The sequence below is a fragment of the Coenobita brevimanus genome, chromosome 29 (assembly GCF_032717465.1).
Source record: "Coenobita brevimanus isolate Jiangsu-jjx chromosome 29, ASM3271746v2, whole genome shotgun sequence".
Taxonomy (NCBI): domain Eukaryota; kingdom Metazoa; phylum Arthropoda; class Malacostraca; order Decapoda; family Coenobitidae; genus Coenobita; species Coenobita brevimanus.
Window position 1 is genome coordinate 482,003 of NC_136982.1, and position 144,179 is coordinate 626,181.

The 144,179-nt window shown below is 41.1% G+C and overlaps 2 protein-coding genes across 2 annotated transcripts in view; both read left to right on the forward strand.

The window, feature by feature from the left end:
* LOC145395044 (uncharacterized) overlaps nt 1–1,809 on the forward strand; it is a 59,101-nt gene extending 57,292 nt beyond the window's left edge. Inside the window, exon 3 of the mRNA XM_080268787.1 lies at nt 1,491–1,809. Coding sequence (XP_080124913.1) covers nt 1,491–1,809 — 319 coding nt within the window. The remainder of the gene's footprint in view (nt 1–1,490) is intronic.
* Nucleotides 1,810–19,658: 17,849 nt separating this feature from the next.
* Nucleotides 19,659–90,912, forward strand: LOC145394899 (transmembrane channel-like protein 7). The gene is made up of 22 exons (XM_080268651.1): nt 19,659–19,671; nt 20,563–20,739; nt 28,424–28,619; nt 31,971–32,121; nt 33,358–33,509; nt 38,470–38,573; nt 41,400–41,507; nt 44,557–44,694; nt 44,990–45,024; nt 49,423–49,571; nt 54,268–54,418; nt 56,144–56,305; nt 58,317–58,456; nt 64,340–64,493; nt 68,574–68,710; nt 69,513–69,669; nt 73,527–73,657; nt 75,783–75,938; nt 76,264–76,394; nt 83,335–83,457; nt 84,541–84,591; nt 90,864–90,912. Exons 1-22 carry the CDS (start codon nt 19,659–19,661, stop codon nt 90,866–90,868), a joined length of 2,721 nt encoding a protein of 906 aa, XP_080124777.1. The 3' UTR covers nt 90,869–90,912.
* Nucleotides 90,913–144,179: the final 53,267 nt, after the last annotated feature.

Sequence of the window (144,179 nt, forward strand, 5' to 3'; positions counted from 1 at the left end):
AATCAACGAGGTATGTCTGGGAATAAAGCATAAGTTGTTGTGCAGGAATGACAAAGAAGAAAAGATTGCAGCACTTTTTCCTTATGCTACAACAAATAGGAGTTACGACTGGAAAACGATCATAAGTTTGTGAATGAGCATCGTTCAGGTGTATTGTTGTTTAAGAAGCTTTGGAACATTTATCCCCTCTCCCCACCTGGCCATGATTGTTGCGTATGGCACACTGATATTCTCTTGCACGTTGTTTATATCTTTTTAATACAATATCGACATTGGTGCCGCCAGTTACATTACGAGAGAGAGAGTGAGTGAGAGAGAGAGAGAGAGAGAGAGAGAGAGAGAGAGAGAGAGAGAATATACCGTAGTAACCCCAGGCTCATCTGAACGTGAACCCAGTGGACTGCTGGCCAAAGTTTCCCTTATTCTGCAGTCACCTATCGGGGGGAAAGGGAAGGGACTGAGGGACGTGTGTATAACCAAGCAGCTCCAACGCCTGGTTATATCAATGCCATCATTTAAAGGCGTCCTCGTCTCACCGCACGAAGGTGTAGTAAGCAGTATACATCGGTGAGGAAGAAGTGCTATGAAATCTGCCGTGTCAATGAGAATATGGGCCCGTAGTGTGTGTGTGTGTGTGTGTGTGTGTGAGAGAGAGAGAGAGAGAGAGAGAGAGAGAGAGAACCAAGAGTGGAGGTGCCACCATGGCTGCCGAGAGTGAGGCAGACACCCTCCTTCACCATTACTAGGGAGGATGACACACCCCGCCTGCCTCACCCCACCCACAGGCCACCATATCCACCCACATCACCACCCTTAGCACCTTCATATAGCGCTATTTATGCTGTCAAGAATATCCATCACTTCAGTCCCAGGAAGATCATGTATCCTTCTGTTGGTTCTGTGTGGAAGAAATTAGTTTTGTACTTGATGACCTTTCTTGAAAATCTAGTAAAATTGTTTTATATCCTTAATTAGACTAAGGTCGGAATCGGACAGAGGATAGTGCCATTATTTCCTGAGTTATTTATTTGTGATTTATTCAGCATATGACACCTTAATATTCTCATGTATGTTATTTATATACTTTCATCATCGACACAGCTTGCATCAGTAGCAGAAAAGACGATGCTGACACATAATATGCAGAATAAATCGTTTAGGAAGAGGCGTTGCGAAATCTCTTAAGCTATGGAGAATATGACACTCTATTCGATTCCGACTTTTGTGTGAGGAGACCCTTAAGCATTACTGTGCTCCGAAGTGGAAGATTGTTCTCCCACTTTGCGGTAGAGTATGTGTTATAAGAGGTTAATAATGTATATAACGTGATGTATTAAATGGCGATCTGTATGTTGTCTCTTCTGTGCAGTTAGCTACTGTGTTATGTGTATTGCTGTGTTATGACATGTTGAGCGTCTGTAAATATATACTTGTAGAATTATGCGATGTGTGTAATGTGATGAGTGACGTGCCTTGTGTTTATGTTTCAGGGAGCTTCTCTTGGGTCCGCACGGCGAGGCCAGCATGTCTCACCCCTTCGACCACGCCACACACGACATGCGCGCCATGTACGTGGCAAAGATGGCTTACGACCCCGCAAAGATGGGCTACGACCCCACCAAAATGGGCTACGACATGGCGCCGAGGCCGAACGTGATGAAGCCGGACATGTTAGCTCAGCACCTCAAGCCCGACGCAGCCTCTCTCCTGCACCACTTCCCCAATATGGCCGCTGCCGCCGCCGCCTCGTACCCCTACCACGGCTACGACACCACCACGCTGCAGGCGGTGGCGCACCAGGATATGTGAGTGCACCGAAGCGACAACCCCGACCCCAGCCACAACCCACACTACAACCACCCTCACGCTCACCCTCACCCCTCCTCACCCTCTTTCACCCTCACAGTCACCCTTACCCAGGGACGGATTATCATGGGGGAACAATTGTCACTCTGCCCAGGAACTACGACGGTTGTAAGGGAAGATGAAATGTTGGAATACTGGTGCTGGTTGTATTGTGACTGTGGTTTGTGCTGTGACATCTTTAGGCCTGGTTAGTAGCCTTGAGGCCTGTGTTAACCAACACTTTGGTTGATGAATCATCCACAGGTGGCAGGAAGCATAAAGTTTAGCCCCGTATAAATTAAGGGACCTATACGATAGAATAGTGCCCAGGTCTCATGTGGCCCTTAATATGACCTGCCCTCACCCATCACCCTCACTCTCACCCTCACTCCCAGGGGCTGCCCTAACCAACCTGACCTGTTGGTTAGGACTCAGGGTGGTGCGGCACAGGTCTCTGGTGGGGGTTCTTTTGCCAGTGGCCCCTCTCCCTCCCCGTCGTGTGTGTGTCGACCACCAAGGTGACCCTGGGAGGCCAGGGGTGGTGGCCTCTGCGGTGCGGTCAAACAAGAGAGGGGCACTAAGGGTCAAGTGGAACTGTCCCAGAAACATGACTTAACGCCTCCTACAGTGGAAACAGCGCTACTCCCTCCCAAAACCTGACGACGCCTTCTACGGTGAAAACAAAGATGTTCTGACAGAAAACATGAAAACGCCCTGTACAGTGAAAACAGGGCTGCTCAGTCCCAGAACATGACTCCTTCACTCCAGTTATGTATTTTTGTACTAATTTTACCTCCTCTAAGGAAGTTATGTTTTCACGCCTGTCCGATTGTTTGTTTGTTGGTTGGTTGGTTTGTGAACAAGATTACACAAAAACTACTGTACGGATTTCCACGAAACTTGGTAGAAGAATGGGCCTTGGCCCAGAATACACTCCATTAAATTTTGGTGCGGATCTGGATAAAGGTGCGGATCCAGGATTTTTTTTTTTCCCACACTTCCTTTAACATTGCGAGATAGGGCGTTGAAGAAGGTATGCGCTCTGCTGAGTGCCATTCTAGTTATTGGTTTACTCCTGCTTTCTCCAGACATTTTTCAAGTTAGGAAAGATATCGTACTAAAGAGATAAATGATGCCTGCAGATAACCTTTGCGATACCAACAAATTTTTCAAAGTTTAAATATTGTTGTTCAAATCTAGCAGGAACAGAATATGAAATACGTAGTGGGAGTGAAGGGGTTAACGCCTTGAACAGTGACAACAGTGCTACTCTCCAGGGTGCGTTGTTGGTGTACAGTGTATATTGGAAACTTTATTTAACATCAGGTGTACATTTCACAGATATTAAGGCAGTGCAACTCCTGTGTACATTTAAGCCTCAGTGGTTGGTGGCGTGTATTAGGTGATCTGGTGTATGTGTGGATATTTTTACCATTTCTCATTGAACAGCAGAGTACAAGTAAACAGATCTTGAGACATCCAGGTCCCTAATGTCGGTTAAGGAAGCTCCCTAAATCCTTTTCCTGAACGATTTGTTTTGCATATTACATCTTATTATCCTTTGTTTGCTGTTTATATATTTACTTATCGACAGACTGACTAACCTACAAGAAATTATCGAACTAAACAAAATAAACCGGTAAGGAAGAGGTGTTAGGAGCCGTCTTAATCTACGAGGGTATGGCCAAGTGTGCTGGTGTGGGATTCTCGAAGATGTTTATGATGGATTCCCTGTCGTAACCATGATTTGTTCTGCAGGAAAGACAAGGAAGGGAAAATGCCGGGTCTTTTTCATATTTCCAGATTCTCTTATAAAAAAAAAAAGTGAGTAACGAAAAGAAATGATCTTCGGTTATAACTGTTTTTTGTAGGAATATCAAGGAGAGAGAGAGAGAGAGCAGAATCTTCCCTAAGTGCCGTATGCTTAATGTTTCAATTACAAAGTGAAATGCAAACTCCTATATCTTTATTTTTTTGACACCTGTGGTTATTTTCTATGGTTAGCCTGCATCCCACGTCACAGAACGCAGTCAGCAGCCATACAGGAAGGCCATTTACGCCCCATCATCCTCACGTACTTCAAAAATCATCAAAAATTTATGTCTATATCCCACTTTGCCAATTTTGGTCCCTCCCATTTTGCGATTTTTGGTCTGTATCCCACTTTGCCAATTTTGGTCTCTCTCATTGTGCGATTTTTGGTCTATCCCAATTTGCGATTTTTGGTCTAACCCGTTGTGCGATTTTTTGGTATATCTCATTTTGCGATTTTTGGTCTGCCCCACATTGCGATTTTTGGTCTCTCCCATTTTGCGATTTTTGGTCTATCCCACTTTGCAAATTTTGGTCTTTATCCCAGTTTGCGATTTTTTGGTCTGTATCCCTTTTTGTGATTTTTGGTCTGCCCCAATTTGCAATTTTCGGTCTATCCCAATTTGCGATTTTAGGCTGAAGCTTACGACCAAAAGTTACGACACACAGGTAATCGTAAGTATGCGTGAGAATACCACAAGACCAGTGAAGACAGAAGTATGACAAAGACCAGTGATTTAATATTACAGTGTGACAGACTGGACGTATGAACCACTGTGATCATGGGTAGTATTTCGCGGATATGTCGTAAAACTTCTGTCTTGGCGATTTATTCAGCACGTGACACTCCAGTATCCTCTTGTATGTTATTGATGCAAGGTATGTTGATATTAAAACTATATAAAAAGAATACTTGGGAATGTATAGGAGTAATGCGCAAAATAATTCACAAAGAGAGAGATGTTGCAAAGCCTCCTGTGCTATCTAGTATACGGCCATATATTCCAGAGCCTTTCCCAGTTTCGTGGTGGGAAACTGTGGCAAAGGCTTCAGTGACTGCTGGAAACCTCACCACAGAAAGCTTAGGTCGGGGAAGGAAATGAAAACAAAGGAAAAAACAAAGGAAGCAAGTAAGAGAAGGCAGGTGGTGGTCACAGAACTCTCCCTCATCAAATTTTCAGTCCATGATGGATTATTTTCCTTACTGACTCTTGTCCTGTTGTTAGGCATAATTCTGTCCTACGTAACTGGGAAGAGAAGTGGAGGCAGATTAAGGAAAATGAAAATGGAAGGACAGGGAAAACAGAACGAGCGGTGAAAATCGATGAAGAAATGAGTACTGAGTGAAATGAGCGTTCAGGAAAGGTGATGCTGGATGGCCAGAAGTGTTTGGAATACACTTTTGGTAAAGCCTGAAATTAGGGACGTGACCTTTTTTTTTTTTTTTTTTTTTAGTATTGAATTTTTATTCGGAAAATAATTATTCACAAAAATACGTAAACTAACCCAATCAAATTAAAAACAAATTAATGTAATCTAAGCTAAGAAGAAATATACGATGGACCTAATAACCTCTCAGGCACTGAGAAGTACAGCGAAGGGATTTGAAGTTAAAAGAAAAAAAAAAAGAAAAAAAAAACTTCCATCTAGACATATTTTATGGGTGACTGGCTTGTGCGTCTAGATGGGAGATATTTACACTTTTGTCAAGATCAGTTGTCTTGCCTCTGGGCCCGTTCACATCGTAAAACCTCTTCCTCATCTATTTATCGTGCATATTACACGGCGCTCTCTTCTCTGTTATAGATGCAAACTATGTCGATATTTTAAAAAGTTATAGATATTTTTCAGCAGATTATCAAGGTTTATGCAAAATATATCACTTGGAGATGAAGTGACGCTAGGAAGTTTACCAAGCCAACGAGAATGCAATTCTTCCGACACAGACTGCTTGACTGTAGGTTGGGATTGGAAATGGAAGCAGAATATCTCGTTCCACTGGACCTCGTTCAGGGGAAATTGTTGCTCACTGCCAGGTACAATGTGAGAGACAACCGCAGTGTCCCATAACATAATGATCCAGGGCAACGGGGTGTTCTTTTTCAAATTTTCATTCACACCAACATGATTCGACGCGCTACGCCAGAACGGGGAGGGTATTTTAAGTGGCAGTGGGAGATTCCTAACACATGTTCCTTAGCGATTTATTCTGCATATAACACTCCAGTATCCTTTTATATGTTGCTGAAGCCAATTGTATTTAAAGTCTGGGGCAGTCTATATACTCCGAGATTCTTCAGAGAGTTTATAGAGGAAGTGAGTATAATGTAGAGGTGAATATTGTGTTAGGGAGTGTGGTTGTGGTGGAAATAGCGGTTAGTGTGGGGATGGTTGGATGCGGAGTTGGTGGTAGTTGTGGTTAATGTGGAGGTGGGTGGATGCGGTAGTGGTGGTAGTTGTGGTAGATATTGTCTATTGTAGTGAAGATAGTGGATAGTGTGGAAATAGTTGGATGCGATGATGGTAGTAGTTGTGGAGGTGATTATGGTAGGTTGTTGTTGAGGTGGTAGTTGTGATAGGTTGTTGTGGAGATGGTAGTTGTGGTAGGTTGTCGTGGAGGTGGTAGTTGTGGTGGGTTGTTGTTGAAGTGGTAGTTGTGGTAGATTGTTGTGGAGGTGGTAGTTGTGGAGGTGGTAGTTGTGGTAGGTTGCTGTGAAGGTGGTAATTGTGGTAGGGGCTGGGGTTACTGTGGTGGATTCAGTGGTTCATGTGATGATGGTGGTAGCTGTGGTGGAGGTAGTTGTAGTGGTGGTGGTGGTGGTGGTGGTGTTGATAGTGATGGAGATAAGGTGATAATTCGTCCATATTATCTTGGAGAGTTTCGTCCTTTTGCAGCTTACTTCAGGCAGAAAATACCACGTCTCTACCTTCTTTTTATTTTTGTAGCACTTCTTCGTGACTAGCATTATGTTCTAGTATAATTCATTCTGTTCTTGCTGCTGCCGGACGATTAAATTCACCACACGCAATGACGGAAAGTTCAAAAAGTTCAAAAATACGTGACAAAATAAGCGGAATCGTTTACATAACTCAGAGACAAACATGGTGTCGCCTTTTTTTTTTTCCCCACCCTGTACTGTACTTGGGCTCCTATGACTCACTCGGCTAGAGAGAGAGAGAGAGAGAGAGAGGAAAGGGACGTGACCATGATAACGTTCAAGAGACTAAGGGTTGATATCAATTTCACTTTGCCGTTAGAAGTTGTTCTAAAAATTACACTTTAATAGGATGGGGTTTAGCATATTTTTATCTGTACATAGATGATTCTACGCAGACTCGAACTTGACTAGATTAGGCGTAGATGAAGCTTAGGAAGGTTAGATTAGGTTAGGATAGATTGTGGTGGGTTAGCGCTTCTCCACACTTAAAATCGGACATAAAGACATTAGAACTAGGTAAATTAGGAAGAAAAACTTTATTTCACTGGGCATGTAGTCTCTGCTAGACGTAATGCAAGTGACAGGGAGAAACGGAATGCGCTGAATTTGGTACAGCGAAGAGGAGTGTTCCGTTTTTCTTAGCACCTCTTCCTCAGCGACTTATTTTGCATTTTACGTCATAACATTCCCTTTTATGTTATTTATATCACCATAATATCGACACTCTTTGCATCAGTGACATGCACGAGGATACTGAGGCATGATGTGCAGAATAAGCCGCTAAGGAAGAGGTGCTCCGACAGCTCCAGGTAATTAAGGACTGTTGCTCATATTTTAAGTGGCTCTGGTTAATTTCAACGAGGTTTTTAACGGTAACAAGCGCTCTATTATTCAGGTGCAATAGACAGAATAAATCGGTTAGGAAGAGGTGTTACGAAAGCTACGGAGGCAAATATTAACACGGATTTCCGGATTTGGCCTAAATATGAAGAGAGACTTGCTTTACAGAGATTTAGATGGATTAGAAGAGGATTTTTAGTGTTATACCTAAAATAAATCGCTTAGGGTGGGGTACGAACATCCCAAAACCACATAGAATATAAGCAATAGTCGTAAGTGATTTGAAGATGTCGTAGTACCTCTTCCTTAGCGACTTGTTCTGCACATGGGTGAGTGGGGGTAGGCTAGGGTTCGGGTGATGCAACTTAGGCTATGTCCGAGGAAACGTACTGTCCAATAGATTTTTTTTTTTTTTTTTTTTTTTTTTTTTTTAAGCGGTAATGCGTAGAAGGGTTTTAATCAGATATTACTGGCCATATACTGGTTGGCATAGATTCCGTAGTGCCTCTTTCATAGTGATTTATTTTCCGTCTTACACCTTACTTTCTCTTACATGTATTGTAATCGATACCTTTTGCACCAGTAACAGAGGAAGATTATTAAGGTGCAATATGCACAGTAAATCGCCGAGGATAAGGTGTTCTGAAATCTCCGAGGCCAGCCCAAACTATGGCCCTGTGTCCAACAGCCGCCATTCAGATAGGGGACAGTGACTAGCCCACTGGACTAGTCACTCCCGTCACCTCAACTTGGATCTCATTAATGTTAGACTTATTGCGCTCTGCCGCCTCGACAAATTGTCCCTCCATTGTGTAAATAAAGATCAGTACTCCAGTGTCTGGGTTGTTTCATTCACCTGAGTGTTGCGAAGTGGAGTCAGTGTTCCTAACAGGCAGTATATCTGGCGAGGTCATCACCCTTGCCGGGGACAGCTCTACTACGGGGAGGGGGAAGGGGGGCGAGCAGAGCAAGCCGTTTACAGATGGGTGCTGTAAGTAGCCCGCGAGGAAGATGTTTGAAAAAATCTAACCAATTTTAGGACATACATGGATACTAAAAGATTCAAAAGTTCAGGATGTGGTATTCTCAGTATCGTTTATTTATAACACCACGGCAGTGGTGAGGTATACATTGTTCTTGTCAATATTATATAATAATAATAATAATAATAATAACATAGATCTTTTCATGAAGGAGGTCTTTGTATGAGACGGTGGGTGTCCTGAATAGTGTGTTTGCATGGGTCACTTATTCGGGGGGTCAGACCTTCCTAAACCCCGCATCATGAACACTGGTGGCAGTAAGAATAGGGGGAAAAAAATCATAGTAAAGAGGTTAACGTGTATGTATCCTTAGCTGTTTTGCTGATAAACACTTAACTGGAACTGTGGGCAGACAAGGGAGGCATAAAGGTTGGGAGGTGCAGGGCTGTATCGACGTAAGCAAAGCCATGAGCAGTGCTAGTTTATATTCTTTGTTCTTTTTTGAGTGTCCGACTCTGGGCAAAGACTAGATGGCCCGTTCACTAAGACCAAGCAGTCCTCCCAGGTGCCTCTCTCTTCCACATGTCACCATATTTCCTCTGCAGAATCACCACACACAGAGGACAGTGAGTCACCGTGTGGTATAGTGTAGAGGAAACAGTGTATGGGTTTGCATCAACGCTGTCGTGGCAGGCCTCCATACAGATAAACGTAAAGAGACACTATACATTTAATTTGCATGCGGTCGATGGCGTCAATGAGTTTAATGGTGGGTGAGTGGAGAGCTTTCAATAATTAATTAATGCTAATCTGATGAGGGTTGTTGATAGAGGGGAGAGGGGAGGGGAGGAGAGGCACGGAGGATAATGGACAGGGGTAGAGGGCGCAAGAGGGTAGAGGAGGGGGGATGACGGGAGGGAGTATAGCAGGGGTGAAGGGGTTACAGGAAGGGGACTGGGGGGGGGGGCAGATGGTAAGTGGAGGGGAAAGGGTAGCAATAGAGGGGAAGTAGGGGTAACAGGGGGACGGGGGAAGGGGACAGGAGGACTGGGGAAGGGGACAGAGGGGACGGGGGAAGGGGAGAGAGGGGACAGGGGGACAGGGGGCCAGTGAGGGAAGAGGGATCGATGCTGCTTGTTAGGGTAGGTAGTGGTGCTGGTAGAGGAGGGGAAGAGTGAAGAGTGGCGAGGAGATATGGGGAGGGGTTGAGTTGCATGGGGAGGGGAGTGGATGTAAGGGGAGAGGAGGGAATGTGTGGGGAGGGGAGAGGATTTGAGAGGAGTGGAAGGGCTATGTGTGGAGGAGAGTGGAGGAGTGGATTTGTGGGGAGAGGAGAGAAGATGTGAAGGGAGGGTGGATGTGAGGGGAGGGGAGTGGACAGGTAAGAAGAGGAGAGGAGTGGAAGGAATATGTGGGGAGAGGAGTGGACTTGTGGGGAGGGGAGAAGATGTGAGGGAAGAGGAAGGAATGTGTCAGGAGGTGAGAAGAGTGGAAGGGATTTGTGGGAGGGGAGGGGATTTGAGGGGAGAGGAGTGGATGTGATGGGAGGGGAGGGAATATGTGAGGAGGGGAGGGGATGTGAGCGGAGTGAGGGGGATGTGTGGGGAGGGGAGGGGATTTCTGGGGAGGGGTGTGGATGTGAGTGGTGGGGAGTAAATGCCTAGGGAGGGGATGAATGTGTGTGGAGGAGAGTGGATGTGTGTGGAGGGAAGCGAGTATCTAGGGAGGGGTGTGATTATGTCTGGAGGGAAGTGAATGTCTTGGTAAGCGGGTGGATGTGCGAGGAGTGGAGGGGATGTGTGAGGAGTGGAGGGGATGTGTGGGAAGGAGAGTGGATATGTGGGGAAGACAAGTGATGTATGTGGAAGGGAGGGGATGTTCTGGGAGGGAAGAAGATGTATGGGAATTCGTGGGGAGGGGTAGGAATATGTTGGAACAGCCCTTAAGGACGTCCATCACTCTCTGTCCATTCCAGTGGAGTATTTACATACTATAAAAATTTATATATATATATGTATGTATGTCAATAAGAAAAACACTAATTGAACAATGGAAATCGATTTGCAAAAGAAAATAAGCAAATAGTGGACATGCAAATATTTTATACTAGTTTACCCTACGTGCCAAAGAGAACGGGTCAAAACATTGATAATAAACAAAACGTAATTTACAATATTCTTACTAAACAGTATGTAAGAAAAGAAATGTATATTTTTCATATAATTTTGCAGCATAATATAAACAGCAAAAAGCTCAGTTGAGATGAGAAAGGTGCTGTTTTGACAGTCGACACGTACACAAGAAGAAGGTGCTCTACTTGTTGCGGTAAGTTCTCGCACAACGCCCATGGCATTTATTACTGAAAAGTGTGTAGTTATAGGCTGGCAGTTTTAATCAGTTAAACGCTGGCAGTGATAGGTATTTAATAATAATACTTTTCAGAATATGTATACCATATATATAGGTATTATATGTGGTGAAAATGTAGACCTCTTTCTAAACAATAGCTTGCTTCATTATACGTTTGTACCGTAAAACGTACCCAGATTATAAAGTTACGGTATTAATTGTATAAAGATTAATTAATAAGTAATTTTAACGTTAATAAAAAGAACCCACAAGTTTATTTCAAAGCAAGTCCAATGTGAAAGCAACTTTCTTTTGTATTTTGGTAACCTTGGTATCATTCAGTCAACCTGAGTAATATCTGCTGTGTTAAGCTGTCACATGAGTTACACATCATGAAACTTAGCTATTCTTTATCATAAACTTCAGCATCTCTGAGAGGGAGCAATCCTAATGTTGGTTTTGCACAGCTTTGTTAGGGTGCTACGCTTTTTATATTCCGTTATTGTGTATGGTTGTTTCCAGTGTTTTGATACTGGCATTATTAGTATGACAGGTGCTGTTGATTTTCATTCATAGTATAAGTTGGTTAGGTTTGATTTGGGTCTAAAGGATGCCATATTGCCATGGTTAGGTTCAAAATCAGCAGTGTTAGGTTTGAAGGATGCAATGGTATTATGGTTGGTTGAGTTTAAACAGATGTAAACTGATGCCATTGCTACATTGATATTACCCCACCGTAGAACAAGGCCAATAGTAAGTCTATATATTACCAGATATCAGCTAACTGGTTATTGGCAGACGTTACCTTATACGATCGGTAGTATGCAGGAGGTAGCTATATCAGTTTGATCCAAGTGGGCTGTCCGGGTGCCACACATACAGTCTTTATTTCCCAATACAATTTTCAGTCCACAACATAATTAACTCAAAATTGGTTTCAAACTAAGCCTTTCATCGTAGGGAACACTGTCATTAATAGAAAATATAATTTGGAAAGTATCCCTTTGTTTTTGCTAAATTAAAATGAAAAAAATCAAGTTGCCAGTATTACCCCACTGAAACGTTAATACCCCATCATACAGTATGAGATGCAGACAAGGTTGTGTTTCCCAACACAGTTGTTACAGTACTGATAATCTTCCACAAAACATTGTACAATAATTTATATGCACAAAGCATATAAATTATTGTATATAAATTTGCTGTTTAATATATATATGGATGGGGTTGTAAAGGAGGTGCAAGGTAGGGGAGTGGATGTGGGGGTGGCCCTAATGAATGAGGGTGAGATTTGGAAGCTTCCGGTGTTGCTGTTTGCTGATGATACAGTATTGTTGAGTGAAGATGAATGGGAGTTGCAAGGTTTGGTGAATGAATTTGGGACAGTGTGTAGGAGGAGGAAGCTGAAAGTTAATGTAAACAAAAGTAAAGTTATGGTGTTTGAGAGGAATGAAGTCACAGAGTGTGCAGTGAGGTTGGATGGTGAGGATATGGAGAATGTGAGTGCATTCAAGTGCTTGGGTAGTGTGATGAGTAAGGATGGAACTTTGGGGGATGAAGTACGTGAAAGGGTACAGCAGGGAAGAAAGGTTGTTGGTACACTGAAAGCAGTGATGAGAAATAGGGAGGTGAGTATGGAAGTTAAGAAGTCACTGCATGATGGTATTGTGATCCCTACCCTGACGTATGGAAGCGAGGCGTGGACCTTGCAAGAGGGGAACAAGTCAAGAGTGAGAGCAGTGGAAATGAGTTACTTGAGAGGAGCATGTGGAATGACGTGGAGGGACAGGTTGACGAATGAAGAAGTGAAGGAACGTTGTGGGGTAGATGTGGATGTAGTTGAAAAGATTAGGAGAAATACACTGAGGTGGTTTGGACATGTGGAGAGAATGGAGAATGAAAGACTGACTAAGAGGGTGTATGTAGGTGAGGTGGAGGGAGGGAGAGGGAGGGGTAGACCGAGGATGAGGTGGAGGGATGGAGTTGAGAGGTATATGAGGGAGGGGGGGGTGAGTTGGGAGGAGGGGAGTCAAATGGTGGGTGACAGAGTGACTTGGAGGCGTTTTGTCTGCGGCCACCCTTTGCGGGATTAGGGCGTCGGGCTATAGATAGATAGATAGATAGACAAAGCAAAGATACAAGTGGCGAGAACAAGAACAGTGTCTGTTGGGCTTTGTTGAAAAATACATACCATAAGTACAGAGTAGATGGATGTTGAGGGTGTAGAGTGTTCCTTGAATGAATTACAAGAAAGTTTATTTATGGTACATGAGATGCATTTTGGTATGAATGAAAAGCTAACTGAATGTAAATATGAGAAATTTCATTCTAAATACTGTAACATATTTGTTAAACATCATCAAATACGTTTGGAACTAGACAGCACTCAAAGAGCTCATGCCTGTGTCAGTGCCTATAACAGACAACTCAGATCACCATCAAAATTTAATCAACTCTTCCTTGGCCCATCCTCCTGTATTCACAAAATTTCACTGACATCCATCAATAACTTACTGAGATGTCTTGTGGACAAACAAACAAAACATTCTCTTCAACCAGGACTCTAGCTCTGTTCATCACCAAAATTGAATCAGCTCTTCATTGTCCCATACCCAACATATCCTTAGAGTTTCACTGGAATCCATCAATAACTTTTTGATATTATGTGGACAGACAGACAAAAGCAGGAGTGAATACATTACCGGTACCTCCTCCAACTTTTGTTGGTAGAGTTAACGAATCTAAGGTCATTAGGTATGAGAGTATTGTAAATAGGCATACAAGTATGTATTTAAAAGCTACATTGACTGTGGCAAGTAACATCAGTAACATCTGACTTTGGATTTTTTTTTTTAATTAGTTAAACCTTTGGAACATCTGCTAACTTGCAGAAAATATGATTCTCCTTTGTGGTGTATAATGATAGTTTTCCAAACCTTATCAATACCAGTACAGTAGGCTGGACCATTATTGTATTCCATTGATTTCTGGCTACAGTATGAAGTTTCATTTTTTTTTTTCTATTTTTACTCATTATTGTTATTATCATCATCATCATCGTCATCATCATCATCATTACTATTCTTCATTGCAACTCTGATTAGAACTAAAATGTCACTGATAACAGGTGATAAAGAGTGTAAGTGTAGGTGAAGGTGTGAGTTAATATACAGTCTGATAAGGGTACAGTACCTGATAGGACCAGTCTTATCATGAGTGTGAAATTGAGCTGGTGATAGGCAGTGTTAGCAAGCAGTGCAAAATAAGCTAGCAGTACCGTAGAACTGTGTTGTACAGTATTTCATTTCTTTTTCAGGAATCCTGCACCGATCCATTTCTGAAGAAGAAGAACCATATTATATAAATGGTACCTTTTCATGGCAGTATTCCTGTTTTATAACACAGTAACTTGTATGGTGCTCAGAATCCAGGTGGTCAGAGAAAGATTGGTACATTGCTGACAGTACCATACCTAAAATGACTGCCCAGACATACACCGTGGAAGTTGAAAATATTCCTCTTGATAATCGTAAGTAAAAATAATTGATATAATTCAACTGGCAGTGCTATGCTACGCTATTTTGTGGCTTGGCTAAGTATTGTATATCATTGAATTGCAGTCATTTTTTACTAATACTGAAGGCTGAATTTACCACTTTGAGAGTATCATGACACTGTACTGTGTACTCATACTGTGTCCTATATCAACCATAACCCTTTTCACTCCAGCCAGACATAAATATGCAGCATACCATCAGGTTACCCTAATTTTTATCCAGCTGCTCCCAGTGGAAAGATATCTCAAAATTGTTGGACATAGCATTACTTTGACACACACATGACTATTTTTAAGTTTACATACAGCATCAGTATAAAGGCATCTTGTAAACTTGATGTAAGCTTGATGCTCTGAAAACACATACAACACTATCTTCAGGCAGCAGAAGGAATCCCTGAAAAAAACTACAAATATTTCATTAGAACAGCAATGATTTACACAAGTCCAAGCTGGGTCCCCACCTAAATTACCTCAAGCATGGAAAAGCTTCCCACTAAGCAAAGCCATAATAACAATGGCAGGGACACTTGCATGTGGTGGTACGCTGATACACGTGGATGGCTTCACTACTAATATGTACAAACACCTGTCAGCTCTATCCCGGTCCCTCAGAAGGAGGGTGTGGACGGCAGGAAAGGGCCACTTCGGCCTGCATTCCACCATGTTCACATTCAGAGGATGAACCTGGGACCACAGCAGCAATTACCAAGTTGAAAATGCAGATCACGTGCATCAGGAAGCAACAAATTTTCCTGACAAGAATTGTCTGAATATGAAAGGCAAGGGATTCATCACTTGAGCCAAGACCCGTACCCCCCATGTAACTTTATGTTGCAAAACATCCCCACTACAAAGAAACAAAAAATAAGTACAGTAACTGCCCAATATTATACAGAGTGTCACAGTAACATCCCTCCTCCACCCAGCACTGCAGTTCACAAATACAACATAACCACATAACTACCACAGCCATCCCAAAACTCCAGCCAAAGCACACACTTCATAAAGCATCAACAGACACCACCCATCAGAAACTAACCAACGCAGAGAAACAGGAGTGCATCTAGCCTGACTGTGATGTGGCAGTCACCTTGTCCTTTGCTGTCACACTGCCAACTTGCAGATATTCCACCATGCCCATCCTACAGTACAGCTCCTCACACCACAATACACTTCTATCTATCTATCTATTGCCAGACGCCTCAATCCTGTTTGGGGTGGCCACAAACAAATCGCCTCCAAGTCACCCTGTCCCCCGCCATTTCACTGCCCTGCTCCCAACTCACACCCCCCTCTCTCATATACCTCTCCACCCCATCCCTCCATCTCATCCTTGGCCTCCCCCTCCCTCTTCCCCCCTCCACCTCACTCACATACACTCTCTTCGTTAGTCTTTCACCCTCCATCCTCTCCACATGGCCAAACCACCTCAGTGTGTTCCTCATAATGCTTCCTATCACATCCACATCCACACCACAACGCTCCTTTACATCGTCATTCGTCAGCCTGTCTCTCCATGTGATTCCACAGGCTCCTCTTAAATAACTCATTTCCACTGCTCTCACTCTTGACTTGTGTCCTTCCAACAATGTCCAAGCTTCACTTCCGTATGTTAGAGTTGGTATCACAATACTGTCATGTAGTAACTTTTTCACTTCCATGCTCACTTCCCTGTTTCTTATCACTGCTTTCAAAGAACCAGCAACCTTTCTTCCCTGCTGTACCCTTTCAAGCACTTCATCCTCCAAACCTCCATCCTTACTCATCACACTACCCAAATACTTAAATGTACTGTACTCACATTTTCCAATTCCTCACCATCCAACCTCGCTGTACATTCACTAACTTCACCTCTCTCAAAGACCATCACTTTACTCTTCCCTACATTCACCTTTAGGTTCCGTTTCTTACACACTCTCTCAGACTCATCCACCAAGCCTTGCAGCTCCCCTTCGTCTTCACTCAACAACACAGTATCATCTGCAAACAACAGTACAGGGAGTTTCCAAACACTATCCTCTCTCACCAGGGCCACTCCAACATCCACTACCCTACCTTGTACCTCTTTTATTACCCCATCCATGTACAGATTGAACAACCATGGAGACATGACACATCCCTGTTTCACACCAACTTTCAAAGAGAAAAATTCACTTAGTTCACCATCCACACGCACTGCAGCCTTCGCACCATTGTACATACTCTTCACAGCATTCAACAACTTCCCATCTATTCCATATATTCTTAACACTTTCCACAATCCTTGTCTATCCACCCTGTCATATGCTTTCTCCAAATCCATGAAAGCCGCATACAACTTCTTTCCCTTCTCTAGAAACTTTTCCACTAAAGATCTAAGAATGAATATCTGATCTACACAACCTCTTCCCTTCCTAAAGCCTCCCTGTTCTTCTCCAACTAATTTCTCTGTTCTTTCTCTAACTCTGTCTATAAGTATCCTACCATACACTTTTCCTATTATACTAAGAAGACAAATGCCCCTATGATTACCACACACTTCTTTTTCCCCTTTTCCTTTGTACAAGGGAATAATTATACCTGACTTCCAATCCTCCGGGACTCTACCTTCCTCCCAGGCCAATCTGCACATCTTCCACATCCATTCTACTACTATCTCTCCCCCATGCTTCAGCATTTCACCACACACTCCATCAATTCCTGGGGCTTCCCCGATTTAACTTTCTTCATTGCTTCCACAACTTCTGTCCTACTGATTTCTTCCTGTCTTCTCACCTCCCTCCTTCTCCCAGCCATTCCCCTGCCACTTATACTCGCATTACTTCCATCCTCTACGTTCAACAATTCCTTAAAGTGTTCTCTCCATCCCCTCCCCGGAAAACAACTAACTAAAAAAAAAACAATACACTTAATCACCACATATGTCACATTATCACAGCATAGACAGTCCTTCAACATCTGTCTCTCTATCTATCTTTTGCCAGATGCCTTAATCCCATAAGGGGTGGCCACAAACAAATTGCTGCCATATCACGCGGTCTCCTGCCATTTCACTGCCCTGCACCCAGCTCACACACCCCTCTCTCATATACCTCTCCACTCCATCTCTCCATCTCATCCTTGGCCTCCCCCTCCCTCTCTCCCCTTCTACCTCACTCACATACACTCTCCTCATTAGTCTCTCGCTCTCCATTCTCTCCACATGGTCAAACCACCTCATTGTATTTCTCCTAATGCTTCCTATCACATCCGCATCCACACCACAATGCTCCTTTTCTTCCTCATTTGTCAGTCTGTCTCTCCATGTAACTCCATATGCTCCTCTCAAGTAACCCATTTCCACTGCTGTCACTCTTGACTTGTGTCTTTCCAACAAGGTCCAAGCCTCACTGCCATACATTAGAGTTGGTATCACAATACTGTCATGTAGCAGCTTTTTTTTTACTTCCATGCTTACTTCCCTGTTTCAGATCACTTCATCCAAAGAACCAGCAACCTTTCTTCCTTGTTGTACCCTTTCAAGCATTTCACCCTCCAAACTTCCATCCTTACTCATCACACTACCTGACATGACCTCAGTAAAAGATCTCTGGGAGAACTTCATTTGAAGTGGTTAGTTGCTTGCAGTCCACAGGGCTGCAGCAAAAGCAGCAGTGTATGCTACAGTGACCCCTCCAGTTAGGCAGGTTCCATTTGCAATTTACACCTTTTTTGCAGAGAGATAAAACCTACTCTGATTCCTGTTACGCAGGAGAGAATCTGGAAAGAATCTGGATCGCACAGGAAAATCCCAGAAACTGGCCCCACCAAAACATGGTCTGTCGGGTGCCGACAGTTGAAAGTCCCATGCAGTAATGTGTCAGCATGGCCGCCAAGCATGGCTGCTACTCAGGAACACTCTGTGTCCTCATCCCTCTCCCTCTTTTTCCCTCTGTAGAGGGGAAGAGAGGCTCATCAGCCTTGGATTCACCCCTCCTCAACATCCAGTCATTACTCCGTCCCATCATGGTAACTGATCACCATTTATTCACCACTTTGTACACTTGAATATTGATGTTCCTGAAGATTGTATTTTTACTACAATAAATATTGGGTGTGATCTGGGGGAGGGGGGTGTCAAAAATTTTCGAGGGACTTTGGGAAAATTCTGGATTTCACCATACCAGTTAGTTTTATAACATGGGTTTCTGTGGTACCTTTTGTACGATTCAATTTCCACAGAATAATTCAGTGATCCATTAGCTGTGTATCTGGAGAGGTCATTGTACTGGCCCACCAAGAAGACTAGCCCTTCTTGCAGCTCTCCTGCCACTGTTCATGGGTTGGGTCACATTGCCTTCCTGCATATATTTCAAGAAAGAAGTCACCCATCTGGTCCCCACAAAGCCCTACACTATTCTTCCATTCTGTCCCCTGGGACAAGAGGAACTCAGAGAGGCTCATCTTCACCTTCTTGACCTCAGCCTGTCCTCAGAATGGCTAGAGTTTATTGTGACAACTTATCAGAGCATTACACTCCAGCTGTAGCTATACCACTTTGTTTGCCACAGTCAGTATCTAAAATGCCTTTAGGCATATCCCTGTACACCCTGGATATTTGGTGGCATTGATATAACCAAGTTATTCTGCTGTCATTTGGGATGAACCTTTATATCTTTATCCAGGGTAGATGAAGTGGTTCAGGAAAAAAAAAAAACACCTTGAAGTCAAATTATTGAGGCCGTGGCAGTTGGCTAATTATCAGCTATGGTGGCAAGGACTCTACAGCTGATTAAAACCAAAGACTGCTTGTTAGTTTGCCAAATTGCAGCTCCAACTGGTACAAACAAATGAATGTCTGAGCTGAGCCAAGGTTTTGAAGGTTTGAATGACATGAATGCTATGTGACCAGTATTATTGAATGCTGCATGTAGCTCTTACTTTTGTGCTCTTTCTTTCTTGATTCCAGATTTTCCGAGACTGTGATGATGATCATTATATTCATTTACACTGAATATTAACATAATTTATAGTACAATAGCCAAGCATCAGTTCCCTCTGCCTAAAAGGAAGGCAGTATAGACTTGGACATTACTGATTAAAAAAAAAAAATTATTGAGTTGCCTTGTGTGACCCTTTTCTTATCAGTCTGCTTATTAATTACCATATGGTACTGATATTCTTGTACAAACAACTTGAAATATATTTTATAAATAAAGGTGGGTGTTAGCACCAAAGTGGTGATATGTAGAGGTGTATGATATGCAGGAGGACTACTGGGCCTTGGGAGCAGGCTGTGAAGCCTATGCCCAGAGTCGAGCACATTAAAAAAAAAAAAAAAAAAATCCTTTCTGTACAGGAATTCCTCAGATCATGAACTTCTTAGGTACAGTATCTTAAATGTTTGTAAATCCTTTTTATGTTCATAAATCCACCTTTTTTTCATATAGATATTAATAATGTATGACTCACTGGGATGGCAACCTTCCTCTCTCCCACCTGTCAGTTTCATTACTATCTAAGCACAGTGAATGTATGGCAGTGTGGCAGTGATTATTTGGTGTTCCATATTTTCATCAACACTGTGCTGCATGGAATTTTTTTTTTCTTTAGTCTTTCAATTTTAACATTTCTCCATTTCTTTCTTCACTGAAGCTTGTTTCTTGTATATAATTGTCAGCTGCATTGGCACAAAACAGGTCACTTGTTCAAGGTTGCACACTGTCTTTCAAAACTACAGTATATCCCCAGAGTCAAGTCACTGAAGCCCAACACATGCTATGTCACTCATTTACTCTCCTTTCTCTGACATATTTTATCATATTTTAACTTCCTTTGAAATATAGCTCAATTACTGGTACGCTATAATTATTCTCATTGGTATTGTGCATCTAAGACATAATGGGGAATCATAATGCCTTTAGAGCAAGATAAAGTCCAGGTGTTATTCTGCGGAACAGTAATAACAGAGTGAATAGTATGAGGTAATGGGAAGCAAGTTACTGGCTATTGGGACAGTAATGCTATTTGTAGGACAACTGGGTTAGTACTTGTTACCCGGTTCCAGACTGTTGATGTACATTTCATACTTCTGAGAAGATTTCTTCATAACTATGATTCATTCATAATGTTACCCATTATAAAAAGGACTGCTTGTATAATGAAGTTCAGTGTTTATATACTCAGCTTATGATTACATAACAGAATACTGTAGCAACCTCATAAAATTAGAGGGTTTAATATGCTTATAAAATTTTTTATACTCTGCACTTTACAGTAAGCAGTGATGGAGCAGATGGGAGTGAGGATAGTGGCAGCAGCCCTACTGTGCCCCTTCATCGTGCCCGCACTGATGTCCGGCTGCGGGACCGGGAAAGTTGGGACTCCTCAAGATACCACACCTTCAATGGCTATGACATCTGGACTCACTGCTCCCTACCCTCACGACACAGAAGTCAGTTACAACCTACAGTTTTACTGTACCAGCTGTTGTATTGTCTGAATAGTAGTACAGTACAGTAAATCCTCACTTAACAGTATACTGTAGATGTATTCCTGATAACTAACTTGCAAACTCAGAATTGCTGTAATTGAGAGTTATGTTCCAAGAATATTTAAAGAATTATATTCATGGCTGAACTAATTAAAATGTATCTGTTGCTGTAGTCAGGAGTATCTTTGTACTGTATTTTCGCTGTTAAAGCCATAAGCTATCTGTCTATCTTTGTGTAGCCAGATACCTTAATCCTGTAAGGGGTAGTTATGAATAATTCTCTTCTAAGTTACCCAGTCCTCTACTATAAGGCTGCCCTCCCTCCAACTCTCCCCTCTCCCCTCGTACTGTATATCTCTCCACCCCATCCCTCCGCCTTGTCCTTGGTCTCCCTCTCCATCTCACTCACATGCACTCTTTTAGTCATTTCTGTCATTCTCCATGGCCAAATCATCTCAGTCATAGGCAGTTTAAAGGAATGAGTGATATTCAGTAGTGAGGTAAATGCTAGTATGAGTTTGTTCAAACTTTACGCTTCATTTTACATTTAACTGCTTAATGATGAAAATTGGAGTGTTAGCTATAACCAGGTGGCAGAGATTCTTGGTTGTATATATGACCCTTAACTCCCTCCCTGTCCATTGACATGGGGATGGTGGACCTTCATCTCCCTCCCTGTTCATTGAAAGGAGGATGTTGGACCTCTCACCTCCCTCCCTATCCTTTGAAAGGAGGATGCTGTACTGCAGAAAAGTGATGACTTAAGCCCGCTGTCCATCAGATGCACGTCCTATATTTGTCTAGGATGGCAACAACATGGTGAAAAATGTGTTTGCTAAGTGAAAGAGTGTTAAATGATGACTTACCTGTATCTCAGGTAACAATACCTGTCATAGTACACTGGATGTTTACTTTTCTGGTCATTAGTCAAGCTGCATTCGTGCTGGTACCTGATTATTGTTATATTTTTTCACCGCATGAACAAGTAGACTGCCCTGTCCCCCATTTTTATGTAAGTAAATTTCACATCCTATTGTTTTCGTTTTCAGTTTAGAAGGCTCCAACATGCTTGCATGTGTGGGCCTTGGTCACCTAATGGCGGTTTTCTATGCTGCTCGATCTCTGGCAGCTTTCCTATTTAGTCCATTAACCCCGAGGTCACACTTAGTGACCTCGTCCTAGGTCTTTTTCGGTCTGCCTCTTGCAACCCAACCCCCAACATTAACATTTCTCACTTTCTGCACCCAGCTGTCATCCCCTATCCTCACCACATGCCCAAACCATGTCAATCTACCACTTCTCATCATAACACCAATACACTCCAGTCTCATCCTACCTCTCAGCTCTTCTATTGTAAACCTAGCCCCCCCAGGCCTTGCACTCAAGGATGCACTGCACATCCACCTAATCATTGCCATTTCTGTACGTTTGAGCCTGCGAATATCCTCTTCCTTTACTGCCCAGGACTCACTACCTTACAGCATTACGCTCGTAACACATGCTGCATACAATGATCCCTTAGCATGGAGGGAGAACCCTCACAATGTCAGGAGAGGAAACAGCTCCCTGAACTTCTTCCAATCACTCCTCACTCTGGCCATAGAGCTACCTCCTGCCTCACCTCCAGCACATAACTCTTCCACACACACAAGAGACTCACCAGCAAGTTCAATCCTTTCACTCCTGGCAATATCCACATGCTCTCCCGGACACACCGCACACGTGAAATCAGCATTATCTCACAGTCTACCTCCAATACCAGTACATCTCTTATGCACCCACTTATCACAAACACTGCACAAGGTAGAATTGCTTCCCATACCCTTGTGACAAATCACACATGGCCACTCTCCCTCTTGATAGCACCGCCACCAGCCCTAGATAACATCACGTTTGTTTTATATGATTCTCTTTTTTTTTCCCCCTAATCCTGAAACCTCTAAGCTCCAGCATTCTTCCAACATGCCACAGACTTTCGTGTCTCCACTTAGACACTAATACTCACTTTTCATATTGAATACATGCTAGGACTGTTTTATTCAGAACTGGTGTGATGGTATAAGTGGGAGTGTTTCTGTGATATGTTAGTGGATTTTGCTGACAATCAGTAAACTCTATTTTAATGAATTTCAAATACAATAATCAAACTGTTCCATGCTTCAATTAGAGTCAGACTCATGTTCTTATGAATATGTTGACAAGTTTTCAAACTCTTTACATTCTTTTGATATTTGAGAGGTGGCAGTGGGGCTTCCTTATGTTTATATCTCTGTCATATGACACAGAAAACAGGGATAGGGTAATGATGTTGACTTATTGCCTCTTGGCTGTGATTAGTTTTTGACTGGACATTGGACAGACTTTAAATTAGTTTTGAGTAGTGTTACACAGTTTCTGTTTGTAATTGTGTGTGTAGTTTTCAGACATTATTGTGTCTTCGTTTGAATTGTTTCAAAATAAAAAGAGACTGAGTAGAGATACAGAATTATCTGGGTCATACCGACACAGGAAATGAGATTATTAGTTTGTTTATGTGTGCTACCTTTGTACTCACTGTGTATACGTTTAGTATTTTGAGCAGTTCAGAGATATAAAAGCCCATTTTAACCTCATGTATGGAGTATAAAGATTGCTTGAAAAAGATCTTACCATACATTTTGGTATATGCTTATTACATGTATGTTTTTTAGAAAAGATTTATTGTGAAAAATGGTGTTGATCTTGCTCAGATGAACAAGACATCCACAGTTATCCTTATGTTTTACACTGCTGACGTGGGAAAAAAAGCATATTTTTCAAGAACTGTTATTCTACTGCATACAGTACTGTACATAGTGCAATTCGTGACTGAAATATGGCTGTTGCTTCGTCAGAGAGTTTTGAAATGCTCTATTATGAGCCTGAAAAACCGAAAAAAGTCAGCTTTGCGTTGGGGGAGAAAATTGGATTAGGTATGTTTTTGGTTGAGAATGAGAAATTTTGGATATGATGATAATGAGAATCTGTGTTACTTCTATTCTATCTATCTATAGCCCGACGCCCTAATCCCGCAAAGGGTGGCCGCAGACAAAACGCCTCCAAGTCACTCTGTCACCCACCATTTGACTCCCCTCCTCCCAACTCACCCCCCCCTCCCTCATATACCTCTCAACTCCATCCCTCCACCTCATCCTCGGTCTACCCCTCCCTCTCCCTCCCTCCACCTCACCTACATACACCCTCTTAGTCAGTCTTTCATTCTCCATTCTCTCCACATGTCCAAACCACCTCAGTGTATTTCTCCTAATCTTTTCAACCACATCCACATCTACCCCACAACGTTCCTTCACTTCTTCATTCGTCAACCTGTCCCTCCACGTCACTCCACATGCTCCTCTCAAGTAACTATTTCCACTGCTCTCACTCTTGACTTGTTCCCCTCTTGCAAGGTCCACGCCTCGCTTCCATACGTCAGGGTAGGGATCACAATACCATCATGCAGTGACTTCTTAACTTCCATACTCACCTCCCTATTTCTCATCACTGCTTTCAGTGTACCAACAACCTTTCTTCCCTGCTGTACCCTTTCACGTACTTCATCCCCCAAATTTCCATCCTTACTCATCACACTACCCAAGTACTTGAATGCACTCACATTCTCCATATCCTCACCATCCAACCTCACTGCACACTCTGTGACTTCATTCCTCTCAAACACCATAACTTTACTTTTGTTTACATTAACTTTCAGCTTCCTTCTCCTACACACTGTCCCAAATTCATTCACCAAACCTTGCAACTCCCATTCATCTTCACTCAACAATACTGTATCATCAGCAAACAGCAACACCGGAAGCTTCCAAATCTCACCCTCATTCATTAGGGCCACCCCCACATCCACTGCCCTACCTTGCACCTCCTTTACAACCCCATCCATATATATATTAAACAGCCATGGGGACATCACACACCCCTGTTTCAGTCCCACATTGAGATCAAAGAACTCACTCAGCTCACCATCCACTCTCACCGTAGCCTTAGCTCCCTCGTACATACTCTTCACAGCACTCAACAATTTCCCCTCCACTCCATATATTCTTAATACCTTCCACATACCTTGCCTATCTATTCTGTCATAAGCTTTCTCCAAGTCCATGAAGGCAGCATACACTTTCCTTCCCTTCTCTAGATACTTCTCCACTAAACATCTTAGAACAAATATCTGATCTACACACCCTTTTCCCTTCCTAAATCCCCCTTGTTCTTCTCCAACTAGCTCCTCTGTCATATGCCTAACCCTATCAATGAGTATTCTACCATATATTTTACCAGTCACACTAAGAAGGCTAATACCCCTATGGTTACCACATACTTCTCTCTCCCCTTTTCCTTTGTACAGAGGAACAATTATACCTGATTTCCAGTCCTCTGGAACCCTTCCCTCTTCCCAAGCCAATCTACACAACTTCCATATTCACTCCACAACAATCTCACCCCCATACCTAAGCATTTCACCACACACTCCATCAATTCCTGGGGCCTTTCCCATCTTAATCTTCTTCATCGCTTCCACTACTTCCGACCTACTGATCTCTTCCTCCCTCCTCTCATCTCTTCTTCTCCCAGCCGTTCCCCAACCACTTATACTCACACTGCTCTCACTCTCTACATTCAACAAATCCTCAAAGTGCTCCTTCCATCTCCTCAATTTCTGTCTCTTCTCCACCAACAATCTATTATTCCTATCTTTCACTCCCCTACTATTTCCCCTTTCACACTGCCTTACTTTCTTTACCTCCTTCCAAAACAATTTCTTACTCTCCCTCCATTTCACACTCAGATTCCTCCCAAACTCTTCATCCACTTTCTTCTTACTCTCCATCACCAGTCTCTTAACCTCCCTTCTCCTGCTCACATATACCCCTCTCTCTTCTCTCTCTCATCTTCTCCCCTACCTCTACTCGCCAACCATTCACCATATGCCTTCTTCTTTTGTTCCACAGCTCGTTTCACCTCATCATTCCACCATGCTGTCCCTTGCACACCCTTGCATCTCCTCCTCACTCCACAAACCGCCTCACACGCTGCGCTTATCTCTTCCGTGAATATCTTACATACGTCTTCCACCCCTTCCATCTGCTCTAGCTCATACCTTCCCAGTCTTTCTTCCACTATGCTCTTATACTCTGTCATTTTCTCACTATCTTGCAATTTCTCCACTCTTCTCACAGGAGCTGCTTCCTCCTGTCTTCCCCTTCGTCTCCTCAACCACTTTCTTTGCAGCTCTACCTTGGCCATCACTAAGTGATGGTCCGAGACTCCATTCCCCCACCCTCTCCACACCCTTGCATCCAACACTTGTCTTCTCATTCGCTCATCCACACACACGTAGTCTATCATTGCCTTTCGTTCAACAAGTTCACCATCCATCCTCCTCATTACTCTCCATGTATACCGGTGGATCATCTTATGACGAAAGTAGGTGTTGGCTATTGCCAACCCCTTACCAGCACAGATGTCCACCAAAGCACTTACAGTGACATAAAATTTGAGATGAGGTAAGGCAAATTATAAGGGTGTTTTGTCTTAATTTTCTCATTGGGACATGACACGGCAAGCTTATTAAAAAGATGTTGGCCTCATCTTACAGTGATTATTCTCACTTTGCCACAGTAGCTGAAAGCTAAAGGATATTGTTGTTAACTGCATCTTAAAATTATCAGAGAATTTTGGCTTATGTGGTGGCATGAATTCCTTTCATAATCAACATCATTGCATCTAAATGATCAGAGAAATTTGGATAATCTCTTTGCATGAATTTCCATCCATCCATCATCCAGTCCTATGTTGCCCCATGAGGAGCGTAGGAGTCCGAGGCTAGGCAAGTTGGTCCTGACATATAAGATGAGAGTGACCAGCCTTACTCATTCCTGAGCGGCATTACGTGAGTAATGTACCCCAACCACCCTTTGGATACAAACCTACACAGGCGCAATCCGATTGGAATGCCTTAATTATCCACTAAACCACCAGGCTCCATAATCTGGGTATATGATTACCACCCAGCATAGTAAATGGCTTCCTGATGTACAGGAAACCATTTGGCATGTTACTCTTTGTAGGGTCACCCATAGGCAGAATGAAGGAAAGAAAGACGAAGAGAAAGGAAGGAAGAGAGGAAAGGGCAGACACCCAAAGCAGCACTACATCGAGTGAGTGGATGGTGAGCGTCCCCACCTCGCAATATGAACTTCCACTTTTACATTTAATAACGCTTTTCATGCTGTTTGTCAACCATGTTGCAAAATATTGTGGCACATTTTGGTAAGGACTGCTTTTTGGTAAGGACTGTCATAGTAGCATAGATATGTCCCTAGAATATGGCAAAGAAAAGAAAATAATGCAGTGCCGCAGTGCTAAAAAACCCATATCTCTCTTATTTATGTAAAGACATCCGTTAAGAAGAGTGGTGACAGGCCACTTGTGACTACGACAAGGCATTTAATGAGGATTAGGGGAACTGTGCCAGATCTGTAGGCTGGAGACTGAGTGACCACGATTCCATTAAATGCAGCAAAAGGCAGTAAAATCTTCTGAGTTTCAGATTCATTGTAGCTTGTTTTTCATCCTCCACATGGATGGAAGAGTTGAGAGGTAGGATGGGACTGGAGTGTATTGGTGTTGTGATGAGGAGAGATGAGGAGAGGTAGATTGAGATGGTTTGGACATGTGGAGAGGACAGGGGATGATAATTGGGTGAGGAAGGTGAGAAGTGTTAATATTGGGGGTGGGGTTATGAGGGGTAGACCGAGAAAGACATGGGACAAGGTCATTAAGTGTGACCTCAGGGTTAAGGGACTGAACCGGGAGGCTGCAATGGATCGTGCAGCATGGAGAGCCGCCATTAGGTGACCAAGGCCGATGCATGCAAGCATGTTGGAGCCTTTAAAAACGAAACGAAACGAAACGAACAGTCATCACACATCCTATAACTTCTCCCTCACTCCTTTGCTGTTTGCAGCTGCAAACATAGGACAGTATAGGTACTCAGTACTGAGAACATAGAGGATGGCTGTCTGAAATCCATGGGTGTCTCCATTACATCAGTATAAGGGGAAAATATATTTTACAGGGAAGGTATGCATACACCTTTTATTTAACTGGGCACTCCTATGTACATTTCTCTTTTTTTTGTATCTTCTGGATATTCTAGACTTAAATGGAAATGGAGGTGATGATGATGATGATGATAAAGTGCTTTACAGTCCTACTCTAAAGAGGCTAACGTTAACTTTTCACCGGTACAGGCCAGAATGAAAATTCATAAGGTACATTACCTCAGCTACTGAGAGTTACAGTAATGTGAGTTAGATTTTAAGTCTTTCATTGGTAGGAGTTTCCCTTATCCTCTTGAATCCAGGTGATTTCCTGTTTAGTTATTGTTGCTTCTACAAAACATTTACTGTATATTCAGTTGTGAAGAAAGGCCTTCTTACTGAAGAGATTTATAAAGGCTCTGTCAGACCCCTCTGGTTGAAAAAGTCTAGCCATAATCACAAGATAACAAAAATTTATTTTAAAACATGTTGTCAGCATTATTGGGCTAAAATCAGTTTACTGTAGACATTAAGAATGAATAATATTTCTTTAATTATGTGTGTTGCAGGTGAACTTGGGGGTGGGCGTACACTGCATCGTGTGTGTGACAGGCGCCCCTCAGCTTGGTTTAACACAGTGATAGCACATCGAAGGCAGGGGGTTACACCTGCAAATGAAGAGGAGGCAGTTCGAGAGATTGCTGAGGCCATGGAGGGTGATGAAAAATTAATGTCGGATGATGTTGATGGAGAAATGATGAGGAGGTCAGCTTGCACTAGTCATACCTCATGCTTTTGATTTCTTTTTGTACTATAGAAGTAAATTAAGCTTACAGATTTCAGTAGAGTAAATGCCTGGTCAGTGCATGTCGGCATTTTGCTCATGTTTACATGAGATAGGTAAGCTTCAAATATTGCTTTTGGATCTCTCTAGTTTTTTTTTTTTCTTTCTTTCTTTTCCTTAATGCAAGGGGGAAGGAACCAATAGCCAGGATCCCATAAGATTGTTCCCTTCAAGAACAAAACAAAAACAAGATAACAGGGAGCCAGATTCAAGATCTTTTCAATTTGAGGTGCCTGACACACTGCGTTTGAAAGACTGAAGATCATAGGCAGTTGGAAATACAGAGATAGGGAGACAGTTCCAGAGTTGATGTGTTACATACATGAAGGACTGGAAGTAATGGTTAATTTTTGCATTGGAGAGCTGGACAGAAAAGGGATGAGAGTTTGTTGCTAGACGGGTGCTACATTGCTGCCATAGTGGTGGAGGGATGCAGACAGACAGTTCGGAGGAGCAGTGACCATTGAATCAGCGATGCTTCACTCCCGCCATGGTGGTGGAGGGATGCAGGCAGACAGTTCAGAGTAGCAGTGACCATTGAATTAACAATAGAAATGAGATAAAGATGCAGCAGTCTGGTGAAGAAACAGAGGTTGAAGGAATAAAACCCTTGTATAAAGTCAACAACTATGAAAGGGTAAAGAAGGCATGGAGTCGACTTAGGACACCTACTCTCTTGGAGGCAGATTTTACAAGAGAGGAAATATGAACTTTCTAAGATAAATCCCGAGAGAATGAAACCTCAGGTATGTTTAAAGATGATGCAGGATTGGGTTGGATATTGGAGGAGAGGGAAGGGCAGACACCTGAGAGCAGCACTACATCGAGTGAGTGGATGGTGAGCGTCCCCACCTACCATTAGATTAATACAAAGAAAATTAAACGCCAAGTATGTTCAAAGATAGGATTGAGTTGATATTATTAAAAGTTAGAGGATACTCCTGTGGAAGATTTTGTCGGGTTGAAAGACCTAAGAAAAGAGTTTTTGAAGCATTAAAAACAACAGGATTACATTTATCCTAATCAGAGGTAGGAGCCAGGTCAGACATTAGGTGTTCCATATCCTCATCCCTTGTTTGTTGAAGTAACTACTGAGATGGATGCTACGGGAAGCGAATGGAAAGGTGAAGGGTGGAGTCATCAGCGTATGAGTGGATAGGGTTAGATGTACAGCTGAGAAGGTAATTGATGAATAGAAGGAAGAGAGTTGGTGATTGGACAGAGTCCTGAGGAACACCACCAGTGATAGCTGTAGGAGTAGAACAGTGGCTGTCTACAACAGCAGCAATAGAAGGACCATAAAGGAAGCTAAAGATGAATGCACAGGTAGAAGGATAGATACCATAAGAGGGTAGTTTGGAATCAATTATTTATGCCAGATTCGATTGAATGCCTTTGAGATGTTAAGTGGCAAAGCTTTTGCCAAAGACCCAAAAGAAGGATGACTAGGAGTCTGAAAGTAGTGTCCCTGCCGAAACCCATACTGATGATCGGATAGAAGGTTGTGATAGGAAAGGTGCTTTAAATTTTTTTTGTTGAGTAGATTCAAAAACTTTGAAATATAGGATGTTACAGCAATTGGGTGATAGCTAGAAGGCTGGAAATAGTCACCTTTCTTTGCGACAGGCTGAATAAGAGCAAACTTCCAGCAAGAAGGAAAGATACAAGTTGACAGTCAAAGGCGAACGAGTTTACCTGCAGGGTGTCAGCACAGAAACACAGTTCTTGAGGACAACAGTGGGGACCCCATCACGGTCGTATGCCTTGTTAATATTGAGGCCAGTTATGGCAGAAAATACATCAGTTGAAGAAACTTCAGTGTCAGCTGCGGGGAAGTGAGAGGAGTTGAAGTGATAGAGGAACAGCAGCAGACTCATCTAAGGTGGAATTGGAGAAGATAGCCTTATCAAAGAGTTCTGCTTTATCAGTAGAAAAAACAGCTACATAGCCATTAGAGTGGATAAGAGGGGGTAAGGATGATGAGGTAATTTTGTTAGAAAGGTTTTAGGCAAGGTGGCAGAAGGAGCGGGAGGAAAATGAGTTGGAGAGTTCCGAGCATTTAGTACGAATGAAGTTATTGTTATCAGAGTGAAGAACTGACTCGGCCTCTTTCTGGGCAGGAACATAAAAGAGATGAGATTTAGGAGTGGGTTGGGTCTGGTACCTTTTGTAGGCCATCTCTTTGTTCCGGACAGTATTAGAATAAACCTGATTAAACCAGTTTTTTTTAGTTTTTGCGTTAGTCACAGGATAAGAGACAGGAATGTGTGCTTCCATGCCTGAGAGAATAACCTATGTAATGCGCAAGGTGCACTCAGATGGCTCTTGACCATGTAAGCAGTAATCATTCCAGGGGAAAATCAAAGAAGTACTGCCTGAAAGCATGTGAAGGGGATGGAGGATGACAGTTCGGTGCAGAAAGTGAAAAGTATGAACATCAGGGGTAGGGTTGCAACAGGAAGACCGAAAAAGACCTGGACCGAGGTCATCAATTGTAGCCTCAGGGATAAAGAACTGAATAGGGAGGCCGCCAGAGATTGAGCAGCATGGAGAGCCACTTTTAGGTGACCAAAGCCGATGCATGCAAACATGTTGCAGCCTTTATGAACAGGATGAGTTACTTGCACTATCCTCACAAAGTATAATTGTTTTATTGCATTGTTGTTGAAAAATACAGTTATATTTTGAAAAGTTGGGTGCTTAGTATGGAGGTTAAGAGAGCACTGCATGAAAATATTATATTGTTAACACTTGTTGTATAGGAGTGAAACCTGGGCTGGGAATGACAGGGAGCTTTCTAGGTTGCAAGATGTGGAAGTGACCAGTCTTAAAACAACTGCAGGCATAAGGAAGATGAGTAGTGTAAATAACAGAGAAATTATGAGTATTATGGATTGGAAGAAAGAGGAATACTGCGATGTGGAATTATTTCGTGGATAAAGAAGAATACTTGAAATAGTATGGAGATATACAAGGAATGCACATTGATAGAATGCCTAAGAAAGTTTGTGGAAGTGAGTTCTAGGGTAAATGTTTGTGGAGGCAGACCATAAGTGGTATGGAAGAAGAGAGAATAGCAGCATATTAGTGGTAGAGAAGGAAGAGGAGCAGGTGTGTGAGAGAGTAAAAGAGGTGTGAGAGGACAAAGAAGTGAAGAGGCGGTTCTGTCTTGGCCACAGCCTGTCCAGAGGTTCTTAGGAGGGAGCAGGGCATTCAAGGTAATAATGATGATATTGCTTATTACATAACTGATACTAATGTTTTTGAATCAGGGAAACATTGCGTGAATTGACAAAGCCCTTGAGAGTCAAGAAAGAGTTGAGACGACGATTAACTAGCCATCGCTCCACCCACCCACGCCAAACACGAAACATTTCGCCCCTGAAACACCTCAAGTATACCCTCAGTATGTACCGATACAAGGTATGTTCTCTTGCTTTTCTGGGTTTGTTTCTTTTTGTTATTTAAAGTTATAGATAATTTGAAGCACATCACTGTATGTTGTAGGGTGGAACATATTATGTATGATTACAGTAAGTGTTAATCCATTGAGATTCCAATAACACATTTTGATGTCACTTCAAATCCAACCTCAGAGATTTCGATGACGAATTTATTCGTCATTTTATGATACTTTTGTAAAATATTCACCATAAATCACGTTTACGCGTCATAAAGAGACTCAGGCATGATATCACGGAATGATTGCCCTGTGTTTGGCAGGTACTACGCAGCTGGTATGACTCATGGCTTTGTTACTTTATTATTCTTTGTGAATATTTTTCTACAGCACGGTATAAAAGTTTCTGTTTTCGTCTAACTTCAACTCGTCATTTTTTTAATTTTCTTTGTTTTCTTTTTTTTAATATGCTCTGATAAAGTACAACTATTCAGCTTCAGAATAACACCACAACCAGCATTCTATCATTAAAAGTGTGTTTAAACCGACCGATCAAAGAAATGATCTTGAAGTGAATATGCAGCCGAAACTCAAAAAACATTGTGCATCTTTTTCCTTTTGCTTTACCGTGCAATAAAATGCAGAAATACCCATAATCTATATCCATCCATCCATCCATCCATCATCTAATCCTGCGTTGCCCCATGAGGAGTGTAGGAGCCCGGGGTAGGAAAGTTGATCCTGACATTTAAGATGAGAGTGACCAGCCTCACTCATCCCCGAGTGGCATTACGTGAGCAATAAACCCCAACCACCCCGTGGATATAAACCTTCACCGGCTCAATCCGATTGGAGCACCTTTATTACCCACTAAATCACCAGGAGCCAAAATTTGGTTATATGGTTACCACCTAGCATAGTACGTAAATGGTTTCCTGGTGTACAGAAAACCATTTGGCTGATCACTCAAAGCTTATTATATGTATATACATTATAGGTATAGATGTCACTGCAACTGAATATATTGGAACTTATTACCTTCATAGGCTACTCACTCATTTTTGCTCATATTGGCTTACAAGAGATGAGTCACATGCAGTGGCAGTGAATTATAAAAATAGCACTGCTGTTTCCATATTATTATGTAAAACTTATAGGTCTGTTGATTGTACATTATTTGATTATTCATATGTACAGAAATGTCCATAATACAAAGACTGGATATTAATTCTGTATAATCCTATATCCTTCCTTCTCAGCTGATGCAGTCAGTACGTGATACATTCCATGACTACAGCCTTTGGCATAAATCCCTTAAAGAAATTGAGGGCAGATTTGGGTCAGGTGTTGGATCCTACTTCAGATTTCTCCGCTACCTTCTCATCCTCAACTTTTTCATTGCCATCCTTGTGTAAGTTTTTCCCCAGTATAGTTAATTTTCATTTCCATTTGTTTCACTTATAAGTTGTTTCATTACTAACATGTTGAGGGACATCTGACATAAGAAACCACCAGCCTTCATAATTGTTTGGTGGTCACTACTTTGAGCAGGGTTGGGAAGCTCAGATGCACACTAAGAATTTCAAGCAGATTAATCCACCGGTGATACAGCTTTGGCAGGGATGCACATAGGCATTGTGTTCATCATTGTAAAGGCATTTCCTGACCTTTTAAAATGCACATGTGAGTATGCATCCCTCAAGGTGTTAAGTAGCTGATGGATTAACACTGATTTTTTGCATATACAGTAGTCACTTGTAATTCATTGTACTTTTTTTTTTTTTTTTTTTTTTTTTTTTTTTTTTTTTTTGGCGTATATAGTAGTCACTTGTAATTCACTATACAATTGTTTTGTCTTTTTTTTTTTCTGAAATAACCTCTCAGTCATGAATCAGACGTATGACTCAGTTTACGTTGGTTCATGTAAACCCGTAGTTTCATAAAGGTTTCAGTATTGCTGTTTTGAAATTTGAAATAGACTAGAAATCCCATTATTCACCTACATAGACTATAACTTGTTAAAGTTGTCAGTTGGCAGCATGTCTGATGCATAAAAGTTGTCAGTTGGCAGCATGTTTGATGCATAAAAGTTGTCAGTTGGCAGCATGTTTGAGCATAAGGTAGACTATGTACCGTATTCTGATTTTTTTTTTCCTATTTATACTGTATTTTTTCTGTTTATACAGTATTTGTTCAGACGAACTGAGTCTGGAAGGTATGTAAGAAAGGAATTGAGATACTCATGAACAGATTTTTGTAATGGTGAATATGTTTCAATGATAATTTTCTTTACCACATGTAGCCGGTATTTGATGATTTTCTCTACAACATATGTAATTCTTTGACTTCTGAATTTTGCAGATTGCAGATATTCTGTTCTTATGAGGTCAGACTTATTCCTTTAAGTGCCTGATGTACAGTATTGATATTCTGTTGAAGGAAAGTTGAAATGTGTCTTGAAAGAGATGTATAGGTGTATTCAAAGGGATGTACAGTATATATACAGTATTAGAGCATAGTAAATAAAATTGTTATAACATTGCCACTGGTAATGGTGTACTGAAGTGGTAGATTTCAGGATGCATACTAGGGGACCTGTGTGAGATGCCAGGTAGGATAAAGTTCCCAGTGATTTGTCATGCGATTTTTGGTGGCCCCAGTTCAGTTGATGCCAACAGCAAGTTTCAGCTCAGTGCATTTGTTGGCATTGGTAAACACTAATGGCAGTGAAGGGTTATGTGAGGATTGATGCGACACCATATGTTTATTGTGGGATGGTGGATGATAAAGCAGTCACAGATTTCAGTTTGAGGGAGATTATGGAACTTAGTCTCACTCACAGGTATTTAAACACCTTTTGCATTTAGATGATGGTTCATTGCTTATACTGAATGTGGAAAAAGAATATAAAAGCCACGGTCAGAAAATAAGGGAGACTGTGGCTTTTATTTTCACAATAGCCAAAACAGAATCAAACCGTTCTGTTTTACAGAAAATAATGCTCTTAGGAAGATTGTCATACATCCTCATTATTGTACTGTAGTAGTATCACAGTTACCAGAATTTCGTGAATAATATTGAACTATGTGGCATGTTTGATATTTCAGCGTAGTGTTTTTTCGCATTAGAATCCTTCTGTTTTTTTCACCTCTATAATAATGCTGTACCTGAGACTATTACAGTATCCATTCCAGAACATGAATACAGCAGTCCTGCACCTTTCATACAGGTGATAGGGAGAGAATTGAGGGGCATATGCATAATGGGTCAGCTTTCCTTCCAAATATATCTCCCCCCCCCCCCCATCTACATTCCATCATTTAGATGCACCCTTTTGGCATTTTAAGCAGTGTTGGGAGGAATTTTCCCAGACTCAGAGAACTGAGAGGGTATACCAATTTGTTTCTCAAGTTGTAATATGAGACATGACCATTCTCCGCCATACAGTAGTTAATGTCTCATTTGTTCACTTAAGTGAGTGCTCACATACAGTTATGCAAACATAAGTCTCATTCTTGTTACCCTTCTGTTAGCCCAAGGTTTTGTGTGAGGCCATGCACACAAGTCATGATAGCAAACCTTGCATTCACGGGCGAGCCTAGCACCTGCATGGTTACGTGCATGGAAATGCATAGTTGATTGCTCACTCAAGGAAGTAGATGTTATGACATTGGAGGAAAGTCATCATGTTCTGTTAGCCATTACAACTGTAGACAAGAAGCAGTGCACTCTCACCTCATCTTCCTGAACTGAGGTGATTCCCCTATCACTTTTAAATACCTGTGTGATGTTGAAAGCATGAAGCCTCTCCTTAAAGGGTGCCTCGAAAATTCTCTCACCATGGATGAAATTTTTTTTTTTAGCATTGCATTTTTTACTGAAGTAATTTCATCATAGTTATTGGATGTGGAACCTCTGACATTGGTGCATCTACACCAAGGCTCACCCATGTCTAAAGTTCTGCATTCAGCAGATGGTTGTAATGTTCATGCCATGCCATGCCTCTCCTGACATTGAGAGGGCTTCCCCCTCTGTGCTAAAGAATCTTTGTGTGCAGCATGTGTTAGGATTGTGATGCTGTATGGTAATGAGACCTGGGCAGAATAGGAAGAGGATATCCACAGGCTCAGACATACAGAAATGACAGTGATTAGGTGGATGTGCAATGCATCCTTAAGTGTGAGGCCTGGGGAGGCTAGGTTTATGAGGGAAGAATTGAGAGGTGGAATGGGATTGGAGTGTATTGGTGTTGTGATGAGGTTTGGTCATGTGGAGAGGATTGGAGATGATAATTAGGTGCAGAAAGTGAGAAGTGTTAACATTAGGGTTAGGGTTGCAAGAAGAAGATCGAAAAGACCTGGGACAAGGTCATAGAGTGTGACCTTGGGGATAAGGGACTGAAGCTGCAAGAGATCAAGCAGCATGCAAGCATGCTGGAGCCTTTAGAAATTAAATGAAACAAAACTGACAGTATATTCATCAATCTATCTATCTATCTAGCTGTCTGTCTATAGCTAGATGATCCCACAAGGGGTGGCCATTTTTCTTTGAGTTAGAGATTTTACTGGGAGGGACACTAAACCTCCACCAACCCTCTCTTTGACACGTAGGGAACATGTGTGGGTTGGCTGTATGATTACCACCCAGTGTTGTAAATGGTTTTTTGGCTTACAGGAATCTGTTAGGCATGGCACTTAATGTTAGGCCACCTGAGAAGAAAAGAAGAGTTGTTATTTCATCTTTACTGACAGTAGATTTATCATTATTCTTAATGCACTATTCAGCAACTGCTGGTATATCCCTACCCACTGGGAAGGGGAGGGAGGAGAATATTTCCCCAGTATCCCTGGTTATCACATGACTAAAATGGGTGTTATTGTCACCAGTCTGTCCCTATTCACTATCCTCTTCTGCTTTTCTCTTCCACTATCCTCATGCTATTTCCATGTTTCTTCCAACCTGTCTTTTGTCTCAACTACTTTCAAGATAAATTGATTATTAAAAAAAACTTTGAAACAGACATGGACTATGCTTCTGGATGTAAACAGTTAACCAGCTTGTTGGAGATATCTGGACAGATGAACAGTGTTGTTGCTGACCTCCCATTGACATCATTTTCACTTACGAGCCCAAAATGTTACTTGTATTATGTCAGATCTCCCAAATCAACCAGTAGTTTACTATTCCTTCAGTGATGCAAGATGCATGAGAATGGATAATATACCCCCAACAGCCTCAGCTCTCCTTGTGTCCAGTGTGGCTGATACAGGTAAGACTTAAGAATCTTCATGTGTTAAGAACGCTGCTGTACCAAATACAGCAGTGCCATCTCCTACCGCAGTGTCATCGTCATCTTAAGGATTATCTCATTTTGAATGTTGTTTGAATTGATGCATCTGGCCATGTTCAGTTTATTTTTAGGTTGTATTTCCTCACAAATAATTTCATTTTGATTCTTATCTTGAACTATTCTTTTGGGCCACCCTTATGAGAGCTCTGTAATTGGGAGCTCAGTTATCGGGGTGAACGGCTTTAAAAAAAAAAGTTTCAGACCATTTTTTGGCCGACTGAAATATATTGTTTCTACCTCGCAGAGTATTTAATGTGTCTGTCATTTCTTGCTGAGCATTTACCTCAGTCTTACTTCTTTCCTCACCGTGTGCTTGGCAGCTACATATTTTTCCTTTTGCCTCACTCATGTCTTCACTTATTGCCTCATTCTTCTATGCATCTACATATTTTACCAAAGAAAGCAGTACATGAGAGAGATGCCTTCACACAGTAGCACTGATATAACCTGTAGGTGGAGCTGCCTGGTCGTACAAATGCCCCTCAACTCCTACCCTTCTCCCCCCCCCTCCTAAAAAGTAAAATGAGGATAGTGGATTGCGGAAGGGTAACTTCAGCCTACAGTCCACCAGGTTCATATCCAGATAAACCTGGGGCCACATCAACAACAGCAATACAGTGCTTGAGGTCCTTAATAACCCATTTTATGATAGGATATTCTGTATTCCTTAGAGATTGAATTGTTTGAATGAATTTTCTATGGAGGATTATATGACAATTGTTCGCACCTCATTATAAAATTGGTAGTCATCGGATTTACTAACTGATAGGTTTTATAAATCTTGTAAGTGTGGATAGTTAGATCTATGAGATGGAGTCAGGATTCCAAGGGCTAAAACGGTGAGTGAATCAGTTTATGGCCCATTTTATTGGAAATACTTTTGATTAGATCTCCCTTGCCCAGTGCTTTCTGGAGACTACCTCAGCCCCATCCTATATGTGAAGAATAAAATTAGCGCTGCATATTTTCATGTAATGGGCAGTGTATTACCTAACATTTATATTTCTTGTGGTTGATCTAGATGTGGGTTCCTGTTAACGCCACAACTTTTAGCCCCATCAGAGGAGGTGTCACCAACCAACAGCTCCACTGTGCTGCCCAACACCTTGGCTGATGAGAATCTGGGTGGGTTTTGCAGGATATAATTTTATTTGCTCGTATTGTAGTGTATTCAGTTCATAACTTCAGTTTGGATGTCATTATGATTTTTTTTATCCTACCATCCATCTATCCATCCATCATCCAGCCCAGTAATGTACCATTAGGAGCATATGGGCCCAGGACTTGGCTACCAAGTCCAGACATTTAGGGCATGGTATGAAAAACCAACCCTTGATATCCTTGCATGCAGTTGAGAACTGTCTCATAAAGGGGAAGGTATTCAGGAGTGACAAGGGAAATTGTTGATCTTCTTACCGCACTGTATTTGTCAGTTGTGGCGCCTGTTGGTGTAGTGAGTAATTAAGGTGCTGCAATAGATATACCTGTATATATATATATATATATATATATATATATATATATATATATATATATATTTATATATATATATGTATATATATATATATATATATATATATATATATATATATATATATATATATCCATATATATATATATATATATATATATATATATATATATATATATATATATATATATATATATATATATATATATATATATATATATATATATATATATATATATATATATATATATATATATATATATATATATATATATATATATATATATATCCATCCATCCATCTGTCATCCAATCCTACATTGCCCCATGTATTTATATATATATGTTGGTAGGTGGGGGCGCCCATCATTGGCCTACTTAGTGTAGCGTTACTCTGTGTTTAGGGTAGCTCCACATTGAGTGGCAAGCCAAATGATTTCCTGTAAACCAGGAAATAATTTACAACACTGGGTGGTAACCTTATAACCAACCAACATGTGATCTCCCCGTAACAACAAGTGTTAGTGGAGGGTTAGTGCCCCTTCACGGAAAACAACTAACTAAAAATATGAACAAGAAGCCTCGGACCAGGACTGACCAAGAGGTGGAGATTAAGGACCGAACAAAGGACATGGTACGGATTGCAACATGGAATGTAAGGGGTGCAAATGATGAGGTGAAAGAGAGAAAGATTGTCCAGGTGCTTGAGGGTACAAAAGTGGATGGATGTGGATTAACTGAAACTAAGTGGAGAGGTGAGAGTGTGAGAGAATGGGAGTATTGATGGGGTATATGCCTGGGAGTGGGTGAGAATGAGAGGACAAAAGAAGGCGTATGTGTTGTTGTGTGCAAGATATGGAAGGAAAATATAAGAGAGTTTGGATCAGAAAAAAAGGGGAAAAAGAAATTTGTGGTAATCATAGGGACATTTGTCTTCTTAGTGTAATAGGAAAAGTATATGGTAGGATACTTATTGATGGAGTTAGGGAAATAACAGAGGAATTTGTTGGAGAAGAATAGAGAGGTTTTAGGAAGGGAAGAAGTTGTGTAGATTAGATATTCATTCTTAGGTCCTTAGTGGAAAAGTTTCTAGAGAAGGGAAAGAAGTTGTATGTGGCCTTCATGGATTTGGAGAAAGCATATGACAGGGTGGATAGACAAGGATTGTGGAAAGTATTGAGAATATATGGAGTAAATGGGAAGTTGTTGAATGCCTTGAAGAGTATGTCTGGGGGTGCCAAAGCTGCAGTGCCTGTGGATAGTGAACTGAGTGAATTTTTCTATTTGAAGGTTGGATTGAAACAGGGATGTGTCATGTCTCCATGGTTCATCAGTCTGTATATGGATGGGGTTAAAAAAGAGATACAAGGTAGGACAGTGGATGTTGGAGCGGCCTGAATGAGAGAGGGCAGTGTTTGGAAACTCCCTGTGTTGTTGTTTGCAGATGATACTGAAGACGAAGGGGAGCTACAAGGCTCGGTGGATGAATGATAGAAACAGAATCTAAAAGTGAATGTAGAGAAGAATAAAGTTATGGTCTTTGAGAGAAATGAAGTCAGTGAATGTACAGTGAGGTTGGATGAGGAGGAAATGGAAAATATGAGTGCTTTTAAGTACTTGGGTAGTGTGATGAGTAAGAATCGAAGTTTAGAAGGTGAAGTGCTTGAAAGGGTACAACAAGGAAGAAAAGTTGCTGGTTCCTTGAAAGCAGTGATAAGAAACAGGGAAGTGAGCATGAAAGTGAAAAAGTTACTGCATGACAGTATTGTGATACCAACTCTGAAGTATGGAAGTGAAGCATGGACCTTGTTGGAGGGACACAAGTCAAGAGTGAGAGGAGTGGAAATGAATTACTTGAGAGGAGCATGTGGAATCACATGGAGAGGCAGACTGACAAATGAGGAAGTGAAGGAATATTGTGGTGTGGATGTGGATGTGATAGGAAGGGTTAGGAGAAAGACATTGGGGTTGTTTGGTCATGTGGAGAGGATGAAGAGCGAGAGACTGATGAGGAGAGTTTATGTGAGTGAGTTGGTGGGGGGGAGAGGGAGGGGGAGGCCAAGGATGAGATGGAGGTATGGATTGGAGAGGGTTCGGTACTTACAAGAAGGTATTGAGGGGTAATGAGCTGAATAAATGCTAAAGAAGAGATGTAGTGAAATCTCCAAAGCCACTTAGAATAGCAACAGTTACAACCATAGACTGTCTCAAGTAATCTTTAGGCTGATATACAGCATATGTACACTTAACCCTTGCTGAGCTGCAGACCTCATGTGAGGCACAATGAAGGTCTGCACGAGCCAAGGTGCAAGCCTCGTATTAGGTACAGTATACTTTGGTTATAAAACAGTGACTCATATAGATACACTTCCATACAAAGAATCAGCCTAGCAGGGGTTAAGTACTTTATCCATGCTTATAGCAAATTATTTACTGAGCTACACAGTCAAAGAGTTAAAAAGTAACATTGGTTTATTTCAGATCCAGACACCCAAGAGGCCTCCGCCAACTCATTTGGGGCCTTGGATTGGCTGACAGGGGCAGTAAGTCATGAAATATTTTTAATAAGGATTGCTCAGTTCCTCAAGAGTTTGTAACCACACTTTAAGGCAGTATCAGTAAAACTTAAATCACCAAGGGGAAGGCAGTTCACCTTTAATTGATGATAATTTTTGCAGCACATGACAAGGATGGAACATGTTTGGTGTTTGGCCTCCATAGTCAGTCCTGACCACACCTCTGCAATGTAGGATGCTAATCAACAAGCATTCCATAATAGTTCATCAGAATTCAGGAGCTTGCCCAACCCTTCACGATTTGAATTTTAGATATATGGTACTGTGTAATTTGTAATTAAATAATTCAAAAGAAGAGCAGTATTTAACAGCAGTCATATACAGATTGGAATATTTTATCGTGCAATAAGCAGCTATTGAATAGGCGGTGGCTCGATTGGTAGAGAGGTGGCCTGCAGTCCTACCAGACCAAGATTCAAATCCCTGCTGAAACAGGGAACAGTTTAAGGGTTTGAATTTCATAAAATCAGACTACCTGATCTACTACAAGACTCGCCGACGTGTCATAAAAATACTTTCGCTAATACCAAGACACCAGTCTTGTATGAGACAGCCCTAGCATGTATTCAACATGGACAGTGGATGTTAGCGCCAAAGTGGTGACATGTGAAGTTGTATGGTATGTAGGAGAACTACTGGGCTTTTTGAACAGGCTGTGAATTCTGTGCACAGGGGTGGACTGATGAAAAAAAAGTTTGATGGTTTAAGTCTTTAAGGAATATTGTTGTTGATCAGACCAGTTTAGGTATTTATTTTTAGAGGTACAACTGACATCATTAACACTTTCTCGATCACTGGATACCACCACATTGGTACTGCAATACATTTTTTTTTTTTTTTAATGCGAGGAAGAAGGAACCAAAGGCCATGAGCCCGCAGTAACAGTTCCCTCCAAGAGAAAAACAAAATACAATAGAGAGCCAAATTCAAGATCCGATCATTTTGAGATGCCTGGACACATGCGTTTGAAAGACTGGAGATCGTAGGCAGCAGGAAATACAGACAGAGGGAGACAGTTCCAGAGCTGACCTGTTGCATAAATGAAAGACTGGGAGTAACGGTTAACTCTTGCATTAGAGAGTTGGACAGAAAAGGGATGAGAGTTTGCTGCCAGACGGGTGCTATGCGCCCGTCGTAGAGGTGGAGGAATGCAAGCAGACAGTTCAGAGGAGCAGTGACCATTAAAGTAGCGATAGAAAAGAGATAATGATGCAACAGTGAGGTGAAGAGACGGAGGTTGAAGGGAGTCAGTAAGAGGAGGAGAGTTAATGAGACGAAAAGCCCCTGACTCCACCCTATCAAGAAGAGCTGCATGTGGGGAGCCTTCCCACACATGAGAGTTGTACTCCACACAGGGGCGGACAAAACCCCTGTACAGAGTCAACAACTGTGCAGGGGCAAAGAAAGAGCGGAGTCGGCTTAGCACACCCAATCTCTTGGAAGCAGATTCCACAAGAGATGCAACATGATCCCTCCAAGACAAGTCCCGAGTAAATGAAACTCCAAGCATGTTCAAGGATGATGCAGGATTAAGCTGAATATTACCAAACATTAGCGGGCACACCTGTGGAAGACCTTGTCGGGTTGACAGGTGCAAGAACCGAGTCCCAGATGCACCAAAAACAACCAGATTACCTTCACCCCAGTCAGAGATACGAGCCAAGTCAGACATTAGGTGTGCCATAGCCTCATCCCTTGTTTGTTGAAGTAACTGTTGAGATGGGCGTTGCGGGAACCAAATGGAAAGGTGAAGGGTGGAGTCATCAGCGTATGAGTGGATAGGGTTAGATGTACAGCTTAGAAGATCATTGATGAATAAAAGGAAGAGAGTTGGTGATAGGACAGAGCCCTGAGGAACACCACTGTTGATAGATCTAGGAGAAGAACGATGGCCGTCTACAACAGCGGCTATAGAACGACCAGAAAGGAAGCTAGCGATGAAGGCACAGACAGAAGGATAGAAGCCGTAGGAGGGCAGTTTGGAAATTAAAGATTTATGCCAGACTCGATCAAAAGCCTTTGAGATGTCAAGTGCAATGGCAAAGCTTTAGCCAAAGTCCCGAAAGGAGGATGACCAGGAGTCTGAAAGGTAGGTGAGAAGATCGCCAGTGGAGCGTCCCTGACGGAACCCGTACTGACGATCAGAAAGAAGGTTGTGATAGGAAAGATGCCTTAAAATTTTTCTATTGAGAATTGACTCGAAAACTTTTGAAATACAGGACGTTAAAGCAATTGGACGATAGTTGGAGGGTTGGGAGTGGTCACCCTTCTTTGGGACTGGCTGAATGAGAGCAAACTTCCAGCAAGAAGGAAAGGTACAAGTTGACAGACAAAGGCGAAAGAGTTTGCCTAGGCAGGGTGTAAGCACAGAAGCACAGTTCTTGAGAACAACAGGAGGGACCCCATCAGGCCCATAAGCCTTGTTAGTACTGAGGCCAGTGATGGCAGAAAATACATCAACTGAAGAAATTTTTATGTCAGTCATGAGGAAGTCAGAGGGAGGAAGTGATGGAGGAACAGCACCGGAATCGTCTAAGGTGGAATTGGAGGAGAAAGTCTGTGCGAAGAGATCTGCTTTATCAGTAGAAGAAATAACTACAGAACCATCAGAGTAGAAAAGAGGAGGGAAGGATGATGAGGTAAAGTTGTTAGAAAGATTTTTGGCAAGGTGCCAGAAGGAGTGGGAAGAATTCGAGTTGGAGTACTATATTACATGCTGACCACTTGTCACAAAATTGAATCCATTAATTAAAACTTTTTTTTAGAAGGACAGATATGCTCCAGTCAACATGAAGTTTTGTCTGTAGATGAGCATAACAACCCAGGTACTAATGTATCAGCAGATTTTGATTACAAGTTGGAGTTCTATATTTCATCACACTTCTGTGTCCTACCTGCCATGGTTGAGGGAAGTCTTGTGCCCTGGGTGTTAAAATCTACTTTCCATGCTTATAACATCCTTGTTAACTCTCTCCAGCTCATGTCTGCAGATATCGATGTTAAGATTTTCCTTTAAAATGTACTCACATGGACATTGTAATATGATTAGTGACCACTTGTAGCAGATGGGGCACCCACCATCCACTCACTTGATGTAATGCTGCCTTCGGGTGACTGTATGCTGGGAGACAAGCCAATTGATTTCATGGTCCAACAGATCCAGACAGTAATGTGTTATGACGTGAAGTGTGAACTTGATGGTAACCCAAGACTCTCCTTATTGGATAGGAGTAGAGTGTACTGTAATTCCACCAATACTCAATTGAGATGTGTTAATGATCACCTTTCATATCGACACCTACTGCCTTCCCTTGATATTGCAGTATGTATATCTTCATATATATATATATATATATATGTACAGTATATATATATATATATATATATATATATATATATGTATGTATGTATTTATGTATGTATAATACAGTAAAAGTCCTCTAATCCGACCACCAGTAATCCAATTATCCCAGTACTCCAAATTTTTCGAGGCAGCACCAAAACCCCTTAGCGGCGGGGAGCGGAAGAAGGTGGGGAGGACGGCTCTCACCCGCCATTTTCAGTTTATACCTGTGCCCAGTCTGACCCTCTCCCGATAATTCTTCTCAATTTGCTGACCAATAAGTGACAACAAAGTAGCAATGGCTCCCACACTTTCTACTAGTCGTGGTGAAAAGAAAACTGGTAAATGAATGCATGTGACACTAACATTAAGTGATAAACTCAAGTTGATTAAATGAACGCATGTTACACTAAGTGATAAACCCAAGGTCATTAAATGAATGCATGCGACACTAACATTAAATGATAACTCAAGGTGATTAATTTAACACTTTCCCGGTCCAACTCTCCTGCAGCCAGGAGAATCCTCCTGCTCCCCCCCTCCCCGCTCTCCCTCACTCCTTCCCTGTCGCACACTCGAGTTTTTTCTCCAAAAATTTTTTTCACCCTGAAATATTTGGATAAGTGGATTTGTCTTTATACCATTAGAAAGCTGAGACTTTGTGGAATAAGACTAATGAAAAAAGAAAATGATATTCCATAAAGTAAAACAGTTATGACGAGTATAAGTTGAAAGAGCACATAAACATGTTTAAACCACTTTTTTTTTCTAAGTGTTGTTTGGTCACATTTTTAAATTTTCGTATGAATGAAAATAGTATTTCCGAACTAGAAATTCAGTCAGGCTAATATTAAACCGAATTTCAGGATGCTAGACGGAATTTCTGTTTTATGGTGAATATTTCTTTGGACACAGATATGCCTCCTCAGATTGCAAAAGTGTTAAGGATCATGTATATATGTGTAATGTTTTCAGAGGTCCCTTACAATAGTCGGAAAAAACATTAGTTTGAAAGACCCTCTGTCTCCTGCCATTTGAATTGCAGGACATTTACTGTATATATATATATATATATATATATACATACGCTATATATATATACAGTATATTATATAAGGAATTTGTTTGTATATACGTAGTGTACAACAGACCCTGTGTATGCATGGAAAGCGTGTTAACTTAGGGTGCCATACAAGGGGAGCGTACACACACGGAGATCTATTTTAAAATTCTCCTGTTAGCCAGCCCTCCAACCTTACCCCATCTTGCCAACTAAAGACCTGCTGTCATCTCATCCAGAGTATACGGTAGATATGCTTCCTAAGGGCATAACCTACTGTGTAAAGGAGAAGTAAGATGGTGACAATGAGGAGGGTTAAAGGAATGAGAAAGTGGATAAATCTCACAGCGGTAGACCCTGCTTTGGTGGTGATAACCCTCTTTAGCCCCAACTAGATTACAGATATGCTTCCTAAGGACAAAGCGTACAGTATGGTGGTAACGTAGACATGAAGACAGTGAAATTTAAAGGGAAAAAAAGTGGTACTGCATATGGAGCTTCAGTCTTCAAGGATAGTGTGTGAATAGCTTGCTGCCTAATCAGCTTGCTTTTTCCATTCTTATAACATCCTTGTTACTGTATCACTTTTCCAGCTGCACTTGAGAATTGATATATGGGGAATCCACATATCCAGAGGAAGTATTGTATATGTTCATACATACATATGGTACAGAAGTACAAGAACATACACATATGAGGTGGGCTGAAAAAGTTCTGACAGTGGTACAGTACCAATATTTAACAAGTGGCCAGTTCTTTGTGCCATTGTTTGTCATACATGAACCATTCTTTTTGTTGCCATTGATCACCAGGTAGCACAATAAAAAGTGCCAGTGCACAGTAGCATTAGAAGGAGTAAGGATGACCTACAGACCATCAGTTTTGAGTCCCAGTAGAGGACACCAATGTCACATAGACCTGAATTATTTCATCAGTCAAGACAGTAAGAAAAGGTTGTGCAGTTCACATTATATGGCATGTTAGGAACTGTGCACACAGAATTTATCCCCACTGTTAATATTGCTTTCTACCTGGAAGGTTTGAAACATTCGTGCTGTAACCAGCAGTGAGATACAAAGAATGCAAGTAGTAGAATGGTAGGTGGCTGTTTCAGCATGTTAGCGTGCCCAGTCACGCAGTGCTCATTACCCAGGAGTTACCCAGGAGTTTTTGGCGGAGGCAAGAATTCAGTTAGTCCCATATTGACCTAGTGCCAGTGATCTAATGAAGTGGTGGGTAGACCATAAACTTGTGGGGCCCATTCACAGATAGATTAAAATGGTTTTGTGGAGACATTTACATGTGACAGCTGAGAGACTAAATGTGAGTGAATGAGATTGCTTTCTCCTGTTTTTTGGCACAATCTCACTGGTGTGTGTAGCAGCAAGCATATATTTAAAAAAAAGAAAAAAAAGAAAAAAAGGCTGACATGCATCTTATTCACCTAACTTAACACTTCTTCCCCAAACTGAAGCTCATGATGGGAAGACTTTTATTTGACAAGCATAAACATCTACTGAGAAAAGACAGTATCTGAAGAGCAACAATAAAGCATTGCTTCAGTAATGCGTACATCAGTGGCAGGATCATCGAATAATTATGTGGATGCAGAATGGGGGTACTTTGAAGGGATTAACTGATTTTTCTGTCTAATGTTCAATAAAACTGAATTTGCCAGCCATTAACAGAGCTGTTCAAGCATATCATATGTTTAGTATATACAGGGTGCCCTGGGAGGAAAGGGCATTATGTTGGGAAATGATAGATGAGGGAATGCTATGTAAAAAAATACAGTATTATATCATAATTGGTTCAGATCTCAACATATACAGAGGTCCATATGGGTGAAAACAGTCTCCTTCATAATTCACCCATCAGATCATCAGTATCTGTGGCTCTGTAATGATTGAGATTTGGGCCTATGTAGATTTGATATAATTTTCTATGAATTTTCCTATCTGCCATTTCCCAAAAGTTTGCCTTTTCCTCCCGAGACATCTTGTATATACAATACAACGTTAGGATTTATGTATACCATTACTTTTCTGTTGTGTACTGTACTGAGTATCAACCCATGTTGCTCTTACTCTAAGTAATTTAAAAGTCTTGTAATAATCTAAAAGTCTTACAAGATGTTTCAACCTCTTGCATCATACCAAGGGAGCTGGACAAGAATGGTAAGGAGTGTCTGCATTTTGCACTACACATAGTACAGTATTGAGCTGCTTCACATCTCCTATGAGAATTCAGGCTGCACATTACCGGTGCACAGATGTACAATGTGCTGTATTTGTTCACTGCTGCTTTTCTTAGCATAACAGGTCTTGGACCTTATTTAACCCTAGTAATATGACAGTCAGTAATAGTTTTGCACTTCTTACTAGTGTGGTAATGAAAGTCATTATGTGTGTTTGCCGACATGGTTTGTGAGCTAGTTGTGGGCTGCTGGCTGAGTCCCAGGTCAGACCACAGCTTTGTTTTCTGTGCTGGCCATGCATAACAGTGATGCAGATTTTTTCCATTTTCCTCTGGCAGGATTTTGTATCATGTACAGTACTTTGAAAAATATTTAACTGTCATAGGTTTTCCCTTTTTTTCTGTGTGTGTGTGTTTTCATGCTCATTCCCAGACTGTACTCTCTGGCTCCTTTTATGAAGTTATTTTGCAAGTTTCCCTTGTTTACAGTAGCAGTTGTGTGTAAAAGTTTGTGATACTTTGACATTTACTCCTTGTTTAATGGTATAATGAGGACTGCCTCTGTGCCTGAAGTGCTTTCATAACCTGCAGGAAGGTTGTGAGCTATGCAGTGTTCCTTAATTAACCTCTACTTTGTCTCCTGGGCTTGTGGTAGGAGATCTTAAAATGTTTGCGGTCATTATCATCGTCATCAACTGTCTTCATCATCATCATCAGTCATCACCATCATTATCATCATCATCATCAGCCATCATCATCATCATCATCATCAATCATCATCATCATAATCATCATCATCACCACCTTTTTTGTGCACATAAGGATGGGGTGAGGTATGATCTACAATAAAAATGAAATGTGAAGGTAGGAGAACTGTCAGCAGCATGCATTGTAAAATGAGTGCACCGTCATTCACTATCATTCAAATCCTGACTCAGCCTAAGTTTTAACCATCTTCACTTTTTTCTTTTTTTTTTTAACACCTACCAGCTAAGAGTCAGTCTGTTTAACCATTGCAATATATATATATATATATATATATATATATATATATATTTGTTACATCCACCAGTTAGAGTCAGTCTGTAATTGGTACATATGAAAATGCAAAAACTAGCAGGCTGTGCTCAGTAGGATGTGGAATTGTCCTATTTTTTAGCATTGTTCATGCATTCCTTTTCATCTTGTATCATTTAATGACTCTCCCAGTTTGGTCAAGTGAAAAAAAAAAAAAAAAAAAGTATTATTGTACAAGATGAATTGAGTTCAAATCTTTGTCATTTCTTTATAGCTCAGAATGTTTAAACAAATCCATAACTGTTGTTTCAGGGCTGGTTTGACTCCACTGCACTCTACTATGGTACCTACTTGGCCGGTAGTTTCTCATTGCTTGAAGGCCAATACTACAACATACCTGAGGCATACTTCCTTGTTATCATCATATCCTATTTGATATACATAATAGTCATCCTCCGCAGGTAACTAAACTAATCTTAATGAGTGAAATGAAGATTATAACTGTGTTTGCACACTTGCATGTATGTGTGCCCACATGTATACGTGTGTATGGATGCATATGTGTGTATGTGTGTTTTAGTCTGATGAGGCTGGTATTGTCACATCTCATATTTTACAAAAATGTCTTTAGAATTATAACTGTTTGAGGCATACACAGCTTCATCTAGTTGCTGGTTGCAAGAGCCAGTTGTTTTTAAAAGACAACTATGTTTCTTTGCCTCATTGTTTCTTCTTTCTTTATGCAGTTCCCAGCTGTTTGCAGGTACTGTGTAATCTCCTGTCAAATTCTTCTCTTTCTTTTGCACTTGCACAGTGCTTATATATCTTTTTATATCACTCCCATACACTTTAACAGTGTTCTTTATTATGGCCCTCTTACTTTGGAGTCTACCTAGTACTTTTATTCGAGTTGTAGCAGCCGTGGCTCAGTGGGTTAGAGCGCTCCGCTCTGACCGTAGGGTCGGAGGATCGAATCCACCCAAGGGTCACTGGTAGACATCAGGAAGGGCATCCGGTCATAAAATGCTACACGCTCCAAACCAAAGTCCTCTACCCAGGGGCAACGCCTTAGCCCTTATCCAAAAAGGGGTACCTGGCGTAAAACTCACTTTTTTTATGTATTCTCATCAAAATGACTGTATTTTAAATTTTTGTCCAGTGTCATGTTTCAGGTATTTTTGTGAAAATTGAGCACTTTTATGTCTGTTTGGCATGTTTACATTAATATGAGTAAATTTGCAGGCCAAAAATCTGTCTATCTATCTATTGCCAGTTGCATCAGTCCCATAAGGGGTGGCCACAACAAATTGCCTCCATGTCACCCTGTCTCCTGCCATTTCACTGCCCTCCCCCCAGCTCAAACCCCCCTCTCTCATATACCTCTCCACTCCATCTCTCCATCTCATCCTTGGCCTCCCGCTCTGTGTCCCTCTCTCCACCTCACTGACATACACTGTCCTCATTAGTCTGTCACTCTCCATCCTCTCTACATGGTCAAACCACTGCAGTGTATTTCTCCCAATGCTTTCTATCACACCCACATCCACACCACAACATTCCTTCACTTCCTCGTTTGCCTAGTCTGTCTCTCCGTGTAACTCCACATTCTCCTCTCATATAACTCATTTCCACTGCTCTCCCCCACAATCTGTGTCCCTCCAACAAGGTCCAAACTCCACATCTGTATATTAGAGTTGGTATCATAATACTCTGATGCAGTGACTTTTTTACTTCCATGCTCACTTCCCTATTTCTTATCACTGCTTTCAAAGAACCAGCAACCTTTCTTCCCTGTTGTACCCTTTCAAGCACTTCATCCTCCAAACTTCCATCCTTACTCATCACACTACCCAAGTACTTAAAATGCACTCACATTTTCCATTTTTCATCCTCATTCCACACTGTACATTCAGTGACTTCATTTCTTTCTAAGACCATAACTTTATTCTTCCCTACATTCACCTTTAAATTCTGTTCCTTAACCACTCTCCCAAACTCATTCACCAAGCATTGTAGTTCCCCTTCATCTTCATATACCAGTATCATCAGCAAACAACAGTACAGGAAGTTTCCAACTAAACCACTGCCCTCTCTCATTAGAACTGCTCCAACATCTACTGCCCTGCCTTGTATCTCTTCTATAACCCCATCCAAATACAGATTGAACAGCCATGGGGACATGACATGTCCCTGTTTTAGCCCTGTGTTTAGGTAGAAAAATTCACTCATTTCACTATCCACATGCACTGCAGCTTTTGCACTCTCATACATACACCTAACGGCATTCAACAACTCCCCATTTACTTCATGTATTAATATTTTCCACATTCCTTGTCTATCCACTCTCATATGCTTTCTCCAAATCCTTGAAGGTTGCATAAAACTTCTTTCCTTTCTCTAGAAACTTTTCTGCTAAAGACCTAAGGATGAATATCTGATTTACACAACCTTTTCCCTTCCTAAACCCTCCCAGTTCTTGACCAACTAATTCCATTATTATTTCCCTGTCTCTGTCAGTAAGTTTCCTACCATATACATTCCCTAGTACACTAAGAAGACAAATTCCCCTATTATTACCACACACTTCATTTACGCCTTTTCCTTCGTACAGGGAAATACAGGTCTCCCCTCCGTATTTGTGGGGGTTAGGGGACACAGACCTCCGCGAATGGAGGGGGATCCATGAATTGTGGATGCTTCCCCCAGAATATGCCCATAGAGTATCCCTGTAAACCTCTAAAAACCATTTTAGGGACCTGAAACCAGCATAAAACATCACAAACAAATACTGTACTACTGTATACAATACATTAATAATAAAGAAGTTGTTAATGGGTATGGTTATAAGAATTTAGGGTAATTTTGTTGCTGATGACTGCCACAGATTGCCGCAGCATTGTGCACAAACACCTTAAAAAACATTTCTGGGACCTGAAGACAGAATAAACTGTCGCAACTATATACTGAACTACTGTTAAAAAAACTGTAATAACGAGTAAGTTTTTTGTGGCTATGGTTATAAGAAGTTGGGGTACAATTATGTAGCTGGTGACTTCCACGGACTCTTGCAGCAGTGGGCACCACGTTCACACAGCAGCGTGACCCTGGGGTAGTGATCAGGTAAATACTTTACCCCAGCTTATATCCATACCCATTAAAGACAGAGCTAACTCACCACTTCCTCTGAAGTTATGGTGGATGAACCCTGATGACTTGTGTAATGTTGATGATGATGACAACGATGACATAGAAGATGATTAGCCATGCAGTTACCGATGACAGATGACTTGGTGAGAGATGATGCGAAATGTAACTGCATGGCATGACGAGTACATGTGCATAGACATCCCATCATCTCCACTGCTGTCATTGTTGCTGAGGGGTGGAAGATCATCAAAATCCAACTCAGAGGCAGGTGGAAAAATATGTGATGTCAGGCTTAGGCTCAGGTTCAGGCTGAGGCTGAGGCTTAGACTCAGGTGAGGTGGAAGGAGAAGTCTCAGGAATTACAGCAGGTTACGGTCTCCTTATAATGAACATGATGATGGGTAACTACGATCATTGCCTCTTCATCGCCTCCAAAAGTGTATTGTATAGAGTTACCGGAGCACCTAACATGTTATTAACTTTGAATGCCCTCACCATTGATGGGGTCATAATGTATAATAATTGTTTAAGCTGCACGGTCATCCTCATCCCTGTGCCAGCTTCTCCAGAGAGAGGGCTTGCAGTTGTGGTGCTTCCTCAGGATTGTCCTCATCTTCCTCCTCCTCATTCGCAGACTTCCTTCTCAGACAGCTCCACCTCATGGCCTTCCACCAGGTCCATCACCTCACCCTTCCGCATGTCTACGAAGCTTTCACCTCCTACCTGCCTTGCCAGCTCCACAATCCTACCGACGACCTGCTCCATCGGGTCACGTGAAGCATATCTGTCAATATCTCGGACGCATTCCGGCCATAGAGACCTCCAGCAACCATTCACTGTCTCCGGCAGCAAATCTTTTATACAGTACTCTCCTGCACCACTGAGAGACAGTCTGCTATGGTGAATCCCTTCCAATAATCCATAACACGTAGGTCAGGATTGTCCTCCAAGGCAGTGTCTAGCCTAGCATGGACTGCTTGGTATAATAAGCCTTAATGACACTTATTACACTCTAGTTTAGTAGTTGTATGATCGAGGTTGTGTTGGGGGACAGACAGACAACCTCCACATATTCATAGAGTCCCTGTAGCAACTGTGGGTGGCCAGGAGCATTGTCCAAGATTAGGAGGACCTTGAAGGGGATGTCCAGCTTCTGCAGATACGTCCATACTTCCGTCAGTAGGCAGTGGTGTAACCATTTCCTGAATATCTTGCTGGTGGTCCATGCCTTTTTGTTGCTAATCCACTAGACACGGAGGAGGTTTTTGTTACACTGCTTCAGTGCTCAGGGGTTGGAAGACTTATAAATAAACCCAGGCTTAACCCTATCAGGTTTCTGGGCTAGGCAGATTGTGTCTGTGCTAGAGTCAGGTGCTGTTGTGCTGACCCACATGTTCGCGCCGCGATATTTTTCATTGATTGCTCTGTGTAAATACATTTACATCATAGAATGTTGGTTTTGGTGTCATTTTAAAGCTGAATAGTTGATCTTTATTGTAGTATGTTCAAGAAAGGAAAACAAAGAAAATGAAAGTTAAAATTATTTTTATTATTTTTTGCACTTGTAATAGATTTCCACCATCACATTTAAAATTTCTTACGATGACTATTACAGTCCTCGGCACCCCCAAATGTCTCAATCAGGATTATTAGGATTTGTATGAATATGACATAGTACAATAATGTTTTCCTGTTTTTCAGTTAAATTTGATTTTTGTTCAGTTTTTTGCACTTTAATATATTTGCATTGTCACATTTTATAGTCTCTGAGTAATGATGTACAAAATATTTTTTGTGCTGTGTGTTCAAATGAAGTACAGTACATCTTGATGCCAGCTTATTTCCACAAACACACCCAGTAATACCATAATACCTCTATGTACTAGGTGTGAACATTTGGTTGGAAAGGCTGGTCTTAGGAGTGGTCATTTAATTTAGGTATCCATTTGGTCAAAAAAATTTTAACAGTTTTTTAATGCCTTTATTGTAAAACTTGTTTTTGTGTTTCAGAGTAACGATTCTGTACAAAAATAACTACATAGACACAAAACATGACATGTCAGCCACCTTTGTCAAAAAAGTTTTCTCATCGTGGGACTTTAGCATCACTGAAAAGAAAGCAGCAGCTCTCAAACACCGTAGTATATATAGTGAACTCAAGGTAAGTCTTACCTGGAGTCATGGTTATTTGTTAAACTCACTGGTTTGTTGATTTGATTCTTCATCCAGCTTCCAGTAACACAGTGATTGCTGAGTGAACTTTTCAATCCATCACCTTGTATATAGTATGAATTGCTGTTGTGTGTGACAGTCAAAGACATTGAAGGACTTATTCTTAAGAATATTATCCTTGCATCTCCACATTTTCCTGTCCAGTTCTCAGTGTTGGTTTTTACTTTACCTGTACCGTACTAGTGATGTAGATCTGCTTCCCCTTCAAAAATGCCAGTGTTGTAGATCTACATCCTGCAGCAATGAGAAGTCATTGCAAGCAGCCAAAGTAAAACGGAAGGTAATATTGTATCTTGCAAACTTCAGTCATTTCTCTGCTGCCGTTACAACACTGATTTAGGGTCACGGGAGGTGAGTGAGTCTTTGCAGGCTCATAGCTGCTGTGCTCTGTCTGTAACCTTGAAGATTTCAGAGGTTGTGTAGCACCAACCCAACTCGATTCTACCTACTTTCTGGCTTTGGTGGTTACTTGTATTAGTGCCAGGGATCTTACATTGATGTATTAAACCCATTTACCCACAACAAGAAAACCCAAAATCGGTTCACAAGCTCACAGATGCTCTGCTTTCTCCGTAACCACGAATATTTCAGAGGTTGATTGGCACCAACCTGACTCAATTCAGCCAACTTTCTGGCTTTAGTGATTACTTTTATTAGTGCCAGGGATCTTATATTGGTGTATTAAGCCTATTTAACCACAAAAAAGAAAATCCAAAATCATCCGGCATAGAGGGGCATTAGTCTTTTTATTTTATTATTTTTTTTTTCAGCATGGTACGGGTTAAGCATTCAGCCTCTGATTGCCTGTAAAATTTTACTCAGTTTGGATGGATTCGGCAGGAGCCATCCCTAATAAGAATTATAGTAAGAACAATAGACGTTAGCAATGTTTTTAACAGCTTTGTTACAGTTTTGTTACCTTTTCCAGTACTTTTGTGTTTTAGCCATGTTTTACCTTATGTCAGCTCACCAAGTTGCATTATCTTTTGCTGTCTGCTGTCATCAAACCTTTATCTAATATTGTCTCAGTAAATTATCTTGTGTTGTTTTAGGATGACTTATCATTAATATTTCTTCCATATCCAGTTCCTGCACCCCCATTCCACATCTGATATCCTTCAGTTGGTGGGTTTGCACAACTTTATTATTTTTTATTTTTATTTTTTTCTCTGGATTTGGAGTAGAAAGTCCGTAAAAGACACTAAGATCACGGTAGGAAAGACAGTGACACACAGCACAAACATTTCAGTGACTTGATACTGAGAGAGCATAAAGCCAGGAAAAGTGTGTTTGTATAAAGAAGGGGTGCATGAAAGCTGAAGGACTAAGAGACTTAGCAACTTTAATGTTATGAAATAAGTAGATTTTTGTAATATCAAGGCAATGAGTGTGGCAGTGTCAAGTAGCAGTAGGGCTCATTGGACCCCCCTCCGCCCATTAAAAATCTCCCATATAGATTACAGGGAACCTAATTAAACAGACTTATGCACCCAGAAGTTTCAGTGTAACTTGTGAAGATTAACTGCCAGTTTCCTCTAATTTACAGCAGCAGTTGTTTGTAAAAATTTATGATATTATTGAACACATCCATTACTTATAATAAGGAATGCATATGGTAATATTTCTTCTAGCTCTCTGATCATGCGTATTGCAGGAACTTTTGGAGGAGTACCTTCGTGATGATGAAGAAGAGAGTCTGTGGGAGTTGGTGCGTAGCTGGTGTGTGAAACTGTTTTTCTGGCTTCTGGTTCTGACTCTCGAGGCTCTGTTCGGATGGGCAACTGTTCTCATGTTGGAAAATGGTATCAGCCAAAATGTTGTTGAAAATACTGTAAGTACCACCAGAGTGTACATCAATGTGTTTCTCAGTGTTAATATGATGTAAATACAGTACAGTAATCCCACCAAGACCCAGGCACCCAAATCCCGGACATTTTGGGCTTGGGTCCATTAGTCCAAGTCTCGGAATATTCCCTAACATATCTGGACATCTGGGACATCAAAAAAAAAAAAAAAAAAAAAGGCCAACATGTGTTCATCCCTACTCTAAATTTGCCGTGCGGTGACAAACAGCTGTGTTTTGGCGCATTGATCTGGCGACATCCACTAGAGCGCCCCTGCATCCTTCCCAGTTCCCGCGTACCTACCATCGTGACTTCACGCTCTTCTCCATGGCTACCCATGTGCTCGCTTTTGTGGTGGACAGTGAATAAACTGCAATACCTCGCCACTAGACCACGTGGGAGTTTACAGTGTTGTGCAGTGTTATGAAATTAGAATTCAGAGTGCAAAGGATTAAGTGCAGAGTGCAACACTGGTGTGTTGCAACTGGCGTGGCACAAGTAAGAACACAGTGTGCAGTGTTAAACAGTTATAATTCACAGTGCAAAGGATTAAGTGCAGCGCAACACTGGATGACTGTATGTGCTTCAAGTGCACCTTCACCACTGTCAGAGCCATAAAGGAGGCGGTTTAATCTTCGTAACGGCCACTGACATGTCATAAGTACCCTGTACTCTGCTAAATATTTTCCATACTCACTTCTAATTTCTCATTCTCTGGTTCCTTTTCATTTATTTCATGGTTTCTGTCCCTTATTTGTGTGTATAGGGTCTTAAATAGGTGTTGTGCATGTTCGGTAGGGAGTTATTTAGGTGGCTTTCAAAGTTAGGTTGGATTGGGATCTTAAAGTACCTGTCCTAGGACATTTTTCCCAAGTCCCGGACAAAACCAAGTCCCGGACATGCCTTTGGGTTTATTATGTCGGATCTTGGAGGGATTACTGTACAGGTATATATCCATACCTCATGAGTCATTTTCCTAGAGGAATAAGAATGTTTTCAGTGAGATTTCAGTATAGCCATTGCTTATCAGTCTTTGTTTATTACCAGAGGCATAGCTGAAATTTTTAAACTGAGGGATGTCAAAGTTTAGTTGCAGGGTGATGTAAGGAGAACTGTTTAGAGGTGTCTGAGTGTATTGCTTAAAAATTTGCATCGGCAAGCATATTTTTAAGAGAGGACAGTCTCACCGATGCTATGTCTCAGACTACATATATATATATATATATATATATATATATATATATATATATATATATATATATATACAGTATATATATATATACAGTATATATATATATATATATATATATATATATATATATATATATATAAAATCATTGTCTTCTTGACCTCCTTTCCCACTCTAGGGCAGGGTGAGGAATAGCAATGTCCAGGCACCCCAAATTTGCCCAGTCCAATGGACCACGCTTCCATTCATTCATCATTCAAGCCCCTGGAATCCTGGCTTTATCTGATATGCTAAAAACATTCACCATGTACTGTAGCTTCACATAAACGTATCCAATAGAGTCAGTCCGGATGCTGTCACGTTAAAAGGGGGTGCCAGATCCCTGATCATGCACTTCTCACAATATTCATCCAGCCAGCTCGATCTCTTGTCAGTCCCCTGGACGCAGCGACTTCCAAACCTCTCTTCCTCACACACACATCCACCATATCCCTCTACCTTCTGCATGGCCTACCTCGCCTCCTCCCTCCTTCAAATTCGCTCAGATATACCTTTTTCACCACTCTTTTGTTATCCATTCTCTCCACATGACCATACCATCTCAGTACACTCTCTTCGATTCTGGTGTCCACAGACTTCCTCACTCCTTATCTTTCATGAATCACTTTATTTTGTATCCTGTCCACTGTCTGTACTCCACATACATTTCTCAGCAAATAACATTATCAGAATAAATATTCATCTATTTGTCAAATTTAACTCAGTGTCATAAGTTAAATATTTTATGTTTGCAGAAAGGCAGTGGTTTGGGCCTACTGATTTATCCACTGATTGTGACTTGCATCATCACTTTTGTCCCACCCATCCTTGCCCTTCTTGTCAAGCTGGAGCCTTACAAGTCGCCTCGCCATCGCCTCGTTGTCACTCTTGTCAGGTAACCTTTTTTCATCTAATCCAGTGTTGCCCCACGAGGAGTATAGGAGCCCAGGGCATGGGAAGTTGGTCCTGACATTTAAGGTGGGAGTGACCAACCTCACTCATCCCTGAGTGGTATTATGCGAGCAGTAAACCCCAACCACTTTTTGGATATAAACCTGCCCAGGCTGAATCTGATTGGAGCTCCTTAATTGCCCACTAAACCTCCAGGTGCCATAATTTGGTTGTATGGTTACCACTCAGTGTAGTAAATGGTTTCGTGGTGTACAGGAAACCATTTGACTTGACACTCAATGAAGAGTCACCCATAGACAGAAGGAAGAGGAAAGAATGAAGGAAAGACAGACAGAAGAGGAACGGTGGAAAGAAGGAAGGAGGAGAGGAAAGGGCAGGCATCCGAGAGCAGCACTACATCGAGTGAGTGGATAGTGAGCGCCCCCACCAACCACTTAGCGCTCTATTGGTTAACCTTGCAACATGATCAGGTTACATTCATGGAAAACCTATCATACGATGATCATTTGTATATCGAACACAGGAATTGTAGGGATTGTATAAGCAAAATCGGCAATTATGTATAGAAAAATAATGCTTCATAAGTGATCACAGTGACTGCATAAGTGGAAATTCCAGTATTACACTGGAAAAAATAAAGGATGCTAAAGTAAACTGTTAAGATCATATTAGCAAGCTGTCATTTAATGGTTAATCATGTAGCAAGGTTGACTTGTATTTGTTATTCCTATGAGTGGTGGTGGTCAAGCAGTCAAGATATGAACTGTTGACTGAAAGGACACATAATTGATCGCTCTGTGGAGCAAAGAATGTTTTTTTTTTATCTGAATTTTGTTAAAACAGTGTTAACTGATCTTCCCCAAGACTCATTTAGTTGCCATAAAAACATCCAAGCTTAAATTGTACTATCAAATCAGTTCCTAATGAGAGAGTTCTATCATATTTTCAGTGTGAATTGATTTGTTATAAGTAGAAAACTGCTTTTCCTTAGGGGTTGGATTGTCTATGCTATGCTCAGATATGGATAAATAAATAGAAAATTGCAGAGACCGAAAGCAAGTTTTGAGATACTGGAGGTGGTTCTGGGCCACTTATGACAACACATAAACATTTGAAATGGTGATGTGGAAGTAATTCAGAGTGCAGAAAATTGAATGCATTACTTCTTGTCTCCAGTTGTAGAGCCTCTCGAGGCACGACGACTTTCCCCTGAAATTACGAATGGTTCATCCAGTCTTTAATCTCAGCCATTGGGTGACATCTTTGTTAAATTTTCTTACTTCTACCATGCAGTTTTATTCAAGTCAGGATAGACCCTTTTTTGATGAAGGTTTATTAAGGTTTTATCTAACCTCTCCAGTTTGAAAAGTCATCTTAAGCAATATTTAATTATCAGGAGATGGCAAGAACAATATGAAAGTTATCCCCAGCCTCAGTGGGTAAAAAAAAAAAAAAGCAATATGCTGAATTCCAGGACCTCAGTCTACAGAGCTACAAATATGGCATTTTTCCATGATCTTTAATGGGTGTGAGTAGAACGACTAATGCTTTGTGTGGTGAGGAGGTAGGAGCTGAATCCCTCAGGCATGGTCGGGTAACCAAGGTTCCTTCTAGAGTCACCTCACCCATTGCGAGTCAAAAATGGCATTTTGGTTATGAAAAAAGCTGTTCCTTCACTACACTGTCAGTCCTGTTGGAGGCACCTTAGGAAGTGTACCCAAGACAAGTCGCATTATGATTGTCATTGTGCCATTGAGAGGAGTGATTTGACTTCATTGTTTTAATGTTGTGATGAGAAGGGGTAGATTGTGATAGTTTGGACATGTGGAGAGGATAAAAGATGATAACTTGGTGTGGGGGATGAGAGGTGTGATCATTGAAGGTAGAGTTGTGAGAGATAGTCTGAAAAAGACCTGGGACGAGTTCATAGAGTGTGACTTCAGGATTATGGGACTGGATAGAGAGGCTGCTATAGATTGAGCAGCATGAAGTTGCCATTTGGTAACCAGAGCTGGAGTACGCAAGCATATTCAAGCCCTTATAAAAAAAGCAAATCAGAGTGAGAAGGCCTTTGACTCGGAGCATCAGGGTACTGTTGATATTTGTGTATAAGCTAATGGCAGCGGGGCAGACACTGGCCTACTCAGCAGGACATAGCAATCCAGCATTAATGTAGATGTATTCATTTGTATGTGCTATGAGCTGCTTGGCAGTAGACCATAGTAGTTGGACAGATTGTATGCCATGGTATTGCGTAGTTAACCCCTACTCTTGTTGCCTGACTCATGCCTAAATCTAGCCTCTTGTGTCAGGAATAGAGAATTATAGAGGGATAGAGAGATGCCAGGTGTTACGGTGACTCTGTACTGGCAAAAACATCGCAGATGTGGTGCATGTAGAAGTGGTTCCAGTAATATTGGTGAACATGTATGTTAACCCTTTGAGATTCCAATGACGCTTTTTGGCATCATTTCAATTCCAAATGCAGAGATTCCAGTGAAGAATTTATTCATCATTTTAAGATCATCCATCATCCAGTCCTATGTTGACCTGTGAGGAGTGTAGGAGCCCGGGGCTAAGCAAGTTGGTCCTGACATTTAAGATGAGAATGACCAGGCTCACTCATCCCTGGGTGTCATTATGTTAGCAATAAACCCCAACTACCCCTTGGATATTTACCTACACAGTCTCAGTCCGATTGGAGTGCCTCAAGTACCCACTAAACCACCAGCCATCATAGTTTGGTTATATGGTTACCACCCAGCATAGTAAATGGTTTCCTGGGGTACAGGAAACCATTTGGCTTGTCAGTGTAGAGTCACCCATAGGCAGAATGAAGAGGAAAGAATGAAGGAAAGAAGACATAAGAGGGAGTGTCTGTAGGCAGAAGGAAGAAGAAAAAATGAAGGATAGAAAGAAGAGGAAGGAAGGAAGAGAGGAAAGGGCAGACACCCAAAGCAGCGCTACTACATATATTTTCTTTTTTACATTTTAAGACAGTTTTGTAAAATATTCACAAACCGCATTTACATGTCATAACAAAGAGACTCAGGCATGACAATATGGAATGCTTGCTCTGTGTGTGGCGGGTTCTGCGCAGCTGATATGACTCATGGTTTTGTTTACTTTATTACTTTATTCTTGGCAAATATTTTTTACGGCACTATAATATTTTTGTTTTTTTTGCCCAAAATCAGCTTATCATTTTGACTTTTATATTTGCTTTGTTTTCCTTTTTTGAACATACTGTGATAACATACAACTGTTCAGCTTTAAAGTAACACCACAACCAGCATTCTATCAAAAAAGACTTATTTACACTGACTGATCAAGGAAAAAGATCGTGAAGCGAATATGGGACCAAGAATCATAAAAAATTGTGAATCTTTTTCCTTTCACTTCACAATAAAATGCAGATATAACTGTTATCTATATATATCAGTGTAAATGTAATTTATTGTAGTTTTGCATAGTTTAAGTCAGATGTATATATCTTTATTATTTTTTATTTTTTTTCTATGGCAAGGCATAAAATTTTTGGTTTTCACCTAACTTCATCTCATCATTTTGACTTCTTATTTTCTTTTTTTTTTTTTCTTTTTCTTTTTCTGAACATACTTCGATAAAGTGCAACTATTCAGCATCAAAATGACATCAGAACCAAGATTCAGTCATGAAAAGTGTATGTATATGCCTCCACTGACCATCTCCACCCTCACTTCAGCTTTAGCCACTCCTGCTTCTATTTCTCCACTACTGACTCCACCAATACAAGTCTCTCTACCGGACACTCCCATCCAAACTTTACAATCCCCCTTCCCCCATCCACATCAGCCACTCATGCTCCCACTTTACCACTGCTCACTCAACCACTAACCACTCCCACTCACACTTCTGTACCCAGAGCGATCAGAGAAAAAGATCACGGCATGAAAACGTGGGTCAGCGCGAGAGCGGCCGACTCCAGCAGACATAATATGCCTGGCCCAGAAACCTGACAGAATTCATGTAAAATATTTGTCTTGTAAACAGTGCAATTCATTACATGCTGCTCAGTTTGAGACTGTCATTTACAACCAACATAACACAATGATCGATGAAACCCGTGCACAGAGGTTTCCAAGATACTATAGTTTTCTCAGTTACAGTACTATTTGATAAAAACCTGAATTTGGGTCTTTCATCGATTAACCTGTGTGTTGTACGATTACCTTTTTTATCCCACCCCATGGTGTGCAAAAAATGAAGGATTTTTTTTTTTTTTGGTAAGTTTTCATTTACAGTATCATAAACTTGAAGATAAACATCCAGGACATCATCTGGTAAAAAAAATAATAATATCTCTCCGTCTTTGCGTAGGGCCATTCGTAAGTTTACGTAGGGGAGGAGTGAAAAAAAAAAAAAAAATGTTTTTGTTTATTATAAACTTGAAGATAAACATCCAGGGCATCATCTGGTGAAAAGAAAAAAAAATCTCTCTTTCCCTCCGTCTTTGCGTAGCACCATGCATAAGTTTGGGTAGGGGTCGAGTAGTTAACCATGATGCACGGCCAGCACAGCTGAGCTGTGGCTTGCAACGCGACACTACTGAGTCTGAGCTGTATCTCACAACCCAACAAAATCAAGCTTGTTCTCTTGGCTGGTTTGCGTCTATTGCTCACCGAATGGGTAAAAATCAGTGTGTGCTGTCCCGTTGCTCGGGAGTCATATGCATTGAAACAGTCATGACATAATACTAAATTATGCACATAAATTAGACAGTGTGCAATGTTGGAGCCTTTATAAAGAATGAGGTATGCTTAGAAATGGAAAATTAAGGTGAAAAGTCAAATGGAAGTCAAGGTCAAGACATGCTGGAGCTATCCTGACTGGTTATAAAATCTTGCTTTAACTTGGCTTAACTTTTGTACTTGCTTGAGTAGGGTTTTCATCCGAAACTCAAGATGATATTATGTTAAAGTCATGAACTTTTTACTTTAGTTCTTGTAAAGCCATACCTTTAATGCATTGGACATTGCTAAGTCTTTTGCAAAAACCTCGTACATAAGAAGAAAACTTATTGCAGAGTAGTTCTTCAATTCTTTAATGTTGATGTGTGTGTGTGTGTGTGTGTGTGTGTGTGTGTGTGTGTGTGTGTGTGTGTGAGAGAGAGAGAGAGAGAGAGAGAGAGGCAGCATTACGATTTGGTAACTGATTTGGCTTGTAAGCAAGTTGTAAATAGTTTTGCAAGTTCATCTGATGCAGAACCACCTGTGTCCTTGGTAATACCACCACATATGTTTAATCCAACAATGATACTTATACCCTTTTCTTTGTAGGCAGTGGCCAGGTGTAGTCAGATTGGAGAGTTAAAAGGGAATAGTAATCAGGGAGACTCATGTCTGCCTCATAACAAAGGCTTATCCAGTTTCTAACAAACACAACTTAGTAATGTATTCAAGTTGCAGGAATGTCCAATTTAAGTCAGGTAAAATAAGACCGAGCATAGTAAACATTATGAGTTGGTAGTCAGAGTGACTACCTGATAAAAATATTGATTGTCATCCATCCAGTGTGTCGAAGTCAACATAGGATATACTCCAGCTCTTAACTGTTGAGAAAATAGCCTTGTTTACTTCACTCCCACTATTGCTTAATTTGCCGCTCTATTTCTCCTAATGTTGGAGATACCACGACAAGAAGAAGTTTGATGCTTGGGGGGAGGGAGTGTCCAGAATACTATTGAAATGGCTAATGCTGTTTATTTCTAACAGTCCAGTTTGAAGTCTTCTCTGAATAAAATTCTTAGGAGGTAACAAAATAAGCTAAAAAATACATCACCTGTATGAAGGGGTTAAGTCCAGATTCTTCCCATTCTTTCTTTCAGAACTTTCCTGTTAGAGGTAACAGTGTTGGGAGTTCTTGTGGGGTTTTGGTACATGGAAGCATCAGATCTTGCCAGCACACCCAGCACCACCCAAACCCCGATGCCTGCCTCACCTGACTTGGCACCATCCAGGCTTCAGGCATTCACAGTGACAGTCAGTTTTACCTTATTTAGTACCTGAATCACAAGGTGTCAGATATACAGGATTGACCATTTGTTGTTTTCTTGTTATTCTTGTTCGTGGAGGAAGTTTTGCTTTAAACTATTGCCACACCTATACCTGTCAATCAGCAGTGCTCATCTTCAGAGGATATTTAACTTCCACTGTGTCACACCATGCACCACTATTTCATGGCCCTCACCTCTCCATGCTCCCTTCCCATTTTCTGCCCCACTTTTGTACATTAAACTCTTGCATTTTTGTTCTGCCCCACCACACATCAGCACCCTAGCCCATTCTTTCCCCTCTATTTCCCTCTTCCCACCATTTTTCTACCCCCACACTCCCACATAAAACTTTTAGAGAAAATTTTGGAATAAGAAATTGCAGTGTCCATATTAGCCAACCTACTGTGTCCATTTTAATACAGTGAATTACCTACCCTGCCCTACCACCCATGTCATTCCAGCTCATCCTGCCCACTTCTCTCCACCCACCCAACTATTTTTTAAACCTCTCCCCCCACATCAGACTTCTGTGACTTACACATTTCCACTACAAACACCACCACTTATAGAACACCAGTAATCAGAAGGAGGTACTTGTCCTGCTCTATTCCATCACCTAATACCATCTTAGCATATTTCATCAACCCCGCCCAATTTTTCATCTTCCATTTTTGACGTACACCCTATCTTCCCTGCAAAATGCACCTGCAGTACATATACCTCCTTCCACATGCCCCTCTACCCACGACCCTCCTTGCAATTGCTGCCTACTCATTTATATGGACCTCACCCAAGTCTGCTGCAAGGGGTGCGGTGGCTCAGAGGTAGAGCGCCCGACTCGTAATCGCGAAGTTGCGAGTTCGAGCCTCTGACAGGTCACTGTTGCCGGGAGTGGTAGCGTGCTCCTGTAACTTAGCAGGGCCATATGGACATAGCTGCCCAGCTCGGGGATAATTAGATCGCCATATGTCTGCTGTGCTGTGGTGAATGTTATAGCATGACTGCCTTGGTTACCATCCGATGTGTAGCACTCATATTCACAGATGACGCTTACACATTCATGATCTGCAACCCACCACTGTCTCAGCTTGTCCTCCTGACTCATCTCTTCCTGCCCCACCCAGGCCCAGATGACTGAATCACCACTAGTATATTGTAACCATTGCACTGTTAGGGTTATTTTTGTATGCATGCCTTGGTGGCTATCACCTAAAGTGATCAGTATTGATTTAATTACCATCCTGCTCCATCTCACTCACTCCTGTTCACCCACTCTACTCATTTCTGCTATTATGTGATAAGTATTGTAACAGTTACAGCTTCAGCTATCAGCAGACCAACAGCACCCATGTTCCCAGGGTCTGCTTTCCCTGTCATGGCCAGCAACACCATCATTCCAGTTTAAGCCCTTTAGTCTCCACTTATCCCACCAGGTCCCAACAGACCTGAATCAGTATCTGAGGAGGGGGTGGGGGAAGCACCATTAGGTCTTGTTTTGGGGACAGACCAAAAATAGGTATGACTTGAATTGATTTATTGGCCTAAATATACTTTGTTGACTGGAATTTTCTTTAAAAAAAAAAAAAAAAAAAAAAAAAAAAAGTGCAGACTATATGTACTTGGTTGTGAATACAGGGTGTCCCGGGAGGTATGTCAAAAACTTTGAGAAATGACAGATGAGGGAATTCTAAGCAAAAAATGTTATATGAACATGTGTCCAAATCTCAACCGTTACGGAGCTACAATTACTGACGACCTTATGGGCGAAAATGGTCTCCTTCATAATTCACCCATAAGGTCATCAGTAACTGTAGTTCCGTAACGGTTGAGATTTGGATACATGTTCATATAACATTTTTTCCTTAGAATTCGCTCCTCTATCATTTCCCAAAGTTTTTGACTTAACTCCCGGGACACCCTGTATAGCTGAAATTACTGTAACTAACTAAAATTACTAGAAAGGATATGTGAATGAATGTACCTGGGCCTGAATAAATATGACTGAGGCTGAATGAATGTGACAGACATGAGTGAATATTAGATGATGAATGTAACTGAACTTGAATGAAGAAAAAATTATTCTTGATTGTTCTCATCAGATCTGAACATGGCCATTATGATCTGAAAGAATGGTTGTAACAGTGCTTGAACTGATCTCTGGACTAATTCATTCCATGTTTGTTAGCACAGGAGAATTTTCATGTATACTTTTAATGGTTTTGCCATTGATAGTTATACCAATATGATTCTGGTACGTGGTCATAGAATTTGCTTGTTTGGACTTTATAAGCTTATTTATTGTTTGAATATTCATCGTTGTTGTACTCTGGCAACTGAATGCCACGGTAAATATACAGGGTTGTCCATATATAATGCCCTTCTTCCATTCTGCTGATCTGTTTCTTGTGTGTTGCAGGTACAGTACAGCTGTCAGCATTATCAGTATCTACCCTGTATTACAGTATTTTATTTATTTCCTCCCACTGCCACACCCACACTAGCAAACTGAACCATTCCCACATATAAGATTGTAGTCATGTGAGTTTTTAATGGAGTACCGTTTATGATCTGCCCTGTTCATTCGTTCGTTTGTTTTTGAAGACTCCAGTATGCTTCCATGCATCTGCCTTGGTCACCTAATGGTGGCCCTCCATGCTGCTCGATCTCTGGCAGCTTCCCTATTCAGTCCCTTATCCCTGAAGTCACATTCAATGACCTCGTCCCTGGTCTTTTTCGGTCTGCCTCTCGCAACCCTATCCCTAACATTAACACTTCTCACTCTCTGCACCCAGTTATCATCCCCCATTCTCTCCATGTGCCCAAACCATCTCAGTCTACCTCTCCCCATCACAACACCAGTAGACTTCAGTCCCATCCAACCCCTCAGCTCCTCCATCATGAACTTAGTTCCCCCAGACCTCACACACAGGGATGCACTGCACATCCACTGAATCATTATCATTTCTGTACTTTTGAGCCTGCAAATATCCTCTTCCTTTACTGCCCAAGTCTCACTACTATGCAGCATTACACTCCTAACACAAGTTGCAATCAAAGATCCCTTAGAACAGAGGGAGAACCTCCCAATGTGAGGAGAGGCAACAGCTCCCTGAACTTCATCCAACCACTCCCCATTCTAGCCACAGAGCTAGATCCAGCCCCGACTCCAGCACATAACATGTCTCCTAAATTACAAAATTCTTCCACAAACTCAAGAGACTCACCAGCAAGTTCAATCCTTTCTCGCTTGACAAACACCACTTGCTCTCCCCGACGCACTGCACACACAAAATCAGCGTTATCTTGCAGTCTACCTCTGATACCACGACATCTCTTATGCACCCTCTTATCCCAGACGCTGCACAAGATGAAATTACTTCCCACTCCCTTGTGGCAAATCACACATGACCATTCTCCCTCCAGAGAATGAATCTTAGCTCAGTTAGCAAATAATATTCTAATTTTTCACTCTCCATACATTGCTGTAAAGAATATGAGGACTTGTAAGAACATTCCGTTTCATGACTAAAATTCAATGAGGTTTTTTATTTGCTATATATTCATTCTTAATTCTGTTCACGTACTATCATTCAAAAAAGTATCCTTACAAAAGTGACGTGAGTCATTTGGACACAACAGACGAGGAAATATGGAATACCGACCCTGCTTGAATCGCTCTACTCATCGTGGAGTCCTGTGTTCACATGAGTAAGGATACTTTTTTGAGTGATAGTACAATACTAAACTGAGGTGAATAGCTCCTTTTAAGTAATTTTTACTAGCACATATTTTTGAATATTTTAAGATAGAAGTGCAAATAATGTACTGGTGTGTATTTATTATTAGTATTTCATTGTACTGTACAAGTTTCACTTGAGTTCAGAATATTTGTTTTATCATTTAATCACATTCTGATGTCCAGTTTCACCGATGTCCGTTTTGTTTCATCGTTGCTTTTGGCAGGGCTTAACAAGTGGCGTCATGGATTCTGTATTTAACGTAACAGAGGTATTTAATCTCCAGTCTCATTACAGTGTACTGTATTAAATGCCTGTAAAATTTATAGGGAAAGGAAAATGATGAATGCTGGGAAACATCCTTGGGGCAGGAGTTTTATCGTCTGCTTATGATTGACTTCCTGGTGACTCTCATCATGCAGCTAGCAACCCTCATCTTCTCCATTGCCACACGCTCTCAGGCAACGTATGTGTTAATGTTGATTTTTATGTACAGTCGGGGCAAATATTTGGCTATAATTCTACTGTCTGCTGTATTATTAGGGCATTTACACCATGCTTCTCCATGATGCATTGTAACAGGGAGAGTCATTTATGGACAGAGCAGGAATCTCTCGCATATGAATATTACCGAGAAGAGGAAAATGAAGGTTGGAACAAGTGAAATAATAGGCAAACTTTAGATCTTGATGGCACTTGTACAGTATAATAATTCTCAGGTTTCTAAAAGGTCTGTGCACCTAAGAAGACATTGATCATTTAGGTATATTTCAATTAATCTGCCATATACAACTCAAATATCTTGAGGAATGTATTGTTGAATAAGAATTTGTGTTAATAGGATCATTCATCATCATCCCCAGTGCCGCATTTCCTCACAGGAAGCCCCTTGATTAGGCGGCTAACTACCAACAAGCTGCTTTTTCCCCACATACATCTTTCACTCTCTGGTACACCTCTTCCTCTGCTTACTGTCTCATCATTGTATTCTCATACTGTCTTCCATATTACATATTGTACTATCTCTCTTCCAGAATCACTCTCAGCATGACTTTCAGAAACTTCTTTTGACCCATGTTACACGTACAGTACATTCTTTGTGTGTGCCCATACCATCTTGGTGTGTTTCTCTTTATTCATTCAGTAGTTCTTTATTTCACTCCAGTAACCCTTTCATTCATTCTGTAACATTTATGATGTTCATTTCACCAGTTTCAGCAGGTGCTTAAGTGCATTATATATACAGCAAATGGGTAAACTGTTGACAGGGGAAAGCTTCATCAGTACCTGCTGGAGTTTGACATGAGCCACAACACACTCCACCTGATTTATAACCAGACATTGCTGTGGGCTGCCTTCTTCTTCTGCCCACTCGCACCAGTTATAGTCCTTATCAAGATGTTTATCACATTCTACATGCAAAAAGTAAGTACAGTACTGTTATTACACATTCATTGAAAAGTAGGTTGGGGTATCTGTCTTTATAATAGTACATACAGTAGAAATACATAAAAAAGTGGAAGTAACTGAGCACCAAACCTTAACTTGTATTATAAACAAACATCCCTGTAATTTTCATAAGTTATCATCGTCATCATCTTTTACCTTGGGATAGTGTGGTTGGAGGGTCCAGAAAACAAAGAAAGAGAAAGCTTGAAAGACGTTGTTCAAAGTTATCAATGGCATGCACAGTGAAATGGGCCAGACACTGAGTTACGCACCATTCAAGTCCCCATAAACACTGGCCAAGCCATCTACATATTTCATACAGTGTGACCTCAGGGATAAGAGACTGATGAGAGAGGCCGCTGGAGTTCAAGCTGCATGGAAAACTGCCATTCGGTGACCAGGGCAGACGTATGCAAGCATTTTGGAACTTTTGTGAAGGAAATTAAATGAGGTGCAGTTCACATTGCGTCAGCATTGTTTTCCTATGTATGTAAGAATATGGCCACTCTAGATGAAGGAAATCCCTATTATAAGTCAAGAGCGTGATTTAAAATATCACTACTTTATCCATGGAAAAAGTACTATAAAGTAGGGGAGTTGACAGATCTATATTATATTCTGCAGTGGAACTTTGATAGGGATTTCTATCAGATTTATTGGGAACTAAAAGCAATAAGGACTTAGAAGAGTAACTTACAATGAGGTCTTTTTGCAGTGTGGTCTTGAACATTGTTGAAGCACCTGTATTTTTTATTTTTTAATATGCTTTGTTCAGTTGCTATATTAGAACTTTGTTATTGGCATTTGTAATTTATTATAAAACTATAGCTCTCTGCAGTGAAGGAATCTGGAGAAAAAATACATTTGTGAAGAGTTGGTTAAGCTAAACCTGTAGTTTGATTTAAACAGCATATGTTAGTGAAACTTATTGTCAGCATAAATTTATGGAAATCACTTTCATTTATTTGTTCATAACAAGTAGCTACTTATATATTATTATTATTGTTATTATTATTATCATCATCATCATTAATCCCTAAAGTACACATATCTCTTAGCCCACCTATGCCCGGAACCCCCAGAAGGGTCCAGTTTTTCAACTTTCATCAAGGTTAAATTTTTAAAAATAGATTTTATGAGCTTGAATTTACACACCTGAAAATGTATATTTCACTCTCATATGAGTAATGGTTACATCAGTATCAGCTGCCAAAGAACGTCAAAGATAAAAATTGGTACCCCTCGCATATAGAGAGAGGAAAAAAAAAAAAAATGCACCAGAGTAAATTTTGGTCTTACGGATTTGAAGAGCTTGATTTTACATACCGGAAAATGCATACTATATTTCACTCTCATATGTCTAATGGTTACCGCACAATTGACCGTCACAAATAAAAAAAGTCTCCTCACTGTGAGCGAGAATGGGACATCCTTGAGAAATAAGGAGGAACAGGGAGGTGGAGGGAGTGTGGGGGAGGGCATCAGGAGGGTGGGAAGAAGAGGGAATATGCCTTCCTCACACGGCCAGTATGGTCCAGAGGGGGTATTGGGGGGTAGTTTGGGAGGGAGGGGACACAGAGGGCAGGATCCAATGGGGCAGAGGGAGGTGAAGAGATGGCCTGGGGGGGTTCCCTACACGCAGGGAGGGGGCTGGATCATGCCTCCCACCACCAGATCTCTTGGTTTCCATTGGCTAGGTACCATTTACATAATAAAAGTCAGGATTACAGCTCTCCAGGTTTATGTACTGTACAGATTTCATGGGACATAGGACTTTATGTACTAAGCTTGGAAAATGGTGATCATTGTACATAGTACTTAAGGGGTTAATATTATTATTATTTATTACTATTGTTTTTTTTTAAGACAAGACATTATAAATCGTAGCCCAAACTTTTTACAGGTATTGTATGTAGCCACAGCAGAGCTGCTGCTCTACTAGGGGAGTGAAAGTCACTGCAGTATTGTACATGCATTTGTTTGATCACTAGAAGGTTGATACTGTATACCTTTGATCAGTTTACAAGAAAGGTTTTACTGGGCCATAGTAGCAAGCTTTATAAGCATTAAAGTATGATTGCCTCATTTCATCTTGGATTAAACCTTGGATCAGTTATTTACTCCACAGCTTAATAGTTTTGTAATTGTGTTAAAAAAGGAGTGAGAGAAAGAGAGAGAGCACTCAAAGAGTGTAACAGCTGCATCCGCCAACTGGTCCAAGGGCCAAACACTTGACTTTGCCCTGGAACCATGACCGTTGACTTACTGCACTGAAAATGAAAGTACTTCATTCTTTGCCAAATTATTAACCCTTCCACCAACCTTGATCCAGATCAGATCAAAGATATTTGAACTGTCTTCGCCATGTGAGATTAATCTATGACCATGACTTTTGACAGACTTCACAAAATTGACATCCTTTATCCCTACACTACTATGAACCCTTCCATATAGTTTGCTCAAAATTGTTTAAAAACTTTTTAAAGTTCACCTTGTTATGGGACTTTGACTTTTGATGTATTGTTCTCAAAAACAGCAGATCAACCTTTTGCTGATCCTCCATCCTTTCACCAGGTTTTGTCAAAATCAACACTTTTTATTCATTTTGTTCACACACAGACATATGGGTTGAAATTTGACTGTAACCTGTGAATTTGACTTTTAATTTTTCTTAAAATCAAATACCTTGGTTCTTACCTGACCCCTGGTCCTTCCACTAAATTAGGTCTAAACTGTAAACCATGCTTGTCAGACTTTGACCTAGCCCTGTGACCCTGACCATTGACCTGTTTTCTATTTTAAAAAATCAATAATAATCAGTCAACCTCTAGGCTGAGCAATTCCACTAACTGTGGTTGAAATTGGATAAAAGCTGTTTTAAGTTATTTTGTTCACACACACACACACACACACACACACACACACACACACACACACACACACACACACACACACACACACACACACACACACCCATGTATGCATACAGAGAGAGAGAGAGAGAGAGAGAGAGAATTAAACAGTACCCCACTCTTCCTTTACAGGTGTGGGTTAGAAAAAAATTGTGCAGATGATTAGTTTTGTGAGAGGGAGTCAGGATTTCAGTAACTGGAATGATGCATCAATTACTGTGTGGATATCACTGGACATGCTGTTAAGAGCTCTTCAACTCTTGTACTCTGTATTTCCTTGTTTTTGGATTATCCTTTACTCCATACTTAAGTGTGAGAATGGTCAGGATGATGATCAAGTATGGTAACTTATACGTATTTGTTGTTACTTGCAGTAGTTTCATTACTTTATTACTACCATATGCTGTATGTGGCACATATCACTGTTGTTTCGTCTCTGCTCCATGTTCTCCCTCGTAATGTTAATGTACCATAATCTTTTCCTTGAGACATATCATTGTTTGCGCTTCTCATTGTACCCTACCATGCTTTACCCTGTCCTAGGATTTTCCTCTCTTCCATTCCCTTTTACCTATATTTCCATCAGCTAGTCCCTGTTGTAAGTCACATATTTTTTCATTTAATTACACCTGTAGTAAATTACAGAAAATTACCTCTGATTGTTTCATTGCTGCTATGCCTGTAAAGCTAATTTGCCAGTTTCCCGCAGTGTACAGTATAGTACCATTTTCAAAGAAAAGAGTTGTGGTGTATCGAGAGCACTGATGCATAACGAGGACTGCATTTACATATCTCCACACAAGTTGTCTCCCCCTTCTGACCATATCTCTTTTATTTGGTTGCAGTTCATCCCTCCATGGCTACCATCTGTCATTCTCAACATTTTCCTTTCCTTTTTTTTTTTTTTTTTTTTTGCTACAGATCATGGTGGTGAAATTTTTGCGTCCCAACGAGCGTCCATGGCGTGCTGCTCAGACGGAGACTGTGTTCTTTGCCCTCACACTCCTCTCCCTCCTTCTTGCCATATTCGGTTTTTGTTTCATCATGGTCAGGTATTAGTTTCACTATTATTTTTTATTCTTTTGTAGCTTTGCTTAAGCTAAAGTAAAACATTTAAAAGTAGTTCTTGTTACATTTCATCACTAACTTTACTGTAATTTTCAATTTATTTTGTAATTTTGATAATTATTGTAATTAGTCATTGCTATAGCTGACCTGAATCATCACCTACAATCACAGTGATAGTGAGGGTACAGTGATAGTGGGGGTACCATCTCCACCATTATAAAGATGAGGAGAGGTAAACTACATGAACTCCACAGTGTATGAAAGATGCAAATGAAACTGCTCCCCACCCCCCCCACCCCACCCCCACTTTTATGTGTGTGTGTGTGTGTGTGTTTTAATATAATGTGGTGGTGACTCTACACTGAGTAACAAGCCAAATGGTTTCTTGTAGACCAGGAAATCATTTACTTCATTGGTTGGTAATCATGTAACCAAGTGGACACCTGGTGGTCTGGTGACCTGAAGCACTGCATCTGGATATAGTCCAAAAGGTTTTTGAGGCTGATTGCTCACAACTGTTCAGCCTTATTGTCTCATCCAGCATGACTTTCCATGCTTGAGGGCCTTTAGGATTGGAGCTATTCTCAACCATAAGGATCCTGGGTCAGTAAATTTGCCCTGGATTCGACATCCCCCTGTCTTTATTCTCAGGGAAAGTCTTCCACCAAGGATTATGAGGCCAAAGAATAGTGGACAAGGCTAACCCCTGGGTTTTTATCATAACGCAAGTCTAAGTGATTACCTGTATTGGTAGATGGATGACAACGATCAACCCTGGGAGGTACTACCATGAGAGTGAAATGTGGATGCAAGCTTGGTAACTTTCCACACTGTCATGACAGGCAGGTGACATTCAGCCACACGTACTGGACTTGGTGATCTTTTTCTGAGTGACTATATAGAGAGTCAGAGTCCAAGCTGAGACTCACATTGTTACAAATATTACTATACCTCTCAGATTTAAATACAGTAGTTAGCTTGGGCACTTTTGATTTAGCTTCCAGTCCATAGAAAACATCAGGTTTACCATGACCAACCCCAATATGGAGATCCCTTGACAGGAAGCATAGGGTCATATTTATGTTTGTATGTATGTATGTATGTATGTATGTATGTAAGAGATTACTTCCAACTTTATCTATCTATCTATCTATAGCCCGACGCCCTAATCCCGCAAAGGGTGGCCGCAGACAAAACGCCTCCAAGTCACTCTGTCACCCACCATTTGACTCCCCTCCCCCCAACTCACCCCCCCCTCCCTCATATACCTCTCATCTCCATCCCTCCACCTCATCCTCGGTCTACCCCTCCCTCTCCCTCCCTCCACCTCACCTACATACACCCTCTTAGTCAGTCTTTCATTCTCCATCCTCTCCACATGTCCAAACCACCTCAGTGGGTTTTTGTCCCTACAGAAACTTGTTTTTCCAGACATGTTGCAGTATTTGTTTTTTAATACAGTAATCACTCTAATATCCGGACGCCCAATATCCGAACATCCCCACTATCCGGACATAAGAATGTTTCATACTGTACTTTTTTCCATACTGTACTTACCTCATTTCACTCTTTAATGTCCTTTATTGGTGTGAATAGGGTGTTAGGAGGTATGCATGTGCAGTAGGAAGGTGTTTTTCTGAGTTAGGCTAGGTTAGGGTCCATAAGTACCAGTCCAGGAGCCAGTCACCAGAATGTTTATTATTGTATGAACCTACTTCTAAACCCTCATTTTATGTTTCTTTTGCATTTATTTCAGTCATTTATGTGCCTTATTGGTGTGATTTGGGTCTTAAATAGGTGCTATGCATGTCCAGAGGGAGTTGTATAGGTGTTTCTCTGAGTTAGGGTCCATAAGTACAAGTCCATAAGCTGGGGCCCAATATCCGGACAGAACCAATATCCGGACCTACCTATGGCTCTATTACGTCGGATATTGGAGTGATTACTGTAGTTAAAACAACCATTTCATCCTATATAGTAAAAGGCTGTAATTAATGATAGGCATGTACAGTCATATTTGATAGGCATGTACAGTCATATTGGTACCTGTGTGTATATTTCACTGTGTTGTTTTAATTATGTTTTTATGTTTCATCCATATTTCCTCAGAGGTAATACCTCAAGTGTTTGTGGTCCATTCCAAAACTATGAGCATTACATTGAGTTCGTCTGGGACCTGACAGCCAGTGATCAGCAGACTGTTTTCAGAGTTCTCTCATACTTCTTCAAGCCGGGAGTGGTGGCAGGCATTCTTGGCATCCTTTTGTGAGTTAAGGCTGCTGTATGTCTATCTATCTATCTATTGCCAGACGCCTCAATCCCGTTTGGGCTGTATGTGCTTTCTAATAAGAATAGTGAGTTTGTGAATTTCCATTTTATGGAATAATATTGTACAAAAAAGATAATTTTCATATATATCTATATCTATCTATTTATCTGTATATATATATATATATATATACATTATATATATATATATATATATATATATATATATATATATATATATATACTGTATATTAAAGGACAAGCATTGTTGATGCTTTTTTTTTTTTTTTTTTTTTTTTAAATAATTAAAATTTTTATCCAGGATCCTAGTATATTGTGCCAAGTCAATGGCTGAAGGTCGTGCAGAAATGATAACAGTGTTGCGACAACAATTGGAGCTAGAGGTGCGTGACCGAGCATTCCTCCTCCAGCTCACAGAGAAAGTTCGCAGAGGTATGGTTTCTTTTACTTAGTAGGGAGGTCGATGCTGGGGATGGTTGCTGATACGAGGGCCGTGAGAGGACGATGTGGAGATCTGTCAGATCATTTGATTGTGGTATGCAAGATCAAGCTGAGAGGAGTGAGGTGGACCAGGAGAGAGAGGAGCAGAGACTGAAAATTGAGAAGCTGAGGATCAAAGAAATGGCAGATGAATGCAGGACAAAATTAGGGGAGGAGTTGGAATCAGTGAATTGGAATGAAATGGATCTGTGCTGCCTGTGGAATGCATATAGGGATTGCTTAGTTTGGAATGCTAAAGCGATGCATGTTGTTGCAAGAGTAAGAGCAAAGAAGAAAGGGATGGCATGGCGGGATGAAGAGGTTAAGGGAGCAGTGGAGGAAAAGAGGGAGAAGTGGCTAATGTGGTTACGGGACAGGGGTTCAGTTGAAATAACAACTGAATATATTGATGGCAAGAAGCACATAAAGGGACCAGTGAAAAGGAAAAAGGAGGTAAATGATGATCTAGGAAGAAAAACTAATGCAATCTACTCTGAAAATAGGAAGTTATTCTGGAAAGAGATGCAGAAATGTAGAAGTGACAGCGGAAAGAAATACGAAAGTGTGAAGGATGTAAGTGGTGGATTATTAACCCATGGGAATGAAGTAAGGACCAGATGGAAAGAATATTTTTAAAGCCTGATGAATGAGAATAGAGAGAGCAGAGCGGCTGTAAAAGTGTGCAGAGAAGGAATGCGTGCCAGGAAACGTGACACTCACACAGGTGAAGAATGCTGTGAAGCAGCTGAAAAATGGGAAAGCAGCTGGGGTTGATGAGGTGTTTACAGAGATGATTAAGTGTAATGGCGAGAGCGGAGTGAAGAGCTTGTTGGAGATGTGCAAGAAGGCTTGGATGAGCGAAACTGTGCCACCAGAGTGCAAAGGCTGTGATTGTACCCCAGTACAAAAATAAAGGTGAGCAAAGTGAGTCCAAGAATTATTGTGGTATACTGTAAGTTTATTGAGTGTTGTAAGGAAGGTATATGGAAGAATAATCATAGAGAAAGTAAGAGAGATATCAGAAGTTCTAGTGAGTGATGAACAAGTTGGCTTTAGGAGTGGCAGAGGATGTGTGGATTAAACATTTGCAATGAGAGAGAGTGGAGAAGGCTTGTGAGGAGGACTATAAAGTGTTTATAGCATTCATGGATCTGGAAAAGCATATGACGAAGTAGACAGAGAAGGATTGTCGAAGGTTTTGTGCATGTATGGTGTATGGTAGATAGTAAGCTGCTGGGTGCCATCAAGAGTTTTTATGATGATAGTGAGGCATGTGTAAGGGTAAATGGGCATCTAAGTGTGAATGTGCGACAAGGTTGTGTGATGTCCCCATGGTTTTTCAATATAAATGTGGATGGGGTGATGAGAGAAGTAAAAACACGAGTAATGGAGAGAGGGATGGTAATGAATGTTGGATGGAATATTTCAAATTTGTTGTATGCTGATGATGCAGTGCTATTTGCAAATACCAAATAAGAACTTGGTAGACTAGTTCTGAGTTTTGCTGATGTCTGTGAGTGCCGTGCCTTGAGAGTAAATGTAGACAAGAGTAAAGTGATGGTAATCGAGAGAGAAGGTGACTCCCAGTGTGATGTTACAGTGAATGGAGAGAGACTGAAATTGGTGAGAGAGTTCATATGCCTGGGTTCAGTGATACAAAAGAGAGGAAAATGTGCAAAATAAGTGGAAAATAGAGTGACACAAGGAAGGAAAGTAGCTGGTGCTATGAATGTCTTGATAAGAAACAGAGACTTAGAGTTGCAGCTGTGCGAGGCCTACACAAAGGAGTGTTAGTGCCAACTTCAACATACAGGTTAGAGACTATGGTGTGGCATGAAAATGAAAAGAGTGATAGCAGTGGAGATGGGAGTGCTGAGGAATGTATGTGGAGTACGGAGAGTGGATAGGATATGAAATAATGTGATTTGTGAAAGATGCAGAATGAGGAAGTCTGTGGACATCAGAATCAGAGAGAGTGTACTGAGATGGTATGGTCATGTGGAGAGAATGGATAACAACAGAATGGTGAAAAGGGTATATGTGAGCAAATTTGAAGGAAGGACAAGGCAAGGTAGGACAAGGAGAAAGTGGAGAGATATCGTGGATGAGTGTGTGAAGAAGATAGGTATGGAAGCCGGTGAGGCTATGGGACTTAACGGAGATCGAGCTGGCTAGATGAATGTTGTGAGAAGTGTGCATGATCAGGGATTTGGCACCCCTATTTTATGTGACAGCATTCGATTGACTCTGTTGGATACATTTATGTGAAGTTTCAGAATGTTGTGAAAGTTTTTTTGGCGTATCAGATAGGGCTAGGATTCTGGGGGCTTGAATGATGAGTGAATGGAAGTGTGGCCCATTGGATTGGACAGACTTGGACTGTCTGGATGTTGCTACTCCCCACCCTGCCCTAGGGTGGGAAAGGAGATTCGGATGATGATGATGATTTAATATTCTTGTACTGAAAATGTTTTGGGGAAGATCAGATTCATTTATTTGTTTACTGATACATGGCATACTGGATTTTTAATTAATATTTCCCATTGATCTGTGGTAGGTGGGGGCACTCACCATCCACTCACTTGGTGTAGTGCTGCTCTCAGGTGTCTTCCCTTTCCTTCCTTCCTTCGCTTTCTGTCATCATTTCCTTCATTCATTCCTCTTCCTTCTGCCCATGGGTGACTTTACACTCCCCCTTCTGTCTTTCTTTTCTTCATTCTTTCTTCTTCCTTTTGCCTATGGGTGACTCTAAGCTGAGTAACAAGCCACTTTGTTTCCTGTACGTGCCGGGTGGTAACCACATAATCAAATTATGATGCCTGGCGATTTAGTGAGTAATTAAGGCGCTCCAATCAGATTGAGCCTGTGTAGATTTATATGCAGGGGGTGGTTGGGGTGTATTGCTCACGTAATTCCACTCGGATGAGTGAGGCTGGTCACTCTCATCTTAAATGCCAGGACCAACTTGACTAGCCCCAGGCTCCCACGCTTCTCATGGGGAAATCTAGGATTGGATGATGATGATGAATGATTCCCCATTGATTTATGGACAGTTATCTGATGCCATATCTCAAAGAATTTCTTTGGAATGACCTTGAATAGAAGGATATCATTATATCTTCCTTTAACAAGTGCTAAATCACAGACCATATACAGTATGAGGCATAGTGAAGGTTTGCATGAGCCAAACTGCAACAGTGACTCAGGGAAGGTAAACTGCTGTACCTTGCAGACAATCAGCATAACAGGAGTTAATCCTCTGCATAAAATGTTTTTTTCACCTTAGAACATTCACATACCTGTATGTCTAATCTCTTCATTAACCCTAGATTAGCAAGGTGGCACCAAAGTCAGTACCATAGGCCCTTTCAACTTTAGCACGATGCCGCCTATGGGCGTCTGTGGCCGCCCTCCCCAGTATTCTTAGTTCAAGGTCTGCTGTGGTCGTGCATGGTGGGTAGGTTTTGCTCTCATGCAAAATTTCGGTTTTATGCTTCTTGGTCTATTTTTCGGTACCACCTTGCCACTAACGTGAGGTCGAGGCTGTATACGCTTACTAGTTAATATAATTATGTATTTATATTTGTGTTATTTTGCACCTAAAAGAGTGATATACAAAAGAAGGTAAACAATAGAAACATTCAGTATAGGGGGGGAAGTGGAGGAGGCAGAGGTGGACGTGTAACGGTGCCCTGGGATGAGTCCGACGCTTCCACTGCTGCTACATAGTTGCCCATTATTTAGTTCATAAAAATTATATTTTTCTTTGTTTTTCAGTACTTTCAGGTTAGAACTCTTGCAAATACATTGCATTACCTTGAAAAAATTTTGTAATTAAAATCTATATCGTTTTCATATTTATTTTCATTTTCCAAAGTTGGTACTGAATCAGGTACTACCTTGCCACTCATGTACAGATCCTGACCTTGCTAATCTAGGGTTAATTTCACATATAGGATTTTCATCATTGTCATTGTCATTATGGTCATTATCTTCATCATCATCATCATCAGTCTCTGTAGCTCACTGCTGAACCTGACTTTTTACATATAGAAGTCATACTTACCTCACAACACTAGTGGACAAGGCATTTGAATGGGGACTGGCTAAGAAACAGAGCCACAAATAGTTTTTATCTTGATGATGTACTATTGTGTCTCTGCTTAAAAAAAAAAAATGCTACAGGAGGTTAAAATAGAGAGAGAAAGGAAAAGAAAAAGGCAGAGTCTAGAGGCAGCAGAACCAAGTAATCCTTTATATGTATATATATTTATCAGTATTTTAGTGTCACACTGGTAATGTTTTTCCTAATAACAATAGTCTGGGGGAACGTATCTGAAGTCATTGTTAAGACCTTATTGTAGTCAGATCCACATGGGTGTGTGTAATGTGAGGGCTGTGAATGGTGAATTTAAAAGGGCAGAAGTATTGAAGGCTTTTAAGAAAAACAAAAGAAGTCAACATACTGTACAATTGCTGTGTAATAAGGATTTTAGGAACAGCAAGAGGGAGAGAGAGAGAGAGAGAGAGAAACACACACACACATACACACACACACACACACACACACCGCTCGCTGGCGCAGTGGTAACGTTCTCGCTTGCCATCTGGTAGACGGGAGTTCGCGCCTCGCTCAGGTTGCGAAAAGTTTCACTGAAGAAGTGGGTGGTTACTGTCCCCCTTGAGCAAGGGGACGGGTGTGTGGGTGTGTGAAGGTCACAGCCTTGCCCTTAGATCGGACTATATGAGCTCTCAGCTCCTTTCCGGGAGGGTAAAATGCTGACGATCACGACCATCAAGTGATCCTGACCGACCCGGTGAATTACACACACACACACACACACACACACACACTCTCTCTCTCTCTCTCTCTCTCTTTCATACAGAAATATTGCCACTGAAAGGTTCATGACTAAATCAGTTTTACTGTAGATCTTTCCACCTTGATTTGGCCCACATTTTTGGCCATTTGAAGCTTATTTCACATCATCCAATGGCAGAGAGAACAGTGCCACAGCCCTACATCCTCTGCATAGCACTGCTTCATATCCTAGTGTTGATATATTGTTACAACTCATCATTCATGATGGAGAGATGGTCATTTTAGGCCAAGTTAGAGTGAAGAGTGTGTAGTTCCCTAGATTTACAGCACCAAATGTATTGAGGAAGTTGTGATATTTTGGAACACAGTATCAACATGAAAACAGGACATACCAAAGTTTCTGTCATGTGGCGACAAGAAAACACAAGCCAAACATCCCAAGCCAAGTGCAAGGCTTAACTTGTTACGAACTTGGTAGCAAAATTGAATGTTAAAAAATAAGGCAGCATATAACAAGGACTTGTGCAGTCAGCCCTCATATATATTCTAGGATGGTTGCAGGCAGAACTTTAAGTTAAATAGTTTAAAGTGAGACATGCTTCTTGCTCATGACCAAGGAGTTAAGTGTACCAGAATACAGTAAAACCTTGATATAATGGACTTCAGTAGACCGGAATTTGCTTTTATCAGAAATGAGGAGCTACCAGACTAAATTCTTATACATCGGAAAAAGCTCAATAAAGCCAGAAGCAGTCCGGACTGCCTGACCACTTCAGTTATGTTCATCACAATAAGGCAAACAAATGTGTGGGGAGGCTTCCCACGTACAGCTCTTCTCAATAGGGTGGAGTCAAAGGCTTTTCATCTCATTAACTCTCCTCCTCTTACTGACTCCCTTCAACCTCTTGTCCCTTTGCCGCACTGTTGGATCTTTATCTCTTTTCTATTGCTACTTTAATGGTCACTGCTCCTCTGAACTGTCTGCATGCATTCCTTCATCTTTACGACGGGCGCGTAGCACCCGTCTAGCAGCAAACTCTCATCCCTTTTCTGTCCAACTCTCTAATGCAAGAGTTAACCGTTACTCCCAGTCCATTTATGCAACAGGTCAACTCTGGAACTGTCCCCCTCTGTCTGTATTTCCTGCTGCCTATGATCTCCAGTCTTTCAAACGCAGTGTGTCCAGGCATCTCTTAAATGAATGGATCTTGAATTTGGCTCTCTATTGTATTTTGTTTTTTTCTTGGAGGGAACTGTTATTGCGGGCTCATGGCCTTTGGTTCCTTCTTCCTCGCATTAAAAAAAAAAAAAAGATGTTTTTCAGTGTATAGTGCAGCATTATTATATATATTATACCATTTGATTAGTGCAGTGAATGTATATAACAATACAGTACAGCAATGATAGTGAAAAACCGTTGGTGTGATCTGGACTATCGTCTGATGTATTAGAAAAGTCCGTGTTAGCAAGGGGAAGTCCTGATGTCACTTTTATTGGAGTTTCGCTTTTTTCAGAATGGTTTGGGCCCCAATTAGTCTTAAAGTGAGATTTTACTGTACAGTAATGTGATTTTAACCCTTGACATTGGATCGCGTCTTGGGATGTTTGGTCAACAGGTGCCGGTTCACGTCTGAAGACGTATTCATATTTTGCAGGCGTGTTTCCACCTAAAAGGATGCCAAACTCACTGAAAGTGGTGTGGTGGGCTCTTTTATGTGCTTAAGGTGGGAGGGGGGGAGGTGCCTGGAGGGGCAGAGTACACATGTACTGACTGCAGTGAGCTTCCCACGCAGTAATATATGTAAATACCAGCAGAGAGTAAATACATGCTTTTTTTGTATGTACCATTTGTGATTGATTTGTTTATATTTTTTGGAAAATCCAAATTACAAAAATAAGTCCAGTTGTGAGAAGGGGACAGGGTGCAGAGAACCCAGCATCAGGGGATTAAAAATTATAATGAATAATGAGCAACTTGAAATGAAAAAATGGCTATTCATTCATTTTGCACATTAGCAGCAGAGCAACTTTTAATGAGGACTTACTGTACTTACTCTGATTTTGTGACAGGAGAACACAAGCGAGCCATCCCGAGCCAGGTGAGAGGTGGTGCTGCTCCTCAGTCCCCATCTACCTCACCTCAGCAGAACCTTCCCCAGCGTGCAGCCTCCTTCGTCTTCGCAGGCAACAAGGGTAGGAAGAAACTGTGGTTATTATTGTTAAGGTATACATGCCAACAAGAGTTCCAGTGGGCATGTTATTTGAGTACTGTATTGTCTACAAAGATGTCAGCATCCCCTTAAAATTTTACTATCATTTATGGAACACCTGTGATTAATAGATATAATTAACCTGTATCCCATAATCCTAGGTGTAGACAGCAGCAGTACAGAAAAGTCAGAAATGTTTCTATCATTACCATCATCATCATCACTCTGAAGACTGGTCTAACTTTGTTGCTCCCATTTTTAATTAAATGGCCCTTACTGCTCACTTGTTTGATCATGTTGCATAAGAATATGTCAGTTCCCTCAGTTCATATGACATATAGTTGGGCTTTGACCACACATTTATGCAATTATTAACCTATTATCTCCCAGAGTTCCTGTGTGAGGGATTTTGCTGGAAAGGTGCTAGGCATGCCACCCTCCGCCTGTCAGCTTATAGTCGCAAAGCTCATAGGTCCCTATCCTGGGGTTCTCTTCTTTTATTAGATTTTGAAAATGCCCAGTTCCATCCTATATTAAAGAACCTGGGAGCATATGGTCAAGACAAAATTTGCACACAAGTAGACAGTGTAATTCTGTTTTATTATGTTCAAAATACCAGCACCTATGCTGTACTTACAGTGTTGCAGAACAAGATGTGTGTTGTACTGTGTCTGTTTCTTGATGTCAGTAGATTTAGGACTTATGTAATGAGACTTTGCATGTGCTGGTAATTTTAAATTTTTAGATAAGTTGATGTTTTCTCATGCAAGCTGCTCTGTGTGAAGCAGGGTATGAAACAGGAGCTTCTACTAGCAGACCAGAATTTTACATTGGTTCAGGTTAGTTACTAGGAGTTTTAGCAAGGTATGATAATGGAAACCCTTAGATCACACTGATTTGCATGCCATTTATATTATTATTGTCGTTAGTCATCAAATCTGTATACAGTGTTTAGTTTAGTTATATATATGGAAAATGATATTGTCAAACTGTGTAAAGCATATGTATTGGAAATCATGAGGCAATGACATGTTTTTATTATATTAATTTCTATGACTGTTTGCAGTTCATCCTGAAGATGTTCAGCCATCACCAAGATATTTCTCAGGGTGTGCAGGTAAGCAAGTTTGTAAATATTTTTAATAGAACTTCATTCAGTTTGTTTGGTGTGCATGTACACTAACAGCATAATAGTTGTTAGACTGAAATTTTATACATTCATACATACATCATCTAATCCTGTGTTACTTTATGAGGAACATAGGAGCCCAGAGCTAAGCAAGTTGGTCCTGACATTTAAGATGAGAGTGATCAGCCTCACTCATCCCTGAGTGGCATTACGTGAACAATAAACCCCAACCACCCCTTGGACACAGGCTCAGTCCGGTTGGAGTGCCTTAATTACCCACTAAAACCACCAGGCACCAAAGTTTGGGTATATGGTTTCCATCCAGTGTAGTAAATGGTTTCCTGGTGTAAAGGAAACCATCTGGCTTACCCGAGAGCAGCACTACATCAAGTGAGTGCACGGAGAGTGCCCCACCTACCACCAAATTATATATATATATATATACAGTAGAACCTCTTTGGTCCGGACCCCTTTGATCCGGACTTCTGTTAATTCGGACAAAATTTAAAAATAATAATCTCCAAAAATATGTTGAAAGTAATTCTAAAGTCATTTTCAGCATCGGCACGGAAAGCGATAGTCATTCGTTTAGTCTCGGATCACGCTAGGTCGCAACATGGGCGCCTGTTTAAACACATGCTAGCATTCGTTCCATCAACTAGTTCACCAACCATTTATATTTTTATGCTGTATTCCTAAAGTTAATCCTCCTTACCATGCCCCTTAATTCAAGTGTAGCTTCTGCAATGAATAAAGGTGTTTAAAGGGGAGTTTGCTTACACAAAAATGGGTCAGAATATTCTGCAGTGTTTAATGATTACTGGAGGTTATTTTTTGTACTTAAATGTGCTTTACATGTACAGTACAACAAACATTAGCTTCTTGCCCATATGGGCGTTATCAATATGCCAAAGAAGACAAGGTACTTTTTTGCCTACATAAGTTTTATTTTTATTCCAAATATTACAGTTAATTAATTAATTTATTTTTTTGCCTACACGGGCCTTAGTCACTTACTATAATTTAAAATGTAGGCTAGTTTCTTGTCATGGCCTTACCTGTAAATTATGCAATACAAAACTATCGTACATGATTAGTTTGGTTATTTTAGTATCCTTTCATCTTTTGCAGTTACGTAGGGTTGACATATGCCACATATGTTAATAATTAACAAACATACCATATGTAGATAGTTTTTGGTATGAACTGGAGATTACCCTGATGGTCCGGACAATCTGCTAATTCGGACAACCCTTCCCCACATATAGTCCGAATGAGAGAGGTTCTACTGTATATATATATATATATATATATATATATATATGTATATATATATATATATGTACACAATATATCTCATCTCATCTCATCAGCCGTTTGAGTGTCCACTGCAGGACTGACCTATCCCAAACGAAGTGGGGACGATTCAGCCAATGTGTCTCTACCAAGTGGCTTAGGCTGTCTGGTAGAGATTGTATGTAGTGTGAGAAGTGCTTGTAAATGTATTGTAGTGTTGGAGTGGCTTTGGATGTGTGTGTAGTCTGTGAACCAAGTGTAATCGGCCTGCGCAAGCTGACTGGGTGCAAGCATACTTTATAGTATGCAACACTGGTTCAACCACAGCACCCTTGATGTCTGCCAATGCAGTACGTGGCCAGAAGAACGCTCCCAAAGTTTATTACCCTGACGGGGTGCGAACCCTCGTTCTTTATATATACTGTATATATATATACAATATATACATGCTTTCTTTCTTTCGTTCTTTCCTCTTACTTCTGCCTGTGGGTGACTCTACACTGAGTGACAAGCCAAATGGTTTCCCGTACACGAGGAAACCATTTACTATGCTGGGTGGTAACCATATAACCAAATTTTGGCGCCTGGTAGTTTAGTGGGTAATTATGGCACTCCAGTCGGATTGAACTATGGTCCTTTCGCAGCAAGAAGTCCGTTCAGGGTGTGGCAGAAGTTGGGATTTCACTGAGTGCGACGTTGCCAATTTGACCACCAATTATCGGATTATCACTCTGTCTCCCTACCTACCCCCATCTCACCTGTTTCTCTCTCCCTCTCCCTCTCTCTATGTGTATATATATATATATTAAGCAACGTTGGGTCTGGTTAGTACTTGGATGGGTGACCGCCTGGGAACACCAGATGCTGTTGGCATCCCTACGTCAAGTGGGGTTGGTGGAGGATTAGTGCCCCTCCCTGTAAAACAATTAACTCTAAGCCCTTGGCCACCCCGTCTGGGATACATGGCGTCTAGCAATGAATGAATGAATATATATATATATATATATATATATATATATATATTGTATATACAGTATTTATTATTTATTTTCAACTTTTTTTCCACACCATCTATGAGGTAAAAGTCTAGGTGCGTTTTATTTTTAAGAGGTTTCCCTTGTAGGCCTAATCCTCGCCGACCTCGGCATGGCAACATGGGAAAAAAGCACTGCCACGTGTCATAGAATTCATTCAAATCGTTGTTATAATTCTAAAAAGTGATACTCAGTGTACTATATAGCTTCCTTTATTATAAACAGAATATAAAAAACAATTTCAAATAGCACATAGATGGGAAATAAGAGTGAGAGAGGCATGTACTACGGTTGATTTGGCAGCATTGCTAGAGGTGATTCACCAGATGGGCCCCACCCTGAACAGACTTCTTGCGGTGAAAGGACCATAGTGAAGGTTTATATCTAAGGGGTGGTTGGGGTTTATTGCTCACGTAATGCCACTCAGGGATGAATGGGGCTGGTCTATCTATCTATCTATCTATTGCCAGACGCCTCAATCCCGTTTGGGGTGGCCACAAACAAATCGCCTCCAAGTCGCCCTGTCCTCCGCCATTTCACTGCCCTGCTCCCAACTCACACCCCCCTGTCTCATATACCTCTCCACCCCATCCCTCCATCTCATCCTCGGCCTCCCCCTCCCTCTTCCCCCCTCCACCTCACTCACATACACTCTCTCCGTCAGTCTTTCACCCTCCATCCTCTCCACATGGCCAAACCACCTCAGTGTGTTCCTCATAACGCTTCCTATCACATCCACATCCACACCACAACACTCCTTTATATCCTCATTCGTCAGCCTGTCTCTCCACCTGACTCCACAGGCTCCTCTTAAATAACTCATTTCCACTGCTCTCACTCTTGACTTGTGTCCTTTCAACAATGTCCAAGCTTCACTTCCGTACGTTAGAGTTGGTATCACAATACTGTCATGTAGTAACTTTTTCACTTCCATGCTCACTTCCCTGTTTCTTATCACTGCTTTCAAAGAACCAGCAACCTTTCTTCCCTGCTGTACCCTTTCAAGCACTTCACCCTCCAAACCTCCATCCTTACTCATCACACTACCCAAATACTTAAACGTACTCACATTTTCCAATTCCTCACCATCTAACCTTGCTGTACATTCACTAACTTCACCCCTCTCAAAGACCATCACTTTACTCTTCCCTACATTCACCTTTAGGTTCCGTTTCTTACACACTCTCTCAAACTCATCCACCAAGCCTTGCAGCTCCCCTTCATCTTCACTCAACAACACAGTATCATCTGCAAACAACAGTACAGGGAGTTTCCAAGCACTATCCTCTCTCACCAGGGCCACTCCAACATCCACTACCCTACCTTGTACCTCTTTTATTACCCCATCCATGTACAGATTGAACAACCATGGAGACATGACACATCCCTGTTTCAAACCAACTTTCAAGGAGAAAAATTCACTTAGTTCACCATCCACACGCACTGCAGCCTTCGCACCATCGTACATACTCTTCACAGCATTCAACAACTTCCCATCTACTCCATATATTCTTAACACTTTCCACAATCCTTGTCTATCCACCCTGTCATATGCTTTCTCCAAATCCATGAAAGCCGCATACAACTTCTTTCCCTTCTCTAGAAACTTTTCCACTAAAGATCTAAGAATGAATATCTGATCTACACTACCTCTTCCCTTCCTAAAGCCTCCCTGTTCTTCTCCAACTAATTTCTCTGTTCTTTCTCTAACTCTGTCTATAAGTATCCTACCATACACTTTTCCTATTATACTAAGAAGACAAATGCCCCTATGATTTCCACACACTTCTTTTTCCCCTTTTCCTTTGTACAAGGGAATAATTATACCTGACTTCCAATCCTCCGGGACTCTACCTTCCTCCCAGGCCTATCTGCACATCTTCCACATCCATTCTACTACTATCTCTCCCCCATGCTTCAGCATTTCACCACACACTCCATCAATTCCTGAGGCTTTCCCCGATTTAACTTTCTTCATTGCTTCCACAACTTCTATCCTACTGATTTCTTCCTGTCTTCTCACCTCCCTCCTTCTCCCAGCCATTCCCCAGCCACTTATACTCGCATTACTTCCATCCTCTACGTTCAACAATTCCTTAAAGTGTTCTCTCCATGTGCTCACTTTTTCTCCCTTCTCCACTAGTAATCTACCATTTTTATCTTTCACTCCCCTGCTAACTTCACTTCCACCCTGTCTTACTCTTTTCACCGCTTTCCGGAACATTTTCTTACAGTCCCTCCACTTTACACTCAAATTCCTTCCAAATTCCTCATCCACTCTCTTCTTACTCTCTCTTACTAATCTTTTCACCTCTCTCTTCCTTTCCACATATAACTCTCTCTTCCGCCTCTCAACTTCTTCCACGCCCCTATTTCTCACCCATTCATTGTATGCTTTCTTCTTTTGTGCCACAGCCTGTTTCACCTCTTCAGTCCACCACGCTGTTCCTTGCACCCCCCTCCGCCTTCTCTTCCTTCCACACACCACATCACATGCTGCACATATTTCTTCTGTAAATATCTTACACACACCTTCCACGTCTCCCATCTGCTCCAATTCATGTTTGCCCAATCGTTCCTCCACTTCTCTCTTATACTCTGCCTTTTTCTCATCCTCTTGTAACCTTTCCACTCTCCTTGCAACTACTCCTTCCTCTCGTCTTTCCCTTCTTCTATTCCTCCATCTCACTTGCATCCTAATTCTGGCCACCACCAAGTAGTGGTCAGAAAGTCCACTCCCCCAACCTCTATACACTCTTGCATCCTTTACACACCTTAAATGTCAGGACCATCTTGCCTAGCCCCAGGCTTCTACGCTCCTCATTGGGCAACACTGGATCAGATGATGATGATGATGTCTTCTTTTTGTCATATGTATACTGTACACCAAAGTACTTCCCAGAAGGAAACACTATTTGCTCTGAGTTTTTTTTTTTTTTTTAATTTTTTTTTTTTTTCCAATGGATACATTACTTTACTGTGGATACTACAAGATTATATTGTTTACATGAGGGAAATTCTAGTAGTCAGAGGGTTCAAGACTGTCCTGATAAGCCCATGGAATCTCAGATTATCCTCACCTGAATAAAAGAGTCTGAATTTTGCCTGAATGAAATATCCAGACTTATCCATGACAGTAAAAGGGTTAACACATCTGTCAGTCTTTATTTTGTATATTCTGTGTATTGCAGGTATGGTAGTGCAGTTTTTTTATGTTGAGAATACCACACTTTTGCATTTGGTGCTTGAATACTCATACTGCTTATAAAATGCCTGGAAGGAAACACATGAAAGAGCTTGAGTTGCATTATATTCCATTTAATTAACACAGACCATTGGTAGCCTTTTTACCTGATGGCAGCTTACCATTTGTCACAGTCTTAAGCCATTTTCCTTCTCAGATCCTATCCAGAAGGTCCACATGCAACACTTCATCCCAAGTCTCCCTCAGTTATTTACTTTTATTGTACAGTATGTTTTGTAGTACAGGGAGCCTATAGTGGAGACTCCAAAAACATTAGAGAAATAAAGAACTTAAACTCTGTCCTGGGTTTCTCCCCCACCCATTTTATTTACTTGTCACCATGAATTGATCACATTCTGCTTGATACTGTACTGTACAGGTACAGTATTATCTTATATGCTTTGTAAGTTGCATCATAGAAGTTAGAAATTAGTGATTGATGCTGGAATACAGAAGTAACTTAATGCTGTTTATAGGCTTTGAGTAGTGAACTTCAGATTTTTGCTTGCCTAACCATGAACTAGGTGCAGGATTTTTATAAATATTCTGTTTGGTGATTGCTGTAGTAATGGAATAAACCTAAATACCTGTAGTTGAATGTAGTGTTCTTTTTGGATGGGATATGGTGCCAAACTTTTGTTGCTTATTTTAGCACAGTTTGTTCATTATTTTATATTTTAACACAGATTAGTCAAGCATGCGGTACTATTCACCATAAAAACAAGTAGATATTAACCAAGCTGGTAAGTCAGGTTATGTTTATGTTCATATTGTCATGCTCCCTGGTATACAGTTGTGGTATGATATTAAGTAAAGCAATAACCTTAGAGTTTAATTATTTTTTTGCCAAGATAATTGGTGCAGTGGTCATGAAAATATTGATGATAAAATGTCCTCACAAATTTGATGTTAGATGGTGGCTGTATTGTCCTTGGCTTAGAAAGCTGTTTAGCACCTCCTCCTCACCAGTTTATTTTTACACCTGGTACACAAGTATAACTTGTGTCATGTTATCTATGCAATCTGGGTCTGTATACAAAAGTTATAAGTAGCATAAAAATAAATAATAAAGGAAGAAGTGCTAAAAAGCTTTCTTTGTTGACAACAGTATGGCCCTTAGTCTTTCTGTATAACAAGTATGGTGATAGATTATTTATGCATAATTTTATTTCAGGAGAATCACAGATTTAGAATGCCTGCTGCCTTTCGTCCTGGAGCGTGAAGAGGTGGTTTGTGTCCATCTGATGGAACTGGGCAGCTTCCACAGTTTGAATGCTAAGTCATGGTTGCATGAATGTTAATGAGTCTTAATGTTGAGGTAATGATTTTCATTAAGCCAGGAAACTATTTACAGTGCTGGGTGGTAACCACATAACCAACCCACACATGTTCCCTACATGTCGAACAAGTGGGCTGGTGGAGGGTTAGTGCCCCTTCCTGTAAAATAACTCAAGACGAACAGCCACCCTTTGCAGGGTTGTGGTGTCTGGCTATAGAGACAGATAGATACATAAACTTGAGGTAGGAATGAGTGTCCTTGGTTTCTGGTCAAATCAGACTTCCAGTCTGAGCTGAAGGGGTTATGGATGTTCATCAGGTTGGAGTGCTATAATGGCACCCTACCCATGGCACCAAGATACTGAACAACATTAATATGCAGTATCACATCATTTCTAAAGGAAAAGGTACTCAGTATTAGAATTTCAGTAAAGTACAGTATTATAGATTTACATTAATCAAGCATGTTTAAAATTTATAGTTTATACATATTTATACAGACAGTATACATATTTATAGTTTATGCCTACATATATGTTTATACTGTAGTTTATTTACAGTGTATATACAGTAAATCATCATTATGTGTTGCCTTTTTTATGCTCTATCCTTATCTGCAAAAGTCCACAATCAGTTACAGAAAGGTAGCCTAGTCTTCTAAAGTTCTGTTGCTACTTATAAATCCAGTTAACCAATTTTCTCCAGATTACAAAACCAGTTGTATGAAAAGTTGTGATATTTTGGAGTACATCCCTGACTTATAATGAGGACTTACTGTATCTCACAACATCTTTTAACATGTCTTTTTGAATGTTTTAGTCAAAGATTGGTGTACGTGTGTAGAGTAAGTGGGAATCTTGACAGTTGTTAGGACCTACACCTCATGAGGACATGCCTTTATTGGTATTGTACGACGTTTCATTTCAAACAGTATACACTGTAAGTTAATCATTATACAATTCCAGTAAAGGCTTGGTATCATAAGGTAGGTTTTCCTTAAGACTGCTGTTGTGACAAGCAGTGCACACAAAAAGGGAAGCTGCAACCGATTCTTGTGTGATTTTTCCTATATTAGTGTAACAATCATTGGAGAAGTAGAGTAATTCAAAATTGGCTGTCTTCATGATTATGGTAGTGTTTACCAAGTTAACCATCAGTGGCCTTTGGTAGATTAGATTTGGTCTCTTAAAAGAGATAATCTAGGTTTGCTTGTTATTACAGTACTGTACCCTTCAGTGATGTGATGCTAGAGAGGGCCTTCTTTTGGTTGCACACACATAATATTCTTCCATCCATATTAACCCTGCTGCTGTGTTATGCAAACATCCCTCACTTCTCTCTCTCTCCCCTGAAAAGAGAATAGCGACTGCAAGAGGAGAGCAGCCTCAGTCTGTAGTCCACCAGTTTCATATTCAGATGAGCCTGGAGTTACAGCTACAACTATTACTACAATCCTTTCGTGATGTGATATTGCAGGCAGTCCTCGTTATAAGTAACTCTATATATACAGTATAATCTCAATACCTGTATAATGGACTAGTTGGAGCCCAAGCCATTCCGAAAAAAGTGAAAGTACAGTAAAAGCAACATCTGGACTTCCTCCTGCTAACCTGGACTTTTATTGATGTATCAGACATTACTGTGAATGGCACCAATGGTTTTTCACCATGGCGTCATCAATTGTTTTCACTGCCATTGCAGTACCGTACTGTATTATACATTCACTATATTAATCAAATTATATATATAATAATACTGTACTGTATGCTGATAATTTTGTTATTTATTTTCCGTATTTTGGTGAACATAGCAGAAGTGGTCCATTAGTAGAGTCTGTACCGTAGAAATGATTGTACTGGAGAGGTAGGTGGCACACTTATTTAGCTTAAAGGCACTTATACTAAACCAGTACTGTACTGTACTGTACTGTACTGTAATGTGCAACCGCTCCAGACTGAGGTCAGGCAGTCCGGACCACTTCAGGCTTTATTGGACTTTCCCTGATATATAAGAATTTATTCCAGTTGGCCCCTTTAGTCCAGTAAAAGCTAATTCCAGTATATTGAAGTCTATTATATTGAGGTTTTACTGTATATGTACACAGTACACACACACACACACACATATATATATATATATATATATATATATATATATATATATGTATGTATGTATGTATATATACTACATAATTTTGTTGTTATTAAGTTCTCAGTAAATTAAAGAAAAATTACCCATAAAAACTCCGTTCCAATGTATAGACTCGATTTGCCAGTTTTCCCCAGTATGCAGTTGTATAAAAAAATGTGATACTGTACTTTAAAGAGTATCTCTTACATACAGAAGGGGCTGCTTGTAATTAGGTAAGAGAATTGAGTGACAAAATGTGGATATAGAACTCATCTTTTTATCTTTGAACCATCTGGTCAGCCCTTCCTTAGGATTGGAAATTGGGGAAAAGTATATATGTATGAATGTATGTATGAGAGTGACTGGTTTGCATATGCCCAGCTTGGGCAAAGAACTCTACAATACCCACTGAAGCTGTGTTTTGTAGATCCTGAAAGGCAGTTGATCCTTAAGGTTGAGGAACACCATTCTTCACATCCAGGGAAGTGCGATACCCTCATCCAGTGCTTCATGCATCACACAGTATAGGCATGGAAGGTTTTTTGAGTGAGAAGTGCATGTGGAAAATGTTTTGGAGTGGCATTCTGTGTGGAAAGGGAAATTTGCCAAATAAACTGGTAACAAGAATAATGTTCTAGGTTCTGAAATGCATCACTGTATACTATTATACAGTTAATAGAAAATATGCCTTTTTTTTTTGTTAATTAGAGATAGCGACACTTAAATGTATGCATGGTATTGTATTTAGAATTGATTTATTTATACAGATTTCTGCACAAAGTTCCTTGTCAGACTGTATGGTGCTACCTTAGGGCATTTGATATACAGTATTGTGATAAAGTGGGTAATGTATTTTCTTACATATTGTGATATCACATGGCTTTAGCAGTGCAGTATACATATATAACTAGAGTACTGTACTGTGATACTTACAGGTACATTGTCAATACATAATTTTATTCAAGAAAATGATCATAAGTTAATTCTGCAGGACTTTTTTGTTCTTAATGAACATTCGATACTATATTATATATACTGGGTATTATGGTAGTAGGTGGAGGTGTTCACCATCTGCTCACTCGATGTAGTGCTGCTCTCGGGTGGCTGCCGTTTCATCTCTTCTTGCCTTCCTTGCTTCCTCTTATGTCCATCTTTCCATTCTTTCTTTCCTCTTCCTTCTGTCTGCGAGTGACTCTACACTGAGTGACCAGCCAAATGGTTTCCCGTACACCAGAAAACAATTTACTATGCTGAGCGGTAACCATATAACCAAACTGTGGCACCTGGTGGTTTAGTGGGTAATTTAGGCACTCCAACTGGATTGAGCCTGTGTTGGTTTATGTCCAAGGGGTGGTTGGGATTTATTGCTCATGTAATGCCACTCAGGGATGAGTGAGGCTGGTCACTCATCTTAAATGTCAGGACCAACTTGCCTAACCCTGGGCTCCTACGCTCTTTGTGGGGCAATGCGGGATTAGATGATGTATGTTTGTATGTAATGTATGTTTTTTTATGAATATTTGATAATGTACTGTGTTTCTTATGAATGAAACATGATGTGATAGTGTCTTTATGCGCAGCATTTAACTGCAACCAGGTAATTAGTGAGTGTACAATTGTTCCAGGTAATTAACGAGTTTACAGTTGTTCCAGGTAATTAACGAATTTACAATTGTTCCAGGTAATTAACGAGTTTACAGTTGTTCCAGGTAATTGATGAGTTTACAATTGTTCCAGGTAATTAACGAGTTTACAATTGTTCTTCCACAGTACAGTATTATACACTTGATGTTTACAGTATTAAAGCACTTATAGGTCATAGTTTGAATATGAATATAAATAATATGAATAAAACAGCCTTAACTGATCTTCCCCTAGACTTACTGATATGCCTGAATAAACATCCCTGCTGTATCCATCGTAACAGCCTTGATGAAGACAGCCATAACATATGCAGTAAGACCTCTCTTTTTTTTCTTTTCTTTTTTCTATAAAATGCCTAATAAATCAATCAGGGCTCTGTTGTTTCCTGTAAAACCAATAAGCCCACTTCCCCAAGTTTACAGCACCAGGAGACTGAAAAAATGTTTTGGTAACTGTATTTTGAAAACCATCACCAGCACACTGTACTGTGTAATGAGAATTTACTGTATTCTGTTGGTTGATGGATATAAGCCCTCAAACAGCAGGGTTAGCATAGTGCCACTTTCCTCTCGTAATAGGTATACTGTATTTATGAAAAATTGCTCATCCTACAGGACTTCCTGAAGGAGAGGGTACTTTAGAAAAATAAAATATCGTCATCACCATCATCATCACCATCATCATCATCATCATCATCATCATCATCATCATCATCATCATCATCATCATCATCTGGACCTCCTCTCCCATCTTAGGGCAGGGTGAGGAGTAGCAGTGTCCAGACAACTCGAATTTGCCCAGTGCAATGGGCCACACATCCATTCACTCATCATTCAAGCCCCTGGAATCATGGCTCCATCGGATACGCCAAAAACATTCACCATGTTCTGTAGCTTCACATAAACTTATCCGGTAGAGTCAATCCAGACGCTGCTACGTTAAAAAGGGGTGCCAAATCCCTGATCATGCACTTCTCGTTACAACAATCATCTAGCCAGCTTGATCTCTTGTCAGTTCCCTGGCCTCACCGACTTCCAAACCTCTCTTCCACACACACTCATCCACCATATCTCTCAACCTTCTCCTTGGCCTACCTTGCCTCCTCCCTCCTTCAGATTCACTCAGATATGCCTTTTTCACCATTCTATTGTTATCCATTCTCTCCACATGACCATACCATCTCAGTACACTCTCTTTGATTCTGGTGTCCACCGACTTCCTGACTCCACATCTTTCACGAATCACATTATTTCATATCCTATCCACCCTCTGTACTCCTCATATATTCCTCAGCAGTCCTATCTCCACTGCTATCACACTTTTCATTTTCATGCCACACCATAGTCTCACATCCATATGTTAAAGTTGGCACTAACACTCCACATAAACCTCGTGCAGCTGCAACACTCAAGCCTCTGTTTCTTATCAAGGCCTTCATTGCAGCAGCTACTTTTCTTCCTTGTGTCACTCTGCTTCCACTTCTTTTGCACGTTTTTCTCTCTTTTTTTATCACTGTACCCAGGTATTTGAACTCTCACCAATTCCAGTCTCTCTCCATTCACTGTAACATCGCACTGGGAGTCACTTTCTCTCTCAATAACCATCACTTTACTCTTCTCTACAGTTACTTTCAAGGCATGACACTCACAGACATCAGCAAAACTCTGTACTGGCCTGCCCAGTTCTTGTCCGGTATTTGCAAGCAGTACTGCATCATCAGCATACAACAAATTTGAGATATTCCATCCATCACCATTCATTACCAGCGCCATCCTTCTCTCCATTTCTTGTGTTTTTACTTCTCTCATCACCCCATACATTTATATATTGAACATCCATGGGGACATCACACAACCTTGTCGCACTCCCACACCAATCGTGAACCATTCACTTAGATTCCCATTAACTCAAGCACATGCTTCACTACCATCATAAAAACTCTCGATGGCACCTAGCAGCTTACCATCTACACCATACATGTGCAAAACTTTCCACAGTCCTTCTCTGTCCACTTTGTCATATGCTTTTTCCAGATCCATGAGTGCCATAAACACCTTATGGTCCTTCTCACAAGCCTTCTCTACTATCTTTCTCACTGCAGATATTTGATCCACACATCCTCTGCCACTCCTAAAGTCATCCTGTTCATTACTCACTGGGACTTCTGATATTTCTCTTACTTTCTCCATAATAAGTCTTAAATATACCTTCCCTACCATACTCAATAAACTTATGCCACCATAATTCTTACACTCACTTCACTCACCTTTTATTTTTGGACTGGGGTACAGTCACAGCCTTTTTCCACCCTGGTGGCACAGTTTCACTCATCTATGCCTTCATACTTATCTCCAACAAGCACTTCATTCCACTCTTTCCACTACACTTAATCGACCCTGCATACACCTCATCAACTCCATTCTTTCCCATTTTTTAGCTGTTTCACAGCATTCTTTACTTCTGTGAGTGTCACATTTTCTGGCACTACATTCCTTCTGTGCCCATCCCCAAAACCAATAATTTTTACAGCCGCTCTGTTCTCCATTCCCATTCATCGGACCTTCAAAATATTCTTTCCATCTGGTGATTACTTTATCCCCATGGATTAATAATCTACCACTTTCATCCTTCACACTTTCGCATTTCTTTCCACTGTCATTTCTACATTGCTGCATGTCTTTCCAGAATAACTTCCTGTTTTCAGAATAGTTTGCATTAATTTTTCTTCCTAGATCCTCATTTACCTCCTTCTTTTTCGTGTTCACTAGTCTCTTTACATGCTTCTTGCAGTCAGTATATTCAGTTCTTATTGTAACCACTTTAACCACTTCTTCTTCTTTTGCTCCACTGCTCTCTTAACCTCTTCATCCCACCATGCTGTACCTTTCTTCTTTGTTGTTACTCTTGCCACACCACACACTGCTTTAGCATTTCTAACTAAGCAACCCCTGTATACATTCCATAGGCTGTCCAGATCCATATAATTCCAATTCACTGATTCTAACTCCTCCTCTACTCTGGTCCTGTATTCATCTGCCATTTCTTTGATCCTCAACTTTTCAATTTTCAGTCTTTCACCCAGACTGCTCCTCTCTCTCCTGATGCACCTTCCTCCTCTCAGCTTGATCTTGCATACCACAATCTTATGATCTGACAGACCTCCACATTGTCCTCTCACAGCCCTCGTATCAGCAACCATTCCCAGCATCGACATCTCTGTGAGAACGTAATCAATCAGGCATCTTTCAACACAAACCTTGTTCCCTCTATACCACGTATATTTATGTGCATCTTTGTGTTTGAAATACGAGTTATAATTGCACAGCCTCCTCTCCTGACATATTCTTCAGTTGCTTCCCATTGTCATTTTCTCCTGGTACTCCATTACAAATGTTATCCTCAGGACAAGTGCCTACTCTTCCATTCATATCATCCATTACGATCACTTTATAGCTACTGGGCATTGCTCCCACTACTTCATCCATGTCATCCCAAAAGCTGTCTTTCTCTCACTCCTGTCCTGACTCGGTGCATACGTTACAATCACCGCCACTTTCACCTTCTCAGATGTGAACTTGACATGCATATGCCTCGAGCTGACACATTTGTAGTCTCTTATTCCACTCTGCCATACCTCATTTATCAACAAAGCAACATCTTTTCATCTTGCCCATTCATGCCTACTTCATGATCACTGTTACCAAGTCATCCACCAACTGCTGCATCACTAATGATATTTTGATTATTAAATAAAACCAAATCTAGTATATTATTACCGCTGGTGAGCTTCCTAATACCTCTGGTGTGCAGTGCCTGAGGTGAGACAAGGACTCACTACATTCAGTCCCCACTTCCACCAGGTATGGAAAATTCAGGTGCTGGAGGACTGGTTTCTGGGAAGAGGATTCTTGGTGCTGGGGGTTTATAAGGAAGCTGGGGTGAAGTGGGTGGAGAGGCAGGGAGATCCTGGGGGAGGGCAGAACTCTTGGGAAGAAGAGTTGATGAGGGCTATAGGTTGGGTACTGTAATGGTTAGTGTCTCTAACATATTTCATACCATTAATCAATTTTTTGGCAGTTTTATGGTCCATGATCACAAGCACATACCAACCATAAGTGGAAATGCAGTGTTCCCTCTCACTAACAGGTCATGGCAGTATGAATAAACAAAGCCATTAATTGTGCATGGGATCACTTTCCAATTGCCTGTTCATGTCAGGTCACATATATCTAATGTGCAGCTTCTGGCTGAGTAGCTTCCTCCAGGAGCCTCCATAAGTGCCATATAGTGAGTTAAGAAGCCTCCATAAGCATCTTGAAGTGAGCCAAGGGACCTCCATAAGCGTCTTATAGTAAGCCAAGGGGTCTCCTTAAGTGTCTTACAGTGATCTAAGGGGCCTCCATAAGTGTCTTACAGTGATCTAAGGGGCCTCCATAAGTGTCTTACAGTGATCTAAGGGGCCTCCATAAGTGTCTTATAGTGAACCAAGGGGTCTTTGTGTCACAGTGATCTAAAGGTCCTCCATAAGTGTCACAGTGAGCTTGGAGGTCTTCAGTGTATCACAGTGATGTAAGGGCCCTCTAATAAGCAGTGCCTTGTAGTGACCTAAGGGGCCTCCATGACGATCTTACAAAGGCCAAAGCAGTCTCCATTAGTGTCACAGGTAACCTTAGGAGGCTTTAATAATTCATGTTATAGTGACCTAAGGGGCTTTCATTAGTGGTTTATAAGTGAACTAAGGGATAAAAATGTCCCCATAAGCATCAGAGGAATGAAGTACTGACACAAATTAACAAATAAGTCTAAAGTAGGTGATAACTGGTCAAGTAACAGTACAATAGAATATCCTGGCCATATCTGACAGTTACCCCTTTATGGGTTTCAATGAATTACTATTTATAAATTACTGTCCCAAGATTTAATTTTTTATCATTACAGTAATACTAATTAATCGCTAATGGTTTGTACACAATGAAAATGTACTTTTAAGTAATGGATATAGGGCCTACTCGATAATTATCTTTGCGTGTGCGGAACCTCCGCTTTACCTCAGCCAAGGAGGTATGTTTTCCCCCGCGTTGGTTGGTTTATCTGTTAGCAGGATTACTGAAAAAGTTATGAACCGATTTTGATGAAACTGTGTGGATGGGTGGGCTGTGGGCCAAGGAAGAAATTATTAACTTTGGGGGCGGATCCGGATCCGGAGTATCCCGCACAATATTCCAAAAGTTTTCAGTGAATTTCAATGAAATTTTGTGGACAGGTGGGCCATGGACCAGTAGGTATGCGTTCTCTGAGCGCTTTCTAGTTCTTGTTATGGAATTTACATATGGAGTTTCGACAGTCGTTTTCAAGAAAAGCACGAAGTTGATCAATAGAAATGTTACAAGAGCTAACAATTATTATAGGGCGTGATTTCATGTATGATTGTGTTTGTTGAGGGAGGTGTTTGGCAAAATCCACCTGCACCCTCTTTTATTTTTATAACCACTGATTGTACATCATTTTACTAGCTGAGGGAAGTGTGTGGGAAGATCCCACCACCTAATTTTGTAGTATAAGTAACTTTCTAAACAATAAATATTATCAAATCAGTTATTGTTGTAAAAGTAAACAAAGTGCAGTACAGAAATACGGTATGGTACAACAAAAAGAGGTAGTGGGTTTTGCCACACACCTCCTTCAGCAAATATTTAAATACTCATTGGTTACAAAGCGCATGAAGGTACAAAAAAAAAAGTGGTTTTATTTTACTCTGTATTTTGCATAATGTCCTACAAAAGCTCAGTGTATCCACATACAGCACTGTTGATAAATCAAGTATTTGTTACAAAAACAATTATAGTGTCGTCCACAATAACCACATTGATAATCTTTCAGTAATACCAGACGCAACACCATATGAGAAATATGGGTTCATTGTGATCAGACAAGTGACGTATTTGTAACATTTTATTTAATCACCGAGTTTGTTTTGAGATAGTTTTTAATCATTATGCAAGTACATGTCAACATTTTTTTCTTTCATGTTATAAATAAGTTAGGTTACCGGCGCTGGGGTTGTGGTATCAGTGGTGGCGCATGCGCAGGTATAGCCGCGCCGACACCACGTAAACATGGGCGTCTGAACTCCGTCTTATAGCGAATTTTCAGGTAAGCAATTATCTTGTGGAATGATTCTCTGTACAGTGTATAAATTTAAGAACTATTGATACCATAGACGAGGGGGGCAATGATTAAATGTCCGAAAAACGTGCACAGATTCAAACTAGCGGTTGAACAAAAGAATGGCTTGGCTGGTCGTTATTGGATGCGTTGTGTCAACCTCGCTTGTGAACCACACGTGTTACTGGGTTATTTCTACTTGGCTGGTGGGCTCATCAAGGCTTCTTAGGTCTCATATACGGACTGCATAACGAGTACGTGTGACAAGTGTGGCGGGAGAAGACTGGGAGGTGGGGTGGAGTGAGATGTAAAGGCTACTAAAACGGGTGTGAACCTCGCTTGCCGCGCTTCGATACAAGGACATCGGCCAATATTGACCGCCTCAACTCAAACATGATAATGAGGGCATTGCTAATGTTACTGTCTTCCATCCTCCTCTTAATATAATACGTACTGAACAGAGGCTAGTTGTTTCAAGGCGGTGAAGTGCGTGTTGGTAATTGTTTATGGGTTAATTAGCGGGGTTGTGGGGTGTTACCTGGCGTGCTGGCAACCTGTTGGATGGTCGGTGGTCGGGGTGTCGAGGTGTTCACCAGGTATTATTTCAGCACATACAACCCCAGCCCTTGTCACAACACACCGATATCATGCCACGAATGTCACACTACATACTCACTCGCGTATTAGATAAACAAGTTACTTAGTGTAGTTTATACAGAACCACTTTTAATTGAGAGTTTACTTTGTATGGTCTGGTAATAAAATATTTCGTAAATTTAGTAAGACAGATTCTCAGTGCATTATTGATAGTTAAAGTATGATAGTGTTGTATTGTAATGCATATCCTATACATATTACAGTGTTTGAGTACTTACCAGGGTGTAAAAAAATGTCGTTATAATACAGTATTGGGTAATCCATTTAACAAACTTTTTAGATGAACACATTAAGTATTTGTGAGAGATTGGGGATCTCCATTCAAATTCTTGATTGATATTCTCTTTACCAGAGTTTATTACTGTTTCCATGTATCTCCAGTTTTATACAGGAAAATCATCAGGTTACATAGAAGTGCCCTAACCATCTTCATCCAAATGCCAGTTACCTATGATGCCATGCAGGGAGATCCTGGGTAGCCTGTTCTAATGGCACATCCACATTTGCTTGAACTGTGATTATACAAGATAAATCCAAGCACAGAAATAGTACAGGGTTTGAACCTTGTACCTAGTTTTCTTATACCAGTCATATGTTCTGGCAAGTGTGTCTGCATCCATACTTATTTTACTGTACAATACCAGTACAGTACTTGTTACATTGTGATATTCCATGGCCAGCATGTGCAGTCTGCTACTTCTGTGTCTGTGTATGGAAGTGATGTTTTTCACCAAGTTTGATCCAGCATCTCTGAAGGTTGGGTCATGTGACTGAGGAGGCTCATTAACCCCTTCAGTCTAATGATGTAGAGCATTTTCCATTTTATTCTTGACACTTCTGGATCATGATTTTACTTGGGAAACAAGCTGGAGTGATAAGATAATAACCCTTATTGTATGAACTCCTTCATGACAAGAGGTGTCCCTGAAGCTGAATAGACATTTGCAGGTGGCAAGGATAAACTTAAAGAAAAAGAAAACTAGATTAAAGAAGTTGTTCACCCACAGGGAATACAGGGGTAGTGCAATCTGCCCCTGTCCCTAGAAACAGTAAACTTCTTTCATCAGAATTTGTTTGCCAAATTTGGCCATTGTTTTTGTTTATTTGGGAAAGGGTTTGGATAGAATTCTCTGGGAGATGGTGAAGTGGGTAATGAGAAAGCTTGGGAATGAGGATGGTTAGTTAGACTGGTTATGGGAGAGTACCAGGGTGCTTTAACCCAGGTGAGAGTGAACGGAGGTTTGAGTGATGAATTTTCCCTGAATGCTGGTGTGTATCAGGGGTCAGTCTTAAGCCCATTATTGTTTATCATGGCACTTGAAGCTCTCTCATTTGATTTCAGAACTAGATGCCCATGGGAGGTGTTGAATGTTGATCATTTAGTGTTGACTGTAGAGAATGAGAGGGTAGCAGAGGAGAGATTTTGGAGATGGAGAGAAGGAATGGGACACAAGTCATTGAGAGTAAACATAGATAAAGCAAAAGTGATGGTATCTTGAGCAGGTGGTGGTACAGTACTGTGAAGCAGGAGTGTTGCCAGGCACTACTGTCACAAGGGTGTAGGAAGTAACTCCATTTTGTGTAGTACCCGGTACTGCATTTGCAATAAGTGGGTGCATAAGTGATGTAATGCTATTAGAGGTAGGCTGCAAAAAAAATGCCGATTTTGAGTGTGCATTATGTAAAAGCATACCGGTACAGAAGGAGAGAAGTAGGAAAGGATTACTTCTACTGAAGAGCCTCTTCAGTGTGTGGAGGAGTTTTGTTATTTAGGGAGCATGTTATGTGCTGGAGGGTTAGTAGTTGAAGGAAGTTCAGGAAGTAGTAACCTCTCCTGACATTGAGAGGGACTCTCCCTCTGTGCTGTGGGTTCTTTGTATGCAGCAAGTGAGAGGAGTGTAATGTTGTATGGTAGTGAGACCCGGAGCTGAATGCACATGGCCATAAGTCAGTGGTTTAAGGCCAGAGGTTGCAAAGGCCCATGCACGAAGCACCTACATGAGGGTAAGCCTTGGTAAGGCTGCCTCAGCCACTGAGGCTAGGTCTGAACAGCCTTACCGTGTTGAAACCCGTAAATAAAGTAACTCCAATTTTATATTCTGTGTAGCACAAACCGGACCAAACTTGTTATTGTTTATAATCTCAGTATGGAGTTGATGGTTGCCTGTGAACAAGATTGTGCGTTGCAAAGGGAATGGAGGTTTCTTAAATCCACTGAACCTCGTAACATAAATGATGAACTTGCACTGAGAAAATATTGCCTTCCCAAAAGGGAATTCCTTCGTTTAACAGAACTTGAGCCTCATGTTGGGAATGTCACATTACTTTCCCATGCTATTTTTGCCTACAAAACAATTTCTGGCAACCCAGAGGTTCTACACTAGTGGGAATTTTCAGTGTTGTTGTTGGAGATACAAGTGATATTCATCAGTCAAGTGTATCCAGAGTGATATCACATGTGACAAATGCTTTATACAGAAAAGGACTCAGAAAAATTCAGATGCCCAGTGGTTTGCTGAGCAGGACAGAGACTAGAGGGTTTCCACAGAAAGTGAAGTTTGGACCTTGCTGGAGGGACAGAAGGCAAGAGTGAGAGCAGTGGAAATGAGTTATTTGAGAGGAGCCTGTGGAGTCACATGGAGAGACAGACTGACAAAGAAGGAGGTGAAGGAGCATTGTGGTGTGGATGTGGATGTGATAGGAAGCGTTAGGAGAAACACATTGAGGTGGTTTGGCCGTGTGGAGAGGATGGAGAGTGAGAGACTGATGAGGAGAGTGTATGTGGGCAAGGTGGAGGGGGGGAGAGGGAGGGGGAGGTTGAGGATGAGATGAAGGGATGGATTGGAGAGGTGTATGAGAGAGGGGGGTGTGAGCTGGGAGCAGGGCAGTGAAATGGTGGGGGACAGGGTGATGTGGAGGCGATTTGTTTGTGGCCATCCCTTATAGGATTAAGGTGTCTGGCAATAGAAGGATAGATAGAACTGTTTACGGTACTTCATATGTTGCATAAAGTTCTTCCTTCATGTCATACTGATTAAAGTACTGACCATGTTACAACTGTGAGTAGTTACTGGAGAATATTTTCATATGTGTCATCCACTGTTTTAAAGTGTAAGGATAAAAGTTGTAATGATAGTATCGAGTGTACAGTCGATATTGACTGTACATTTAATCGTCATAGTTTTGTTTTCCTTACCTCAGTTAGGCACACCCCACAAACACTGAAACCATTGCATATACGGTACCGGTAGTTACCGTAATCCCTCTCTTTTGACAGTACCGTTTTACAGGTATATGAGGTCTTACCCAAAAGTTCCTGAAAATTGACTAAAGAAAGGGAGAAACTTACATCAAGTCCTAATCACCTCTGTCCCAAAAGTTCTTGTAAATTGACTAAAGAACGGGAGAAACTTACGTCTAGTCCTAATCAACTCCGTCCCCTTCAGAGAACTGTAGTCTCCGTGGGCGTGCAGGCATCGATCCCAGCACTTCTCCCACGATCAAAATGCATTCTAGAAGTCCTTGAGCATCAGCTTGTTCAGAACCTTCTGCAATTTTCTCTTGAATATCTTCAGTGGTGTCAAATCTTAGTCCTTTCAGCTGGATTTTCATTTTTGGAAAGACAGGCCAGGAGCATTAGCTCAAATTCGAAGGGAACCTGGAAAAAAATTCGAGAAAGGTGATTTTTTCAGGAAAGCTACTTGGAATCATTCTATGTCGAAATCCACAAACATCCTAACCATTCCACATGAGCTAGCCGTGTGGGATGAAAATCCAAGATGGCCACTAGCAGTATGGGACACTTTCATAGCTTTGGAACCAAAGTCACAGATGGTCATGTAATACCTCTTTTTAAGGATTTTTGGGTCTAAGAAAACCATTTTTACCATTATTCTAATGATATATTGATGTATGTTCAAGATATGATCAAGGTAATGTACTGTTTTAAACAAAATGGTATATTAACACATTTAAAGTCAACAACCAGTACTAACTTTTGCCAGCAGCAGTTATTGAACTGCTGTACTGTACATCTAAGTGAAGCATTTTTTTTAGTATCAACTAGTTATGGTCACAGTATAGCATGGAGGCTCAGTATGTTCTCCATTAGGTGGGCATGAATTGCACAAGATTGGTCAGTACACAAGGAACACAGGTGTACAGTAGAGTCCTGCTTTCCGACATTCTCATCTCATGCCACACATTTGTTTGCACCCACATGACACAATGAGAAGAACTTGCTCTCTTGCTACTGGTCTGTCAGTCAAAATGGGATTGAGCATTCCATCCTGAAGCTCCCAGCCCCAGTCAGTAGGATTTAGATTCTCAACATTACCTGACCACTTCTGAACTGCGAAGTAGGCTCAATATGAGCCTAGGTAGGCTCTGAAGTTGGAAACTGCTGGATGCTTTGCTTATCCTCTGCATGTACAGTACTGCACAGATCTCAGCTTATCAAGTGTTGTACATGTTGGATTGGCAGTATATAACTTCAGTAAGAATATTTCCCACACTGTGGCTACTTGTTCATGGCTGGCATCGCTCTTCTTAAACACATCCAACGTCCTCCAGTCCTTGCTTTCCAAGACTGTTATGGCCTTCCTTTTGCCATTGCCATATAAGGCAGAGACTGTCACATCCATTGATAACGTGTGCTATCAATATGTGTTGTCTGGTATGGGAATGCATTGCCTGCTGGATGCTGTGTATGTTATAAACAGAGTTTCTTGCATACTGCATGTAGATATTGTCTGTTGTGGCCCTATCAACCAACTTGACACGCAGATCTCCATCCTTTGCCACAAGTACAACAGGTCTTGTGATATTTCCATCAAATGCCAATGCTGTGCTACTTATTAAGTAGTCAGCATCAGCCTGACTTTGACAGCAAGCAACACTTTCAGATGTAAGCTGGTCCTTCAGCCTACTGATTAACCATGACTTGTTACAATTTGCTAAAATGTAATATCCATTAGTTCTTAAGAACCCATACTATGTGGTGGATAGAGGACATTTGCTGCAAAGTGTGGCATGGCTTGTGGACTGCACATATGGTGATGTGTGTGACAGCTATGTGAATCACATTATCAATAACTATGGCAAAGAATGCACTGTCTGCTTTGATGGCTACAGAAATCTTACATTGTCAACCAAGGTAGCTGAACAGAACTGTCACACTGATCCAAATGTCTCTGCAGACATAGTGTTTCATTTCAACACATCAGTCACAGGCAATCAACACTCTATCTATCTATCTATTGCCAGACACCATAACCCAGCAAAGGGTGGCCATTTGACACTGAATTAGTTGTTTTACAGGGAGGGGCACCAACCCTCCACCAACCCACTTTTTGACACACAGGGAGCACGTATGGTTTGGTTATATGGTTACCACCCAGCGTTGTAAATGGTTTCTTGGCTTACAGGAAACCATTTGGCTTGTCACTCAATGTAAAGCCACCTGTAATGGAAAGAAAAGGAATAAGAAGTGACAGGAAAGATAGGAGAAATAGGAAGAGAGGAGGGCAGGCACAGAAAAAGAATGATAAAAGCTAAGGAAGTACGCAGCACTACATCAAGTGAGTGGATGTAGTGCTGCGTACTTCCTTAGCTTTTATCATTCTTTTTCTGTGCCTGCCCTCCTCTCTTCCTATTTCTCTTATCTTTCCTGTCACTTCTTATTCCGATTCTTTCCATTACAGGTGGCTTTACATTGAGTGACAAGCCAAATGGTTTCCTGTAAGCCAAGAAACCATTTACAACGCTGGGTGGTAACCATATAACCAAACCATACGTGCTCCCTGTGTGTCAACAAGTGGGTTGGTGGAGGGTTGGTGCCCCTCCCTGTAAAACAACTAATTCAGTGTCAAATGGCCACCCTTTGCTGGGTTATGGTGTCTGGCAATAGATAGATAGATAGAGTGTTGATTGCCTGTGACTGATGTGTTGAAATGAAACACTATGTCTGCAGAGACATTTGGATCAGTGTGACAGTTCTGTTCAGCTACCTTGGTTGACAATGTAAGATTTCTGTAGCCATCAAAGCAGACAGTGCATTCTTTGCCATAGTTATTGATAATGTGATTCACATAGCTGTCACACACATCACCATATGTGCAGTCCACAAGCCATGCCACACTTTGCAGCAAATGTCCTCTATCCACCACATAGTATGGGTTCTTAAGAACTAATGGATATTGGGACTACTGGAGCTTTCAGAACCTTGGTAAGCCCACCCCCACCCCCCACCTTTTTTTTTTTTTTTTTTGTCATGGTGTGTGTGGCAGTTTGCTAAACTCATGTTTAAGATGATTTTCCACATCTGATCAATTCATTATCACGTATGTGACCCGCATGAAGAGCAGTGTGGGGTCAACCTCAACATCTTTGCCATGGACACTGGCAGTACAGGTTGCAGCACAAACAAATATAACCTTGTCACTCCTTTTGAGCCTTACATCAGCATAGTTCAGGCCAGTGATATGTGCAACTGCCTCCTCACCCAATTTAACTGCACAATCTGCATTAGCTCAAACAGATGCCATGACTCAGTATCAATGCAGACCAGTCTCTCACGGCACACATCTGTGTAGGCAAATGGAGAATGGTGTGATGGGTAATTCTGAAAGATGAGGAAGTGTTTGCTGTTACATGCAGTTGTAGATTTGTGGAGGTTTGTGTGTTTTCCAGCTTTGACTGACCCTGAAGGCCTCCCCCTTTGTTTCCTCTGAAGTCCTCGCCCATCATGAAAACAGATTTGACAGTCATGGTGGTACTTGGCCTTAGCTGCCAGAAGATCACCAACATTTTGAATGCGTGTATATACAGACTCTCCCCAACTCTGAGTCCATTGCCTTGGCTGCAACAGATGATGATGGTTCAGTTGTTGCTGCTTCATGAGTCGCCTCATGTTGTTCCTGTGGTTGTTTGGCGATCTTACTATAGTCCACATATATCCCACAGTACAGACAGTTTTGTTTTATGGTATATTAAAGAATGGCAGGTGATTTTCTTGTGCATTTGTGTGTCTGATTCTTCTGACTTCCTTTTTCGCTTTTTTATGTACAGTGGTCCTTTGTGTTAAGCGATTTTAATTAGTCTGGCGAAACCATCACCAAATGCGAAATCGCAAAATGCGAAGTTTACTTTATATGGGAAAAATATCAGTTAGTGTGCGCTCATCCTCCAAGTCACCCTTTTGACCCCCGATTTCGTACTTTAAGTGCTGAAAATGATATGCAGTATATTAGCGATACATTATACAGATACAGTACTGTATGGTTATACTTATACTCACCAGCAAACAATGCCAAATGCTCGGCACTGTGAGAGAGAAAAAAAGCATCCAAGGTCGCCAGATGCTCACAACAATGATAACAATGGTGGTCTGGTGGCAGACGGGCAAGGCACTTCACTCCCCACATCGCTAAACGTGTAAGACCGTCGCTAAATGCACGGGATGGGTACCTTTTCTAACCTGTTGCTAAATGTGAGAATCGCTAACTTGAAACACGCTAAACGTGAGGGACCACTGCATGATGGCATGATGTAATGTTCTTTGCACCATGTATGAGCCGGAACTGGCAGCATTGTAGATAATAGCTTTTTATCAAGTCCATCCCTCAGATCAGCACTGTTGTTCAGTATGCTAAGTAGGCCTCTTTCTGTGACAGTACTTTGGTCAGAGGTGATTGGCGTATCACAAAAATCACAAATATCACAGTGTTCGGCTGTCATCTCATTCCATTCAGTCTCCCGTCCATCTGTGTATTTCTGCCTCTGCACTTCAATCTGTATCCAACCAGAAAAATAAAAACATCTGATGAAGTTTACTGTACTTTTTAAATTCAAAGCAAAATTATCAATACACATTTTTTATTTTTTGTGTTTGGCGGATGTTCTCTGTTTATATCAGTGACATAGAATTCTTAGAGTAATAGCAGAAATGGATTGATCACTCCTTAAAACCCATAAAAGGTAGTGTTACATGACTAAGTGTGAATTTTAGTCATTAAACTGTATACACACCCCATGCCAATGGTTGCTATCTTGAATTTTTCGTCCCACACGGTTAGCTTACATGGAATGTTTAGAATGTTTGTTCATTTTGACTTAAGAGGCTTCTATGTAGCTTTCCTGAGATAATCAGCTTTCTCAAATTTTTTTCCAGGTGTATCCTTAACCCCTTAACCGCGGGGCGTCACTTTCGTGACGCTTGTGAGCAAGGAATCATACCGCGGGGCGTCGCTTTTGTGATTCTGTGTTATTTTGAATTCACCCGGGCTTCCAAGTGGGGGCTTGTATCATCTATCAGTACTGCCAATGTCCAACACTAGTCAGCACTCCTAATCTCATCTGTACTCCCATCCATTGTTGACAATTTAGCCATTTCTCCCTGTTCTTGACTCCCCTCCCTACCCCCCCTCCATCACCCTATCCTCTCGCCTGCCCGGCCGTGCTACGCTAAGTAAATCTTCCCTGGAATTTTTCACTGATTTGATCCATTGAAATAAGCCCTATGCCCTATTCTTATACCAAATTAAATATACAAGAAAGAAATAAGGTAAGTGAGAGTGCCATACACCTGGAATTGGCTAATTATCACCTGACAACACCTCACGTGCACTCGTTCGCTAATTTTCGCTGTTTTTTTCCCCTTGAAATATGCCGTATAATCTATTTTCGTAATAAATATACATATAAGGAGGGAAGGGAGAAGCCTAAGTGATATTTACATTCACCTGGAACTACCTAATTTATAATGTATTGTCTAGATTTCCTGCCAATCATTTCAGTGCTATACATAGCTGTTTCAAGAGCTAACATTGGTAGTACTGAATATCCCCTAAGTAGGCCTCCACCCGGCCCTCCCTTATCAGTTCACTCTCGTCTTCCGAAGTGGAGGTATGTCTGTTTCCTCTTGCTGACTTCAGGGACTTTTTCACCCCCATGCAAAGGGCCCTGTGACCTTTACCCCCTGCTAAACCTCGTGTGGAAAGAGGTAAAGGGCTGACAATTGATAAAAGAGTGACTACGATCTTTCTATTGAGTAAAACAGTGCAAGGGGAATTGTAAATAATGTGTAAATAATGTGTAAACAGCAAGTGAAAGTAATGAATGTAAATATACGTGAACAATGGAAAATAGTTTTATAAGTTACTTCAAGTGACAATGCATAACACTGTGTAAATAAAATAGAAATGTAAATAACGTAAATAAAATGGAGAACGTAAATAGAAATGTAAATGGGTAGTATTATAAGAATACGAGTATATACCCTAGGAGTAATGAAAGTGAAAGTTTCACTCTAGCATGTCTGAATACTATGAGTTATGAGAGTGAAGATGAAAGTGATACTCACTCTCAATGCTAGTATACAGCACGAGAAAGTGAATGCTACGTATTTTACTGAAAGAAATTGAATCCCTACAGTAACAATAAACTAATACTACTGAAGGAAACTTATGGATGAAGACTGTAGATATATATAAGTGTTATATAGTAATAGAAATATAAAGTGTGAGGAGTTTTATGAATAATAAATGACAGAGTACCAAGAGCGAACTAGCGCAAGTGCGACGGTCAGACGCGCTCATAATTTTCATTGCTTTCACAGTGGGTTTTTTTTTTTGAGTATGGATCCCAAACTACTTGAAAATCATAGAGTAGTGTTTATAGTGTTAATATCTGGCTGTGGTAATCATATTACGGGTTGTCGGGAAGTGTAAAGTGGAGACTTCGTTACCCAACTTCAGAGGTCTCCGCAAGTCCTACGGTAACTGACGAAGGCTCAACAAACATTCCAGGAGAAAGCTGAAGGTATGTGCCATAAGCATATGTAATTTTAATATTCTAGGACTAATAACTGATTTTTGGCAAATATTTTTTGAGAGTCTGTCGGAGCCCAAATAACCCCGCGGCACACGCAAAACATCGGTAAACATGCCCGCGGTGTAGGGGTTAATGCTCCTGGGCTAAGAGGAAAAATCACAGGGAGCCAAATCTGGTGAATACGGGGGGATGGGGGACAACCGGCATGTTATTTGATGCCCAAAACTGCTGAACAATGAGGGTTAAGGATTGTGTGTGCGGGAGCAACCCATTTGTTTTTGTGTCCTTTCTGGGCATTTTCGCCTCATGTCGCCAAATAAAATGTGTTGGCAAGCTCTGTGCAATAGGTGAACAATGTCACAAACATCGTGGATTGTCCTCCTGCAATCTTCGAGGATGGTTGTGCGAACTTTGGTCACATTGTCTGGAGATGAACTGGTGGAAGGGCGATCAGAACGTGCATTGTCATCTGTTGACTTTTGTGTGTTTTTAAAATGCATAAACCAGTTGTAGGTTTGTGTAACTCACAGAGCATTGTCACTGAATGCTTGTTTTAACATTTTGTGAGTTTCTGCAGTGTTCTTCCTGAGTTTCATGCAAAACTTGATGCACAAACATTGCTTTTTCACATTCCCCATTTTGTAGATCACAAATTCGCAGACTAAGCCAAACACAACGATAAAAAAACACATATGCAGCAAAAGCGTCCACTCAGGACGACACCACTTGACACACTAACAAACAAAGGATGCATATCCTCCACCTAGCATCTACACACTGTATGACAGGCAGTTTCTGTCCTGTTTTCAAATTTTAGGAACGTTTGGGTAGCATCTCAAATATCCTCTTGTCTTCATGTTTGGGGGAAAATTGGTTTTTGCTGAACTTTTTGTTATACTACTTTTTTTAAATTGGATATCACAAATGCTGTCTCCCATGGCCTGCTTATCATGTACAGTATACTGTACAGGTATACCTCGATATATGATACCCCTAGATGCGATACTCCGGCTTAGGGATGGGGGTAGAAATACCACCATACCCTGCCTAACACTGGCCAAACCCTGGTTTAATGATGTTTTTTTTTTCTTTTTCTTTTTTACCAATTTTGATGTTTTAGACTAAAATTGTGTATTTAGGTTGATTTTTAAACTGTTTTTAGACTTAGATTAATGAGTTTTAATGATATGTGGGGTGAACATTGTCATTTTGGAGTACAGTTTGCTAAGTTTGATTTTTGCTGACATATTTGATGATTTTCAGGTTTTACTTGTTGGTTTTAGTGAGTTATTTATGGGTGTTAGGCTTAGGTTAGATTCTTTTACAGCTGTTAGGCCATTTAAATTGTCTTTAAACTTGTTTTTTGACTCATTTGGGTGGGTTTAGGACTTGGTTAGGGGGGAAACCCAAGGCTTAAAAATGCATCTCTATACTTTACATGTTAAATCTACCCCGAGATACGATACCCCGCCCAGTGATGGGCTTTTACGTAACCAATTGCATCATTAAACTGGGGTATACCTGTATATAAGAAAGCAAATTCCACAGCAGACTACTGTATATGTTGCTTACGTTGGGTCTGGTTAGTACTTGGATGGGAGACCGCCTGGGAACACCAGATGCTGTTGGCATAACGTTCTCCCTACGTGTCAAGTGGGGTTGGTGGAGGATTAGTGCCCCTCCCTGTAAAACAATTAACTCTAAACCCTTGGCCACCCTGTTTGGGATACATGGCATCTGGCAATGAATGAATGAAAAACTACTGTATACAGTACCAGGGAGTTGAAAGAATTCAAACCCAACGATCATAGCACACACTTCAGATTTCATACTTATCTTACATAGTGTTATCATCATAGGCAAACCTCAAAGCAGCTAAAAATTTTGAGTTGCAGTGGTGCAAGCACTGTAAATTTCATCCTCAATACAGATTTGAAAATCCATGCACAGGTGCATTTATGATGCTGTAAGTGATAATTAATTCCATTTGCGGTTGAATACAAACTGTACCTGTACATGAATTATAGTTTTCATGTATATTGTAGGTGGTAGGTGGTGGTAACCATCATCCACTCACTTGATGTATTGCTGCTTACTTATTCCTTCACATATATTAGACTTTTTCTGTGTCTGCCCTCTCTCTTCCTATTTCTCCCATCTTTCCTGTCACTTTTATTACTCCTCTTTTTAGATGGCTTTACATTGAGAAACAAGCCAAGTGGTTTCCTGTAAGCCAAGAAACCATGTAAAACTTGATGGCAACCATCTAACCAACTCACACATGTTCTCTATGCATCAGCAAGTGACTTGGTGGAGGGTTAGTGCCCCTCTCCCTAAAACCACTATCTCGAAAACAAATGGCCACCTCTCACGGGATTATGTCATCAGGCTGTACAGTAGATAGATATGTATATTGTTATTTAATTCTTCAATTATTTAAAGATAAATGGAACTCAAGTTCATAATATGAAAGACTGACATCTGGCCAGTAGGATGGAAGAATGCTGAAAAACATCATTTGGTAAGTAGCTTCTTGTGTTTTTGTAATGCATGTCCAGTATTTTCATATTATTGTTTTATATTTTGTTTTTGATATTTAAATTTTGATCTGAATCATTAGGTAGCAATGTTTGATGTGAAAAATGGAATTACTACCCTACAAATGTACTATAACACTATAACATTGTCACCTTTTATTCCCCTTGTAGGTGGATTCTACCAGGACTTGTAGCTGTACAGGTCAGTGAGTATGAGTTTTCACTAACTCCTTTGGAACAAAGTCAGTTGGTCATTTTGCACAATGGTGGTAATTTGGCAGTATTACAAAAATCAAGATAACACACTGATCAGCATTTTGAGCACAGAGTACACTACTGTACATGTATTTATTTTTGTGCCTTGTTCAACTTTGTGCTGTAATCAACCTTAGTTTTGCATAGCATAAGGAGTATGACAATCAACTGTATTAGAGTGAAGATACTGGTAGTATTTCCCCTGAGCTGGTAACAGTCTGGTGTTTGTAATACTGCTGCATCGTCTAATAATTTCTGATATCATCTTTCTCTTTGCAGTATGAAGTGGGCATTTGGACCTCTGAAGCTGAATACTGTACTCAGTCTTCAATCAACAACAGTACTTCAAACTATTTACCCATTGTGGTTAAAATTTACAGACAATAAATACACTAGCCACCAGCATTGTATTTTTAGCCTTTCTGACTTTGTTCCTCAATGAGTTTTATTTTATCTTATACCGTATTTTGTAAAATGAATTTCTGTCTTAAGATTTTTGAATTTTAGTTTCATAATACTATACTAACCATTGAATAAAATTTTTAGTAAGCTGACTGGTTTGGTATAAGTATAATGTAATTCTTCCTCTCTCTCTCTCTCTCTTTTTTTTTTTTTTTTTTTTTTTTTTTTTTTTTAAAATGCAAAGCCACCTTTAACTTTCTTTTCTTACTTGCAGGTTGCTCATGATGGATGATATGCAACGTTTAACCCCTGCAGCTTGTGCTGACCTGGAGAGACTTGCTGCTGCAGCGGCTACCATGGGATACTCTTCTGACTCTCTCTCTGTCCCAACCCACCACCTTCCTCCAGCAGCTGTGCCTGCCACCACTTTAGCACCAGCCATTGTACCCCAGTACACAACTACAGCTGGAGATCCATATGACCTTTCCCGAGCCCAGCAGTATGCAGTGGCGCGGCTGACAGAGTACCAGCCCAGGACAGTGTATGAACAAGCTCGAACACCTCACCAATCTCCCAGCACTGAGCAGCAGCACACCCTCACACCTGCGCACACCCATGCCAGACCACCTCAGTACACCACTGATCGAACCACCTTTGCTTCAGTCACTGGACGGGGACAGCAGTATACTGCTATACCAGTCTCCATCACCAACTCCGCCATACCATCAGAAATCCAGTATACTGAAGAAAAAGTGGTGAGCACTAATACCAGTGCTTCTGTGGTTCCCCTAACACAGCCCTCTATTATGCCACTTCCTGTGTCACCTGTCTCTCAGGCAGCCTCCCAGGCTGTCATGACATTTATCCAGGATGGGTTTGCAGTTGAATCCTCTAGTGTTCTTCCCCCACACACCCAGGAAAAGAGAAAAAAGAAAGAAAAGAAGGCAGAATGTGACGTAAAAGAGAAAAATGAGAAGCTGCTAATCAGTGAAGGTAATGCTGGCGAGGGCCAGAGCATAGATAGTAATGGAAAGATCAATCTCTCTGAAATCCCTGAGCCAGTTCTTGTGGATGGGAGGAAGTACTATGTGTGTACTGTGTGTGACAGTAGGTTTCTTCGCAAATACCAGTTTAGGCGACACCTTATCTCACACACAGGTGAGAAAAGAGGTGCTTTGTCCTTGGAAACCAAAGTGGAGATCATCCGTCGAATACAGGATGGGGAGAAGCAAGTAGACTTAGCCATGGAATATAATGTGGGAAGATCAACTCTTAGCTTTATCATGAAACATGCAGATAAGTTTCTAGGTGTATGGAAAAATGGGAAGTTTCATCCAGATAGTAAACGACTGCGAGGTGCACAAAGAGAGGATGTTGAGGAGGCATTGTATGAGTGGTACAAGCAAGCTTTGCAGATGAATTTGACTGTTACTGGTCCTATTCTATGTCAGAAAGCTAAAGACTTTGCTCTCAAATTGGGGTATAAGGAATTCAAAGCAACTCATGGATGGCTGGACAGATTTAAGCATAGAAAAAATATTGTCCTAGGGCGAGGAAAACCTACAAAGGAGAAAGAAGATAATGAAGATCCTGAGGCTTTGAAATCAGATTTCACTGGCCAGGTTCTTCCAAGTGCCTTGATGGAATTTGAAACAAATGACGTTTTTCATGCTGATGAAGTTGGCCTTCTATACCGTATTCTCCCAAACAAGGCAGCTACTCATAAAGGTGACAGGTGTGCAGGAGGTAGTAAGAGCAAGCATAGAGTGACTGTCCTCATGTGCACCAATATGACAGGAACAGAGAAGTTTCCTTTGTTAGTTATTGGCAAACACCCCCGGCCAAAATGTTTTAAAAATGTGAAGAGCCTTCCAGTACAATATTTGGCCAACCCAAAATCTTGGATGACCACTGAGAGCTTTATTGCATGGCTTCATGATTTGGACTCTTGGTTTGTACAACAGAATAGAAAGGTTTTGTTAATCCTCCCCAGCCGTCCTATTCACCCAAAGGCGCCTAAACTCAATGCTGTGAAGTTACTCATCAGTCCTCCTACTTTCATTGGACCTTGTAAGCTTGGCATTGCTCACTCCCTTAAAAGAAACTATCGAAGAGCAATTTTAGAAACTCTCATTAATTTTATGGAAGAGGAGGATACAAAAAAGAAGAAAAAATCAAAACAGAGTCCTATGCAGTTGAACTTACTGGCTTGCTTGCATCTTTTGGCAGCAGCTTGGCACGCAGTTACCGATATCACAATCAACAACAGCTTTCAGCGTTCAGGCATTGGCAAGTTTGCGTTATGGGGTATGAACCTCATACCAGAGAACAATTTAGGTACAGAAAATTTAGAACTTATTCACAAACTGAGATCCAAAAGCTTCAAGATTCCAGATGGTACTACATTTGATGAATTTGTAATGTTTGATGATGAGGTTCAGGTGTGTAATTTGATGGATGATGATGATATTATTGCAACAGTTACAGGTGCTGATGTAGAGTCACCTGACAGTGAGGAAGAGGAGGTGGAGGTGGAGAAAGTTAAAGTTGAAACCAAGGTTAAGGGTGAGGGTGTTGTGGAGGATGATGGAGAGAAAGATGACTTTGAAGAGGGTGGAGAGGAGGCAGAGAATGGACCTGCAATGACAGACGTGGATGCCAGTCTGGACACACTCCGGCAGCACATACAGTACCAGGAGGGTGCACAAGAAATGTTCCGGGTTCTGTCGCACCTTGAATTTCTCATCCACAAAGGTGCACCCCGAACACCTTTAGCTGTTGTATCAACTGAAGCTGCCAGTTGAACTTGGCCAGAGCCACTGTGCTGAGACAGGTCACAGGCAAGGGAATTGGTGGCTGTGGACATTTGACGACAAGTGAAGTAAGAGTAGTTTTGATGTACCTGTGTATTAAAGGACTGTAGTTCTCTCCATTTACAGAAAGATGGACCGAGAAAAACGTGGAACATGATGGTGTGTGCTGCCCTTAATTAAATCTAGAGATATTCCTAAAGAACTGGCACAGAACAGAGGAGGGTGGAAGAGTGTTATTAGGTGAACCTGTTTTGGTCAGACAGAAGAGCTCCCATTATATAGGTTACATTTTTTTTTCCTCTCAATAGGTATAACCAGAATTTCACAGTGACAAAAAGATCCATCCATCATCTAATCATGTGTCGCCCCACGAGGAGCGTAGGAGCCTGGGGCTAGGCAAGTTGGTCCTGACATTTAAGTGAGAGTGACCAGCCTCACTCATCCCTGAGTGGCATTACATGAGCAATAAACCCCATCCATCCCTTGGATATAAACCTACATAGGCTCAATCTGATTGGAGCACCTTAATTACCCACTAAACCACCAGGCGCTGTAATTTGTTTATATGGTTACCACCCAGCATAGTAAATGGTTTCATGGTGTACAGGAAACCACTTGGCTTGTCACTCAGTGCAGAGTCACCCATAGGCAGAAGGAAGAGGAAAGAAAGACACAAGAGAGAGTAAGTCACCCGTAGGCAGAAGAAAGAGGAAAGAATGAAGGAAAGACAGAAGAGGAAGAAAAGAGGAGAGGAAAGGGCAGACACCCAAAACAGCACTACATTGAGTGAGTGGATGGTGAGTGCCCCTACCTACTACAAAAAAAAAAAAAAGGCAGAAATATATAATTTGAAGATATCTATCCATCATCCACTCCTATGTTGCCCCGTGAGGAACGTAGGAGCCTGGGGCTAGGCAAGTTTGTCCAGACATTTAAGATGAGAGTGACTAGCCTCACTCATCCCCGAGTGGTATTACTTGAGCAGTAAACCCCAACCACCCCTTGGCTATAAACCAGCACAGGCTCCATCCAACTGGAGCACCACTAAACCACCAGGCACCATAATTTGGTTATATAGTTATCACCCAGCGTAGTAAATGGTTTCTTGGTGTACAGGAAACTGTTTGGCTTGTCACTCAGTGTAGGCAGAAGGAAGAGGAAAAAATGAAGGATAGAAATACAGAAGAGGGACTGTAAAGTCACTTGTAGGCAGAAGGAAGAGGAAAAAATGAAGGAAAGAAAAACAAGAGGAAGGAAGGAAAAGAGGAAAGGGCAGGCACCCAAAGCAGCACTACATCGAGTGAGTGGGTGGTGAGGAAGATTTTAATTACTGGTATTCAACTTCATCACACACAAACCATGCCAAATGGCAGCTTGTTATGTTGGGCTTTTAAATTACTGTATTTTGTTTCAGTCCTAGGTCAGTTTGTCACTAGTTGTTTCATCACTAACCTAGCATAAATGAACATAATTTAACCTAGCCTAACATACTGGCGTGACAAGGATGAATAAATTTTTGAGTGAATCTTCTTATTCCTTGGTGTAGGACGCCATACCATGTTGGTGTCAACAAGTCCAAGTGTTCCTGATATTATATACAGTACAGTATATTATTTCTGTAAAATTTGGGAGTCATAAATGAATTGCACAGTTATGAAAATCTCAGCCATAAAACTTTCATCATTTGTTACTGGGAGCTTTAAGTTTGTTCTCCATCTAACCCATGTTCCATGAAAAAACAGACAAAGCAGAAAATGATGACAGCTTTAAATGCAATGAAGTTGTGAGTGGTTGCAGTGTTTACAAGATGATATGAGAGATGGTGACATTATGAAGTAATAGTGTCAGAGTGAAGAATCCTTCCCTGTTGCCAGCTCAAGTGAAGTAATTTGAATTAGTGTTTATAAATACCTAATTTAAGAAGAGTAATCTTACTGGTAATGCTAGAAGTTGATGTAAAGGGCATTGGAGTATTCATAGCTTTATTTTTTACCAAGACTGAAAGAGTATAATATTAATTAACTATTCCAGTTTTGCACTGAAGGGTTGTAAGATTATTGATGTGGTATGATTGGACTTTGTTTAAGAGAATGCAGGTTTTCTGAGGATTTATTAGTTGAATTAGAACTAATTTATGGCCAAGATACTGCTGTATTCTACTATCACAGTAGAATGTATGTTAGGTATTGTAATGTTTCCTTCATATATCCCCTTTCGTCATCATTTGGGTAAAAGTCAGTGCATGTACATAGTTATCTCACAGTTGTGATCTCAAAACCAGCTATAGTTCCTTTAAAACATTCGGAGACAACTGAACTGCTCTTTGTTAATGATAATATGACACTTGAAAAACTTAAAATTTTTAAACTAGAAGCATAATCAAAATACAGATCAGGTATGCAGTTGTTCACTTTGCATACAATATAATCAGGTAAGGAGCAAATGGTAGCCTATGCCTAGCCTAGCTAAAATATACAGTTACTGTAATATGGAATATATCTTCATTCTCCTAATGAGATGGAATTCCGTAAGAGGAAGCATAGTGTCAATTTTATGTTATGATATGTAATGAGAGAGTTGTATAGTAAATGATACACTTTATAAAGCAGACTTTTGAAAAAGAAAGTTGAAAACTGATAATTAAATCAGTTCAGCATCACAGATAATATTGATGGGCAGGGTGCTTGGCAAGTTGGCATGTTGATCACCATTTCACCAAACCATTGATGATAATCCTTTGGTATTATTATGTACCAGTACTCTACAGACAGACCACTACTGCACTTATGAAAGATCATGAACAGGTTACTCTTTGTACGGGTAAATTTAAAGTTAGCATCCACCAGTGAGTTTACACTTAGTATGTCTGTAGGGCATATATTAAGGATGCTAGCACAGTGTTTAACAGGCATTATTGTTCAGGAGAAAAGCTGTAGCTGCAGTACCTCACCACTGAGACAGAGTTTCATTCTGTATTTAATACTTTTAAGTTGGTAAAACATTTTTTACATGTGTCACAAGGTACTAGGTGCGGTATATGAGAACAGCACAAGGTTACAGTAAACCTTTGATATAGTGAACAGTGTGTAATGGATTTTGGGTTTAGCAGACAAGATCTGATGAATTAAATGTACTGTAATGTAATATTCATCTTCAGTCAGAGATTTCAAACAGCAACATTAGGAGCATAATATTCACCTCTCCATACTGCTAAAATTGAGTCTAAGTCCTTTTCCATGACTTCCCATGGATCTTCCTCTTCGAAAATCGCTCTTGGCATTATTAAATTTAGTGATATATTTCAGTTGTTCATAATTTCAGTGTTTCCCCCCCCCCCCCAACTTAACCCCTCGGCTGCAAATAGCATTCCAGAAATGCCAATCGGTAGACTGCTTTGTATATTCTGAAAGAGGTGCGTGAAATATTGTGAACTTTTTGGTCATTTTTCATACCTACTGCATGCTTTTCCTTGATGATTGGTTCTTGAGTCATCAGTGTGGAGTGTAAACTTTGTCTGACTAAAACATTATGTTTGATTGGTATTAGTGAGTCAAAACACAATCTTTTTAACTGGTTTTCCCACTGCATGGACATAGGAAATGTTTAGGGCCACTGCAGCCCAGAGGTTAAACTGGAACACTGAAAAGTATTAGACAGTGCTATCTTTTTTGCAATCTTGGGCAGTTGGGATGACATTGGCTTTTTTTTTTTTTTTTTTTTTTTTTTTTTTTAAATAGGGAGTAACAATAAAATAATAATGCTTATTTATATAATTTTTCATTTGCTTAGATTATTATGATTGCCTTTATGTTAGTGATAGGTATTTGAGTGAGGTTCACTTTCTGTTCTGTCTATCTGTACCCAGATGCCAAAATCCCGTAAGGAGTGGCTGTTTGTGAGAGTTACTTGTTTTGCAGGGAGGGGCACTGACTTTCCACCAAAAACACGAATGGATTGGCTATAAGGTTACCACCCAGTGTTGTAAATGGTTTCATGGCTTACAGGAAACCATTAGGCTTGTCACTCAGTGTAAAGCCACCTGAAAAGGGAAGACTAATGAAAAGTAACAGGAATGATGGGAGAAATAGGAAGAGAGGAGGATAGACACAGAAAAAAAATGATAACGGTGAAGGAAGGAGTAGGCAGCACTACATCACGTGGGTTCATTTTGCTTTGTTTATAAATACTCCAAGGTGCTTTCATGCATTGGCCTTGTGGTTTTGTGATGTACTTTGGTTGATAGGGGAGGGGATTATTTGGCAGACAACGGATAGTTGGCAGTAATAAACAGGGTTTTGTCACTGTTATCCTATTAACTTGAGGGTTTACTATTTATTGTTTTTGTTGATGGAGAAAACTTTAGCAATGAACACTCATTGCACTCAAACCAGTAATCCCACAGTATCCCTTTTTTTCTAGATATACAATACCGACTCATTTTTTTGTTTCACATGTTCATTTCTCTGCACCCTCCACTGTCATCCCACCCATTCCTTTACCTTGTTCTTCAGCTGCTTCATAGTTTAATGCAGGTCATACTGTCAATAAATGAACATGTTCAGTTTGTACTTGCTACCTTCAGTTGATTACAAGTACTGTATATGCTACTAAGGAGCAATGTCTTCTAATGCAAGGATTAATGAGGGCTATATTTAATTCCTCCAGTTCAGAAATTCTCTAAATATGAAGAAGGTACCGTAGTAGGTGGGTGGCTACCATTGACCCTGGGAAGTAGTACCGCAAGAATGAAGTGTGGCTGCAAGCTTGATAACTGGCAGAAAACATTTGGCCACAAATACATAGCAGTCTTTTCATTTAGTTGGCTGATGTTTGTGTGTATGTGTGTGGAGGGGGAGGGGGTAGCTACTTAATCATCAACCCATAATGTAAGACCGATAATCGTTTGGCAGATGTGGGATATAACCTCACAGAACCTCTTCAAAGGTTCTGTTATGATCCCCTTGAAAATTTTTTCCTCATCAGACACTTGTATAAATATACACTGATCGTCATCCAGCTTAAAAAATGTTGCATGAACAAAACTATAAAGGTAACACTATCTATCTACTGTATCTATCTGTTGCCAGACACATTAATCCCGTAAGGGGTAACACATGGCCAGTAAATGGACTTTTTACTCATGTAGAGACTAGACGATGATGAAGTGATGCTGGTTTTGGGAGGGGATATGAGGGGTAGGGGTACTGAGTGGTAATTCAACCCCTCGAGAACTGAGGCTAGGTCTCAAAACCCTGAAAGTCATTTTCCCCTTCATCGTCAGAGGCTTGACTTGGTTGGTCAAAGAGTACACTGGAAGGTTGGCCAGGCTTTTGCTCATGTAAACAGGATTTTTAAGCATGGTAATAATGTTGGGGTAAAGCTTTATGTTGCCATGCAAAACTTGAGTTAGGCAAATGGAGGGCATGTAAACTGAGAATCTAGGATAGACTCAGAGTCCAAGCTGAGACTAATATTTTTATATATCAGATTGCACCCCTCAGATTTCTTTTTTCCAAACAACTTCCAGGAGGTGTTGAGAAGTAATTACAATGTACATTAGTTGGTTTTGCCACTTGGTTTAGCTTCTAGTCAGTAGATAACATCAGGTGTATCATGGCTAACCACAGTGTGGGGATTTCTTAAGAGGAAGCATGGTGTCGTTTTTATGTACTGTACAGTGTGTATGAAGATAATCATTGGTGGTGGCAAGATATTACACTAATGTAACAAGTACAGCAGACTCTTGCTTAATCATGAACAGGCATGCAATGAATTGCTTATATGATGTCTTAAAAAGTTAGGGCCTTATTACGATACACGATTGCATTTTTGCTCATTCATTAATTATGATCCCAAGTGAAGCCTCACTGGTCAGTGTACGATCACTATATTCACTAATGCAGTCGCCAACATGCACAGTCATTTGTTTCTTCCTAGATGCCTTTGAACTTGGTAGTTTGGTGTGTTAGTGTCATTGATGGAACAATAGTGTGCAGTTGGAATTCAAGCAGTAAATGAAGTATCAGTAAAACCTCGATATAACGGACTTCGGTAGACCAAAATTCGCTTTTATCAGAATCGAGGAGCTATTGGACTAAATTCTTGTGTGTCGGAAAAAGTCTGATAAAGCCAGAAGCAGTCAAGACTGCCTGACCACTTCATCTATGTTCACCACAACAAAGCAAATAACAGACATGTTTATCAGTGTACAGTACAGTATTATACAGTAAGACCTCACCATAACGGACTAATTGGGGCCCATGCCATTCCCAAAAATGCGAAATTCCGATAAAAGCGACATGCGGACTTCCCCGTGCTAAACCGGACTTTTTCCGATATATCAGACATTAGTCCAGATCGTATGAACGGTTTTTAAACTGTTTTGACTACCATTGCGGTACTGTACTGTGTTATAACTTTACTACATCAGTCAAATGGTATAATATGTATAATAATACTGTACTGTACACTGATGAACACATCTTTTATTTATCTTATTTTGGTGAACATTGCTGAAGTGGTCAGGCAGTCCAGACTGCTTCTGGCTTAATCAGACTTTTTCCAATATATGGGAATTTAGTCCAGTAGCTCCTTGTCTGATAAAAGCGAATTCCACTGTATTGAAGTCTGTTATATCGAGGTTTTACTGCATATTATAGCATTTGATTATTGTAGTGAATGTATAATACAGTACAGTACTGCAATGGTGGTAAAAACAGTTTAAAAACCTTTGGTGCAACCGAGACTAATGTCTGATATATCGGAAAAAGTCCAGGTTAGCAGGGGGAAGTCCAGATGTCGCTTTAATCTTTTTTTTTTTTTTTTTTTTTTTTTTTTTAATGGCTTGGGCCTCAGATAGTCCCTTATAGTGAGGTTTTACTGTACAGTGAAGTAAAATAACTACCAGTTTGGGTGAGTTTGAAACTTGTTTTTAGATTTTGTTGAGTGGATGGCCCTTGGCCAAAAACGTATCCCTACTGAACCCGTGTTATAATTGAGGCAAAATACGATAAACTGTTACGTCATGGGTTTTTCAAATGCAGTATATTATTCGATTGATGGGGTTAAATGTTTCCATCCATGTAAAATCAGGATTTTTCATATGAGAAGTGTACTTGGCATATATGGACAGATGCATTACTGACACATCATTGCTGTCAGGTTCGTGTAAAGAGCAGTCAAACTGTCATTTGCGTGTCTTGATTACGGTGCCATGAATTGTTCGGATGGAAGAACTGTACCCACATTTCCTTGCTCTTTTCCAGGACTTTCTCCATAGTGGTTCATGGTATACCATATCATAATAGGCTCATATTTACTCTGACCTTGTACATGTCTTGGCCGGTCCTCTCTGTTTATGCTGTCGCTTATTCTTAGTTTAGTTCTTTGTCTGAATGTGCTAAGTTTCTTGGTTTCAAACAATCCTTATCAACTGATCTTTCTGCATTTTGTCCACTTGTCCAACCTCCCTCTCTGTCAGCCATCTTCCTTACCACACTGTACTGAAGCTCTCTCTTACCAGTACCAGAGTTTTCACTGACAAATCCTGTTATATATCACCATTTATAGGTTCATTTTTGCTTTTAGGTTATCATTGATAACAGAAAAGTACATATTAAAGTGCAATTGCTACATACAAAGCCAGTTTGCCAGTTCACCCAGCATAGAGCAACAGCTGTATGAAAAAAGTGATTTTTTATGACAGATTCCTGACTTTATGAGGTCTGCCTGTATTGTACAGTTTTTTCCTCTTTATATAACTGTATGACTGTTACAGCTCCTGCCAGTATGAACTCACCTTAGCATCCCATATTTTCTGATCACCAAGTCCATTACCAACATCTAACCCAATTTCCCATTTTCAAATAGAGTAGAAAGATCGAGAACAAGAATTCCTCTTGAATTTGATAATGTTTACTATGATCAGTGAATGTCCATTATAATGAGAGGGATGTATGATACAAAATAAAGTGAAACAGTGGTGTGTGGTAAGCAACCTGTTACAGTTGATTGGTAACAAGTAATTTGGGTAAGATGACTAATCATCAGGGCCTGGCTGTTGGTACTGAGGTTCATGCTGGTGATGTATTGTGTATTTTATTTTTGCTGTCTTCAGAAGATTTAGTTCATATACGAGAAACTTTTAAAACTGACAAGGTTAAAGACAGTCATTATTAACTAGTTCAATATGAGGTAACTTTCCCAAGCTCAGTTGTTGTTGTTATTGTTGAGTAACCCCAGTCTGTCTGGCCAAGTAGACCCATCAACCACAGGCAAGTAACTGTCCATGTAGGACCATCCTGTACATTGAATTAATGTTCCTTTGCAGTGGATATTGCCTTGTTATTTGGTTGGTTATATGCCAACCACCTAGCATTGTAAATGGTTTCTTTGGTTACAGGAAACCATTAAGCTTGTCACTCAGTGTAAATCCACCTGAATTGGAGAGAAGAGTAATCAAAAGTGACAGGAAGGATGGGAGAAATAGGAATAGAGGAGGGCAGATACTGAAAGAGAATTATAGAGGTTCACTGAAGTAAGAAGTAGGCAGCACTACATCAGGTGAGTGGATGATGGTCATTACCACCTACTGCCACCTGGGTTCAGTAAAATATCTGGAGGTAGGAAGAATATACTGTATGTCATTGTATTGAAGAGGTTAGCAATGTACAGTAGATCTTTAACCCTTGCTGAGCTGCAGACCTCATATGAGGCACAATGAAGGTTTGGGTGGGCCAAGCTGCAAGTCTTGTATGAGGTACAATTTACAGTTCAGTACTTTGGTTGTAAAACAGTGGCTGTGGAAGTAAACTGCCTTACAAAGAATCAGCCTGGCATGGGTCAGACACATGACAGGTAGGAGTGGAGATGTGTGAATTTGATTGTAGGTCCTATTCAGATTTTAGACACTGCCTGGTTAAGTCAAAGATACCATAAAGGTAAGCAGTAAAGTTTAAATGTGCCACATATGAGCACAGTTTTCTCTCTCTCTCTCTCTCTCTCTCTCTCTCTTTTTTTTTTTTTTTTTTTTTTTTTATAATGGCGTGCAATGTTTATGGGCTTTAAAGATCATTCTTCAGTATCTATATGTGCTTTTGCAATTGTGTGTAGACAGATAAGGTCTGTTAAAAATAAATAAATAAATAAATAAACAGTGCACCAACTGGCTGGAGTAGTGTGATTGTGATAGGAATGCCGTGTAGCAACAACTTTGAGCTTTAACCTGCCGCGTGCCATTGACGTACATGTACATCAGCCTCTATATGCGTGGACAGTGCCATTGATGCACACGTGCGCGTGCGATTTGAAATATTTGCCAAACTTTGAAAATTCAAATTATGCATCAAAAAATTGGTGGGGATATTCCTGTGCCTTTCTAGGCCTCACCCACCAGGTATGAGTCATCACCGCACACCTGGGCCCATGTGGGAGCACACCACGTCAGTCTGATTTTGACAGTGAATGAGTGAGGATCATGGTGTGTCATGGCCTAGCCCAGCATGAAATTGACTCTCTCCTTGAGGTCCCCTATGATGGGGAAAGCGATTCCCCATTAGATGACGATGTGGCTGATAGGGATTACGTTCAGCCAGACTCAGAATCAAGCAGTGATGAGGAAGTTCCATCCCCCAGAAAGGTGATATATATGAAGGTCATGTTGTTGTCCTCCCAGGCAGCCCCACCACCACCATCCCATCCCACCACCCCCTGCCACCCTCGATTGTATGACGATTCCTCTAGTGAGGATGAGTATCAGGTGGATCCTGGTGCTCAGTACTCTCTGCCAAAGTGAGTAGGATCCCCCTGTAAAGGGCCAAAGGCCAGAGATGATTTACAAACCAAAAAATACAAGGTGAATAGTGCATTGTTTTACTCACGTGGAACGCGGAGGAGTGCACCACCCCTGACCTCATAAAGGCATGAGTCACCTCAGCCACACGACCTACGCCATGGAAATTCCCCACCTCATTTCGGTGCTTTCTCCTCCTTTATGGGTAGTGTGGGAATGAAAGGAAAGGGGAAGGGGAGAGGAAAAAAGAAAGGCTGGGGGGGGGAAAGGTGATAGTTGGGAGGAAGGTGAGGAGGAGGGAAATATTCCCCAGGTGACCTCCGGTTTTCCTCTCCATCCTGATGACGGGGACAGTGGTGGTGATGGAGGAGACAGTGAAACAGAGGATGAAGTGTTGTGGGGATGGGAGTATGGGAGCAATTTTGTTCCCATTGACTAACCATTTACTCATGAGGACATGGCAGGCTGTACCATCCACGAGTTGAATCAATCCTCTAGGAGTATTGATTTCTGCAGAAACTTCTTTGCAAATGAGTTGATTCTCAGAATCTTCATACTTTCAAACACGTATGCAGCATTCTGCCATGGCATAGCCCCTCAAACACCCCATAGCTGGCTGTTTGATGTCGACATATCTATCAACAAGGTGTACCTGTTCCTGGCATTAGTTCTATTGATGGGACTAGTAAAAAAGAATCAGTTGCCTTCATACTGGACTGTGGACCCCCTTATGTCAACACCCTTTTTTTGGAAGAGTTATGGGGAGAAACAGATTCCAGTACATTCTCAGCCGGCTCCATTTTTACAATACTAAGGATCCCAGTAACGTAGGCAACACTGACAGGATGCGCTGAATTTGCCTAGTGTTTAATCACCTGAGGGTGCAATTATCATCCTCTTTCTCTCCCTACAGAGACCTGGTCATAGACGGGAGTCGTGTTATGGAGGGGGAACATTGCCTTCAGGCAATATATCCCAAGCAAAGGACACTGCTTTGGGTTCAGAATTTTTGACGTGTGACTGCAGGACCGGGTATGTGCAGGACATAGTCCTGTACACCGGTGCACAGACTGAAATTTCAATGGATTGGACTGTTGGTTTGTCTGGTGAGTTGTGAAAACAATGCAGCCATACTTTCATTGTGGGCACGTCCTGTACCTGGACAATTGGTACACAAGCCCACATCCCGCTCGATATTTGCAGCAGCAAGAGACTGGCATCTGCGGTACAGTGAAGAAAACCAGGCGGCACAAGGTACAGGTGGACAGGAAACTGGAAAGGTAGGAGGTAGTGTTTTATCAAGCTAACAATATCCTCGCCACTACATGGCACCACGAACGTGAGGTAAAGCTCCTTTTGACGGTTCATCGCCCCCTGATGCATATCACAAGGGCCATTAATTACTGCAGTGAAAGACATGTGCACATCTGGAAGCCTGAGGCTGTGGTTGTATACAATATCAGTATGCTTCAGGTAGACCAGTCATATGCAATGATATCGTGCATCAAATGTGCCAGACTCACGATGAAGTGGTACAAGAAACTGTTCTTTCACCTGCTGGATATAACAGTTTTGAAGGCTCACCTCCTCCATGCCCACACCACAGGATCCAGCGACACTTTTGAGGACTTCATAAGGGAACTGTGCAGGGAGCTGATTGGCACCCATGGCTGTGATCGTGCCCAAACATCCAGTTGGTGGGGAAAATCCCCTTTGCCTCACTGAACGTCATTTCCCAGAGTTAGTGACAGCGCCAGGTGTGAAGAGGTATCCTCAATGCAGGTGTCACATGTGCCAACACAGCACAGCATGGCCCAGAAAAACAGCGAAAGAACTCACGTTATCTGTGTGTGGAGTGTGATGTGGGGCTGTGCCTTACACTCTGCCTTCAAAGAATACCATACCCTAATCCACTTGAACTATGGTACGTGGTGTGTACAATGACAGACAAGTGAAATTTATACACGGTAACTGTAAATATTATGTAATGATAATTCTCTCATAAGTAAGTGTAATATGATAAGAAACTAGTGTTAACGATGTTAAAATAGTAAATGAAGTAAAATAAGTTACGTATTTATGTGTGTATGTGCGAGAAAATATACTGAGTGATAGGACACGGCGCGAATATCTTGCTGTGCGAGAAGAGGAACAGTAGTACATTGAGTGTGCAAGAAAATATACTAAGTGAGTGATATGGTGCGACTATCTTGCCATTTGAGAGAAGAGAACGGTAGTGCGTTGAGTGTGGGAGAAAAAACACCAACAGTGCATAGACTGTGAAAAGAATTATAAGTTATGTGGAAAACAAATATAATGTACAGTATAATATGTGTGGGCACAGACTTTCTACCTCAGAAACATAGTAAAAGAACTATTACGGTCATTATATGGGCAATCCAACTTACTCACTCGCTTGTCATAATGCTCCAACATACATAACTATGCTTGGGGACACTTCCTATATCGTCTGTATACCCAACAAGCGCATCCTTGGCTTGAATAGCATAGTTACCGATGAAGAAAATGCAGAGCTTCTGCCTTCTCTCACTGTGTGGTGACGGTGGGCGGTGAAGTGTATGGACGTTACTGCAAAATTTTCAGCCGCCTTCTCGGAGAATCAACCTATATGGCTTCTGTGAGTACTTTTATGGTTGTTCTCCATGCTTTCTCATCATTTCTTACCTATCTAGCAAAAGAAAAAAAAAGTCAAAAATTGGCTGGCGCCACGGCTGCATGAGGGTCCAAGGTCTGCCGGCACGCGGCGGGTTAATATGACACTTGCTGCATCACACTTAGTCATTGAGGTGCACACGCTTGAATGAACATAAGTTTAGTGCATTCAGCAAAATCTCTTCTGTTATATGAAATTGGTGACCTTTCAGAGTGGATTTCAACTTTGGGAAGAAGAAAAATTCTCCAGGGGCCAAGTCCTGAGAGAAAGGTGGCTGGGGAACATTGGTCATCTAGTGCTTCGCCAAAAAAGTTGCAGTTTAGGAGTGATGCTTGAGCAGGTGTATTGTCACGGTGCAGCGTCCAGGTTTTGTTTGTCCTCACCTCAGGCCTCTTCCTTTGCACTACCTCCCTCAAATGCTTCAGGATGTCCAAGTAAAACTTTATTGGCTGACCATGTGGAATAAACTCATGATGAACGACATTCGTCCAGTCCTTACAGACATCAACATCACCTTCACATTTGAGTGATGGATGTACTCTATGGGGGGAAGGTTCACGGTGACGATGTCCCAATCCACTGCAATGACTGTCTTTTTTTGTTTCGGCATCATAGCCATGTGCCCACATTTCATCACTTGTTATGACATTTTTGAGGAAGTTTTCATCAGCATTTGAGCAGTCAAAACAGCTCTGTGAGTGACTGTGAAATGATACTCATTTTGCTCATTTATCAGCAGATGCAGCACAAACTTTGCAGCAGCATTGTGTGGCATGAATTTTTACAGATACCCACTTCTTTGGAGATGTCATGGATGATCAAGTGATGATTTTCTTGGATCACAGCATGCACTTTCTCAACAAGATCGTCGTATCTGGATGTGGAAGGCCGTCCAGATTTTGGATTGTCTTCAGTGGATGTTCTTCCCATTTGAACCACTTGTGATATTGCATACAGCTCAAACAATCCTCTCCATAAGCCTGTTGCAACATTTGAACATTCTCTGTAGTTTTTCGCAGTTATAAACAGAATTTCACGCAAACATGTTGCTTTTCAAGTTCCTTCATCGTTCAGCTTGAAGCAGATTGCCAAGTGCTCTGAAAACACATTCACAGTAGAATGTGTACCACATTGACTAAGTGACATGGTGTGATGCAGAAAGCTCAAAGTTGCCACTACACAGCGCTCTATCGCGATCACGCTACGCTGCCTAGTTGGTGGGTTATTTAAAAACTTTGATTTCTTTTTGGACAGACTACATATACAAGTACTGGCAAATGTGCAAATACTTTGAAGGATGTGAGTACAGTAATTTATGGTATAGTGCGCAGTATTGTAGTTTTAACGTACCGTATTAGTTTTGAGTGTAAAAGCAACCACAGATATAGTTGTATTCACACAACTTTCCGTTATTATGGAGATGTTTTGCCATTGCATTATATGTAAAATCCATCATGGAACAAGCATTGTGATGCATGTTGTAGCCATCAGACTGATGGACTAACAGTTGTGCTGTGCACACTGAAGATTTGTTTTCCTTTTAGTCTGCATATAATTTTGTTGTTTGGGAGACATGTTATGTGCTGGAGGTGGAGTGGTTGGAAGAAGTTCAGGGAGCTGTTGCCTTTCCTGACATTGAGAGGGCTCTTCCTCTTTGTTAAAGGATCTGTGAGGCATGTGTTAAGAGTGTAATGCTGTATGGTAGTGAGACCTGGGCAGTAAAGGAAGTGGTTATTTGCAGGCTCAGATGTACAGAAATAGCAGTGATTAGGTGAATGTGCAGTGCATCCTTGAGTGCAAGGCCTGTGGGGGCTAGGTTTACGATGGAAGAGTTGAGAGGTAGGATGGGACTGGAGTGTATTGGTGTTGTGATGAGGAGAGGTAGATTGAGATGGTTTGGGCATGTGGAGAGGATGGGGGATGATAACTGGGTGCAGAAAATGAGAAGGGTTAATGTTGGGGGTAGGGTAGTGAGAGGTAGACTGAAAAAGACCTGGGACGAGATCATTGAGCGTGATGTCTGGGTTAAGGGACAAAATAGGGAAGCTGCCAGAGATCAAGCAGCATGGAGAGCTGCCATTAGGTGACTAAGGCCGACGCATGCAAGCATGTTGGAGCCTTCAAAAACAAAAACAAATAATTGATTGGCTGTGTAGATATTTCAATTTTTTTTCCCCGCTGACTAAGCTGTGAGTATTTTATATTCTGCTTTTACAGTAACATTAAGCTGCATGGGTGTATCATGTCCATGTGGGTGATTTTTCTGGTTTTATTTTAAGAAATATAGGAGGATCAACAAAATAGAAATGTATATAATTGTCATACTGGATGTATACCAGCTTCTCCCATAGATATTTTAATACAAAAGTGAGAGATGTTTGGTTTGGGGAAATGGGAGTAGGTCAAGATGGAAATACTTTGCTATAATTTTAGGTACAGTATACAGTAGTAATTTAATGTATAAGAGCTTTGCATCTTTAATGCAAAAGTACAGGAAGGTTTGAGACTGGAAAAAAGTTACTCTGCTCATCATACTAAAGTAATTACTGTACATTTGTACTGTACAGTTCGGTTCTCATAAGGTTACATTATATACAGTACTGTACATTATATCAATATACATATATGTATGAATATTTCTTGTGTTTTTTCAAGCCCTGGCATATGTTAGAGTTTTAACACCCTCTGCAAAAATTTGTGCTGTACAGTACTAGCATGTGGTGTTCAGAAATCAAACTGCCATGTGCACAATACATGAGAGACTGATGTGAAGCTTTGACACTTTTTACCCAACCATCAGATACTTATTATATTTGTAATCTTCCAGAGTATGTTATATATTATGAAGTTAAGAACACAAAAACAAACATGTGCAAGCAACAACTTATTCTTCTTTTAAAAAAGCTTTTCAAGCACTCAAGGATTCCCTAAGGTTCAGTTTCAGATGGCTTGAGATGTCAGGACTTTATTGACCAGAGGTGTAAGTAGAGCATCCTAATTAGAGATAATTACTGCAGTGAAGGGTGAGTGTAGCACAAACCTGTGGCATACTTTCAGAAAGTCATATGGTGTTTTCTTCGTAGTATGTAAAATAGTGAAGCAGGTGATAAACAGCAGCACTCACATACGTACCCTTGTATGCATGTAGCTAAGTTGATGGAAAGGATATATGTGAGTGTGTAAGTGGGTGGAGGCATGCTAGACCAGGAAGTTGAAAGGACATGGTATATGAGAGTTTGAGAAACCATTGTATGGAAGCTGATTAGACTAGGGAGTTGACACGAGATTGAGTTGGCTGGATGAATATTAAAGTACTGTATGTATGAAGAAGCACATGGTGGGTGTTGGAACCCCCCCTCCCCACTTTTTTTTTTTTTTTTTTTTTTTTTTTTTTTTTTTTTTCCCCACAGCTGGTGTATGTAAAGTGCATCTAGCTATGAAGAAACTTGCCTCCAAAAATTGCCCTGCAGATAGTCATGTGAGATGGTGCCAAGATTCTGTGAACTGGAATGTTGTGTCAGTGAGTGTTTGGCCCATTTCACTGTGCATGCATTTGGTACTTCTTTTATTTTCCTTTCTTATATTGGCATGTGGTATTTAATTTCTGTTGCCAATCATAATTTGCTTGGCTGTTTCAAGTGCTTCTGAATCACAAGGGTGAAGGGAAATAAATTATTTATTATTATATTTTTATTAGTTTTGGATATAAGTAAAGTGCCTCAAAGAACCTAATCAAAAGGAAACTCAGTTGGTCATTAGTTTTACCTGCTCTTGCTCATTTCTTGCAAGGTATGTGGGTATTATGCACTTTTTTTTCTCTCCTTTTGCTTAATCTGTGCCTCTGGTTAACATCATTATTATCCCTAATGCCCATCTTAGAGATGAGGTTAGGTAGGATCCAAAGAGAAAGAATGAATTTACATTCATCCATCCATCATCCAATCCTACTCTGCCCGATGAGGAGCACAGGAACCCGGAGCTAGGCAAGTTGGTCCAGACATTTAAGATGAGAGTGACCAGCCTCACTACCCCTGAGTGACATTACGTGATCACTAAACCCCAGCCACCCCTTGGATATAAACCTCCACAGGCTCAATCCGATTGGAGCACCTTAATTACCCACTAAACCACCAGGTTCCATAATTTGGTTATATGGTTATCACCCAGCTTAGTAAATGGTTTCTTCGTGTACAGGAAACCAATTGGCTTGTCACTCGATGTAAAGTCACCCATAGGCAGAAGGAAGAGAAAAGAATGAAGGAAAGAAAGAAAGAAGAGGACGGAAGGAAGAGAGGAAAGGGTAGACACCCGAAGCAGCACTATATTGAGTGGATGGTGAGTGCCCCCACTTACCCTTATGGATTTACAGAAGTAGAATAATAATCATGTAGTACATAATTATACAATACACACAGTGAAATGGGTTTCACTATTACTCTGATGTGAAGACATGCTCCATGGCTTACAGTGTGGTTGTGGAAAATCTGAATCTCAGCACCACTGTCTTGGGTAGTGTGGGTGTACACATCTCTGTGTAAAAATTAGTAACAGCCAATCTCTTCTTACTCCAAGGTGTAGGGGCCTGAGGATAGGCTACAAGGTCCAGTACACCAAACTCTTAATTATCCATTTTAATTCAGCCAAGTCCAATGCTGGTTAAAATGAAATGCCAGATATTGCATATCCAGCGCAACATTCGGCTTTGAGCCAGATATTGGGCCTCTGTCCGTCTTGACTCTCTTTTTTAAAAACTTTTCCATGATTAAAATATGAAAACTAAGCATGTAAAAACAATGCAGTACAGCAGTGGTCCCCAACCTTTTATAGGCTTCAGGCCACATTTACTTATGTTAATATAGTGGAGAGCAGCAGAAAAAAAAATAAAATCAGATTCACACACACACACACACACACACACACACACACACACACACATGTGTACATATTGTATACAGTATATATATATATATATATATATATATATATATATATATATATATATATATATATAAACGAGGTGCTACCCAAAAGTTCCAATAATTTGAACAGAGGGAGCCAACTGTTTGCAGTTTTGCCTTTTGCCACTAGGAAGAGTCAGCAGCACCCCTTGTGTGTCAGTGTGGCTCCAGCCGAGTCTGTGAACGGATGTGTTGTTGAGCTACGCTTACTATTGTAACGTGTGTACTGTAGGTGGTTTGGCGGTTTTGCAATGGCTGACCTCACAGAACAAAGGATCTGCATCAAGTTCTGCTTCAGGGTCAACAAGACGGCTGCAGAAACTCACCGGTTGCTTCAGCAAGCCTGTGGTGACAATGCCATGTCCCAAAGCAGAACAGTTATCTGGTACAAGTGATTCAAGGAAGGATGAATGTCCATTGAAGTCAATGACTGTTCTGGACGACCGTCAATAGCAACAACACCAGAAAACATCGGAAATGTTTGTCAGGCTATCCTTGCAGATGGTAGACGAACTTTCCATGATGTTTGTGATATTGTTGGACTGTTGTACGGGAGCATGCAGTGCATTTTGTCAGACGTGTTGGGCATGAGACGCATTGCTGCAAAATTTGTGCCAAGACTGCTGAGTGACGAGCAGAAGGGACATCGCGTTGCAGTTTGCAGGGAGCTCAAGAATCAGGTCAGAGATAACGCCACCTTCATCTCCAAGGTCATAACTGGTGGTGAGTCATGGGTTATGGTTATGACCTGGAGACAGAGCAGCGGTCATTGCAATGGAAGTCTCCCAATTCACTGAGGCCAAAAAGCGCATCAAGTTCGCAGCAGTGTCAAGTTGATGATCATTTTTTTCAATATCCAAGGGTTTGTTCACAAGGAGTTCATCCCACCCAGTCAATCTGTCGGCTGAAAGTTTTACTGTGAAGTTTTGCAGCGTCTAAGGGAGAACATCCGCCGCAAACATCCAGAACAGTGGAAGAACAAGGACTGGGTCCTGCATCATGACAACGCCCCCACCAACACATCAATTGTTGTCCGGCAGTTCCTGGCTTCCACCAACATGGTAGTCATTCCTCACCCACCCTATTCACCTGACCTTGCCCCCTGCTACTTCTTCCTGTTTCCCAAGCTGAAATTATGACTGAAAGGGCGTTGATTTGACTTAATTGAGGAGATCCAGACAGAATTGCAGGAGGTGCTCAAGACCATCACACATGAAGCCTTCGAGGGATGCATGGACTCGTGGAAAAAACGCTGAGACCACTGTATACATGCCCAAGGGGACTACTGTACTTTGAAGGTGACAGTGAGAACTAGGAGGTAGGGTAACTTATTTTCCTACAATATTCAAATTACTGGAACTTTTGGGTAGCACCTCGTGTGTGTATATACTATATATAAATATGTACAGGCATACCCTGGTTTACTGAAGTAATTGGTTAAGTAAAACCCCGTTGTTATGCGGGGTATCGTATATCGGGGTATATCATATGGAGATGGAACCTTGTAAAAGACATGACTGAACTTGTATTGGAAGGACACAAGCCAAGAGTGAGAGCAGTGGAAATGATATATTTGAGAGGAGCATGTGGAGTTACATGGAGAGACAGACTGACAAATGAGGAAATGAAGGAATGTTGTGGTGTGGATGTGGTAGAAAGTTTTTGGAGAAATACATTGAGGTGATTTGGCCATGTGGTGAGGATGGAGAGCAAGAGACAAATGAGGAGAGTGTGAGTGAGATGGAGGGAGGGGGAGGCCAAGGATTAGGTGGAGACATGAAGTGGAGAGGTGTATGAAGTCTGTTCAAAAAGTATCTGACCTCAGACTCAAAAAAAGACTGTAAATAGTTAACCTGTTCAGCAAGGACACTAATCTCTCTTAAAGTAGCCCCTCTCTGACATGACACACGTAGGCCAGCGTTCTTTTCACTGCCTGAAACATTTTTCGAAGTCAGTTTTCGGTTTCTCCTGCAGGTGCTTCGTCGCATTTGTCATGATTTCTGCTCCATCTCAAATCGGGAACTCTTCAGTGGAGTTTTTATTTTGGAGAATATATAACCAAAAGTCTCACGGAACCATACCTGGTGAGTACAGAGCCTGCTGGATCTGCGGCATGTTGTGCTTGGCCAAAAATTCCTTAATCATGTGAGAGGAATGGGTAGGGGGGTTGTCATGTTGCAGCTTCCAACTTGCCACTTTCCAAAGGTCTGCTTTCTTCTGCTGAACTGCATCATGGAGATGACAGGTAACATCTAGGTAGTAATGTTTGTTGACAGTCTGACCTTGTGGTGCATATTCATGATGCAGAACACCATGGTAATAAAAAAAAAACTGTCAACATGCATTTTACCGTACTGCGGACCTGTCGTGCTTTTTTTGGCCGAGGTGACACTGCGTACCTCCTCTGGGACGACTGTGCTTTGGATTCAGGGTTATACCCCTGCACCCAAGTCTCATCTTCAGTGATAACAGTCTTCAGAAAGTCTGGATCGCGGTGTGCACATTCCAACATGTCGAGTAACACTCATCTGCAGAGCTTGTTGTTCATGTGAAAGGAACTTTGGAACGAACTTGGCGGCAACTCTTCGCATACACAAATCATTCATTAAAATTTCATGTGATGATCCATCACTGGTTTCAGTTTCATTAACAGTTTCTCTGACAGTCAACCAGCAATTTACCATGACCAAATTGCAGACTTTCTTCACATTTTCAGCACTCCAGCTTGTTGATGGCCTCACAGGATGTGGATCGCTCTTGGCTGACACTCAGTTATTTTTTAAGCGATTGTACCACTCCTTTATTTGTGTTACCACCATGGCTTCATTCCCCCAAACTTGCTGGATCTTCCTGATAGTTTCAACTTGGGTATCACCTAGTTTTTGGTTAAATTTGATGCAGTAATGTTGTGGGTATCACCTAGTTTTTGGTTAAATTTGATGCAGTAATGTTGTTCAGCTTTTTTGGTCATTGTGACAAGTGCGGGAATGCAATGATCATAAGGTGCATGACCATGAAGACAGGTTGACTGATGCCGACTGACAGCTACTGTGTCACACATGATGGCTGGCGTTAATTATGTCTGCACACGAAGATCCTGTACCATGCTACACAAAATCCTGTCCCCTAGTCTCCAACTGGTTGGTGAGAAAAAAAAATGGAAGTCGGACACTTTCTGAACAGACCATGTATGGGGGGGGGGGGTGAGCTGGGGGAAGGGCAGCAAAATGGGAGGGGCAGGGCAACCTTTAGGCAGTTTGTTTGTGCAACCCCCCCACCTCCACCCCCACCCCCACCCTTATGGGAATAAGGCATTTGGCAATATATAGATTGATAAATAGACAGTGTATGGTTTTGACTGTGGATTTACAGTTGCCACTTTTCTTATGTGACTTAAGGTGAGAGAATATGTGCAGTTTTTGCTGCTGCTTTACAGCACTCTGCATTTTGTACATGTTTGAAATGGTGAACACTCAGTTATTATCCCTTTTAATTTTTCCTGTACTGTACATATGTTTCTTATTCCTATTTTTGTACTGCACTGTACATACTGTGCTTACTGTATATGTGTTTTAGCATCAGTTTATGGTGTTTTAGGGAAGGGAAAGAACTTTTCAACTGAAACTTTATTTGTTTTGTACTATACAATATAATGTAATGACTATGAATGGCTTCTGTTATGATAATCAGTAAATTCCAGAGTATATTTAGGTCCATGAAGAGCATTCAGGATTTGTGATATTCTTCAGTTTTGGGGTTACTTGGTCCCTGCTGAACTTAAGGGCACCAGTACTTCATGAAGTGAAACTTTTTCCAAGGTTGTAATCTCATAACCCACCTCTAATAACATGTTTCTTGTAGTATTATTGTTTCTAATGAAGATTGAGTTGCAAGTTACAGGGTGCATTGTTGTTAAGTTTATTTTACTCATTAGCTATGTACTTTGTGTTCTGTATAATGTGTGATCTGGTAGCGGGGTCTGGTTGGACACATGTCTGAGCTTCTGTCCTTCACTGATTATTGAGGTACTGGTACTTATGTAGCAGTATTACTGTACAATGTAGTTATAGTAGAGTGCTGTAAGAACAACGACAGTATAAATCTCTTGCTTATTTTTTGGCAGGTGTGTAAAATATTGTAATGAAATTATAAAAAAGCATCAATTTTTCCTTGACAGGTGTGGTGTAAATGGTGAAGCCTGCAAAATGGATGACATTCACCGTGGAACTTGCACCGAACTGGAGCGTCTGGCTGCTGCAGCTGCCACCATGGACTACTCTGAGTCTCTGGCTGCTGCCCACCAGTCCCCTCTCCCTGTCACTACCCCAGGGCCCACCCTGGCTTCACATTTCCCTCCTGACCACTACCAGCGCCAGTATGCCCGCTCAGACACCCATCTTCGTGTAGCAACCATAACATATGATCAGACCGACCCAAGACCACCACCCCCACCATCAGCACACATCCAAATAGCCCCACCAGCACATGCCCATACCCCTCCCACAATTCAGTACATCACTGACCGTACTACACATTATGCCCGGCCAACCCAATGTGTTACGATGGTAGAGATGCAGTACCCTGCCACATCACAGGTTGTGGAGCCCCTCACCCATACTGACTCACAGTATCAACCTCCACCTCCACCAGAACCTCTTCATCATCACCACCAGCAACAACCTCAGCAGCAGCAGCTGCATCAACAACCAGTCACTCCTTCTCCCACCCCTGTCCCTGAAAATACTGCAAAAGAAAAGAAGAAAGTGACAACCCCCTCGGCCACAAAGAAGAGGAAAGTTGAGGTGAAGAGCCGTAGAGAACTTGTAGAAAGGGAAGATGATGAGGGTGAAAGTGAGAAAGATGCAAGTAAGCTGGAGCTCCCAGAGCCAGTAACTGATGCAGAGGGTGTGTTGGTGTATCCATGTGTGCTGTGCTGGGAGAATCTGGCATCACCTGAGGCATGGCATCAGCATGTTGCAGATCATGAGGCATCTACTGGTCGTCGTAGGAATGGTCTCTCCCTCGAAGTGAAGATTGAGATCATCAAACGTATTAACAGTGGTGAAAAGCAATCAGACATGGCTGAGGAATACATGGTTAATCGGTCAACCATCAAGTCCATCATGAAGAAGTCCAGTAGCTACCTGCAGTGCTGGAAGAAAGGCATGTTCCACCCTGACAGCAAACGACTCAAAGGGCCCAAACGAGAAGATATTGAAGCAGCACTTTACTCTTGGTATAGACAGGCTGTGGCTACTGGTACCCCTGTGTCTGGTCCCATCCTTTGCTCTAAAGCTCTCGCATTTGCCAGTAAACTTGGCCACACAGATTTCAAGGCTACTCATGGTTGGCTAGATCGCTTCAAGAAGAGGAAAAACATTGTATTTGGTAGGGCACCTGCTAAAAGGAAAAGAGAAGAAGAGGAAAACAGCACTGCAGATTTAAAACCAAGTGAATGGCAGACAGCTGTATTACAGCAATTATTGATGGAATATGAACCAGGTGATATTTTTGGTGTTGAGGAAATTGGACTTTTATATCGAACACTGCCAGATGTTGCACCTTCCTTAATCGGAGAGCGTTGTGCTGGTGGAGTGCGTAGCAGACTTAGACTGACAGTTTTGTTATGTGGCAATATGACTGGTACAGAAAAGTTTCCTCTGCTGGTTGTTGGGAAACATCCAAAACCTTCCAGTTTTCGGCATGTGAAGAGTCTACCTGTTCAGTACCTGGCGAACCAAAAAGCATGGATGACAAGTGACAGCTTTGGTGCATGGCTTCAGGATGTGGACTCATGGTTTGTTCAACAGAGTCGCCGGGTGGTTGTGATCGCTTCGTATCTCCCAATTCATTCAAAACCACCTGGTGGTTTGCGTGCAGTTCGACTTGTGACAGCACCACAGGGAGTTGTAGGACCTTTGCGACATGGAGTCGTGGTTGCTTTTAAAAGGAATTACCGGCGTGGAATACTGGAAACCTTGGTGACCCAGTTGCAACAAGACAGTGACCCACCCAACCGTCGATCACGCCGGCCGGACACCAAGCTTACTTTGCTTACCTGCTTGCACCAGTTAGCTGCTGCCTGGCACAGTGTCACCGATGGTGTCATCAGTGCTAGTTTCACTCGTGCTGGAATGAGCAAATACGGAGCTTGGGGAGCCCCACCTCCACCCCCTGATCCATCTCTAGGCGCTGAGAACCTGACTTTGTTGCACCGGCTGCGTACACTTGGTCTCCCCGTCCCAGACATGACATTTGATGACTTTGTTCACTTTGATGATGTTGTGCAGACTTGTTGTCTCAACAATGATGATGATATTTTGGCTGTTGTCACGGGTGCAGACCGGGATGATGATGCAAGACACCACCATGATGATGAAGAAGATGACCCTAGTGATGGCCAAGACAAGGATGGTGGTGAACCAGAAGGTGCAGCCCAAGGACCATCCCCAGCTCAGGTAGAGGCTGCCTTAGCCACCCTCCGCAAACACATTCAATACCAGGAGGGAGCACAGGAGATGTTCCGTGTTTTGGCTCATCTTGAGTATCTCATCTACAAAGGGCAGGGTGGCCGAAAAGGAGTTGGGGTGCAGCCAACTGCTTCAACTCCTGCCCCGTCTCAGTAGATTCTGTTTCTGTCTCTACCTCATTGCCTGCTTCTTTCAGGGCAGTATTATTAAAACTGAAAGGACCAAAGTGTGGACAAACCCTAAATTTTTCGTGATGAGTTCTGATGCATGTTGTGGTGATAAAAGATAACCAGCTTTATTTATTAACTACACTGCAGTGTGGGATGCAGACTGATGACATCTAACAATTACAGGTGTTCTATAAATGACCATCAATAAATAGGCATTTGCTTACAACTTAATGTTCTCAATTTTGATAATACAGCTCTTAATACCTATTTCTTTACAATATTTATAGTCCAAAAGCATCTGCCTTTGAGCTTCACTGTCCTGTTGCCTTACACTTGCTTGAACTTTAAAATATATATTTAATACCATTATACTTCCTCATAGTGAGATTTTGTCCTTATTTAAACTTTATCTTATTTTACATACTGTACAGTACTAATCGATTTTCCATAACTATACAGTAATCCTTCAATTATCTAACGTAATTGAGCCAAAGGCATGTCCGGGTAGTGGCAATGTCTGGATAATGAACGATATCCCCCCTACTATACCCAACCTCCAACCTATACCTAACCTATTTGTACACTATCTCTGCTTACTTTGGCAGTGTTTTTTCAGTCATTCAGGCATAATTAGACATAAAAACACACATTAGAATATCCAAAGTAATGCTAAACACCAAGAAAACCATGAAAAAAAAAAATAATACTTATACACTACTGTCTGTACAGTATCCCTCCTAATTTTGGCACCGTTTTCAGGTCAGTCTGACCTATTAGACATCAAAACACACAAAGGAATATCCAAAGTAATGCTAAACACCAAGAAAACCATGAAAAAAACAAACTGAAAACCAAAAAACACCCTACCTATTCACTACCGTATGTATGGTGCCTTTCCTAATTTTGGCATTGTTTTCAGGTCAGTCTCTCATATTTAAATATCAGAACACACAGGATTATCCATATTAATGCTAATCACCAAGGAAACAATGCATAAACAAAAAAAAATCCACAAAAAATCTCAGGATAGTTGGAAAATCAGTTATCTGACACCAGTAAAAACTGCTCCTGGGCCACAAAAATATTCTACAGGCAAATATGCCACTGGCAATTGGTTAAATTGGTATAAATGGTGTACCTTCATCTTCACTGGTGTTATACCATAAGATAAGCTAATAAAAACACAGGAAACTGATGAGTAAAAGTACAGAAGTTCAGTGAGAATAAATAGTGTTCAGGAGTAAAACGTACCTTCATGTAAATTCCCACCATCCTAGTGCAAAATTTTGCTAGCACCTTCTAAGAGTTAAGCACATGTCTAGATGCAGAATATCATGAGCTTTCTTGTGGTCACTTCAGAATTTCGATATGACCAATAGTATTTGAATAAATTAAAAAAAAAAAATTATGAGTCAGTGCTATCCGCGTGAAGGAGTGGAGGGCATGAGGGGTGGACTGGGAGGGTATGGAGGAGGGACAAGAGAGGGGGAGAAGCGAGGCTGTGGGCAGGATTTTTGGGTGGACGGGCACTTTTACTGCACATTTACTCGTGGCTTGCGGTCTGTTAGACACCCAGTGGTCCCGTGGAAGCACAACTCCCAGTGACCAGGTGACTTTGGACATTTGGTAGAGAGGTGGACAGTTGCTGTCACTGAACATGTGCTCTTGGCTTGCGGTCTGTGATACACTGTTGGTGGCAGTTAGGAAAGACTTATCCCAGTGGCCCCATGGCTTTGGACATTTGGTAGGGATGTGTATGGACAGTTTGACACCACTTGTGGGTTACAGTCGTAGTACTCATTTGATGGAGGTTTGTTGGGAGTAATTGGACGTGTGTGCGACTTTGACCATTCACTCCAGGGGTGGACAGATATTTTAGCTCGTTGTGGGTTACGGCCTACTGTACTTCCTGCTCACAGCTTGAGCCCAGCGGCCACGATACCGAATGTTTGAACATGTCGGCTGACCGGCTGAAGTTCTCGGGGACTTTTACACCCGGATAATTATAGCAAGTAAATTCAGATAATGGTTTAATAGAGCTGAGGTCCAGCATCCGGGTAATGAACAGGTCTGGATACTGCACGTCTGGATAAATGAGGGATTACTTTGGATAAACTTTATTTTTTTTTTGTAAACATGGCAATAATGTTCCTGAATCAAACTACAGATACAGCATTTATTTTTATTAACTCCAGGAATGGTATAGGACTTACTGATCAGTACTGGAA

Bases quoted from the DNA above. Each gene is read 5' to 3' on its own strand.
- LOC145394899 (XM_080268651.1), top strand. The intron at 49,572-54,267 runs GTAACTAAACTA...TTTGTGTTTCAG, and splicing joins ATAATAGTCATCCTCCGCAG to AGTAACGATTCTGTACAAAA. The intron at 64,494-68,573 runs GTCAGTTTTACC...TAAAATTTATAG, and splicing joins TTCAGGCATTCACAGTGACA to GGAAAGGAAAATGATGAATG.